At 42.8% G+C, this 144,179-nt stretch overlaps 1 pseudogene; it reads right to left on the reverse strand.

Annotated features, from left to right (window-relative positions):
• Window positions 1-6,757: 6,757 nt before the first annotated feature.
• On the reverse strand, window positions 6,758-120,163 carry LOC142487563 (S-methyl-5'-thioadenosine phosphorylase-like; annotated as a pseudogene).
• Window positions 120,164-144,179: the final 24,016 nt, after the last annotated feature.

Consider the following 144,179-nt stretch of genomic DNA (forward strand, 5'->3'; position numbering starts at 1 on the left):
CACAATGTGACCCGGAAGTCCTCCACAATGTTAGTGTATCCGGATATGAGGTCTGTAGTCCGTGACCCCGCGATGCAGGGGCTGATCAGAGAAGTCTCTCTGCACTCCCAAAGGCAGTCCGTAATGAGGTGGGCAGTGAGGATAGAGTCAAAATATATATCACAGTGTGACAGCAGCTAAAAAACGCTCTTCTCTACGTGAAGAAACGCGTAGAGAAGAGCGTTTTTTAGCTGCTGTCACACTGTGATATATATTTTGACTCTATCCTCACTGCCCACCTCATTACGGACTGCCTTTGGGAGTGCAGAGAGACTTCTCTGATCAGCCCCTGCATCGCGGGGTCACGGACTACAGACCTCATATCCGGATACACTAACATTGTGGAGGACTTCCGGGTCACATTGTGGTGAGCTTTTTCCTGTATCCCCTGCTGGATGTCGGTTCAGCAGAGCTGAGAAAACCCAGACAGAGAGAGGGCGCGCCATCCAAGGCACAACGTGGGCGGTTGGCGAATGAGTATACTCATTATATGCATTTATTTATCCTGTGTTTGTGAGTTCGCATTTGTTGGTTTTATTCATATTCATTTTTATTAAATTGTATTTTTTCATGCTGCACTAGGATCGGGCGCTTTCTTTTCTTGTTGTTCATATATATATATATATATATATATATATATATATATATATATATATATATATATATATATATATTCAGTGTTCGACAATGCTATATATTTACACGCCCGGGGCGGGTGGATTTAACCTCTGGGCGAGCAACTATTGGCTAAGCAGCACACGTGTTTGTTTTTTTAAATTTTCCCTGCTCGCGCTGCTGTTTTTCCCCCGCTCGCGCTGGACAAAAAAAAAAAAAAGCCGGAGGCTGGTTCATGTTGTTGGGGGGGAGATTACCCCGCTTCCGGCTCTCTGAGCCTCTCAGCAATACTTTCCCACCTCATCAGCGCTTTCACTCCTCCCCCTTCCGGCAGCCAGCACCTTCCGCGCATCTGTCTGCCACAGGCCCCTGCAGGGCCATCTGTTGCCCTCCCACCATCGGGCCATCCGCCAACCCTCCCATCAGGCCATCCGCCCCCCACCTCCCATTGGGCCATCCCCACCCCTCCCATTGGGCAATCCGCCCCCCCCCCTCCCATCGGCCCATCTGCCCCCCCTCTCATCGGGCCATCCGCCCCCCCTCCCATTGGACCATCCACCCCCCCCACCCATCGGGCCATCCTCCCACCCTCCCATCAGGCCATCCGCCCCCCCTCCTATTGGGCCATCCGCTCCCCCACCTCAATCGGGCCATCCACTGCCGGGCCCATCATGTTGGGCCAGAGCGTCCGCAGGTCCCACTATGGGGAGGGCCCAGGCCAGGTAATGAGTGTGCCCTGGGGGGGAGGTGGGACATCGGCGCAGCTCGTGCTCTTTCCGGGTGCAGTGAGGTTCAGGTTGGCCTTGTCTCATGTGTGGGGGCTGGAAGGCCACACGATGTCCCTGGGGTGGCCGCGGCCTTGTCTCTGTGTGGGGGTTGGGAGGCCTCGCTTGGAGGTTCCCGGGGGGCTGCGCTGATGTAACACTGCAGTTACCCACCCACCCACAACTCACTCACCCACTCATCCTCCACACCCTCCCACTCACCCTCCCACTCACTCACCACCCCCACCCTCCCACCTACTCACCAGGAAGGGGGAGTGGAGGAAAAGGGGAGAGGGAAAGGGGGATGGGAGGGAAAGGGGGGAGGGTAAAGGGGAAGATGGAGGGAGGGAAAGGGGGGGAAGGGGGGGAAAGGGGGGAGGAGGGGAAGGGGTGCTAAGGAGCAAAAATCGGGTCACATAATAAGGCAAAAATAAGCCCAAAGATGAATACAGAAACGGATAATTCTAACTACACAGAGGTGACAGATGGCAGTAAGATCCCCAACTTTAACTCATAAATTTATCTCCCTACAATGATACTACTGTTGCTACAAAAAGCAACCCAGTTTAAAATCCTCATTAAGTCCTCTGGGTGCCATAGTATCAAGTTCATAGATGAGCCTTGTTTCCAATTGCAGTAATAAATTTCCTCTGTCACCACCACGAATGGACGTGTGCGCTTGCATAATAGGCATGCACCTCAGCGTTGCAAGGCTATGCTTAAAGTTTTTTAAGTGCCTCGCAACTGGTTGCAATTTATGGTCCTCCAATCCAGTGTTGTCGGCCAATGCCTTCCTAATAGATGATCTATGCAGACTAATCCGCTCCTTTACATATAAAGGACACTAGATGGCGCTCAAACACTATATCTATATGCAAATACAATGAAAAAATATAAATTGAATAAAATAAATTATATAAAATCACCGTGCAATAAATAAAAGTAAAAACACTCAAACCCTTATAGGACTGTTTCAGGGTCCACACTCAGAGTACAATGTAACGAAAACAGGGGAGAGTCAGTACCTGAAAAAATATATAAAAAATACCATAGTGTATACTGCTTACAAACAAAATACATTAAATGGTAGGGCTCCAAGGAGCAACAGAGTGCTGGATCAAGGATTATAGTCCATAAACAGCATATAGTTAGGGAGAACGATATCCCAGAAGAGAGACAACGGAGCCAAGGTAAAAAGCCAAAATGCAATTTATCCACAAATGATAAAATTTAAGGCTTACAAGATACCAGGTAAAAACAGGCGTGGGTAACAGGTTAGAGTTGGAACATCGAGTCGCGACCTCGTGGACCTCCTGCACGTCTGTCTTCTCCGCCGGTATCTGTCCTGTGCTGCAGACTGGATGCCGATACGTCACTTCCGGTTTGACGGAACACTTGGCGCCACCGGAGCATCAGCTGGAGACTGTCTCCCTCAGGATGTCACGTTGAGGGCTACGCTCTACGCGTTTCGCCGTATAGGGTGAACGGCTTCGTCAGGAGTGACGTAGACCTATAGGAGGATACTATATATACCCTTCCCAATTGCCCTGACCTTTCTCCCTATAGGTCACAGCATATGATGAACTAATTCGTTTGGTAGTTTGCACTCACCACTATAACAAATCTCATCACAGTTTTATACACATATATTAAAATACAATTTAAACTTTAATACAATATATAATAATAAAAATTTGATTTTTACTCATAATTAAAAATATATAATAAATGGCAAAACACATCTTACTCAATAAAATTCATAAAATAATCCCCACATATTTCTCTAATTAGAAAAAACGCCGATTGATGTGTCTCCAAGGGAAAGAAAAAGAAAAACAAAAACACAATGAGTATTCAATAAAACACTGTATATAGTCTCGCAAATTCTTTTAAGTATACATTTCTTAAACAAGCTTATATATATACATGTTTAAACTCATATAATTAATGTACATCATTCATAAAAAAGCATTTAATTCGAAATCCACATTGAGTCCCAGTGGAACAAGTGTTTTGAGGGTGAAAATCCAGAAACTCTCTCTCTTTTTCAGAGAGACGATTCTGTTTCCACCTCTCCAGTGTGGTAACACCTGTTCCAATACAGTAAACTTGAGACCCGATGTGTCTCCGTTATGTCTTTGGATAAAATGATTGGACAAAAAATGTGTTGTGATACCTCTTCTTATGTTCCCAATATGTTCAAGTATGCGTGTTTGTACTTTTCTTGAAGTTTGACCCACATATTGTAGCCCACATGGGCAAGAAACAAGGTATACTACATGATCTGTTTTACATGTTAAAAGTTGTTTCACATCAAACCGTTTTCCTGTCACGTGTGATGTAAAACTAAATTTATCATCAGTCCTGTATTTACAGGCCGTACATGTAGTGCAACCATAAAAGCCCTTATTTTGTGTCAGCCACCTATTTGCAGTAGGTTTCAATTTTTGCAAGGCACTAGGGGCCAGTTTATCTTTTAAGGCTTTAGCTCTTTTAAAAATAACATTTGGTTTGTCTGGGACAATCTCCCCCAGTACAGAATCATTTTTAACAATATGCCAGTACTTATGAATAATTTTTGAGATTTTTTCTGATTGGCTGTTATAGTTAGTAATAAATGAATACTCAAAGGTATTTTTTGAACTCAAAGGTTTTTTGCTTTTTTCACACAACAAATCTTTTCTGTCTAGATTTTCCGCTTTTATTAATGCATTTTTTATATCCTTATCTTTGTAGTCTTTTTCTTTAAATCTATTCTGTAAGAAAGCTGATTGACTTTGGAAACTGCTATCATCAGAGCAATTTCTCCTGATACGTCGTATTTGCCCATATGGGACATTTTGCAGCCATTTAGGGTGATGACAACTATCCATGGATATATAATTATTAATATCAACACCCTTAAAAAAGGTCTTGGTTTTAATAAGACCATCTTCAATGAAAATTTCTAAATCTAGGAAGTTCACTTTTTCCTGGCTATATTCACATGTAAAATGTAAATTTAACAAATTGTCATTCAGATAATGGGTGAACTGGATAAGTCCCTTTTCGTCACCCTTCCACACAAAGATAATATCATCTATGTACCTACGCCATAGGCACAAATTTTCACCCAGCTCCGCAACAGACCATATATGGTCTTCTTCCCATGCTCCCATCAGGAGATTTGCGTAGCTGGGTGCAAATCTCGTGCCCATGGCGGTACCACATTTTTGTAGATAATATGTACCCTCGAACATGAAGTAGTTGTGCTCTAAGATGAATTTGATACCATCAAGAATAAAATTAGCCTGTTCATTTGGCATCTCTGAGTCTTTGGCTAATGCTCTGTCAACTGCTTCATGTCCGTCTCTGTGGTTTATACAGGTATATAGTGAGGTGACATCGCACGTCACCAAATACCATCCCTTTTCCCAGACTTGATTGTCTAAGATACGCAAGATGTCTGTGGTATCTTTAAGGTATGAGGGAAGTTCTTTTACGTATTTTTGTAAGTAGACGTCTATGTAGGCGGATAAATGGGACGTTAGAGAGTCTATGCCTGCAATTATGGGCCTTCCTGGGGGGTTAGAGATACTTTTATGCAATTTAGGAAGGTAATTAAATATAGGTCTAACTGGGTTATCTCTATACAGGAAATTATATTCTTCATTATTTATTACTTCTTCCATTTTACCTTTATCTAGCAGAAGTTTTAGATCTTTTAAAAAATCTGCCGTTGGGTCTTTTTTTAAAGGTAAATAGGTATGGCTATCTCCCAAGATCCTATTGGACTCAGCAATGTAGTCTTTTCTATCTAAGATAGCTATACCTCCCCCCTTGTCAGCTTGTTTTATAACTATAGAAGTATCTTCCTGTAAAGTTTTTAGAGCTGTTCTCTCAGAATTAGTTAGATTATTTTCAGACATTTTTTCTGATTCTACCAATTTTTCAAAATCTTTTTGTATCAGATTTGAAAATACCTCTAAATTATTACCCTTTGCAAACTTGGGATAGAATGCAGAAGGTAATTTCAGACCAGAATGGACTAAGGTAGGTATTCCTATAGAGTTATTAGCTGAGCAATTCTCATTTGAATCTTTTTTCAGATTATCAGATGTTCTCTGCTCTACTTCTTTTGTTCTGAAAAACCTTCTAATAGTGAGTTTTCTAAGGAACCTTTGTGCGTCCACAAAAAGACCAAAATTACTGGGACCTACAGTTGGAGCATATTTTAGTCCCTTTGACATTAATGATTTTTCTGGTTCAGTAAGTACTTTTGAGCTAAGGTTGAAGATATTATTCCCTATCTCTTGCTTTTCTTGAGATGTTTCTTTTTTTCTTCTTCTTCCCCGTTTTCTTCTACTCTTGTTCTTTTCCTTTCTGATGAGGGATCCCTCCTTGCCAGTGGAGCGTATTTGTTTGCTCTCTGAAAAGAAGTGGACCCCCCCTCCCCTAAAAAATCCTTTTGATTTTCATTCCTAGGGACATGTTTGGTAAATAGTTTTTCTTTTTGGACTTCCCTTTGTTCTTTTCTATTGTTAGTCACTATTTCTATTTCAGAATCAAAGTCTATACTTATAGTCCTTTTGGGAGTTTTTTTAACATTGATCTGTATATTTGACTTATTAGGAGTATTTAGACAAGATCAGAAAGGAGACCATCACTAAGAAAGTTAAAAAATTTCTTAGAGATGAAGAGGATTATAAAGATGGACCTCCGAGAAAACCTGATCTTGATGAGAGGGATAGTGCCAAGGAGATTTTAATAATTGAAGCTAAGTTCCCCACAAAAACCTATGAAAAACCCCAGAATAAAAAATTAATTTCTAAGAGGGATAAATCAAGGGAAAAGAAAAAACCTTTTAAACATATAAAAGAGGCACAAAACAAATATAGACAAAGTCCAAAACAGGAGAATTGGAGAAACAAACAAAGCAGAACTCCTACCAAACCAAAAAATACTCCTAATAAGTCAAATATACAGATCAATGTTAAAAAAACTCCCAAAAGGACTATAAGTATAGACTTTGATTCTGAAATAGAAATAGTGACTAACAATAGAAAAGAACAAAGGGAAGTCCAAAAAGAAAAACTATTTACCAAACATGTCCCTAGGAATGAAAATCAAAAGGATTTTTTAGGGGAGGGGGGGTCCACTTCTTTTCAGAGAGCAAACAAATACGCTCCACTGGCAAGGAGGGATCCCTCATCAGAAAGGAAAAGAACAAGAGTAGAAGAAAACGGGGAAGAAGAAGAAAAAAAGAAACATCTCAAGAAAAGCAAGAGATAGGGAATAATATCTTCAACCTTAGCTCAAAAGTACTTACTGAACCAGAAAAATCATTAATGTCAAAGGGACTAAAATATGCTCCAACTGTAGGTCCCAGTAATTTTGGTCTTTTTGTGGACGCACAAAGGTTCCTTAGAAAACTCACTATTAAAAGGTTTTTCAGAACAAAAGAAGTAGAGCAGAGAACATCTGATAATCTGAAAAAAGATTCAAATGAGAATTGCTCAGCTAATAACTCTATAGGAATACCTACCTTAGTCCATTCTGGTCTGAAATTACCTTCTGCATTCTATCCCAAGTTTGCAAAGGGTAATAATTTAGAGGTATTTTCAAATCTGATACAAAAAGATTTTGAAAAATTGGTAGAATCAGAAAAAATGTCTGAAAATAATCTAACTAATTCTGAGAGAACAGCTCTAAAAACTTTACAGGAAGATACTTCTATAGTTATAAAACAAGCTGACAAGGGGGGAGGTATAGCTATCTTAGATAGAAAAGACTACATTGCTGAGTCCAATAGGATCTTATGAGATAGCCATACCTATTTACCTTTAAAAAAAGACCCAACGGCAGATTTTTTAAAAGATCTAAAACTTCTGCTAGATAAAGGTAAAATGGAAGAAGTAATAAATAATGAAGAATATAATTTCCTGTATAGAGATAACCCAGTTAGACCTATATTTTATTACCTTCCTAAATTGCATAAAAGTATCTCTAACCCCCCAGGAAGGCCCATAATTGCAGGAATAGACTCTCTAACGTCCCATTTATCCGCCTACATAGACGTCTACTTACAAAAATACGTAAAAGAACTTCCCTCATACCTTAAAGATACCACAGACATCTTGCGTATCTTAGACAATCAAGTCTGGGAAAAGGGATGGTATTTGGTGACGTGCGATGTCACCTCACTATATACCTGTATAAACCACAGAGACGGACATGAAGCAGTTGACAGAGCATTAGCCAAAGACTCAGAGATGCCAAATGAACAGGCTAATTTTATTCTTGATGGTATCAAATTCATCTTAGAGCACAACTACTTCATGTTCAAGGGTACATATTATCTACAAAAATGTGGTACCGCCATGGGCACGAGATTTGCACCCAGCTACGCAAATCTCCTGATGGGAGCATGGGAAGAAGACCATATATGGTCTGTTGCGGAGCTGGGTGAAAATTTGTGCCTATGGCGTAGGTACATAGATGATATTATCTTTGTGTGGAAGGGTGACGAAAAGGGACTTATCCAGTTCACCCATTATCTGAATGACAATTTGTTAAATTTACATTTTACATGTGAATATAGCCAGGAAAAAGTGAACTTCCTAGATTTAGAAATTTTCATTGAAGATGGTCTTATTAAAACCAAGACCTTTTTTAAGGGTGTTGATATTAATAATTATATATCCATGGATAGTTGTCATCACCCTAAATGGCTGCAAAATGTCCCATATGGGCAAATACGACGTATCAGGAGAAATTGCTCTGATGATAGCAGTTTCCAAAGTCAATCAGCTTTCTTACAGAATAGATTTAAAGAAAAAAACTACAAAGATAAGGATATAAAAAATGCATTAATAAAAGCGGAAAATCTAGACAGAAAAGATTTGTTGTGTGAAAAAAGCAAAAAACCTTTGAGTTCAAAAAATACCTTTGAGTATTCATTTATTACTAACTATAACAGCCAATCAGAAAAAATCTCAAAAATTATTCATAAGTACTGGCATATTGTTAAAAATGATTCTGTACTGGGGGAGATTGTCCCAGACAAACCAAATGTTATTTTTAAAAGAGCTAAAGCCTTAAAAGATAAACTGGCCCCTAGTGCCTTGCAAAAATTGAAACCTACTGCAAATAGGTGGCTGACACAAAATAAGGGCTTTTATGGTTGCACTACATGTACGGCCTGTAAATACAGGACTGATGATAAATTTAGTTTTACATCACACGTGACAGGAAAACGGTTTGATGTGAAACAACTTTTAACATGTAAAACAGATCATGTAGTATACCTTGTTTCTTGCCCATGTGGGCTACAATATGTGGGTCAAACTTCAAGAAAAGTACAAACACGCATACTTGAACATATTGGGAACATAAGAAGAGGTATCACAACACATTTTTTGTCCAATCATTTTATCCAAAGACATAACGGAGACACATCGGGTCTCAAGTTTACTGTATTGGAACAGGTGTTACCACACTGGAGAGGTGGAAACAGAATCGTCTCTCTGAAAAAGAGAGAGAGTTTCTGGATTTTTACCCTCAAAACACTTGTTCCACTGGGACTCAATGTGGATTTCGAATTAAATGCTTTTTTATGAATGATGTACATTAATTATATGAGTTTAAACATGTATATATATAAGCTTGTTTAAGAAATGTATACTTAAAAGAATTTGCGAGACTATATACAGTGTTTTATTGAATACTCATTGTGTTTTTGTTTTTCTTTTTCTTTTTCTTTCCCTTGGAGACACATCAATCGGCGTTTTTTCTAATTAGAGAAATATGTGGGGATTATTTTATGAATTTTATTGAGTAAGATGTGTTTTGCCATTTATTATATATTTTTAATTATGAGTAAAAATCAAATTTTTATTATTATATATTGTATTAAAGTTTAAATTGTATTTTAATATATGTGTATAAAACTGTGATGAGATTTGTTATAGTGGTGAGTGCAAACTACCAAACGAATTAGTTCATCATATGCTGTGACCTATAGGGAGAAAGGTCAGGGCAATTGGGAAGGGTATATATAGTATCCTCCTATAGGTCTACGTCACTCCTGACGAAGCCGTTCACCCTATACGGCGAAACGCGTAGAGCGTAGCCCTCAACGTGACATCCTGAGGGAGACAGTCTCCAGCTGATGCTCCGGTGGCGCCAAGTGTTCCGTCAAACCGGAAGTGACGTATCGGCATCCAGTCTGCAGCACAGGACAGATACCGGCGGAGAAGACAGACGTGCAGGAGGTCCACGAGGTCGCGACTCGATGTTCCAACTCTAACCTGTTACCCACGCCTGTTTTTACCTGGTATCTTGTAAGCCTTAAATTTTATCATTTGTGGATAAATTGCATTTTGGCTTTTTACCTTGGCTCTGTTGTCTCTCTTCTGGGATATCGTTCTCCCTAACTATATGCTGTTTATGGACTATAATCCTTGATCCAGCACTCTGTTGCTCCTTGGAGCCCTACCATTTAATGTATTTTGTTTGTAAGCAGTATACACTATGGTATTTTTTATATATTTTTTCAGGTACTGACGCTCCCCTGTTTTCGTTACATTGTAATCCGCTCCTTTAGCATGCGTGTCGTTTTACCGACATAATATAGTCCGCAAGGGCACCGGATAAAGTAGACAACATATCTACTTTCACAGTTCATATAGTCCTGAATAAGGCGTGGTTTGCCACTATGGGGATGTGAATACTGCGTGCCAAGAATAAGGTATTGGCAGTTGGTGCATCCATGGCATTTAAAGACACCTTTTTTCTTACTCAGCCAAGTTGTAGGTTTACCATATTTTTCCACCGGGTCTGCCCTAGTTAATGTATCGCCGATATTTCACCCTCTTCTGTAGCAAAATAGTGGGGGATGCTCAAAATTCTTGCCAATGGTGGCATCATTCGCCAATATATTCCAGTGTTGTTGGATCGACGTCTTAATCATTCTTGATGCAGTACTAAATGTACTAGTGACATGGAACCTATCTTGCTTCTGTGCATTCGAAGAGGGCAGCAGGAGCTGTTCTCTGGGGACATCCTTGGCTCTCTTAAGTGCTGCATCCAGGTCCTTACATTCATATCCCTCTCCTCAAAGCGTTTATACATTTTCACATTAAGTTTGGGCTTATTTTTGCCTTATTATGTGACCCCATTTTTGCTCCTTAGCACTCCTTCCCCTCCTCCCCCTATGCCGCCCTTCCCCCCCTTTCCCTCCCTCCATCTTCCCCTTTCCCCTCCCCCTTTCCCTCCCATCACCCTTTCCCTCTCCCCTTTTCCTCCACTCCCCCTTCCTGTTCCTTCCATTCCTTTATGTCTGCTTTTTCAAACTCTTACAAGCAAATCTGCATTCACTTTTCATTTCTCTTGTTAGCATGTTAGAGTGATATTAGTATATTTATTATTGTTGCACTATTGATAGTGATTTTTAGTAATACTGTGCATCTGGAGTATATATTTTCACCTCTTCATGTGTTTTTAATACTGCACTTTCATTTTGGTTACAGGACCTGTTGCTGCTGGTGATGTGACGTCATCATGTTCAAACGGCTCAGTGCCCCTGCTCCCTATTGCAGTCTGCTTCTGCCTATACTCCCATGGTTACAGACGCTTTAGTTGCATCGCCATGGCAACGGGGGATGCCTTAGAATGACTGGTGTGCGCACTGGCTCCACCCGCAGGCGCACATGTGCGGTGTGTCTGGCATTGATAGCTAAGTGTAAACAGAGGAGTGCTGAGGCTGAGATGCTGCACAGTGATGACAGGGCTCCCATGCGCCTACAGTACTCCCGTTTTTAATTACAATCAGCTGGTTCTTGATTATGCAAACAGGTGGGTGATGGGTATATATGTTTTCCTTGGGCAGTGTTCTCCAGCACGCCCCTGAGGAAGGTCCTATACAGGAACGAAACGTTGGATTTATATGTGCCTGCTTTTTTTCAAATACACTTTTGCAATATATCTTGAGTGCTGTTTTTTGTCTCCTTGGTGGGACACCTGGTTTCCTGTTATTTTTGTTGAACAAGCACCTATTTCTTTGGAGCCTTTGAAGTGCCTGCTGTTATCTTTATATATATATATATATATATATATATATATATATATATATATATATATATATATATACAGATACATACATACATACATACATACATATATATATATATATATATATATATATATATATATATATATATATATATATACATATATATACATATATATACATATATATATATATATATATATATATATATATATATATATATATATATATATATATACACACACATATATATATATATATATATATATATATATATATATATATATATATATATATATATATATATATATATATATATATATACATACTGTATATACTGTGTATATAGTTGCATGATGAAGCCACTGTACAAATTCATGGGTGAAGGGTGGGTATCGGGCCAGTGTGGCTTAACCCCTTAATTACCTTTGCGGTTATTATCTGATAAGGTGTTTAAGGGGTTAATTGATATCTGAATGTACTTGCAATGTATTGGCTTTGTATTTGCTATGTATTTTGTGGGCAAGACAAGGATGTTGCTGGCGACGGAGACTTCTTATTGATGAGGTCAGTAGTACTTTCTTTATTTGAATATGCTAGTTAATGTTTTTAATAATGGGCAATTAATATTCTATCCATATCTGGATAATAGTTATTTTGCACATTATTGTACTGTAGGTGTTGGTGGGGGGGTTGTATGTATTGAATGTATAGGCCAGGTTTATTTTTTTTACATTCAGGGTTTGTTCTGTGGTTCCGCATGAGGTCTCTGGAGACCACCTGTGGTTTTCTCGGGTATCTCACGGGTATCAGGCTGGTGGTTCCACGGGTAACACATGCGGGGATGAAGCGGTGGCCTCACATCTGTGGGGGCACCGCGGACCCGTAGTCTGCGGGGATGAAGCTGTGTGGTCCCACTTCTGTGGGGGCACCACCGACCCGTAGGTGCGGGGATGATGATGTGTGCTCCCACTTCTGTGGTGGCACCGCGGACCCGTAGTGAGCACCCATGAGTTCCCCAGACCCCCGTAGGAACTACCCGAGGCCCCGCAGACACCTGAGGGTTTGACCCGGGGCTCTCAGACATCCGCGGGCCTACCATGGGGACACAATTATGGCCCACAGTGACCCAAGGAGACCACCTGGGAGCCATGGTGCTGGCGGGACCCACCAGCAGGCCTCCAGAACATGTTCCCCAACGGTATGTGGGTAGGCCTCCCTTGTTGGTAGTGGGTGAGGGTGGTTAGGCCTCACGGGGTGGGGGGTTAGTGTGGGAGGTTATGTAGGCATCCCGAGTGGTGGGTGGGGGTGGGTTAACCCCTTAATGACTGTAGCGGTTAATAACCGCTATGGTGATTAAGGGGTTAGGGGACATTACTTTGGATGTTTTAATTTTTGTCTCTGTTTTGCAGCAGCGGAGGGCCATGGGCAGGTGGGTAGTGGGTAGTGGGTGGGGGTGGTTAGGCCTCACGAGGTGGGCCATTGGCAGTGAGGCACTGCCTTATATATACTTGGGATCCCGCTCCCCATCTCCACATTTACATACACTGCACTCACAGAAACAGAGGCCAGGGAGATTAAACAGACACTATAGGGGGAGGGGGGCTTAAACTTTCCTGCCTTGACTGTAATCTGTGTAACAGACACATTAGGGGGAGGGGGCTTACATAGATTACAGTCAAGGCAGGGAGGTTTAACAGACACATTAAAAATATGTATTTAATGTATTTATTGTTTATGTATTTTAAATACACAGGGGGTGTACTGTATGTTGTTTATTGCAATGTTTATTGGGGGCAAATGTCCCCAATAAACATGCTATTCTGCCTTAACCCTTCATTGCCTTAGTGGCTATCAGCTATGGTAATGAAGTAGCATTTCTGTATTTTAATAATATTGTGCAGGAGCTTTGATTTCTGGCTCAGGGAACCCCTGCTCACTGTACAATATTATTAAAAATACATTCATGCTGCTTCGTTACCATAGCACATAGCCGCAAAGCTAAGGAAAGATACTTTATTGATGTGTGTGTTTTATTTATACTGTAGATGTGCAGAGGGTCTCCGGAGCAGAAACGTTTTTGTTTTAGGTCCGGGGACCCCCTGCTCCCCGAGATACAGGCCCCTTTAGGGGGTTCCGGTATCCCTCTGCTTGGTTTACTTTTCGCGGTCACGTGATCGGGACCTTGAAATGCAGAGGGATACCGGCACCTTATAAAGGGGCATGTATCTCGGGAAGCAGGGGGTCCCCGGACCTGAAACCAATGCGGTTCAGCTCCAGAGACCCCCTGCACATCTACACTATGAATAAAAATGTATTTTAAATTTATTTATTTATATTCATGTATTTATCTATATATTTAGATTTATTTATTTATTTTTTGGGCGACTGCTGTGTGTGAATTTTTTTTATTGTGTGTAGCGGGGGTGGGTGAAGGGGATATTAGCCCCAACGGTGGTTGTTTAGGGCTTGCGGGGGTTAGCGGGAGGGGTTAACCCCTTCATGACCATAGCGGTATTAACTGCTACGGTCGTGAAGGGGTTAAGTGCACCCGCAACCCCCCTGTAAATCCTAAACTCACACCAAGGGCCAAATACCCCTTCACCCACCCCCGCTACCCACAATAAAGCGGGCACGGTGGGTTAACCCCTTCATTGCCTTAGCGGCTATCAGTTATGGTAATGAAGCAGCATTTCTATATTTTAATAATATTGTGCAGGAGCTTTGATTTCTGGCTCACGGAACCTCCTGCTCACTGTACAATATTATTAAAAATACATTCATGCTGCTTCGTTACCATAGCACATAGCCGCAAAGGTAAGGAACGATTCTTTATTGATGTGTGTGTTTTATTTATACTGTAGATATGCAGAGGGTCTCCGGAGCTGAACCGCTGTGGTTTTAGGTCCGGGGACCCCCTTCTCCCCGAGAAACAGACCCCTTTAGGGGGTGTCGGTATCCCTCTGCTTGGTTTACATGCCGCGGTCACGTGATTGGGACCTTTAAATGCAGAGGGATACCGGCACCTCATAAAGGGGCTTGTATCTCAGGAAGCAGGGGGTCCCCCGACCTGAAACCAATGCGGTTCAGCTCCGGAGACCCCCTGCACATCTACACTATGAATAAAAATGTATTTTAAATTTATTTATTTATATTCATGTATTTATTTATTTATTTAGATTTATTTTTATTTTTTTTGGGCGGCTGCTGTGTGTGAATTTTTTTTATTGTGGGTAGCGGGGGTGGGTGAAGGGGGTATTAGCCCCAACGGTGGTTGTTTAGGGCTTGCGGGGGTTAGCGGGAGTGGTTAACCCCTTCATGACCGTAGCAGTATTAACTGCTACGGTCGTGAAGGGGTTAAGTGCACCCGCAAATCCCCCGCAAGTCCTAAACTCACACCTAGGGCCAAATACCCCCTTCACCCACCCCCGCTACCCTGTCATATTCTCTAGCCTGCTGTACCCATGCTTGGACACCGGGACTGCTACCACTCTCAATGTCTTGTTCTAGCCTGCAGTACCTATACTTGTCCACCGGGATTGCTGCTGCTAAACTAAGGAACATTCCAGACCCTGATACCTGACACCTCTGCACCTGTGCTCCACCTCTCAGCCTGCCTATATAAACCTCCCTTTCCTGATCCTCCCTTGCCTCTGTTTCAAGTCAGACTCCTATGCACATGCCTCTGATCCTGATCTGTTCCTGTACCTGTATTTGAGTCTGTTCGCTGTATAGGCCCTTGCTGGTAATCTGGCTTGTCCCTGTTTGTTCCCGTTCTCAGTCCCTGCTCCCAGACCTGCCCCTGCTCACCTGTCCTGTTCCAGTCTCCTCGTTGCTGACCTCTGCTTGTCACCTGTCTTCGCTATCTGCCGCCTGCCTCAGACCCTTGCTTGTTACCTGGCTTCGCTACCTGCCACCTGCCTCAGACCCCTGCTTGTTACCTGACTTCGCTATCTGCCGCCTGCCTCAGAACCCTGCTTGTTACCTGACTTCGCTACCTGCCACCTGCCTCGGACCCCTGCTTGTTACCTGACTTCTCTATCTGCCGCCCGCCTCTGATCTCTGCTTGTGACCCCTACTACGCTCCTGCTGTTCCGGCCACCGAGATCCTACCCGCCACAGGAGTCTCCCGTGACATACCCACAATAAATCGGGCACGGTGGGTTAACCCCTTCATTGCTTTAGCGGCTATCAGCTATGGTAATGAAGCAGCATTTCTGTATTTCAATAATATTATGCAGGAGCTTTGATTTCTGGCTCAGGGAACCCCCTGCTCACTGTACAATATTATTAAAAATACATTTATGCTTCTTCGTTACCATAACACATAGCCGCAAAGGTAAGGAACGATTCTTTATTGATGTGTGTGTTTTATTTATACTGTAGATGTGCAGAGGGTCTCCGGAGCTGAACCGCTGTGGTTTTAGGTCCGGGGAACCCCTGCTCCCCGAGATACAGGCCCCTTCATGGGGTGCCGGTATCCCTCTGCTTGGTTTACATGCCGCGGTCACGTGATCGGGACCTTTTAAATGCAGAGGGATACCGGCACCTCATAAAGGGGCCTGTATCTCGGGAAGCAGGGGGTCCCCCGACCTGAAACCAATGCGTTTCAGCTCCGGAGACCCCCTGCACATCTACACTATGAATAAAAATGTATTTTAAATCATTTTTAATGTGCCGATGTTTGCGCAGAGAGAGCAGCGGATCTCTCTCTGCTGCAAACACATCTCGCCAGGGAACGGCCTATAGTATCATTGATGTGCATATACAGTACTGTATGTGTATGTTAGGGGTTATAGGGGTTTTTGTTATACAGTATATATATATACAGGTGTGTAACTTTTTGCCTTACTGTGTGCTCATTTGCATGTCATTTCACAGAATCCCTTGCTGCAGTGGAAGTGCTGTATGCTGGGTGATAATGGGGAAAGGCGGGGTTGCAGACCTGCCTAAGACATGCAGATGAGCATACAGTTGTATTTGCATATTTGCTTTCCTGTGGAGGGTTTTTGTCACTTTTTTTACTCACCATAACTTAACTCAGTATTATGGTATAGCCTATCCCATAGCCTCTTATGCATATCCAGTTAAAATCAACCCCACACTGATGAGACCCATCAAGGTCGAAACAGCTGTCTGTGGGTGGTTTTCTGGGTATGCACCTTAACCCTTTGCTGTGCTCAAAGCTGTGACCATGCAGCAAGCTTAAGCCTATAGGGAACCATGTTAAAAATGGTTTTTGAGGCAAAAAGTGACACTGTGTGCTCATTTGCATGTCATTTCCCAGAATCCCTTGCTGCAGTGGAAGTTCTGTATGCTGGGTGATTATGGGGAAAGGCGGGGTTGCAGATCTGCCTAAGACATGCAGATGAGCATACAGTTGTATTTGCATATTTACTTTCCTGTGGAGGGTTTTTGTCACTTTTTTTACTCACCATAACTTAACTCAGTATTATGGTATAGCCTATCCCATAGCCTCTTATGCATATCCAGTTAAAATCAACCCCACACTGATGAGACCCATCAAGATCGAAACAGCTGTGTAGCTGAGACTGGGTCCCCTTGGCCTTGGGTCATCGTCCCTTCGGGGACTAAAGACTCCTGCTGCTTTTGGGGGGGCACGCCATCTCGAGCTGAGAGGAGTGACCCTGAGCGAGCGGTTCTGAGCGAGCAGATGCGGAAGTGAGGGGCCGGCACCTTTGCCCTGGGACATCGCCTTTACTGGCTAAAGTCCCTTGCTGCTTTTGGGGTGCCGCACCTGAGCTTGGGAGAGTGGAGATGACGTCGCAAGCTGGAATGCGCAATTCCATCCGGTTCCTGATCGAGGAGACCGAGAGATGTCGAGTGAACCTGCAGTGGATAGTGGAGAAGGTGCTGAAGCAATTGATTGGTCTGGATGCTGAGAGGATCTTCTGCCTTCAGGATTTCCCTGCACAGGGGATTTATGACCTAACCTGTCATCAAGAAGCGGATGTTTGGTGCACTTTTGAAAAGTGCAAGGAGAAGTCTGGTGATCCGGTCTTATATGGCATCAAGGTAATTCCAAGTTTTATGCTGGAGGAGAGACCACTTGTAATTCACATGTACAATCCATATGCAAGGAAAGAGGAGATTGTGACTTTTTTGAAAAGGTATTATGAAATGATCAGAGGAGGTGAAGAACTTAAAAACCCGTATGGCATGTTTAATGGGAAGAGACTTTTCTGGGTACGGTTCAGACGGGATCCATCATGTGCAGGAGAAGTGACGCACCCACCGGCCATGTTCAATATCAGAGGGGACAGAGGTTTTTTGTTTTACCCGGGACAGCCTCTATATTGCAGGCATTGCCACACTTATGGACATACAAAGGAGGGTTGCACGAAAACGGGAATTGTGTGCCATAATTGTGGGGAAGAGGGACATACTGCAGCCAACTGTGGAGTCCCTAAGAGATGCCATCTATGCGGAGAGGAAGGACACTTGGCAAGGCAGTGCACAAAAAGGTCATATGCCCTGGCAGCAAAAGGGGGCATTGTGCTAGAAGAAGAGGAAGAGAAAGTGGAGGGTCAGGGAATTTGTGAGATTGAGAGTTCCCAAGAGGGAGGGATTGATCCGGCTATAACAGCAATGTATGAGGAGGATTTAAGAAGGGAAAAAATGGTAGAGAGTGGCCAAATAGAGGGGGAGGTGGAAGTGGAAATAATGGACACGACCGGACCCAAGAAAGGGGCGCAAAAACGTAGTTTACAAAGTGACAATGATGTTTGTACAGTTGAAGGGGAGGGAAAGAGTGAGCTACGGCAAGATAGGGTGGTGAAGGCAAAGGTTTGTGTGCTGGATTTGGCAAGTATTGACGGGAGTGGGGAAGAGGAAAAGACCGTGAGTAAAGGGAAAGAGGAAAATAAGAAGTTAGATAGGGAAGCGCTAGAAACAGAGGAGAAGGCAGGCCCTGGTGGTGCGAGTGGAAAAGGCAAACAGGGAAAGTGTAAGTGTAAAGGGGTTGTTGTTAGTGGAAGTGAAAACGTGTCTTCGCAAGGGATAGAAACAAAGAAAGATAATGATAGCCAAAGTAAAGTGGAGCCTAGAAAGAAAGTAAAGTTGGAAAAATATCAGGGAAAGTAACCCTAAAAGAGAAAATGGAAGATTTTGAGGATGCAGTGGGAGATGTTCGGTTTTGGGTGGGTATTTTCCGGAAGCAGCATGGGGGTAGTAGTGATGAACAGATTATAGAAAGATTGGAAAAAATGATGTACCAGAGAAAACAGCTGACAAAAGAGCAATATGAAGAATTAAAAAAGGAGCATGTACAGTGGGTTAAAATAAAAGAGGCTAGGGGAGAGGTGAGGGAGAAGGAGACTGTGAGTGAAGGAGAAGTAGGGAAGAGGACAGCTGTTGGTAAGAAAGAACCAAAAAAAAGGAGGACTTAGGAGGGGAGGTGAAAGCATCTGAACATAAGGTAATGGGGGAAAGTAGAAGTGAGAGTGGAAGTGGAGAGAATTGGGAAAGTAAAGGGGGTCAGGGACAGGGAGTAAAAGGAGTTGAAACAGAGCCTATGAGGAAGTATAGGGAAGAACTTGGTTTCGCTACAGTAGAAAAACTCTGTGAATTTCTAAAGGGCATCGCAAAGAGCAATGCAGAGGCACGGGGTATGTTAGAGCAAGTAGAAAGATTCCTTAAAGAAAGGGAAATACAGAAAGTATAAAATGTAATTTTTCGGGTGGTTGTTTTTGTGTTTCCTTTTGAATGTTACTTAGTACAAAATGGAAATTTTATTTTGCCATTGTGTAGTTTGTTTTGTCTTGGCATTATAAGGAATGTATAGTGATGTTTTTTGTTTATTACCTTTTGTAAAGGGATACTTACTGGTTGTTAATATGTGAATTGTTATCTTTGCAAATAAAAAAAAAAAAGAAACAGCTGTCTGTGGGTGGTTTTCTCGGTATGCACCTTAACCCTGGCTGTGCTCAAAGCTGTGACCATGCAGCAAGCTTAAGCCTATAGGGAACCATGTTAAAAATGGTTTTTGAGGCAAAAAGGGACACAGTGTGCTCATTTGCATGTCATTTCCCAGAATCCCTTGCTGCAGTGGAAGTGCTGTATGCTGGGTGATAATGGGGAAAGGCGGGGTTGCAGACCTGCCTAAGACATGCAGATGAGCATACAGTTGTATTTGCATATATATATATATATATATATATATATATATATATATATATATATATATATATATAGTAATATTATTTTTTCCGTCTCTATCTTTTTCCTCATTCTGTGTACAGTACAGTAGTTCATTGAGAGGTTTTATGTACATCATTACTGCTGTTTATATACTGTACATTTGACTGTACAAACAGATTAGACCGGACACAACACCCCACCTCCCCCAAGGCCACCCTTTTTTCCTGAAACGACAAGAAAACAGAAAATTAGTGCAGTTATGTGCGTACTGTATTATGGCAATGTGTGATGTGTAGTACTACTGTAGATGGCTGGTGCTGCTTTCTCTGGGAAGAAAAAAATTGAGCAGTTAGTAGGCAGTTACTGTACTACTGTCAAACTAGTCTATACTGGAACTACTGTATACTCTGACTACTGTTAAATACTATGTAACCAGATGGCTGGTGCTGCTCTCTCTGTAAAGAAAAAACTGTAACTACTGTATACTCTGACTGTTAGGAACGAAAAAATCTGTGCCATACTTACCTGTATCATACTGTACTTACAATACTACAGTACAGTACTACATTCCTGATGCTTGCCCATTACGCGCGATCACAATGGGCAACACAGTCGCAATATAGTCTATATATTTATTGCAGCGTTCCACGGTGAGTACATCGTTCCAAAAACTCATTATGCCTTTCAACAACTCGTCCTTTTTGGAGGGTTTCACCACTTTCCGGATATGGTCCTTCAGCTGATGCCAGACCATTTCGATCGGATTGAAGTCTGGCGATCTGTCATTGAAAAAAAGGACAATTAGTTTAAGAGATACAGTACACAAAAACTGTGGGGAAAAAAATGAGACACGGTTACCGCACTTACTCCGCTGGTGTCTTCACCCAGTTGATACCGCGCTCAAGGAAATGCGCTGTTGACGCGGTGTGCTTCGGATCGTTGTCCTGGTGCAAACGATGACCATCCGGGAACTCACGTGTGATGTATAGCACTATCTCAGGGACAATGTTGTCTTGGAAGAAAGCTTTATTCATGATTCCTATAGCAAGAAAAGTGCTCAAAAAACTGCACAATAGTACAGTACAGTGCATACAGTGAGGCTACACTAGGAAAGTACAGTGCATAAGGCTACATTATATTTGATATATTTTACCTTCAAAGATGACAATGCATCCTGGTCCACGCCTAGAGATGGCACCCCACACATGCAGCTTTACGGGGTGTTTTTGCCGCGGCTTCAAAGATACACTGGCGACACACTTTATTCGAGCTCGGCTAGTCCCACGAATTCGGGTATACCCGGGTGTATTGAGGTTTGTGACTGTTTTCTGCCCGAGTGCATTGGGTTATTTTCCAGTCAGGGATTGAAGCATTTTATTCCCGCTGGCTGCAATACTGCACAGTATATATATATATACTGAATTACAATTCATGAATTTATGCCATCTGGTAGACACGCGAAGCTTTGCAGCCTATTAAATCCTAATTGTATTGTATTGTATGTCTTTATTTATATAGCGCCATTAATGTACATAGCGCTTCACAGCAGTAATACATGTGGTAATCCAATAAATAACAGATAATATAAATAACAGATCATGGGAATAAGTGCTTTAGACATTAAGGAAGAGGAGTCCCTGCTCCGAGGAGCTTACAGTCTAATTGGTAGGTAGGGAGAACGTACAGAGACAGTAGGAGGGAGTTCTGGTAAGTGCATCTGCAGGGGGCCAAGCTTTATGTGCCATGTGTTCAGAATAGCCACAGTCCTATTCATATGCTTCTTTAAGCAAGTGTGTCTTAAGGTGGGTCTTAAAGTTGGATAGAGAGGGTGCTAGTCGGGTACTGAGGGGAAGGGCATTCCAGAGGTGAGGGGCAGTCAATGAAAAAGGTTTAAGGCGGGAGAGGGCTTTAGATACAAAGGGGGTAGAAAGAAGACATCCTTGAGAAGAACGCAAGAGTCTGGATGGTGCATAACGAGAAATTAGGGCTGAGATGTAAGGAGGGGCAGAAGAGTGTAAAGCTTTAAAAGTGAGGAGAAGAATGGAATGTGAGATGCGGGATTTGATCGGAAGCCAGGAGAGGGATTTCATGAGGAGAGATGCTGAGACAGATCTAGGAAAGAGTAGAGTGATTCTGGCAGCAGCGTTAAGGATAGATTGTAGGGGAGACAGGTGAGAGGCAGGAAGGCCGGACAGCAGGAGGTTACAGTAATCAAGACGGGAGAGAATGAGGGCCTGAGTCAGAGTTTTAGCAGTCGAGCAACAGAGGAAAGGGCGTATCTTTGTTATATTGCGGAGGAAAAAGCGACAGGTTTTAGAAATGTTTTGAATGTGAGGGGCAAATGTGAGAGAGGAGTCGAGTGTGACCCCAAGGCAGCGTGCTTGGGCTACTGGGTGAATGATCGTAGTTCCAACAGTAATGTGGAAGGAGGTAATAGGGCCAGGTTTGGGAGGAAGTATGAGGAGCTCTGTTTTAGCCATGTTGAGTTTAAGGCGGCGGAGGGCCATCCAGGATGATATAGCAGAGAGACATTCAGAAACTTTGGTTTGTACAGTAGGTGTAAGGTCGGGTGTTGAGAAATATATTTGTGTGTCGTCAGCATAGAGGTGATAATTAAACCCAAAAGATATTATTAGGTCACCTAGAGAGAGTGTATACAGAGAAAAGAGAAGAGGTCCCAGGACAGAGCCCTGGGGTACCCCCACAGAGAGATCAATAGAGGAGGAGGAGGTATTAGCAGAAGAGACACTGAAAGTACGATGGGAGAGGTAGGATGAGATCCAGGATAGAGCTTTGTTCCGAATGCCAAGAGTATGGAGAATGTGAAGGAGAAGAGGGTGGTCCACGGTGTCAAATGCTGCAGAGAGGTCGAGTAATATGAGCAGAGTGTAATGACCTCTGTCTTTGGCAGCATGGAGGTCGTCAGTTATTTTAGTGAGGGCTGTTTCCGTGGAGTGAGCAGTACGGAAGCCAGATTGTAGAGGGTCTAGGAGAGAATAGGTGTTGAGAAAATGGAGCAAGCGAGCGAATACAAGACGTTCAAGGAGTTTAGAGGCAAAAGGCAGGAGGGAGACAGGCCGATAGTTAGAAAGACAGGTAGGGTCAAGCTTGCTGTTTTTGAGTAATGGTATGACTGTTGCATGTTTGAAGGAGGATGGAAAGGTTCCAGAGCAGAGGGAGGAGTTAAAAATGTGCGTGAGCGTAGGGATTATAGTAGGAGCAAGAGGTTTTAGGAGATGGGAGGGAATGGGGTCAAGAGGGCAAGTGGTAGAGGGAGAAGAGGCGATCAACAGCGACACATCCTCCTCTGAGACAGTGGAAAAAGAGTCAAGGAAGGCAGGAGGAGAGTTAGGAAGAGGTGTAGGATGGGAGGAAGAAACAGAGGGGATGTTCTGCCGTATGGATTCCACCTTTTCCTTAAAATAGTCAGCAAAGTCCTGAGCGGAGATGGAGGAAGGAGAGGCAGCGGAGGGTGGTTTGAGTAGAGTATCAAAGACAGAGAACAGTCGGCGTGGGTTAGACTTGTGCATGTTGATTAGTGAAGAAAAGTAGGCTTGTTTAGCTTGCGAGAGGGCAGAGTTGAAACAGGATAGCATAAATTTGTAGTGAAGGAAGTCTGCGAGAGTATGAGATTTCCTCCAGAGGCGTTCAGAGGAACGAGTGGAGGAACGCAGCATGCGCGTGTGGGAATTTAACCAGGGTCTAGGGTTAAAAGGGCGAGTGCGGCAGAGAGAAAGCGGGGCATGTAGATCAAGAGAGGAGGACAAGGCAGAGTTGTAGTTCCTGACCAGTTTGTCAGGGTCTGTAGCAGATCTGAGAGAGGAGAGGGAGGAGTGTAACGTGGACTCAAAGTCAGGTAAGTGAATAGAGCGCAGGTTTCTGCAGAACCGGGGTGTAGATGGAGGTGGAGAAGTTGAGAAGCGAGATAGAGAGAATGAGATGAGGTGATGGTCAGAGAGAGGAAAAGGGGAAATGGAGAAATCAGAGAGAGAGAAATTTTTAGTGAAAACCAGGTCTAAGTAGTGGCCATCCTTGTGGGTGCTGGCTGCAGTCCACTGTTGAAGGCCAAAAGAAGAGGTTAGAGAAAGAAAGCGGGAAGCCCAAGGGAGAGAGGGGTCATCAATGTGGCAGTTGAAGTCCCCAAGGAGAAGAACAGGGGAGTCTGAGGAGAGGAAGAAAGAGAGCCAGGATTCAAAGTGAGAGAGAAAGGCAGAAGGGGGATGAGTAGAGGTAGGTGGGCGATACATGACCGCCACATGAACAGGGAGAGGAGAGAAGATCTGGACAGTGTGAACCTCAAAGGAGGGAAAGGCAAGAGAGGGGGGAATAGGAATAGTTCGGTAACGGCAGAGAGAGGAAAGCAGGAGCCCCACACCTCCACCCCTGCCATCAGTGCGCGGAGTGTGGGAGAAGGAAAGGCCACCATAAGAGAGGGCAGCTTCCAGAGCAGAGTCAGACTGAGTGAGCCAGGTCTCAGTTATAGCAAAGAGAAGCAGGGAGTGAGAGAGAAAGAAGTCATGCACAGAGAGGAACTTGTTAGAGAGGGAGCGAGCATTCCAAAGGGCACAGGAGAAAGGGAGAGAGGAGGGAGGGTGGCAGGGGATGGGTATGAGGTTGGAGGGGTTAACACCAGAAGGAGTAGAAGTTGTATGTGGGAGGCGAGGACGAGAGCAAGTAGAAATAAGGCAGGGACCAGGATTGGGAGAGATATCCCCAGAAGCAAGGAGGAGAAGCATGGATAGAAAGAGGATGTGTGAGGATGATTTGTAGGGGTGTGTTTTAGTGCAGGAGGTATAGCTGTGTGGTGACAGAGGACGCAGGTAAGAAAGGAGTTCATGTGAACTGAGAAGTGGGGAAGAAAGGAGAGATGGAGATATATGAATAGAGTTAGAGACATAAGGAGACTGGTGGAAGGAAGTGCATCATTTGAAAATAAGTGCGGTTGCAGCAAATATAAAAAATAAAGGCGGCATCACAGCAATAGTTAAGTGTTGAGATGTGCAGTCTTAGATAGATGATATCCTCTTTTCCAACGTAGATCAAAAGCAGGATTCAGAAGCAGTAGGTGATGTCCACTTTTCCACTTCTTTTTGAACTTCCTTTTTAAACTTCATAAATACTTGAAACATATATACTTAAAAGCATATCTGCTTAAAAGCATGGCTGCTAGCAGCAATGGCTGTTAGGAGTTTACTTATATACTTTTAGAAAGTCACCTGGTTGGCACAACAAACTTAATTAACACATGTGAGGGTAGTTAAAGCAAATGGTTTTTCTAAGGTGGGTGTTGCCTTGCCTTGCCTTGCACAAGTGTGAAAGCTGAATTAAATTAAGACAGTAGGGGGATGATTTACAGACAGACAATTGGAATATGTTTTTACCTAAAAAGAACTAAATACACAGCATGGGAGGATATCAGGATAGACAGACAATTGGAATATGTTTTTACCTAAAAAGAACTAAATACACAGCATGGGAGGATATCAGGATAGACAGACAATTGGAATATGTTTTTACCTAAAAAGAACTAAATACACAGCATGGGAGGATATCAGGATAGACAGACAATTGGAATATGTTTTTACCTGAGGAAAGAGAAGAGATGAGTGAGTGATTCAATAGTCTTCCTTCCTTTTTAAACTTCATAAATACTTGAAACATATATACTTAAAAGCATATCTGCTTAAAAGCATGGCTGCTAGCCATGCTAGGCTGATAATCATTATCATTTAACAGATCAGCCGCCCATCAGCCAGGCATGAACCCAGGCTGGGAAGGCAAATGCAACGGGGCTTGTCAGAGGTGAGGAGCGGCGCATTCCAGGTATCTGCCAGGTACATACTGGGTATTTGCTCAAATAAAGTGTGTCGGTGCAGTATGCGGCCTTTTTTGTGGAATGCAAAGGTTGCAAATCTCTCCAGCGACACAGTAGACTCGTCAGTGAAGATGCAATCCTGGAAAGTTTCTCCACTGTCGATCCATGCCTGGGCCTGGACCACTCTTTTTATTTTGTTTACGTCCCGTATCATGGGGTACGCTCTGTAATGACAAGGAATAAATAATTTTAGCGGTACAGTACAGTTTCCTAAACAACACTTTTACCTCCTGTACTGTCCAGTAATAACCTCACACGTCCATATTTCCATCCAATGCTGCGTCTCATCTTCTTTATGCTGGTCTCGGATACAGTGAGATTGTGATTTTCCTGCAGAGTGTATTTGACCCTTAATGCACTCTTCTCATCATTCTTCTCACTTATTTTGTCCACCAGAAGAGTTGTCTCCCTACAATGTAAAGAAAAACAATCTGGTAAGTAAAAATATTAGAGACAGTAGATCAACAGGATACAATATATTGTTCTATCAATATGCAGCAATATAAAAAATATATATATACTGTTGTAATATAAATATTATATATATATATATATATATATATATATATATATATATATAGTACTGTTGTAATATAAATATACAAAATATACAATATATATATACTGTTGTAATATAAATATAAATATAAAAAATATATATTCTGTTGAAATATAAAGCGTTGTGGTAAGGCATACACCTGTGACCCATCAATCCTGGGCTTGCACACAGGTGTTGCAGTTTCCACATGCTACAAAAGTATGCTGTTCACGCAAACGGATCACTCTTTGACAAATGCCTGACGGGCTGAAACGCGTCAGAGGATCCGTTTGCACACTGTGTCATTAAAGAATTTTATTTGTCACCACATCAGCCTTCTCTGAAGTTCTTTCCTCTACGGCTGTGCGGCGCACAGACCTCCACCGGGAGGATTTCCATTGCTGTACACACACACACGGCCTGCACAATTCCAGTCCAGGAGGGCCGCAAACAGACCCGGTTTTCAAGGTTGTCCTGAAAACCGGGCCTGTTTGCTGCCCTCGAGGACTGTAGTGGTGCAGGCCTGACTGACTGTTTTGCACACCATCCCACTGTACTGTATATGTTTCTTTAATAAAGGAGATGTTGCGTTTGGTATACTGTATTTTCTGAATAAAGATTTTTTTTAATCACAGGTAAGACCATACTGTTTTGCTGAACTGTATTGTACATGTTTTGACCTGCTGTACTTAAATAAAGGAGATGTTGTTGTGTGTCTTTTAACTTGTATTTATACAGAAAGGTTTATATTGCTGTACACACACACAGGACCTGCATAATTCAATTCCCTGAGTGCCGCAAACAGGCACGGTTTTCAAAGGTTATCCTGAAAACCGGGCCTGTTTGCTGCCCTCGAGGACTGTACTGGTGCAGACTGTTTTGCACACCATCCCACTGTATATGTTTTGACTTGCCGTTCTTTAATAAAGGAGATGTTGCATTTTGTATATTTTATGAATAAAGAATTTGTTTTTAAAACATGTGACTGTAAACCATACTGACAGATTGTAAATGTTTTTACTTTCTATACATAAATGTTTTCACTACTGTAGCAGTAAACCATACACCTGTTGATGTTTTGAATTGCTGTGCACTGAAAATATTTCTACATCGTACAGTATTTGTAAATAAATGTTTTTGTACTTACTCCACCAATAAAAGAACATGTTGATTTGTTTTACATTGTTCCATTGGCTCCTTTGCTACTGTAACAAAATACAGTGTTTCTAGAATGTACACTACTGTCCAGGCATACTGTACTGTATAGTGTAGGCATGCTCAGTACAAGAGTATTAAAAAAAATAGAAGACACATACTGTACTGTATGTACTGGCACTGTATAGAAGACACATACTGTATGTACTGTAATACATGCAGAATAAATGCATAGTTTTAATTTTTTCGGGTTTATTACACAGTATACTGTATATAAAAAAGTATTGTATACTGTACGGCCAGAAAACATCAGCATACTGTTTCAAGTACAGTATTCTATCCTAATCAATAGCAGCGGCCACTAAACTGTAGACTCCGGTACGTGGGTTTTTAAATCCGATTCAGCAATGTGCAGGCATTGTTACACAAAGCGATATTATCTATCGAAATCCCTCCATTAGTCGTTTTCTTTTCTGAGGAAAAACAAAAAGAAAAGTTTTACTGTAATGGTCAGCCCCCTAAAGAAGTTCCCAGCCAGTCCCACCAATAATTTTCTCGGGGGGCGTCTCCTGTTCACATGCACATGCGCCTACCGTCGATTTAATGACACGCATATGCGTTTCAAGAAGGTTCCAATGCGCATGTGCCTAGCGTTCCACCAATTGTTCAGTATCTGCAGCACAGTACTGGAAAAGCCGCTCAGCCAATAATATTGCTTACAGGAGAATCGCTTGACTTTTGAATCGCGCCGATATTGATACTGTATTGTCAAAATAAAAAATAATAAGGCAACAATACTCGCCATAGAATTTCCCATTCAGCTGGCGCTGGCGCCGGCGCCGGTCCACTGCCAGTCCAGTGTTCTTGATCATCCACGTCGATAGTTTGCAGCGGGTCTAGTCCACCTGTAGTCAGCTGATGAGGCTGAAAATTGCTTAGGTACAGTACATGCAAGCTTGATCGAAACTGCACGCGAAATCCGGCTCAGGCGTTCTGAATAGACAGCAAGGGTTGTCACTGTCGGTGGGACCGTCATTGGAAGCTGGTGCATTGCTTGGCAGCGACTGTCGTTTCTTAGTTGGTTTTAACACGACCCTTCGCCTTTTGCCGTCTGCATGATCATAGATACAGGAAAAAGCCGTTGATACACACCAATACCCTCCAACAAATTGTGGCTCAATACGATAAAAACAGGGATCGCTACATAACCTTTTCCTTATTGCACGCTTCCACGTATGAGGAGCTGGCGAAAATTTGTAAAAGTCATAGTTTTCGATAAAATACTGATAAATTTGAACAACTGTTGCCATCTTATCATCTGTTGCATTAATCGCGGCCCATATCAAATACGCGTAACTTCTGTCGGGTTTTTGGAAAACGGGCGGCACTTGAACACTCATGACGACGGCTCTCTGGAGAATACTGTAACAGAAACTGGTCTTTGTGTTTATTTAATATGAAAAGCCTAAATTGATACATTTTTGCAACTTCTTCCTTCAGTCTCAAGGCCAATTTACAATAGCACATTGTGGTATCTTTTTTAAACGAAACACCTGCAAGTCGACACATTACTGAAGCGCATGCACATTACAATTCATGAATATCTGCCATCTGGCGGACACGCGAAGAATTGCAACCTATTAAATCAGAACCATTCTCAATAAACGCGTCAACCGTGCGTCAACCGCGTGTCAACCGCTCGTCAACCGCGCATGACCTGCGCATGACCCGCAGCTGAGAACGCTAAATGAATGCGGCATCCTCCCGGTGAAGTGCGTCGCATTCCAGGAAAGCCAGGGAAAAACCGTCGATGTGTTAGAATAAAATGAGCCGAAACAGTAGGCTTCTATCAGGGCATTTTTTAAATTTGGTTCTATGAGTTAAGTGTTATTTGGTTTATACTTCTTTGTACCCAGCTGGTAAAATTTAATTTTTTTATATTTTATTTTTTTAGAACTATTAGGTTCTTTTTTTTAATATAATAAACGTATATTTGTATTGCACACATTTAGATTGTGGTCTCATTCTCTTGAACTCTGGCAACTAGGGTCCCCCTTTTTTTTTAATTTTGATTTTGTGCACAGGAGTATACATAACCCCTTTTTTTTTACAATTTGTACCTATAGGGGAATTTAAGATTCCCTGCTGTATACTCCAGCAGTTGACGTCACTTTGTCTTATTTAGAGTAAATCGGTATACTCTACCATTGCTACAAGTTCATTTAGCGCCATTCTCTCTTTTTTCCATTTCACTAGTTATACAGTGAAGCTTGTAGAAACACCAAATACAATATATACAGAAGAATAAATCCTCCTATGGGAATTTTGAAGTTACATACTGTACACTATGTGAAAATATTTTTTTTTTTTTTAAACTATAATTTATTGAAAGATTTAGGTGCAGCCACATATTTGTTAAATTCTTTAAAAGTATCTTTATGTTCTTTTGATATTTTGGTGATATCCTTGCTGAATCAGCATTTTTATTAGGTGAATGATTATATGCTGCTACGGTTAATTGGATTATTATTTTCTTTTTTAGTACTGTATCTGGGTAATCAATGTCGTTCCAACACTGTTATATTTATCATTTTAAATATTAGAGTTTAATCTAGTCAGTGCTGTTATATTGTGTATTGAATACAGTAGTTATCTTTTATATTATATTTTATTTTGATTTTTATGGATATACTGTATATACATTTATTTTGCTTCATCCTTTTATGATGATGCTTTATATGTGTATGGTACTACTGATTTCCAGGCCTTATAACACTGTAAGTACCATTTATTAAGTGGGCAGTGTTAGCAGTAGACTATGCTGGGTATGTTACATTGTTCAGTGTGCATGTTTAATAAAGTTCAGGGTTAGTCTGCTATGGTAAGGGGTCTATGACAGTGTTTAGGCCGGCTTACTAGCCACTCCTCAGGGAAGGAGATGGTTTTATCCTCTATAGTGTAGAGTAGGGTTAGTGGGAGTAATTGTTCTGGAATAGACTTGAGTGTGCAGACATCGAAGAGAGTCTCTCCCCAGAGGGAGCAGGCTGAGGCCTTGCCCCATGAGGGGATAAGGAATCTACGAAGAGAGAGATGGTCAAAGCCTAATGTCTGTGTACTGCAATAGTGACTGTGACCTCTTTTACCATCGGCATGTATCAATGAACCTATTTATACCCTATCTGGAGTTATGATTGATTTGACCACAAGAAGTGTCCACGAGGTTCATCCTGAAAGCCTCAGGATCCACTTGGACTGGAGGCACTGTCACCTAAAGAACCACCATGAGCTTGTCCTAATGTCCTCCCCACAACATCACGGAGATCTCCTGCCTCCTGTTTGCCACTCAGGTATGAACCAGTACACCAGTAGCAACACCATCTCCCATAGGTTGTGGGAAACAGGGCTACACATGTATCTTCATACAGCTGAATCCATTATAACGTGGTACTCACATAACGCGACAGCGTTATAACCGGGATCGCATTATAATCGGGAAATGACCGGTGCGTGAGGACTTACCCGGCATCTGAAGCTCTCCTCTCTGCAGCTCTCTCCTCCCGCTGCTTCTTCAGGCTAAGTCCACGTGTGTGGTGCACATCTCCAAGGTTTTTTATTTTTTATTATTATAACATTCAATGCTTTATTGCTGACGGACACACATATATACACACCTCCCCAGTACACTAATAATTTTACCATACCATGCAGGAATCTAACCCATGACCCTTCATACACTGGTAGCGATTCTCTAGCTGCTACACAATAGGATTGGTGTGATATCATTGACTCTATAAACAAACTTAACTTCTACTGCACACTCAATTGATAGAACTATGTGCTTAGTGGCTCTTGGTGAGATAACATAAATCTATAGTTGTTATAATCTCTGTGGTTCTGTTAGGAAAATTCTGCGAGGTAACGTAAAATCTGCAGTAGTTATAAACTGTGTGGTCTGTGTGGTGGTTAAAATGGGCCAATAATTTCATTGGGGAAAAGGAGGGTGCCAAAAATTAACTCCAAATTATATTGTGATTGGACAGGGTCCTTATATAGTGGTTGCTTTTTTTAAAGGTTTGTATGCAGAAAGTGGGACACAAGTACAGACTGTGTGTATTGATTATAGGAGCATAAAAGATTATCAGAAATTGCTGCTGTGGTAGAACATATGCAGCGCAGTAAGAAAGCTACGTTTTTGATTTCCTTGATTTACATGGATTCTGATTTGTTTGGGGGCAGTTCTGTGTATATCCGCAAGATGGCAAAAGTGATCCCTGACGAAGTAGACTAGTTCTACGAAATGCATAGGAGTTTCTTCCAGCAGGCAACTTGTGCTGTTTTTCATGTACTGAGTGCCCTTGCCAATGGAGCAGTCTCTTAGTACCAGCGGCGCGTGTATGCAAGCAGTGGAGCTTTGCGCCATTTGGTGACGTCACTACTAGTGCGCCTCAGAGCGAGAGTGGAAAGATAGCTCCTAACGTGGATACTGTGAGTTTGCTACTACCAGCACCAGTACGGGACTGTATTTGGTTCAAAGAACTTTCCCAGTGGCATAGGGAGGTCCCCGTAAGTGGGTAAAAGTGCCGGTGCAACGCCAGCGAAGATCGCAGTGGAGTGAGGAGCCAGAGAGTCAGCGTGCAAAGATCTGTTATTCCACTGTGGGAGGACCCGTGGTGTTGATGATGGCATGCTGATCCTTGATCTGCTGTATGCTGTAGCAGTAACATGAACCCCAATCATGCCCTGCTTCTGTTGATGTGCCTTGCTGTACATGCATATATTACCACCCTTTGAATTTTCACATTATATTTTATATTACTATACTATGAGAGTTGTGTGCTGTCTTTTTTTTTCTTTCATGCAATCCAAGATGCTGAGCCATTTATTCTGATCAGCAGCAGACTCTCAATCATTATTGTAAAAGGTTATTTATATATCATTATCACAAGTCACTGCTTTGTCTTTAACCTTGGGTCAATATTCTGTGTGAACACCTATATTTATTGTACAGTATATACTTTTTTATATATACATCTATTATTACTTTTAACACTTCATTTGGTACACAGTTTTTCTTTTCTCACTACCTCACCTACATAAGCATTTATGTCCAGAGGAGCGGTTCACTGACCGCATCCAATTACAGCCTCAAAAATGCAACATTTATAAAATCTAACACAATGTCAACAAGACAACTGAATGTGAAGCGCTATGTACACTAATGGCGCTATATAAATAAAGACATACATACAACTGAATGATATAATTAGTAGTTGTTAAAGTAGTATTTAAATCATTCAAACAATGGCATACATCGATCTTGCTAGTTAGTCGTGAGAAGAGTAATCCATTATATGAGATATAAAATAGTATACTTATGTACAGTATGTATCTTCTACCCGTATAAACTCTGCTGTAATTAATATTCAACCATACTGCATTCAGAGGCACACTCTAAAAGTGTATCTTTGCCTCGAGGCACGGTTCACAGACCGTATCCAGTTACAGCCTCTAATGATATGAATGGCAGTATAGTTGTAACTAATGGTATCCTGGGAACATCACAGCCAGCGTTCTTACCTATGTACTTTTATTATACAGATGTAACAAGTAGCTAAGAATTGCTACTATCCAGCATCAATTGCAGCCGATATTGATAGTTATGTGCTTCTAATGTACACACGTAACTGATAGTGACTTGCAGTAGTCGCCGTTTAAAACATAGCCACCATTAGGTGAACATATATTTATCAATCACATTTAGCATTTTTTGCAGAGTAATAATATGTTACAGTATGTTTAAATCTTCATTAGTAGCCTTGCAGGATGGCTGTTAGTAACAGAACGCCTGTACTTATATCAGGGTTATTATAACCATACAAATGCAGCTATACTCATCTGTAGATATTTCCAGAATGTAATCGCTCCATCGCTGAATGTTAACAAACATTCTCCCGCAGGTATTTCCGCATGGTGACGTTACTCATGCTTGTTAGCGCTTCCTAAAAAGAACCTTTCAAAATCAAACATTAGCCAGCAGCATAAATAAAGTAAATAAAACTTCTATTTACCCCTGCCATCATGAAGGATGTCCTCATCACCATACTCTAGGTCCATATTCCTCGTTGGCAGCAAGAGAACAATATAAAATACAATCTAATGGCCCCTAACCCCTAATCACCTAAGCGGTTCATAACCACTATAGCAATTAAGGGGTTAACCCACCTGTGATGGTGAAGGGGTTAACCAGGCTCATTAATAAAGGTTAAGCCCACTTGGTTAACCCTGATCCATGTGTTTAGATCCTAGAGTGTCAGCTCTTGGAACCAGATGTCAGAAATGCATTACTGTGACTGTGTGCAAATTATGTGACATTAAAGATTTATTTGGGTTTTGTCTTTCCTGGGGAGCTGGGACAGGGAGATTTCTAGGCTGTAAGTTTCAGAGTGGGTTTGCCGGAGAAAGTCTGGACAGAATGTGTCTATGTAGCAGGGTTCCGGAGTTCTGGATCACTGTATTTTTCTGTACACTAAAGGGGCACAGAGTAATACATTAGTAGTCTATGGGCAATGAAAAACATAAAAATAAATAAATACAATAAAAAAACCTGAAAAAAGACAATTACATACATTCAATATTTATCTTACCTTTAAAAGTCTTCACCCTCCGAATCCCGGCATATCAGGAAGATCTCGACCCGCGACGTCATCCACTGCAATCCGACTCCATCCTCCTTGAAGATCAGCATCAGATAAAAAAATCTTCTTTCTTTCATCTTCTTTCACCTTCTTCAATCATTCTTTTCTTCTATCTTCTTTATTTGTAATCCAATGCACCCCATGGTAAATCCATCAACGGAAGCTTTGAAAAGCGAAAAGCATAGGGTGACCCTCACAGGCCACCGAAGCTTTTTCACTTGAGACGCATTGAGCTGCTTTTTGCCTGCTTGACACCTACACCCGAAGAAAAACCTGACAGACGGGAGTTCAACAAAGGAAGCCGTTCGCTGGTCTGAACCCAAACCCCGGCTATGCACGAGTCGAGAAAGAGGAGACATTGCGACGGGACCCTTAACCATTTCCCAACTTGGAGGGGAAAAGGACCTCCTGTCTAAAGGAACAGAGAAAAACCTACAAAGCAGAATCCCACAGACCTTCGATCAAAGCAGACTAGGAGGCGGGAAGAACATAGCTGCTGCAGGCTAGATAGCCCCATCTGCTAATGCACAAGTGATTACCTACGCCTGTGTGGTTTTTTTACCAGTTATTTTATTAAATATATTCTGCCATGAAATTTTCCTCTACTTTTGTGGAACTATACAACCTCTAACATACTAGTCAGTAAGGGGCCTATGGGGTCACCCATTTAGTCTATGCATATATAATATATAGCAGAATAAGGTAAGTGGGAAGCTACATCAATTAACCCCAGAGTGGACCAGGTTTTGTGTTAACATCTCTAACACTTAATTATTACTATCAAGACTATCGATATCAGGAGTCCCCTGAATAAGACCTCTTGTCTTGAAGTTTACATACCTACTATTTTCTATCTATTGGTAAGGTTACAACCCTCAATATGTGCTAACCAGGGAGCTCATAAGATCACCTACTTTGTCCACGCATATTATATTTAGCAATTGAACCTGACTGAGTAGAAAGCACAAATCACTAGCCCCAGAGTGAAAGAGGTTGGAGTTAATTAAGCCTGAACAGCACCAATCTAGAATAAGAGAAACTCAAGATTGTTGTTTAAAAGGAACTGTGTTTGTGTCACTAATATTAGTGATTTCAATACTCATCAAGAACTTGAAAGAACCTTAAAAACTGTGTGTGCATTATTATACTGTCACATATTTGTCTGTCTTCCGCATATCTTCATGATGTACTGAGACTACAGTACGTGCCAGAGGACACCATATTCTTTCTCACTACCTTAGAAAGTAACCGCTATATATAAGGCCTGTCACATCTAATTTGACTCCAAGAAGCCATTGGATCAACATGTATTTTATTTTGTGGTTGTTTTTCATTTTTAGATTGCCCACTCATTGCCATTGTGGCAATCCAAACCCATTGTAGGCATGGTTTTCCACACTGACAATCAATGGGTAGAGGGGGTAAGGGGTGGGGGTAGTCATGCCAGGGAAGGTGGTTAGCGCTCCAAGGTGGGTTGTGGGACGAGGGGTTACCCCTTTAATTACCATAGAGGTTAATAGACACTATGGTGATTAAGGGGTTACAGGCTAGTAGTTGTTTATTTTAATTTTACGGTCGGTGCCCACTGAAGATGAGTAGGATGAGGATGGCCTTCATCCTGGCATGGGTAAGTAGGACTTTTATTTACTATATGGTGGCTGCGATATGTTTTATTTTTAATGGGCAAATGCGCTATTATCCAGATCTAGATAACAGGGATTTTGCCCATTACTGGACTCTATGAGTTTGTGGGGGGTGGTTATTGGACGTAGAGGGAGTTGATAGTAGGTTGCCCATTCATTGCCATTGGGGTTATCTTTGCTCCCATTGAGGGCATAGATAACCACACTGACAAACCAATGGGTGTATTGGCTAGTATTTGTATTATATTTTAATGTTTATTGCGGGTAGAAAGGGTGGATGAATGGGGTAGTTGCCCCAGGCTGGGTGGTTACACCTCTCGGGTCGGTAGTGGAAGGGGTTAACTACTTCATTACCTTAGCGGTTACTACTGCTAGCAAATGAAGGGGTTAACCCCCCTCGCAACATTCCTGGTAGGCCTCACCACCCACCCTAAGGCAAATATCCCCTTCACCCACCCCCTCTACCACAAATAAACCAGCTAGCCACTAAGGTAATGATGCTGCTTTTATTTTAATAACACAGTATTGAAGCATTGGGTCTCCGTTACATTTTCCGAGTTACATACAGTAGGATATGATATTCTATTTATTTCATATCATATGTTATTATATAATATTAATTTCATATGTTACGGTATGATATTCTGTTAATTTCATATGATACAATATTTTATTAATTTCATATAGGATATTCTATTTATTTCATTTCGATTATATGATATTCTATTCTTTTCATATTAAATAATATTCTATTTATTTCCTATGAGATGATATTCAATTCATTTCATATTATACAGTATGAAAGGATATTCATTTTATTTGATATGATAGTCCATTAATTTCATACTGCATGATATTATATAACATTATATTTATTTAATATGATATCATATGAAATTAAATTAATAGAATACAGTATCATGTCCATTCATATCATACAATATGATATTCTATTCATTTCATATGATATTATATTCATTACATATTGTATTGTATTCATTTTATATGATTATGATATTATATGATAATCTATTCATTTCATTTCATGTGATATGGTATTTTATTCATTTCAATGATATCATATTCTATTCATTTCATATGATATGCTATTTTATTCATTTAATAGGATATAGTAGTCTATTCATTTCATATGATATTCTTTTAATTTCATATGACACGGTATGATATTTTACTAATTTCACATGATATGATATTCTACTCATTTAATTTCATGATATGATATTCTATTCATTTCATATGATATAAAATTAATAGAATTTCATATCATATCATATAAAATGTATATAATTTTATATCATATCGCATTAAACTAATAGACTATCATAGCATATATCATATGAAATCTATTGTATCTGCCATCACAGTCTCCATGGATAATTAATTCCACATGTTAACTGCCCTTACTATAAAGAAATAAAGGTGGGGTGAAAATAAGCGCAGATTAATAATTAAACGTGCAATAGTGAATAAATATAGGAAGTGAATGGCAGCCCCCAGAAGACAGTTTTCATTTGTCTTTAGAAATGAGAAGACCGCAATAACTGAGGCACAAACACTAATTGATAGTGAAAAAAAGTGTCCAAAAAATGGTGAACGTATGCTTACTGTAGATAAAGGGAATAAAAAAGGCTAGGTCGGGAACAAACTCCTGATCTTCAAAAACCTACTGCATGAACTTCTACTTAAGGAAGAAAAAGAGGAAAGAAAAAACACAATCGTGTAATAGAGTCAAATACTCAAATGCACCATGGCAACGTGACACCACGTAACCCCACAGCGTCATTTGATGCCGGTTGCCATGGTGACACGTCACCGAAGATAAGGTAAGAGAAGCTGCAGAGGCCTCACGCGGTCCTCCCGACACTTAATTTAAGTTCCTTGGGGGAGAGCACGGGACCTCTGTAGCTGCCGCGCCCCCCCTGCCTTAAGGTATGGTAACCTAAGAAGGATCTCACGGTATGCTCCTTCAAGTTCCAGGTGCTGTCATCTGTTTAAAATCAGAGACAGAACATAAAACACAGACAGAGCTCAGTTTTTAGCACATCCAGTGAAACTCATACACGGTACAGTGCCTAAATATATATGTATAAATATCAAGTAAAATGGTCTTTTAGTTTAACATTTTTGGCCAAAATTGTTGTAAGCTCCTGAGCCAACTGAACGGCAGACCACAATTCAGGGGTCCCTAACGCTAATATAAATTCTTAATAACCTGTGTAGTAACAGGAAGAATGATTTATAGTAAATCTGTCAATATTAGTTGCAAAGTTCTAAGTCTGATTGAAGCTTTTAATAACCTGTACATTACCAGGAAAAGCACTCTGTTTTAGAGTTGTCACAATCATACTGCAAGCCAGCAAGTTCCCCTGAGTGGAAGATGCTATAGAGTGAGCCCTTAACCATTTAAATGTGGGAGGGGGTGAGCTACAATTAGGTAGAAGGTTGCCACCCTCCCCTACTCCCCTCCTCCCCCTTAATCAAATAAAGGGGCAGGATAACCAGGGGCCAAGGTCACATGACCACCACCCACAAATGAGACGTATCATTAGCTATGTGATAAGTCACAGCCAGTTAGGGACTCTTAACATTATGTAACCCAATTTAAAGTGTGGGAGGGATATATATATGCAGAAGCCCTATCACAGTCTGACACTAATTAACCAATGGGGTAAGAATTAAGTGTATAAAGATCTGAGAGAATCACTCTGTAATTGTCCCCGATGAAACCACAATGGTGAAACATATGTTGGGCAGACTAAGCGTCCCCACCTAGTGTGCTGGCTATATCGGAGAGGTCTGTTGCCTTTTCTCAGTTAGAGTGTTTTGGGGCCTTCTAAAGGAAGCACAACACTCTGACTACTGTCCTACTTGTTATGGTTCCGAGTACAAGACACATACTTTGTGATCTTGAAATAGCTGTTTTGCTAATCATGACAGACCTCTAGGTTCATTTATCTTTGAACCTGTTGGTCTGGTACATATGTGTGTGTATATATTCATATATTAGAATTAGCTGGCTCAATAAATATACCACAATTATTTTGAGCGCACACACTATATTAAGTTATACTCTCCATTTAGGTGTAGTCCTCAAACTACATAGAACTGTTTGGTATAACTACCACTGTTAGTATAATCATATAGCAGTGGGACATTCTGATTTAAAATAGTTATTCCTAGCATACACTGTTAGTTTGAACTAGGCATACAGTTACCTCCTCCGTTTTTTTATTTATTTTAATCACTTTGGTTCACGTTAGTTTTTGCTGCAATAAATATATTTTAATCGTTTATTAATAAATAGTCATTTTTAATATAGGTATAGGTGTTCTCTTGTGCGGCTAATAGGGAGCTTTCTTTCTTTTCCTTGCCAGTCTCAACCCAGCCTGACATCACTCGTCAGTGTAGGGACCCAGAGGACTTCTGTGTCTCGTAGTGGAGGCAGACAGCAACTGTGTGCACTGAAGGGACACCATGGCATAACGCAGCGTGCGAAAACCAATCCAACGTGTTTCACTCTAACAACGAGCTTCTTCAGGGCTTATGGAATAGTAGGGGACTGCTGATCATTTATATTATAAAATCAATGACGTCATGATTATATAACCTTAATATTAGATTAGAGTTGTCACAGGAGACCAGTGCTTTTATCACTTTTACCATTTGGGATCAATTCACTAGACAGAACAAGGTAGTGGAATAAAATGAGGTTTATTCTGTCCAGTAGACATAAAAATGATACACAAAATACAATAGAATAAACACTTAACTGGGAATCAGGGGGGAGCCTAATTGCAGGTCGCCTGTTTCAGAAGGCTTACCCTGTCCGCTCCTGGTCCAGAAACTTAGCCTAATTAGGTGCAGGGCGCCTGTTTCAGAAGGCTTACCCTGTCCGCTCCTGGTCCAGAAACTTCATGGTACCTTCCTCCAGGGAAGATACCTGTCTGTACCCGCTAACCGCGAGCAAGGCACAAAATAGAACTTGGCCGCAAATTCAGAACTTGGTCTCAGCTAGGCAGGCTTCTCCGACTAAAAATGCCAGTTGCTCTGTTATTTGCAACAGAGCAACTTTGAAAAGCCCGCCAGCGCCTTACCGACCCAAACCTGAGATCGTCTGGTTCTCTGATCGGCCAGTCCCCTTACAGAGACCTCAGTTTTCTATGTCTAACATGGAGCAAGGGATGGCAACCAATCAGAGGGCAGATCATAACTCAGCCAGCCAATCAGAATGGTGGATCGTCTAGCTGCTGACTTCAGAGAAGGGGCTGTGTTGAGCAGGTTCAAAAAGCCGGGTGAGCGGGAAATATGAATTGGCCAATAGGAATCGTTCCTACGAGAAGTGGCTTCCAGCTGGGCAGGCACCAACAGGTCTGCCAGTCCAAGTGTCTTCCCTGCGGGAAGCCCTAGATCTCCGGACCCAGTACTCTGCCCTTTCCCACTTCACCAAACTGTTCTGACACCTCTCGACTTCCTTTCTCCTCTTTGATCCCCGATCTCTATGCAAAAATCCCGGCACCCACTTAGATTCTGGGCTGGCTGTATAGAGATTAATACAGTACATACTTTTAAAAACATAATACACAGACCTGGTGCTGTGGCGGCGCTACATCGATGACATTTTTTTCATTTGGTCTGGCACAGTACAGGAGCTAGAGCTTTTTCAAGAATACATCAATAATAATCCGTTTAATTAAAACTTTTCATTTGTATCAAGTAATATTTCTTTAGAATTTTTGGATCTAGTTATTTATATTTCAAATAACACAATACATATCAAAACTCACTTTAAGAATGTTCACGCGAACAATTATCTACATGCCAATAGCCATCACAACCCTGCGGGGATCGATAACATTCCCAAAGGACAATTCATTAGACTCAAAAGAAATAGTTCTACACATGATGCATTTCAAACACAGGCACAAGATCTCAAGAATAGATTCATTGATAGAAAATATTCACCAAAACATTTAGATGAAATTTTAGAAGAGATTGAATCAGTGGAGCGATCAACACTTTTACAATATAAACCAAAACAACTTACGAATCAATTACAAATACCATTTATAACACAATATAACCAAATGGCCCCAGGAATAAAGAAAACAACCCAGAAACATTTGCCAATTTTAATGAAAGATAAAGATTTAGCACAGATATTGCCTTCAAAACCAAAGGTAATATTTACAAAAGCACCAAATATAGGTCAAAGGTTGGCTCCAAGCTGTCCACTCAAACAGAACTGTTATCAAAACAAAAATTCCATAAAAGGGTATTATATATGTAACACATGTACAGCCTGCAAATTTAGTACCAGAAAATTATCTTTCACTTCAACTCAAACACAGAGGACATACACCATAAAACAGGACATTACATGCAATAGCACCAATATTATTTATCTCCTTGAATGTCCTTGTGGTCTGCAGTATGTGGGGATGACCACCAGACCCATAAAACGTCGTTTTTAAGAACACATCTATAATATCAAAAGGGGTCTGGTTTCACAATGTGTCGAGCCATTTTCTCCAAGTGCATGGTAAGGACCCAAGAGGTCTTAAGTGTGTGGCAATAGAGGCTATGATGTTCAACTGGCGTGGAGGGGATATAAAAAGCCAGCTGGGAAAGAGAGAATCCTTTTGGATCTACGAGTTACAAACAATAGCACCGGCTGGACTAAATATAGAGTTCGACCTGAAGCCATTCCTTCTTGATAAATGATCCATCCTTGCATCTAGGCGGGCATGCTATACTGTTAGAGTTTCTATGGTTCTCACTCTTTGATCAGTTTATTTTCATATATAGTCACTGTATTACATTATATAATATTATTGAGAGTTAACAACCGGTGCTCATTATTATTTATGTTTACATATTATTCACTTTAATTCATCTCACATCACTATTTTATATTATACATTTAATTTTCCTATTAGAACATAGATCACTCTTCACATTATATACATTAATTAATTATCATTTATTTACACACTTCATATCACATTATATTATTATCCCACATTACACATACATATTTTATAAATATACCATATCACATGAGGTATGCTTTTCATTTCATTCTAGCAATTATTTCTGCTAGTCACAATCCCACTGGGTGTTCTATTTTGCTCAACATGTTTCTCTGGTGAACCACTAGATATATTATTGTGGTCTCCCTATATATATCCCTGTGATTTTTTTACAGATTACTAATATGATAAATATTTGATAAAATACACTGTGAGAGGATGAATATTGATGTTAAATGCATATAATGATTTGTTTATTTTCATTGTTTTTGTCACTTATATGTCTTTACATGTCCTTATATGTTTATTTTGTTGTTCTATCAAAACGCTGTGTCCCAGTCCAAACACTTCACATCTGCACATGACTAAGTTTGAAATTGTGCACTGTGCCTTTAAAACGGAGCTACATATACTGGGACTTACAGGGACAATATTTTTATTATATTTCACCCCTGAAGAAGAAAGCAGGCCTTTCTAAACGCGTAGGGTGGTTCTATGTGACACCCCACACTCTGGTGTGACTGATATCCCCCTTGGAAGCTGATATCCCCCTTGGAAGCTGACATCGTTTGTGCACTAATCTCCTATGAGCTGCCATTGCATCATCTGGCAGGGTTGGACAGGAAGAGTCTGCTGCTACCATCTCACAGCCATCACAACACGTGTGCAGTGCTGATTGCAGAGGGAGGCAGACGCTGCAGGTTGCAAAGATCTACCCCTGCATAACCAGGAGTCTAACACACCACAGCAGAGACATCAGTGACGGCAGCTGCTATCCATAAGAGGGGATACTCTTTAATCTATCCAACGCTTGATGCCTTCTTGCCTCTGGTAAGCAGGTACCCCCACCTGAGTTGGAGTGTCCTTATTGAACCCTTTTATATGTATTTTTATATATGATATGTCATAATTAAATGTGTTTGCATTATTCATTGTCACCTGTTGATCTCAGTGTTTGGCTAGTGTTAGATGTGTGTAGACACAGATTAGGTAGCGCTAACTATATGTATGAACAAACCCTATTATGAGGGATACCTCACATACAGTAGGGGGCTGCCTAAATACTAAAACTGACCCCCTGGTCAGATGACAAACTAGAGAAAAAGAAGATTAGTATTAAAAAGGCGCCAACAATAAAAGGATATATTCACCAACAGGAAGAGACCGATGTGGATTCCAAGCGGTAAAGATGTGCTTAAAAAAAATGTAAAAAAACACAAAACATAGTGTAATACTGTAAAAACAAACAACATATATGTGAACAATAATAATTAAATATATATCAGCTGAGATCAAGGGTGAGATGAATATGACAACATTTAATAAAATAATTTAAAAACACTGGACATAAAAAACATATACAAATGATAAAACACAAATAATATAACAATTATTAGGACAATATTTTTTAAGCACATCTTTACCGCTTGGAATCCACATCGGTCTCTTCCTGTTGGTGAATATATCCTTTTATTGTTGGCGCCTTTTTAATACTAATCTTCTTTTTCTCTAGTATTAGATGTGTGTTACATGTTACATGCTGTTTGCAGCAGTATTATGCTATGATCTTTGAATCTGTTTATTATTATTCATCTAATATTGACTATATACTAGTGCAGAGCGCCATAGATATAACTTTTTTTTCTAATTCTATCACCTGACCAGGGGTCAGGGTTATATCAAAGGCAGCCGGCCAATTTGTTGGATATAGCGCTACCTTTTTTTTCGTTTCAACATACTTTTAAAAACATAATACACTTCTTTATTAAACCTGGTAACCTTAGGGGAACATCATACATGTGGGAGAAATGGGACTTGGATACTTGGGGTCGAAAACCAGGATTCTGGGGGACACTGTGTAGCCCTGGTGTATTTCACGTCGCATACCCGCAAAGCCTGCCAGCTCGTCGGGTAGAACGGGGCTACCAGTAACTGTACCCGAACTTTACACAGATTCTAAACACATTTTGACCCAAATATCTCCCTTGAAACTCCCACTCCCAAAATCCCACTTTTATTACAACACAGGAAAAAGTTAACACACAACAGGACAGGTTTTAGGTTATGCATACAGTGTCCCTTGCTTATGGTGCTACAACCTACCAGGGAACCATGATTTTCAGGGGTAACCAGTCGAGCTTCACCTTTATTATGAAGCTAGGCTACTCCAACCGTCACAATAGTTCATGTGCTTAATATATAAAACATAACAGAAAATACAATTATTCAATTTATACAATAATTTAAAAAATATATAAGAAAGATAAAAATCATGTAAAAGCAAATATGTAAAGAAATTTAATCATGTGTAGTTAGCCAAACTACCACAAGATGCTGATAGAGAGTAAAGATGCCATATACAGTAACACATATTGAGCATTAAATAGTACCATTGAAAATAGAATGAATGTACATATACATATAAATACTCTAATATGTTAATGTTAAATATGACAATCGGATAAAAAAATGATGATAATACATTAATGAGAGACGAGATAAAAAAAATAGTTAAAAAGTTAACATCTATATCAATGTTTAGTCCTTTTGGATGAGAGTACAGTATTTAAATTATAAATTCAAAAGGATTCTCTACGGAAAGGTCTATAATTCTATTGCCCCCTCTCCAGTTGGGGGATAGTGACTGTATACCAATATACTGAAGGATAGACCTGTAGGATTGGATTTATGGATTTTTTTTAAATCATCTTTTTATTCGTTTTTGAATAACATGAAACAATATAAATACAATAATTCATGAGAGAATTTTTTTATCAATAACTACTGTACCCCCACATTCCCACAACCCCCCACACCACAGCTCATATATTATCCAAAAACCCTTCAAAAACACCAGACATTGCCACAAAACAAAACAAGACACCAACCCGATATCCGATACCACTCTGAGAACAAATACATTTATACATGTACTGTATATGAAAGAAAATAATTATTAATCATGTTTATAAGCTATATACTATAACTCCCAGCATCAATCATCCGGTCTCGCTATTATAGAGTTATGCATTTCCAAATAAGATGAGAAAGAAAACCAGATATCCATAAATTTAGAGTGTTTTGGTCATAAGGAAAAAGTAATGATCTCTAAAGCACATATCTCCCATGCTCAATTCCATAGGTGCACAGGATTTTGTTTTTGGAGGGGGGGGGGGTTTCCCGCGGACAGTTGCAGAGGCCCCGCGCTCTTGCCAGAGGCATTTAAATAAAATGCTGGGGGACCATGCGAGACCTCAGCAACCTCAATTTACCGGGATTCAGCCGTCTTCTGGTCATGTCGCCATGACAAAGCGGCATCGAATGACACTGCAAGGTCATGTGACATGACGCATCATCATGGCAACCCGTGTGAAATTACACTGCGGGTCACGTGACGTCATGTGACCCTTCGTGTCATTTAGCGCCAGGTCACACGAGAGGGGGGGGGCGCGATCGCAGGTACCGGAACAAAGGGTGGGGGCACAGCAAAAAAAACCTTGCGCACCCCTACTCTTGTCAACATTCTGTCATATTTGGTGCTGATACATTCTTCTAGTTAGAAGCAATACACAATCTGGCGGCTAATAGTAAATGTGTGATTACAAAACTGGAGTTAGATTTGCGCAATGTGGATTATTTACAATGTAATGATACATTGTTGGTTTTACGCTCCATAATAATGTTCCGAATGTGCTCTAGAATCTGGACTCTTAATTGTCGTGTAGTTCGACTTATATATTGCAAAACACAAGGACATAACAATAAATAGATCACTTAGTCAATTTTAGAATTAATAAATTGTTTGACTTTGAATTGTCTCGTTTTTTTTAACAAGAAGTACAGTCATGTGAAAAAGAAAGTACACCCTCTTTGAATTCCATGGTTTTACATATCAGGACATAATAACAATCATCTGTTCCTTAGCAGGTCTAAAAACTAGGTAAATACAACCTCAGATGAACAACAACACATGACATATTACACTGTGTCATGATTTATTTAACAAAAATAAAGCCAAAATGGAGAAGCTATGTGTGAAAAACTAAGTACACCCTTACTGCTTCCATAGGAATTAAGATGCTAAGTAGCAGACAGGTGCTGCTAATCAAATGCCCTTGATTAATTGATCACCAGCAAGTGTGACCACCTCTATAAAAGCCGAAGTTTTAGCAGTTTGCTGGTCTGGAGCATTCAGGTGTGTGTTAACACAATGCCAAGGAGGAAAGACATCAGCAATGATCTTAGAGAAGCAATTGTTGCTGCCCATCAATCTGGGAAGGGTTATAAGGCCATTTCCAAACAATTTAAAGTCCATCATTCTACAGTGAGAAAGTTTATTCAAAAGTGGAAAACATTCAAGACAGTTGCCAATCTTCCCAGGAGTGGACATCTCAGCAAATTCACCCCAAGGTCAGACCGTGCAATGCTCAGAGAAATTGAAAAATACCCAAGAGTTACATCTCAGACTCTACAGGCCTCAGTTAGCATGTTAAATGTTAAAGTTCATGAAAATATAATTAGAAAAAGACTGAAAAAGTATGGTTTATTTTGAAGGGTTGCCAGGAGAAAGCCTCTTCTCTCTAAAAAGGACATGGCAGCACGGCTTAGGTTTGCAAAGTTGCATCTGAACAAACCACAATACTTCTGGAACAATGTCCTTTGGAGAGACGAGACCAAAGTGGAGATGTCTGGCCATAATGCACAGCGCCACGTTTGGCGAAAACCAAACACAGCATATCAGTACAAAAACCTCATACCAACTGTCAAGCATGGTGGTGGAAGGGTGATGATTTGGGCTTGTTTTTGCAGCCACAGTACCTGGGAACCTTGCAGTAATTGAGTCGACCATGAACTCCTCTGTATACCAAAGTATTCTAGAGTCAAATGTGAGGCCATCTGTCCGACAGCTAAAGCTTGGCCAAAATTGGGTCATGTAACAGGACAATGATCCCAAGCACACCAGAAAATCTACAACAGAATGGCTGAAAAAGAAAAGAATCAAGGTGTGACCCAGTCAAAGTCCAGACCTCAACCCGATTGAAATGCTGTGCCTGGACCTTAAGAGAGTTTTGCATAAACAAAGCCCACAAACAAAGCAACGTTGTAAATAAGAGTGGGCCAAAATTCCTCCACAACGATGTGAGAAACTGATAAAGTCATACAGAAAATGATTACTTCAAGTTATTGCTGCTAAAGGTGGTTCTACAAGCTATTGAATCATAAGGTGTACTTAGTTTTTCACACATGGCTTCTCCCTTTTGGCTTTATTTTTGTTAAATAAATTATGACACAGTGTAATATGTCATGTGTTGTTGTTCATCTGAGGTTGTATTTACCCTATTTTAAGACCTGCTAAGGAATAGATGATTGTTATTATGTCCTGAAAAATATGGCGGTATTCCAGGGCACTCACTGAATATCCAAAAAAGATCCACGAAGGAAAAAAAAGGGAACCCAGGTAGTGGAAAATTAGAAAAGGCTTAATTATAACATAGAAGTGGTATTCAGAACAGAAAAGTCCTCCCACGCAGATATTGAGCTTTCTCAGCCTGAGAAAGCACAATATCTGCGTGAAACACGTGGGAGGACCAACAATACAATTGTTCTTTATATGTATTTAGATCTGAATAGTTCCATCTTAATCTACAGAATAGGCCTTTAGGGATATTGGCTAGCCAGCTTTTATCATGGCAACTGTCAGTAGCATAGAATTATAGACCTTTTCCATAGAGTCCTTTTGGATTTATAATTTAAATACTCTCCATCCAAAAGGACTAAACATTGATATAGATGTTAACTTTTATTAACTAATTTTGTTTTATCTCTTCTCTCATTAATGTATTATAATTTTTTATCCGATTGTGGTATTTAACATTAACATATTAGTGTATTTATATGTATATATACAATCATTTTATTTAGAGTGGTACTATTTAATGTTTAATGTGTGTTATATGGCATCTTTTCTCTCTATAACCATCAATCCCATAATTCATTAACACACATTCCCAGCTAGCTCAAACTCCCACACCCACCACATCATGAATATATATTTACTGTATGTCAACAAGAGAGCTACTGAGCATGGCAATTGTTATATACTATCCCATAATCCCTGAAGAAGCTTGTTGTTAGAGTGAAACGCATTGGATTGGTTTTCGCACACTGCAATATTCTACGGTCCCCCCACCTCCCACCCCCCCTCCACCCCCCAGAGTGTACAGCTGCTCTCTGCCTCCGCTCCGAGACGCAGGGGTCATCTGGGTCCCAAGTTCCATCACGGACGAGTGACGTCAGGCTGTATTGAGACTGGCTCAAAGCTCCCGGCGTCCCTCCAAATGGACAAGCGGAAGAGTCCAGCTATACAGCTGACAACTTTGCTACGCTCTATATTGATTTCAGCTGCTACAGCTACTATAGCCAGAACTGATTTTGGACTTATATCAGAGAAACAGATGACAGCACCTGGAACTGGAAGGAGCATACCAGGAGATCCTTCATAGGTTACCATACCTTAAGGCTCCTTTGTACCCTTTGTGAGTTTGCACTTAATCACTAACAACACATTTGAGTATTTGACTCTATTACACTATTGTGTTTTTTCTTTCTTCTTTCATCTTTTTCTGCCTTAAGTGGAAGTTCATAGGTTTTTGCAGATCTGAAGTATGTCCCCAATCTAGCCCTTTTTTATTCACTTTATGTAAGCATTTTATATTTGTCACATACATTCTCCATTTTTTGGACACTTTTTTTTCACTATCAATTAGTGTATGCACCTCAGTGTTTGTGTTCTTCTTACTATAAATAACCCTCTCTTTTGTTTCTGGTGGAATCACCTTTCCTCCAATTTTAAAGGGAAGACCCTGTGTTTTTTGTACTACACTTGGGATAAAGTTATTTTTAAAGCGCATTGTATTGACCCTGAATATATTTGTATATAGTTACTATATCCCATTAGACATCTCGTTTCTTATGAAAACAATTCAAATGTAGCTAGCCTTTCCTCAGAAGTCAGACCTTCCATTCACTTTATTAATTGTGTGGCTCTTGGCACTTCTTCTAGTTCTATGTCTTTTTTTATGGAGTTGTGCCCAAAACTGTTCATATTCAAGGTGTGGTCTTACTAATGCTTTATAGTGGCATAATTCTGTTTTCACCCCTTCCATCCATACACCTTTTAATGCAAGATAAGATCTTATTTGCCTTTGAAGCTGCCTGACATTGGGCTCTATTGCTAAACCTGGTGTCTACAAACACTCCTAAATCCTTCTCCATTAAGGATTAACTTAATTTTGCCCCAATTAATTTGTAAATCACCTGTTTATTCTTGTTTTACAAATACACAACCTCACACGTATCTGTATTAAACCTCATCTGACATTTACCTGCCCACGTTTCCAGTCTATTCATGTCCATCTGGAGAGAAATTACATCCTGCTCTTATTTTACTACCTTACACAATTTAGTGTCATCAGCAAAGATAGTGATTTTGCTCCCTGTGCCAAACGCAAGGTCATAAATAAGTTAAAAAGCAGGTGTCACGGGAGACCAGAACTTTTAACATCAAAATTACCCAGATCCATTGATTGAGCAAAGCAAGAGATAAAATAGTCATTTATTTACACAATGAACATACACAGCTTGATTTACAAAATATTACGAAAATATACTTACTGGGACGGGGTAAAACTAAATATTCTACTTCCAGAATGAAATCTTAAGAAATAGAGTCTCTGTGCACAATTTCCCAGGAGCGGGGATTGTGCATATGCAAAGTCGCAAAAACAGTCTTTGGATAGGGGCGCCGCTCGCAACATCGATTTCTCCGTCGGTACTGCTTGCTTCGTTCTATCCCTCTTGAGCCGGATACAAATCTTGGTTACGATGTTATCATTTTTGTACCACACGATGAATCTAATCTCCCGATCAGCTGCAGGGATCTTTAAACAGTAAAAAAAAAACTATTTCTATGCTCTGCAGCCAATTGCTGCATGGGAACTGAACAGCCCACCTATCCCCAGGTCTTGCCAGTAACACACAGCACCCGGGCAGGGGCTCATAGTATGCCAAGGGCATGCACAACTTTGCACCTTCACCGCTTAGCATACCAGGCCAAGCCCCCTTCCCTGGCGCCGAATAGTCTACTACACCCAGACATCTGGACATCTGCTAGGATGCCACCACTTATTTTTTCCTCCGCCCAGTTTAACACCTTTAACGGACAGAACCTTTTTAACTCCGGAGTTTTTCAGACATGCTGGTCCATGCCAGCATGATACCTTACATGTCTGGGGCTAAAGTATGCAAATAAAAATTGCGGCATAACCTTTTTAACGGTTTTACCCCAGCAGCGCTCACAGCGAAACTCAGCGCTCTTGAACATTCCCAGCCAAAGTGACACACAGACATTTATAAAACATTTACAGTGTTGTAGCCACTATTGGGGCGCAGAACTAGCACTCTATTATTCCCCAATATGGCTCAGGGGCACCCAGCCAGGCATAATACTTTTATTTACTGGCCTGGGTACCCCCGCACCATCACAGCAGGGGACCCAGTAATGATTCTTGAGGTACTCCACTTACAATTTTAGCCCAACCTGAAAAGGTTCCATTTATGACAACTGTCTGCTGTCTATCCTTCAGTTTTTAATCAAGGTGCACATATTTTTGCAAGAGTCCCATTTCCTTTATTATGTACTCTAACCTTGTGTGGTATCAAAAGCCTTTGCAAAATCTAAGTAGACCACATCAACTGCATTACCCTGAACTAAACTCCTACTTAGATCCTGGAGAGAAATTATATTCTGCTCTGATTTTACTACCTTACACAATTTACATGCTATATCTCATAATCACCTCCACTGTATTACAAGATTTAACTTCTCAATCCCTATAGCAATGGCTTTGTGATGCTCTTTAGAACATTAGGTCTATAAAACGTGTGCTCACCACAAACTGGACAAGACCGCAGGGCTGAGGTGGGGATGTATATAACCGCTGCCCTACAACCACGAGACCAGATCCGGAATGCAGAGTCAGTGTCGTGTAGCCGGGTCAGGGTAGGAGAGTTTGGGTAGGTCGTGGTACTTGCCGTGGTCCGGGGTAGGAGAGAGGAGAGTGGTAGTTATCTGTAAGCCATGGTCGAGGAGAGAGTGGGAGTAAAAAAAACAAGCCGAAATTCAGGGGAACAGAAGATACGGGTCCAGGTACGAGCAGGGGTTCACAAAACAGATCAGACAAGGCACAGGAACAGGCAAAACCAGGAAGCAGCAAGCACAATACATAAACAACAGTTTATGCTTAGCAACTAGCACAGAAACAGACAGGGTAATAAAGGAGGTAGGAGCCAATCAGGGGGCAGCAGGAGAGTGATGTCACATAAAGGATACCAGCCGATAGGAGGAAGCAAGATTGGCTGCAGATGAAAGGCAGCTGATACCTTTCTTGAGATGTACCTGCTGCGCGGTGCGCGTGCACAGAGGGGCGTGACGTGAGGCGGGCGGGTCACCAGCGCCAATGCGGGAAGACTCCGTGAGCACGGTGTTCGGGTGGCGCGCACGCGCAGACAGAGGTCTGCATGCTCCGCAGGTATTTTTGTGTGACGCATCCGAGAGGCGAGACCAAGTTGCGATCCTGACAGTCTAATAACATCCTCTTTTTGAACAAGCATTACCATAATGTACCTTAAATAAATATTTAAACCATATTAAAATATTGATAAAATTAAATAATCCTACCTATTCAACAAATCAGTCCTTCTCAACCTTTTTTGTGCAGACGCACCCCTGAAGATTTTTTAAAACATCAGGGGAACCCATGATCGCTAGTCCTCGCAAATTCTCATTTCACTCACAAGCACATACTAACTACACTCACTTATTACACTCAGATTCACCGTCACATACTCGCCCTTTATTCATCACACACCCCATGTATCCCCTTCTCTCACAGCACACTCACCGTCATTTCTCAGTTACACATTTCACATTCACCCCCCCTTCTTACAGAACCCACATAAATTCCCCCTCCACATACAAAGCCATTCATCTTTCTTCATCCACATTCCTAGACACCTAAAACATGTCAGCTGCTCAATGGGCACATGCTGTGGTGTCTGGAGATGTATAGGCTCCATTCATTCCTCTGTGCCGGGCTGAGAGAGGAGAACCAGATTGTAACCTCTATGTTTCCAGGCAGCATGTGGCTCACCTGCCCAGTGTACCACAGGTCCAAAACAGTGCCATAAATCATAAAGCAGTTGGGATGTGTGAGGCTGGTTGAGCTTCCCACATAAATAGAGAACAAAGAAACAATATTATAAGAATGTATTTTTATTATTTCCTAGGCACGTACAAGCGCTCAGAAAAACTACGTAATCATAGTATTGATTTAATATTAAAACATAGCTTTTGACATGTTTCTAAAGTATATGTTCATGCTTTAGCTCAGCTACTATACAAGATATACAAACTAAAGTTTTGGCGTAATTGACAGGCATCCTAATTCTTTCAATATAGATACATTCTTATTGGCAGGAGTGTATGTATGTATATATATATCTCTCTGAAGGAAATGAATTGCTTAATAGAATGTATAGTCAATCATGCTTGCAATCTAAATGTAGTACAGTATATAACTAAACAGGAGCATACAATCCAAAGAACAAATTCTGGATGTGAAAGAACATCAAAATATGCGAGTGTGTCTATATAAATCCACATTTATCATTCATATACATGTATACATTCTACTGATCATATTCCCATCTACTTTAGGTTATTAAATTCTGACAGTAACTTTTGCAATGGTTCTGTTATATGCCTTTGAAATCTGTATAGCATATCACTTCTGTTCAAATACTGCAGCAATTTTCATTTTGAAGATGAATCTAAATGGATGGTAATATTTATGCTGCAAGTGTTGCCTCCATTTCATTTTTACCATTCACCTCTAAATGTCCTTTTCAGTGAGTCAATCACTAAGGGCAGTTAGAGTACCTTTATTAGGATGCAAAATGTGTTGTGCCTGCAAAATGCCTGGAAACCTAATGATTATGCTAGTATGTCTTGCTGTCGTAAAGTGAGCATGAAAGTAAATCGGTAGCATCTAAAAATATGCCATACATCAGAGTTTGTTTGGTCATGCTTCATGAACATATTTAACATAGAAGATGCAATATGCAGTAACCTACTTTGTAAGATATTTTTTGCTAACAAAAGTTGTAAATTAACGTAACATGTCCGGTAAAAGTAACTTTGGTGCAGACATATAACTTTCTTGATCAAAATTGTTTTCTTCCAAACTTCCACAAAACATTTCAAGTATTCAATGTCTGGTCCAACATGACTTAGTGTACTTAAATGATTTGCATAGTCGCCACAGTTTCCTTAAATATCGACAGAGTTATATTGAAAAAATAAAAATAAACTTAAAATGTTACCCAACACGATACTTCTCAACCTTTCCAAGGAAATGTGCTAAGATTTCCCACAGATACAGTCTTTGTTTGGGGTGGGAAGGGAGCGATCCAATCGGGAACACCTCATGAAGGTAAAAAACATGAAAAACAATAATAGTGCAGTGTATTATTGTGCTGTGAATTAAATAAAAGTCTTGGCTCTTAAGGAGTAACTTACTTACAAAAATAAATAAAGTGTAGAATCTGAAGCAGCTGCCTCCACGAGAAGACGCCGGACGCTAGAACTCTCCCGCAGACTCTTCACCATCGCCGTTGCCATCCCTTTCCACCGGATGCGGTCACCCGCGAGACGGAAGTGACGTCACATGTCACCGCCGGCGGCACGGCTGGTAGCAGAGGAGGATCGGGAGGATACACCGCCGCGATTGCGAGCATTCAATTGCCAAAGATACCCTTACATGTACATATCTTTTGTACTTAGTGTGAGTACATTTCTTATCCTTTTAATGATATAAATCCATTGTATTGCAATCTGCACCATTGGGCCGTTCTGTGTCTTCTATTTTGCATATACCACATTGGGAGCTGAATACCTGGAACAGTCTCCTTGCATGAGAACAGAATGGGGCCAATATACTTCTAAAAGGAATACCAACTACCTATACATCTCCTGGTTGAACTAGACCAGAATACTACACTTTATTTATTTTTGTAAGTAAGTTACTCCTTAAGAGCCAAGACTTTTATTTAATTCACAGCACAATAATATACTGCACTATTATTGTTTTTCACGTTTTTTACCTACATGAGGTGTTCCCGATTGGATCGCTCCCTTCCCACCCCAAACAAAGGTCCAACATGACTGACATTTGCACTGTGCTCTGAAATAGAAAATACAACTCTGTTAAAAAATGAGATCAATATGGTGACAACCCTTGAACTTGTTTTTAACAATGAGGAGATTCCCAAACAAAGTGTTAGAGTTAAAAATAGATTTTGTAGGAATTCATGTGACTTTTATAGTAGGGCAAAGTACATACTCATGTGTTCAAATTTCAGCTTGTAGATAGTGAAATGTGTACTATAGTCTCTGCAGTTTATAGTGCATACAACTGGGGCTGTCTATTCCAGCAGTGCGCAAAGTGGGGGGCCCTGGATTTCTCTCGGGGTGTGCGGGCCGTTGCAGGGGCACCGCGCTCTTCCCCGAGGCATTAAAATGAAATGCCGGGGGATCGCGAGGCCTCTGCAACAATGTTACTTACCTTGACTCTGAAGGGCGTCACTCGGGTCAATGGCAATGCGGCATCATGTGACGTTACGTCACACGCGTCAAATGACGCCGTGTCAAGGTAAGGGAGGGGGCGCGAGCACCAGCGGCGGGAAGGCAGAAGGGCACAGCTGCAAAGGTTTGCGCTCCCCTGGTCTATTCTATCATTTTCTTTGGATAGAGTATCTCTTTTAGCCAGTGAAGTGTGTAACCTGCATGCCAATACAACAGCTGCAGTATAATTTGACAACAATGAAACAATCGGTAAAAAAAACAATGAAATATGTGTGAAACCTTTGCACGAGATCATCAAGCATGTGAAATTTGCCTCGAGTTTAAAAAAACAAAAAAACAGAGTCAGAAAAAGAAAAATACCTTCATGTTGTGAAGAATATCCGTCCAGTCCATGGCAGCTATTTGAGGTATAGCCGTCAGAAGAATGCTTGTTGCTTTTTTAGCATTTTCTTTTAATGTCTTTAACACTCTGTCCACTGATACCTAGAAATACAAAAAACTCAGGATTAGGTTTAAATCGCAATTCTCACTGCATTCATTCTCCTCTTGAGAATGTAAGCTCCGCACAAAGTTATTCATATTAATGTTTCTTATTCTATTTTTTACCTAGCTGTGTGGAATAAGTTGGCACAATATGAATGTAAATAAGATACTAAACAATAAAGAGATCTGTACCCCTCAAACATGTGATAACATATCTTGGTATAAAAATACAGTAGAGTCGGAGTATTAAATAAAAAGGATGTATAATTAAATAAATTATTCATCATAGAAGATCATTAAAAAACTTTATTTTGGTCTAGGAGTTTATTATTTTTGTACATTTGAGTGTTTAAACATGTGTGCAACCACAGCTGAAATGTTAGGGGGGGTGTAGGGGGGGAGAGACATAAGTGATGTTTGAACATTATGTCAATGATTCTTGCATATGTCCCCGAACTCCTCCCTTTGAAAGTCTCACACATACCGACGTCTACATACACATGGCACAAGAAGATTCTCTGGGGCACCTATCCCATTTGCCCATTTTTAAACCTGTGACTGATGAATTTTAAGATACTTACTTACATTTTCCACATTTTTCTGGAGTAATGTTTATGAATGCTTGAAAGTTATGGTTTTGACTTCCTTAACACAGACAGGTACATGAAGCATACACACACACACATACACTCTTCACAAGAGTAGTCACCTCTGTGGGGGGAGGACGGATTTATACATTTCTCTGGAACGAGTGCCCCAGCCCCTGCACTTTGTCCCTCTAATCCCTCATTGGTTGTGCCTATGTGTTTATTTGCAACTGGAATATCTCCATAACTGCTTGGTTTACGACATTTTATTTTGCCTTTCTCTGAGTAAAAAGGACAATACATCGGTAAATTAACCTTTGGCAGCCATCATTTGATTTGATTAAGTAAAGATATGTAGTAATTGACAAAATATTTATTCTCATGTGAATCTGTATGTAGAGCTGTGGGTAATTAAAGAAATGCATGCATACACAATAAATCCTGCTCTCTATACGTACTGTATACAAATATATACAGATACAGCAACATGGGCCTATCAAGCCTCCGTGAGTTATTCCTTAGCAGTCCGTGAGCAATCCGTAAAGAAGGTCGTGCCTCTCCGCGGCGTGCCATACCTGTTCCATCTTGAATTTATTTTGTGGTCAGACGGAATTATTATTTACATGGTTGCAGTTCAGTGCGTGTCCACCAGATGGCAACAGAATGTCTTTGCCTATGGGCCTCTTAATGCTACCGAACTGAAAAGTGTAGCTCAATGTCTGAAAGCAGGTGTCTAAAACCACAGATAAGATACACACAGGCGGCACACTTTTTGAGTACGGCTCATTCCGCAAGCTGGGATATGTCCCGGCTTGCGAGCCGCACTCCCTCAGCGTGATGCGCGGTCACGCGTCATCGGGTGCCTGTGCCGCCTGTACGCGTGCCCAGGGAGCCCTGGTGTCGCGCGGATGTGAGGACGGCGGCGGGACGTTCCGGGGGACCCGGCGGACCCGGTGAGGAGAGGGGGAAGCCCCGATCGGCAGGCCTCTCCTCCGAGGCTTCGGCGCGCGCCCGGCACCCTCCGGCGCGCGCCAGGTTACTGCTGCGGCCGAGAACGGGCAAATGCTCGAATAAACTCGGCCGCAGCAGTACCATACTGTATGTGTGTTTTTTTGTGTTAAATTTGTACTATCAATACTGTACTGAATCTAATATTTTGTCAAATTTTATTAAAAATCACTATGTACTGTATTTCACATTATAGGCTAAAGCTGGTCAATTCCGGGCATTATTGAAATACCTGCCCTCTGATTGGATAATGCCCGGAATTTTAACCAATCAGTAATCGCCCGGAATTTTTTGCACCCTGTCAAGTTTTTCAGCCAATCAGCTTTAATTTTCATTCACAAAGAGTGAAATTTGCTTTTAGACAGGGGAGGTGATTGGACAGAAGGCAGCAGCAAGGCACTAATAACACCTCCCCCACCCTGCCTACAGAGAGCTATGCTCAGGAGAGTGAGGAGAAAGGTTTGTGTGTCTGTTGTGTGTAAAGGGATCAGCAGAGTGTTTTATACAGTGTGTGTTTTTTTGGTGTGTTTCTGCTGTGTGTGTTTTGTTGGTATAGAGGGGGAGCTGCAGTGTGTGTGTCTTCAGTGTGTGTTTTGTGGGTGGAGGAGGGGTGCAGAGTATTTTGTGTGTGTGTGTGTCTGCAGTGTGTGGGTTTACAGGGGGCTGCAGTGTGTGTAGAGGGGGGCTGCTGGTGTGTGTTTTATGGATGTAGAGGGGGCAGCAGTGTGTGAGTAGATGGTGTAGGAGGGCTGCAGAGTGAGTTTTGGTGTGTGTGTATGTGTGAGTCTGCAGTGTGCTTCTGTGTTTTGTGTGTTTGTGGGTGTAGAGTGGGGGCTGCTGTGTGTGTTTCGTGAGTGTAGAGGGTGGAGGAGGGCTGCAGTGTTTTTGTGGGTGTAGAGGAGGGGGGCTGCACAGTGTGTAGGGGGGACTGCAGTGTGTTTGTGTATATAGAGTGGGGTTGCAGAGTGTGTGTATGTGTGTGTATATATATGTATATATAGAGCGGGCTCTGTGTATGTACAATTTCCTTTTAATAAATGCAGTAAAAGCATAAGAATGTAGACAATCGTGCTGATAAAAATCAATGACTACAAAAAAATTATCTTTTTATAAAAATTTTAAAACAAAATTAAAATAAGCCTACATTTAGCCTATAATAGTAATAATCCCCTCAGAACAGGGCATTACTGGCCAATAATGCCCTTGCTGGGTTAAAGTCCCTCAGCTTCGCCTCTGGTCTTAACTCTTCCAGCCAGGGCATTATTGGCCAGTAATGCCCTGTTCTTCAGGGATTATTACTTAATTAACTTAATTTCTGATACTGTATGGTACATGATGGCATCTCTGTGTAACTTAAGACCAGCTTGCATATATGATATATTCCGTAATTGAAGTCAGGACATATAAGAAGGCAGCTCTGTCTGAGATCTAAGAGTAAATCAAATAAGAATACTTAAAAAAATCACAAAACCTGCAAGGGTGGAAGAATTTTGTAAGACATAGCTTAACTGCTTCATTAGAACATCTCTACATCCCGGCATGAAAGGAGGCTGCTGGGCTGGTATGTTTGATCATGGCAAATTCTGAAGGAGAAAGATTGGGACAAACAGATTGAATAATCGTACTTCCTGAGCTGGTCCCTCCAATGAACCACCAACCGGTTATCTCCAGACTGAATGCCTGTCTCAATACCAATATTACCACCAGTACCGCCAACCAACATTGAAACCCAGATGAACGTACATAGCAGCATCCCAACTACATGATCAACTGAGCATCTACGCACAGTAAACCCCTGGCATCAACATTGAGTCACTGCCACCCGGTTGGCAAGGTTTATAATCAAGGTAAATATAATGTAGTAACTGTAGTTCCCAATATGACACATACAGTTTGCATGCAATAGCCCGTAAATGCATTTACGCATGGGTACTACCTATATACGTAAAGCAGTTCCTCGTACCGTAGTTTAATACTGTAGTTTACATTCCATCATTTTTTTTTTTTTACATTTTCTTTCAGAAACGAAAGCGTAAAATCGAGCGCCAGAAGATGTCGATGGAAGTCAAAAACCATTTTAAACTTTAATTTTTTTACTTTTATACTATCAGCTTTACTATTCTAACAATGAGATATTCATATTTATGTTTTTTTTAACTTTTATGTTACCTTCTAAAATGACTGTATTTCATGCTTGGAGAAATTTTTTAAAAACTTTTTTAAAAAAATCCCTTTTTTAAATGAATGGAATATCATATCTTTGCATGTAAAATTATTGAAAAGACCATGTCTTGGATAATTGGCAAAAAATAAAAAATAAATATTTTTTTCTTTACTATATGTTATATTCAATATTAACTTTATTAACAGGATTACATTTCAAAGCGCATACGGTAGAGCTAGACATAAATATTCCGCACACAGTGTCTCAAACTGTGATCACCTTTACTAAAATTACACCCAGTGCCAATCTCATTTAGTTCAATAGCTACAAGCATGCGCAGAAATGCAATGATACGCATATGCGTTTCAATCATACGCAGCACATTACTGTAGGGTATGTGCAAATATTAATATTGAATATTCTCCCTTTAAAGGCCAAGACGTCCAAGAGCAAGCCCCGTAGAAGTTGAAAAATAAAAAAACACTGTACATTTTGAAGAAAATTTACAGTATTGCATTATTGATTTATTGTTTTTGTTGGTGTAGTTAAATAAAAAAATGTTAAATCTAAATGTTGGTGTTTTCAAGTTTAAACATTTAACTTTTCTATTCAATACCATTACATACAATTCTAGACACTTACACTCAGCGTGATACATGGACTTTGCATTTCGATTTTTAGGTCGCGATCGCCCACTTGCGTTTCAGGCTGGTGTTGCAAATAACGCTAAAATTCCATGTTCAGTCCTCTATAACAGTGTGCAAGACGCGCGCAAATTTGTAACGCCACATGGACAACTCACGGCAATAGCGACCGGCTACATCGGTAACATCATTTTGGCCACTGAGGCAAAGAGATTTAGGTGACTAGTCCAAGGTCACACTTATCTGGCACTAAATACCAATCAAAATCCAGAGCCTTGTTTGCCATCTACAATTACACTCCAACTGGTGCTCCAAAAATATGATTTGTCATGGTAAGACACTGACAATACAGGCAGTCCTCGTTTTACAACGCTTCATTTTACAACGAATGGCTTATCCAACGCTAAGCAATGCATACCTATGTTCATTTTACAACGCCAAAACGGCTTATCCAACGCTCTTCCGATGCTTTGCAAAGTTGTTTATGTGTATATAATATATATATTATACTATATTATATATTATATATTATGTAATATTATATATATAATACAGTATATGCACTATATAATTTATGTGTATGCTGCATATCTTATTGTCTGCGTAAAATATTTTGTGTATTTTAGCATTAAAAATGCCTTCAGGAACGGAACCTTTCATTTAAACAGTGTTCTTATGGGAAAACGTGTTTCGCTTTACAACGTTTCGCTATCCAACGCCATTTTGAGTAACGCATTGTGTCGGATAGCAGTGATTTGTTAACTATAACAAAGAGTTTAGATTTCTTAACCCCAAATTCATGCAAAAGAGAAATAGTCTGAATGAGTCAAGGCATTTGTTCTGAGTCCTGTGCCTTTCATGTTTCCTTTAGGGCATTGTGTCTTTTATGGGATCCAGGAGCATATAGTACGTACTGTACATTTTTAGTTTGCAAGTATAGTTCAATTCAAATAATCTTGGTAAAAGATCACAAAAAGCTTTTGAATGTAAAGCGATTGTCTAATGACAGTCTCGACATAGCTGAATGTAAGACAAAGATGCTTAGCAGCACCCACGGCTATGCCCTTTGTGGAGCGGCACAGACATGTAACAAATGTATGAGACACACAATGCTTATCGCTCTCCTAATTATTCTAATTAAAATATTATTATCTCATGGTGCATAGGGTAGAGTTAGCATGGACACTTTTGGCTATCAGCCTGGGATATATTGTTTAGTCCCATTAAGTGTTTTATTCTCATAGAGTGCAATTTTGGGTTTCTTGTCCAATTGAGGGCCTCTTGTCCATGTAACAAATGTATACACTTAATCCAACTGTAATGTTACATGAAAGATGTAAAAAAATAAATAAAATAATAATAATAATAATAAAGAAAAACGACACCTTTCACGTTTTAAATGATCACTTCATATGCAAAATGCCCAAAGTAATCATTGAAAACTAGACTGGATGCATACGAATATGTCAAGTGAATATCTTCTTTCTAAAAACGTAAAGAGTAATAACTACTGTATTGATCTACCATTTTCTGCCAACATTTTAAAAGAGCTATGACCTATTAAAAAAACTGTATGACCTCGGATGGAGCGATCAGTGGCCTTTGAGTTTTTGATGACGCGCGATGGGGAGGCATGGCCATGATGTCACATGGCTGGTTCGCCCTCATTGGCTGAATTGCTCACATGACACGGTCGTTGCGCAAAGATTTTTTTTGGTCGGCTCAAAATTCGCCTGCCTAATAGAGGTGCAGCCTGTTGTTCACGCCGCGCGCGGATGGTCGCTCGCAGTATGGACGGGGCCTAAAGCTGCATGTCGGGCAAAACTATAAGCTCCATCCAAATTAATACAGCTCAGAGGCCTGATATGGTGTGTGTGTGTGTGTGTGTGTGTGTGTGTGTGTGTGTGTGTGTGTGTGTGTGTGTGTGTGTGTGTAAGACAGACAGACACACGACAGACAGACCACATCATACACACACCACACACACCTCTCTCCCTCTTTTTTTTTTTTTTTTAAGATATTAAAGAAAAAAACAAACATTTTTTTACTCACTATTTCTTCATGCTCCTTCCAACAATCATAGTCAGTTGCCATTGTAATACTTGCATAACAGATTCCAGCTTCTTTTGCAAGAACTACTTCAGGAACTGTGGTCATGTTGATGACATCAGCTCCCCAGAGGCGAAACATCAGGCTTTCTGCTCTGGAACTGAAGCGTGGTCCCTCTATGATGATTATTGTACCCTAGGAGTGGCATTTAATCCCAAGTTTTTTGGCAATGTCTATTAAAATCTGCAAAATACATACTTACCAAGTTAGCAATCATACACTAGACCAGTAGGTTTAAACCTTTTTTTTTGGTTAAGAAACCCTAGAATTAGATTGTGAAATTTTGCGGAAGCCCTACCCCTCCCCCCAACTCCCCGTCTCTAGTGTCTCTCCCCATTTCCCCACCTCTCTTACCTTGAGGACTGCGCCGACCCAAAGCTCCCTTCTCCTGCTGGCAGGAAAATGAACGTGACTTCCAGCGCCAACAGGAGCAGGGAGAAGAATGATTGCAGTGACTGGGCGGCTGCCACTGCTGCTAAGCAGGGGAGCTGCAGAATGGGGTGTTGACACCACATCAGGGACATCTGGGAGAATGATCTCAGCTCCGTCCCTGGTGGCCTCGGAACCCCTGAGGGGGTGCCAGCAGAACCCTGGTTGAAAATTTCTGCACTTGATAGCATTATATGCCTATCCAATATTTTATATTTATTTAAAAATAGGAAGTGCGGAAAAGGGCGTGGCTTGGCACGCTAACAAGATGGCTGCTTAGAACTGGAGCTCCCTAGGGAAACTTAGTGAATCCTAACCCATCCATACTCCAAAATTAAGAACACAACTTATAATTAGCAAATCTCTAAAGATCATTTCAGGAGCTGCATGCCAATATCAATATTATCTGTCAAGCTATACCTAATCTAACGATTACAGGAATAGAAGCCTGGCGCTGCTAGGGCCTGACGTAGGGCCCGTCCCCTCAGACACCCAGGCAGAGCGCGGCACTCAGCGACGGATCAGAAACTGAGGGGATCGATCGTACTTTATCCCGTGAAATCCTGAGCCTACATACTTCGGAGACTAGCTGGACAGCCACCGAAACGAGAGGTTTGGGAGGAGAGCTCGGCGGAGAGAGAGTGAGTGGATCCTGCACCCTCCCCCCCCGTTCTTTCCCGCCCACGCGCACTGCCTGCAAGCCGCATAGCCGCCCGACCCAGCGGCAAATAAACAAATAAACACTAACGGCCTTGCAAGGGGGAGCGTCTGGGGTTCCCCGGCTGCCGGAGGCTCGTCTCCCTCGTCTCCCTCTGCGCCCGATCCTAAGAGAGGCTCGTCTCCCTCTGTCCCCGATACCAAGATGGCCGCCGGAGCCGCGTGGGACTCCTGAGGATCGGCGGTTCAGGGTAGCGGCTGGAGCTGACAGCCGGGCGAGCCCCTCCCCTCGGGAGTATAAGGAGATTTCCCCCCCACCCAACTAGTTCGGAACGGGGGAATAGAGAGCTTGACCCTGCAGAGGCAGGCTGCTGACCCCCCTAAAATGGCCGCAGGGCCCACGAGACAGCCCTAGTATCTGCTGAAAGAGTACCTGTCAGAGGGGGGGTGATCTACAATACTGCTGCACCGGAGCCCAGGGGAGGGGGTGCGGTGCTGCCCTTTGGAGGAGTGGATCCTAAGGGGGTCAAGGAGAGAGACGGACGGCCGTGGCGGAGCGCTGTAGCGTCAAGTGCAGTTATATGACAATAAATATTGCGCTACCCCCCTTGCGCCCCCCCCCCCAACTGGGATCCGACAGCAATACCTGGAGGCCTCTTAAAAGCTGCAGCCCCCCCCCCACTATTTCAGAAGAGTAATTGATAGAATAAAGAAAGAGTGCCAGACCTTATCTCATTAAAAATGTGCTAAATGGAGAGACTTCCGGTGACGTCACCGCAGATGGTTAGTTAGGAGAAGAGCTCCCAGCACCCTCGCAGTAAAGCTTAAAGAAAGAGCAATTTCCCCCAACCCAAATCCCCCGAATTCGACACCCACCCCTGCCGCTAACATCAGGGAGATGTCGGGGAAAGGCCAAAGGCGGAATCAAAACCCGGTCACGAGTTTTTCGCCCCGGCCCCGCGCCAGGCAGACCTGAGCCCTGGAGCACAAGATGCGTCGAGGAGGAGCCGGAGCACGTGGCGCAAAGTGATCAGCAAGACCAGCCTGACACCGATCCCCCTGTCCTAAATAAAGAGTTTTTTGACTCCCTAATAGCCAAAATGAGAAGAGGGGTACAGGAGAACACGGAGAAGGCCCTACAGAACATCCGAGCCAAGGTGGGAGCCCTTACGGAAAGGACTGAGGACCTGGAGGCCAAAATGGAGGGAGTTTCCAATGCCCTGGCCGAGACCCACGAGGAAGTCTCGAGATGCGGTGATGCAATCCGCGACCTACAAAACGCGCTTGAAGACCCCGAGAACAGGGAGAGGAGGCAGAACATCCGCCTCAGAAACATCCCAGAGGCCGTCTCCCACGAGGAACTACAACCTTACCTCCGCAGACTATTCTTGCAACTCGTGCCAGGCCTATCCGACCACGAACTACTCATGGATCGAGCCCACCGGGCCCTGGGCCCAAAATCATCGGACCCCAACTGACACAGGGACGTGGTGATCAGAATGCACGCCTACTCCACGAAAGAACGGATCATGATGGCCGCCAGAGGTCTGCGCAATGTCATGATGGACGGAGCGGACATACTGCTTTTTAATGACCTCTCCAAAATGACAGTTAATAAAAGAAGTGCGATGAAACCACTTACCACTTACCTCCACGACCAGGGGGTTAAGTACCGTTGGGGGTTCCCCTTTAAACTAGTGGTGCTCCGCAACGGGCGCCCCCCCCCTCCCTTACAGCCACTGGCCCCCCAAGACTGTCCGACTATTGAAGAGGACCTCCGATCGCATACCCCCTCAAGCCATGCCCTCACCGCTGTCTGTCCTCAGACAGTGGCGACGATCGGATCCAGCCTGCCTCGCCTCCCTCCCTGGAGTCAGGCACATGTGGACATGGGGACTCATTAAAGATGGCCACCATGAAACCACCATACCCCCCGAAGATCCGTTGACCCAGAAGTACCATGGCGTTATACCCCCCTTCCCTCCCCCCCACCACTCGTACCCCCTCTCCCCACCCCACCATCCTTACCCCCATACCACCCATCTCTCCCACCCCCCCGCCACTCTCCCTCCCCCCTACCCCTTCTCCCTGCCCCCCCTCCCCCCCCACACCTATTTCACCCCAAGAAACCTCTCTACTCACCCCACTGATTCGCCCAACACGAGAAGGATCTTCCCCGCATCCATCGAGACCAAGCATCCTGCCGCAGAAATCTCCAACTCCTCACCTCTGGCTTCTCTCCGTGGAGCACGTCTGCTCCAGGTTCCAGTTGCTTTGCTCTGCTCCCGGCCTTCCACTTGTGGGAACCGGATCCTGCTGCGAGAGTCCGCCGGCGCCTGGACCCAGAACTTACTTGAGACGCTCCTTATCCAGGGACAGCTACCCGGTGCCTCCTTCTCCTCTGAACCGGAGGACAGGTTGTATACATGATCCCTGGCTCCCCTCCTATTTCCCCTCTCCCCGATAGGCCCAGATTCTCACCAGTTCACAACGAGAGGAGTCCATGCTCCCCCCACCATTGGCAGCACAACCTCCCTCCCCCTCCCCCCCTCCCCCCCACAGCTCGTCCGCCCGAAGGCCAAGTCTCCTACTCCTCCGGTGTACCCCCTCACGGAAAAAGGCGTCCCCCTCCCTCCTCTCACACCCCCCGCCCCAGGTCCCCCCCCCCCCTATGTCAAAGAGTGGTCTGACTACTCCGATAGGTTCAGGGTTCCTCCGGAGCCTAAACACAGCGAACTGATGTTGAATATGAGATTTCATGTGGAAGCACTCTCCCTGCCCTCCCCCCCCCACCTCCCATCACCGACTAGATCATCGGCAGCATTCCCCTCTCCCTCTCCCCCCCCTCACATGCCGGGTCGAGGAAAAGTTCAGCTTGAACTCAACGGCCATAGGGGTTTCTAATACCATCTAATATGTTGTAATATGGACTAAAGTTTGCATAATAGCTTCCGTATCTCTGAAATGGTGTACATACATGAACCCTGCCTCTCTCTGTCTCCCCCTGCGATAAGGTCGGCTCCCCCCCCCTCCCTAATGCTGTTTTAGCAATGTGGTTTATGTGTCTCTGGTACATTATACTACTATAATGTTGTGGTGTTAGGACCTAGAATATGTATGATTATCCCTACACTAACAAACCCAGGGTCCATATTATACTAGTGCAATGTTGCTGTGTTTGAATCTCGAATATGCATGAATATTTCTGCTGTGACAAACCCACTGCTCAGCCCAAATATGCTCTCTGACCCCCCCCTGTTTGCTTCTGCCGCAGATATTGCTTTTTACCCAGGTCAATATCCCCCCCTCCCCCTTCACCCCCCCCATTCCCCCCTCCCCCTCCTTCTACTCCCCCCCACCCGCCCCCCCTACCTCTTCCCCTCCTGCCCCCCCCCTCCCTCCCCCGCATGCTGAACGGTGATTATGGTTTAATTGTCTCCGGTATATTATATTATTCGCAATGTCGCTGTGTTAAGAACTAAATTACGCATGACTATCTCTACATTCACAATCCCAGAGCTCGACTCAAATAAGACCTCTGACCCCCCCCTGGTCTGCTTGTGCCACTGATATTGATGCTCCCCACGGGCAATCCCCCCTCTCCCCTCCCCCCTCTCCCATCCCTCCCCTCCCCCCCTTCCCCCTCCCCACTCCCCCCCTCCCCCCTCCACTCTCCCCCCTCCCCCCCTTCACCCCCCCCCCTCACTCCCCCCTCCCCTTCCACCCTCCTCCTTCCCCTCCCTCCCCCACCCGCCTCCCCCCTACCTCTTCCCCTCCATTTCCCCCCCTCCCCTCCCTCCCTCCCCCCCTCTTGAGCCTAAGGACCGAAAAGGCCCACCTGGTGGTCACCAGGACAGGCAATGTCTCTGTATCCTGACCCAAAAATGCCCAGAACCCTTCACCTTACAAAACTGGCTGGATACCTATCTCACACTATTATATACCCCTATTTATGTATTAAGCATAGCCCCCTATCCAAGTTACCCCCCCCCACACCCCCTCCATCAAACGGTGAGGGTGTTGGACCTCGCTTGCAGGCTCCGCCCTGTGTTTGACGCCCCGGAAAGTTCTCCAGGGTTTTTTGCCCCCTTCCCTTGCCACCATGGTGCCAAGCTGAATCTCTTTTGGGCTCCCGGATAGCCCACTTTCTTTCTCGCCCTTCTGTGTCCTCCCCCCCTCCCTCCCCTCCCACCTTCCCCCCCAGACCACTGACAGAGGCCCCCCCAGGGATAGTCTGAAGTCCCCCCCTCCCCCGTGCTCTAAGGTTCTAGTCACCCCCGACGTGGGAACGACTCGGGGTCCAGGGTTTGCCCCCAGGATTCATCACCCCCCCTAATGGCGTCAATTAAAATCATCTCCCTAAATGTTAAGGGCCTCAACTCGGTCCGAAAACGCAAGTTAGCCCTACAAGAACTAAAAAAAACTAAAGGCGATATAATCTGTATCCAGGAAACACACTTCAATACCCCAGACCCGCCTAACACATTCAAACACACGTTCCCCCAAGCGTTTTACGCATCTTCCCCCAACAAGAAACGAGGTGTAGCCATACTGATTAAAAACAGCATCCCTTTTGCCCCAACAAAGGTAACCAAAGACCCAGAAGGAAGATTCTTACTTCTCCAAGGGACACTGTCAGGAACCCCCATAGCCATTCTAAATATGTACGCCCCCAATGAAAATCAGACCCAATTCCTCCAGAACCTCCTTGGAACATTAGACCAATCGGTGCTCTCCTCGCTACTGCTAGTTGGAGATGCAAACATGGTCCTATGCCCAGACCAAGACAAATCCACTCAGCTAGCGACCACGCACACTGCTCAGATACGGAAAAAGGCCAAAAAGTTTCGGGAAACTTTGAAAAACTACTCCCTGTCGGATATTTGGAGGACCCAGCATGTAGGCCAGAGGGACTATACCTTCTTTTCAGCCCCCCATCAGTCTTACTCGCGGATCGACTACTTTCTAGGTACCAAAAATGCTCTTCAGGCATCCTCCCACTCTAACATAGGCCCAATTACGTGGTCAGACCACGCCCCTATCGAACTCACCCTCTCTCTGCCGTTCGCCGAAACCTCTGTGTACAAATGGAAACTGAACGATTCGCTCCTCAATGACCCCCAGGTGGTCAAAACAGTCAAACAAAAACTAAACACTTTTTTTCAAATAAATAAAGGCTCGGTCTCGGCAGCAGCAATGCTCTGGGAAGCGCACAAAGCCACCATTAGAGGAGACATTATCTCTTTAGCCTCCTATAAAAAAAAGATGAAACAAAAAGCGCAAAAAGAACTCACTGAAAAGATTTTGGCCCTAGAACTCCAACATAAGCAGTACTCCTCAAAAAAAGTGCTTAGAACCTTTGATAAGGCAAGATCGGAACTAAAAGTACTGCAGCTTGATGAGGTAGAGAGAGCGCTGAAATGGACTAACCAGAAGTTCTATGATAGGGGCAATAAAGCGGATAAACTCCTGGCCTCGAAATTAAGGGGCGTTAAGACCAAAGCCCAGATCACAAAAATCCGCACCAGAAATGGACAGATAACGTATAATGAGAAAGAAATAGCGCAATAATTTGCTGAGTTCTATACAGACCTCTACAATCTCCATCCCCCCATCCAGAAACATGATAGTGCCAAAGCGGCCGCAGAATATCTAACCCAATGTAACCTCCCATCCCTTTCAGTGGAAGAGCTTGAGTTCCTTAACCAGGATATAACTCAAGAGGAGCTATCTAAAGCCATCTCTTCACTTAAAATAGCTAAGACACCCGGGCCAGACGGATTCTCCAACGCTTACTATAAGAAATTCGCAGCATCCCTCTCCCCTTACATATTGGAGATGTTCAATTCCTTCCTGCAAGGAGAACCAATTCCAGGTACAATATCGGCAGCCAACCTTGCCATCATTCACAAGGAGGGTAGAGACCCGCTTCAATGCAGTAGTTATCGACCGATCTTCCTACTCAATACTGACCTCAAGCTTTTCAGTAAGATCCTAGCAAACAGACTGAACCCTATTCTCCCCAGATTGATTCATATAGACCAGGTGGGCTTTGTGTCAGGAAGACAGGCCTCTGACAACACCCGCAAAATTATTAATATTATAGACCACGTGCACCTCAATAAGTCTCAGGCCTAGATTCTAAGCCTTGACGCCGAAAAGGCTTTCGACCGAATCAAATGGTCCTTTCTTGACCAAACTATGCTCCGGTTTGGTTTCTCGGGTCCGTTCCTCGAAGGGGTGCGAGCCCTCTATTCCAACCCTACCGCTCTCTTAAAACTCCCGGGAGGGCACTCCAACCCAATAACAATTAAAAATGGAACCAGGCAAGGTTGCCCCCTATCCCCCCTACTATTTGCCCTATCAATAGAGCCACTAGCTGCAAGGATCAGAGCCGAACCCAGCATAAAGGGCATTCCTAATCGCAGACAGGGAATACAAAATATCCCTGTTTGCGGATGATGTCATTCTAACCTTGTCTGAACCGCACATCTCCCTCCCCAACCTCGAGAAACTGTTGGACCACTTTAGTCGAGTGTCCGATTATAAAATATATACAGACAAGTCCGAGGCGCTCAACATCTCCCTCCCAGACCCTACATGGAAACTCTTACAAATTAATTTCAAATATAAGTGGAATAACTCCCACATCAAATATCTAGGGATAAAAATAGCAAGCTCATACAGCTCGCTATTTCAAGCCAACTATCCCCCTCTCTTCTGCCAGATCAAGAGAGACCTGGAGGCCTGGCATGCCCATCAGATCTCTTGGTTTGGAAGAATTGTATCCGCCAAAATGAATGTCCTCCCCCGATTACTTTACTACTTTCAAACCCTCCCAGTCCCTGTCCCGCTAGCAGAACTGCGAAACATGCAGGCCCATATTCTCCGCTTTATATGGCAGCAACGCAGACCTAGGGTCCCGAGATCGGTGCTTTTGGCATCAAAGATGAGAGGGGGCCTGGGGGCCCCGGATGTAGTCAGATATTAACAGGCGGCCCAGCTGAGGCAGGCGTGGTATGGAAAAAAAAACCAACCTCCAATTGCTGGTTGGAGATAGAGATGCACCACGCGGCCCCCACCCCCCTCTCGGCCCTATTATGGTCTCAGACCCACAAAAGCAGAAAGCCCCTGAGATTCTACCTCGGAGCAATGAGGTGCACGTGGTCTACATGGATTAAAACCAAAGGGAAACATGGCCTAACTTCATCCCCCTCGCAACTCATCCCCATTTTCGGGAACCCGGACTTCCCACCCGGCTGTTCCCGTACCCAATTCGGCCAATTCCAGGGCCTAAATATCAGAGTGATTGCGGATCTGCTGGAAAGCGATATGGTCATGCCCTTTCAAGAACTTAAAAATAAGTTCTCTTCCCCAGACCTCCCCATCTTCAAATACCTTCAGGTTAGGCACTTCCTGAGAGCCCAATCCCCTAGCCTAAAATTCCCAGCGCGCACCAGATTCGAGACTCTGTCTCAAAGGGGAATATCAGAGAGGCTTAATCTCCGAAGTATACAGAACACTAGAGCATCTCAATCACCCCCCATACACTCCTATATGCAAAAGTGGAGTGCTGATCTGAATGCCCCTATAGACCTGGAGGACTGGGAGGATATCTGGGAAGCTGCTACCAGAACATCAATTTGCTCAGTCACGAAGGAAAATATCTATAAAATTGTATTCCAATGGTACCTGACCCAAAGTAGACTGAGCCAGATCTACCCAGGCACCTCGGACGTGTGCTGGAGAGGATGTGGTCAAAGGGGGGACATGCCCCACATTTGGTGGACATGCACGGAGATCCAGAGGTTCTGGATCAGGATCCAGAGTCTCCTGATTGAAAGTTTGGACTTAGAGGTCCCCCTGGACACCCTGACGTACGTGCTGGGGAAACCAATTGTAGACCTTCCTGCCTCTATAACCAGACTTTCCTCGGCAATCCTTAAGGCCGCCAGATGTTGCATCGCGGCGGCCTGGAAACAAGTTAAGGCCCCATCCAGGAGAACAGTAATCAAAAGAATAGACGGGGTCATGAACATGGAGAGACTGACAGCCATGTTGAAGCAAAGAATGTCTCAATTCTATAGAACCTGAGAGCCTTGGCCCGGGTTGGGGGCCCCGACACTGATGCAAGCCCTGCTCCAACACTAGTAACCTTGCGGATGAGGGCCGATGCGCCCCTCCAGCCACAATCCCCTCCCCCCTCCCCTCACCTCTCCCTCCCCTCTTTTTCCCCATGTCGCTCACAACTATCCACCCGCTCCTCGTCATCCCCTCTCTTTTCACCACTGGAAATGGAAAAAAGGTTTATTGTGTGTCTCAGAATACCTCACTGCCATGAGCCTGTATTTTACAACAAATTGTCATGCCATGCTGTGAATGTTATATCAATATCTACATGTAAGTGCTTCAAAAGACACCAATAAAGGAAAAATATTTTTAAAAAAAATATGAAGTGCGGTTGATCCAAATTGTCTCTTTCTACTGGAAACTGTTGCACACAAAACTAACACAACTGAAACAAAAGCCAGAATTTAATAATAAATATGGAACTCTAGGGCAGTGGTTTCCAACTTTTTTTTGGTGAAGGAACCTTATGTGAAATTCTGAGGAACCCCAACCCTCTCTAATAGTGCATCGGAGATCAGATGCATTGCAAATGCTTCTGTATTTGGTGCAATTTTAAAATGACCTGAAAATTGCAAGGAACCCGTCATGTTCTCTTTTTAGTGGACATTTGTATGATTTTCTGTAACAGGTATAAACATATCCTTCATGAAAATGATGGCCTATTGTGCAAGTAAATAATTTAATGAATTAATTCTTGAACATTTAAAGCAATTTACATCAGGACCTCCACATTAATTTTCATCCATTTCTGCCAGTTAAAATGTACAGAGCCCAGGTGATGTATTCAGTACAGTACAAACATTTACTCTAATGCTCCACAACACTTCATTGACCCCTTTTATCCATGTGGTTGTTTCCTGTGAATTGTTTGTGCATAATGATCCCCACCATGGATTATCAGGTAAAATAGAATAACTTTCCAAATTTACAACAGAGGGTCATTTCAGAAGTGGTGATTGATGAAATAATATTGCTGAAATGAATATACTGTTGACATGGATGATATATTACTGAAATGGACTGGGGGTGGGGTCTCTAGAGAAGAATTGATGGCGATGTTCTGTTTCCATTTTGTCTGTTCTGTTATGTCTTTAGTGTCCATTTTGTGTGTAAGAATGTGTGTGTGGTGTGAATGATATTCGCTCACAGTAGATTTACGACTGTGCCTGAAGTAACGCCCACATTCCTGGTATCAAGAAGTACCTGTTTCATTTAGACAGATGTTTTAATGATGTGAAAGATGATTGGTTTAAGAATTAAGGCACGGTTATTATATTCTGCCATGTAACCTATTTTAGACAAATGAAATCATGTGTATATAATGCCTGCTTGGACTCTCCCTAGTAGATTGTCTCATTGACTTTTGAATGTGTATGATCATACTCTGTGTGGTTAAGGAAATAAACTACTCATTATCACGACCCATGATCGTGAGTTTGCAACCAACGACATGATCAACTTAGAACTTTGTAATGTAGATTTGTAGTAGTTTGTGATAAATTTGAATGTACGCACCATCATGGTAGCACCGTTTCAGGTACTACAACAAAAGAGAGTATGCTAAAACTCATGCAGAACTAAAACAATTACTCCTGACGAAGTACTTGGTACGAAACGCGTAGAGGTGACGACAGGTCATCCTGCGCGTGTATGCTGGTAAGCTGAGACGGAGCCTGCAGGAGACAGCAGCGGTTTTATCCATCTCCGCGGTGCTGAGATCCGGATCCTGTGCAGCCACCGCGAGTCTGCTGACTGTCTCAGTGTGAGTGTCCGTTTCCCCTTGCCAGTGCCCAACCCTATGGCGGTTTCTATACAAATCTGTTGATAGGTTGTTTTCATGTTTGTTTTTTTCTTTCATGTTTTTTATATAAATTTTACTGTATTTGTATACTGTGCAGCTTAGGGTTTAGTCACCATTAGGTGTTTTCCTTGGTAGTACTTAGCCGTTCAGCTGCACAGCTGTTCTGAGGTGGAGTTGGATCCCCTCAGTTTTTGTGTATTTTTAATAAATTACCTTCCACTAATCCCTGGTGCGCATTTGTGCATTTTTTATTATCTTATATTCTGCCATGTAACCTATTTTAGACAAATGAAATCAAGTGTATATAATGCCTGCTTGGACTCTCCCTAGTAGATTGTCTCATTGACTTTTGAATGTGTATGATCATACTCTGTGTGGTTAAGGAAATAAACTACTCATTATCACGACCCATGATCGTGAGTTTGCAACCAACGACATGATCAACTTAGAACTTTGTAATGTAGATTTGTAGTAGTTTGTGATAAATTTGAATGTACGCACCATCATGGTATCACCGTTTCAGGTACTACAACAAAAGAGAGTATGCTAAAACTCATGCAGAACTAAAACAATTAAGAATTATGATAGTGGTCCATTAAAAGATATCACAACCTGTAACACACATGCACTTTTTTCAAAGACTGAAAGAGTTCATAACCGCATTAACTCACTACATGTACTGTAATACAATTACCAGTAACTCCTCCACCAGAACTCACATAGTGGAGTTACGTTTATATGATGGTCAACAAACCCTGAAGTGTATGCAGTCTTAAAAAGACAGGTATGTTGAACCTTCATGTTAATATTTATTGTTAATTTCCTATCTCAGTACAAGTTACAGCATTGTGCGTTAAAGATGCAAACATCCACCACATTACAAAACATTCTGACTTCTCTTGTTTTGCTGCAAAAAGGATCAGCCATTGGTATGTGACACACCCCAGGAAGGCAAGAAGGTCCCCCATCAAAGAATGTCTGATGTCTTTTAGTGGTCCTGTTTACAATACAAGCACAAAGTATATCACAGATTATAGGATAAACAGGAGGGCAACAATGAAATGCTACATCCAAATTGATCAAAATTATAGGCACTAATAAACAGTAATGCCTGTAATGTTTAGCTCCTTGCCAAACGTTGAAATAGATTCAAAGGTCAACGTTTGGCTAACAGCACTGCGTCCAATCAAACGCTTGGAGAGGAGGACAAAAACAAACACCACAAGTTTTTCATAAATCAGGATCAGAATGTAGTAAATCACTAGCTATAAATTCACTTACATGGAGAAAGGGGAAAAATTAAGAGAAAGACTTGTTAGGGAGAGAAGCCGGTGCAATTAAGCAGATTGTAGAGAAGAAATAATTAGCTAGACAGTCAAACTGCTGTCCCGGTGATACATTTATCAAAATGTCCCAGATTTGACAAATAATTCAGGAATGCGACGGCTGCTCTTGGTAGCACAACTGGTAGAGGGGAGGTACCGAGCGTTGCAGTGGGCTGTGCTGTTAATCAAAGCAAAGCTCAGCATATTTGCATCCATAGCGCTTCCATAACACTTCTCATTACACAGCATTGTGGGACTCGAATGTGCAGAGCTTAACTGGGATGCCCGACTGCTTTCTTGCACCCAGTTTTTCCTCCAACAAATTTGGAGGCCATATGTGGAAACACAAGAAATAAAAGGGTGAGGAAGCAGCGACATGGAAAAGCATAAAACACAAGAGGCAAAATTGCAGGAGAAACCACAATAAGAGACATACACTGACCAACAAATAGGTGATTTTATTTTACAATTTAAATATATCACTTGCTGTAACTAAACAGGCTTGAACATTTTGTCGTTGCTTCTTAAGTCTAGTAGTATTTTTTTTGTAATTGTATTATTAGATATTTTGAAATCTTGTAGATTTTAGAAGTAGCATTGGGGACATGGATGTCATCTCACACTAGGCTATGCAAACTATAAAGGGCTAATAAGTCACCTTTTATTAGAATAAAAAGCACAAACTAATACAGTAGTAGCAGTCGTAAAAAATAAAATACATTGCTAAATATTATCGATTTTATCCACGAGTACACCTGGCGAACTCCTGGACTGCAAAATGTTAATGTACAATGCTTGGCTGAATGCCCCACCACTCTGGACGTCTGACTACAACAGAAATGTACAGAATTTAATGGATTAACCCCTATATTTCACTATTAGATAATGTTGACCAAGGTAACTATTCCAAGATACGTTTAACAAATGTTCGAAGGGGTCATACATTTTATTACATGATTTAATGTGTTTCAGTGAGAGGTGAACAATTAAACTGGGACAGGCGTTAAGAAAAGATGTTAAAGTTTTTCTCACCTGTCGATAAACTGGTCAATCACGACTATATCTCCAGGCTGAATCTCTTCTTTTAAGAAACCTCAAGCTGTAGTCACCAAAATAAGGGTACATCCCTCCGCTTTCAAGGTCCAGATGTTGGCACGGAAGTTTACATTTGTTGGTGCTATGGTATGCTGCCTGCCATGCCTAGAAAGAAGGAGTGCATGTCACAGAACACTTTCAGGGCATAACATGTAATAATAAACTGTGATATAAGGTAGTCTTGTTACAATGTATAGGGTCAGCTAATTGTGTTCATTTTATAATACAGCTGGCATTTTTCAGTGGCAAGGTAGGTTACTGTAATAGAAGAAGGATGCAGCAATTGTCTTTACAAAACTTATCACTACACTATATTTAACTATAACGGACTATTACATAATACAATGTAGTACTGTATAATAAATATGGTGAATATGTGCCTGCACAATATTAGTCCATTCAGCATCCTTTAGAACACTATTGCAGTTAGTCTAAAACTGAAGAGATTAAAAATAAAGGAGTATTTTCGCTTTACATACATGCTCCGATCCCATTGTGTACGTTAATGCGGGGTATGCCTGTACTCACTAAAGTCTGAAACATTAGTTATCGTTAACATTTATTCACTTTAATTGCTGTTAGTTAATGGTGTCTATGGACACTTTTTTTTTTTTTTAAGTAAAATCTTGTGCATGTGGAGTTTATCGTAAAAGGCACACTGCACTCTCCCTAACAGCCAATAGGAAGTGCTCAGACAGTCTACAATGGAATTCAGGCCATGTCAGGAGGGGGCATCAACCACCTGTTGTCAGAAAGCTCTTTTAAAGCATTGCATACCCGGTCAATTTTAAAAATGTGATAGAGTACATTACATTACTGTTCTGACATACAGCACAAAAAAACGAAACTTTATTGCAATGTTGTGAGCTGCAGTCACAGTAGAATGTTTCTAAAATAACAATTTTAATAACCACTGTCAATCATCTCAGTTTCCACTTTAATTACATTACCAAATTACTAAAATGTGCAGAAACAAGTGCTAAAATATAAATTGTGGCAGGATAAGTGTGAGATCACAGGGAGGAACCTGATTGACTACGGGCACCGCAGAGGGGCTCTTTGCTTGCGACTGCACACCAGCATATATCACCTGCTATTGGTTTGGATGGGTTTGGGAAACCCCAAAGTTACCATTTAAACGCATGTACTTCCACTGGGCCGTGTAAGTATTATATTATCTTTTCTTATTCCCCCCCCCCCATCTAGAGGCATTACCCTCTTTGAGATTTGCCCCATGACCAGTTTTCCACAAGCACGATGGTTTTAATCCCTTGCCCCACCTTTTTTTCTGTTTTCTGGATACACATCAACAGGAGTGTTTCAGACCGGAGGTATTCATGGAAGCAAGGCCATTCTTACCAGATTTTTTTAATTATGTAACAGTACAAGAACAAACAGAATATATACAGCAGCTGTTCAAAACCCTACTGTGGGCAAATGAAATTAAATAAATACATTCTTGTTAATATGTGCATAAGGATTATGTCATTAATGATTAACACAATCCTGCTAGTAGTAATCATAACGTTAACTCAGTCAATACTTGGAATGCCACGACTCGTGGTGGTTTCCCTTTAGTGACATTTTAAACTATATTGAAAGTATTATATTTTCGAGAAACTGACCTATTTTACGAGAATTCTTCTTACCACACCCACTGGCTCATAAATATACCATATCCACTTTAGATGTTAAACCAAATAGAATATTTACATGTACTGTACCAAACATGAGGAACAACAAAGCTTCTGGAATTCAAAGAATTTGGTTTAAGAACATAATATCAATTTTAATTTCAAACTTGTCTCTGTGGGGTTTACAGGTAACGTAAACTGGGCTGCTCTAACAAAGAACAATTATTGAGGGGGAAAAAACTGCAGAATTTTTTAGTATGGGTTTAAGAGTTTTTACAAAAGTAAAAATATACTAGGGTATTTTGAATAATCAGAATCATTCAAATATCTATACATTATTCTTCAGAATCTGTGTCATCTCATGATATGATATAGATATATATATATAGATATAGAAAAAGGAGTTGCAGTTCCACTTTTAGTGTGTGGAAGTGTGGAGCCAGGGCTATGGTTCACCTTCCATCCCCTCCCTCAGGGGAGTGGGATCATCTACCCCATACTCCACAGAGAATGTGGGCGACAGGGATAGACATTTGGGAGCTCAAGCCCTGGGGGTTGAGTGCAGGGACCAAGAGAACAGCAAGCTGCGAGGCGACACTACGCTGGGTTTTGTAGGGTCTAGTGGGGTATAATCTATCTTGCTGCCAGGGAAGAGAGTGTACGAATGTATGATTATATGTTGGTATGCCGTTGCTGTATCCTGAAGAATCAGTTACTGTTTTAAACTCCTGCCTGAGGCTGCAGTTATTCAGGGAGAGGGTGAGAGTGTTTTCCACAGGGGACTGCAACTATCTGCGATAGGCCCTGTGGGAATGGAGGCGCTGCAACACCGAGAAAGGAACTAACCAAGCACCAAAATCATGTCCTGTCTATCTCCAACAACATCGGTGGATGCTCAGGGCCTTCTGTGAGCCTAACAGGTAGCACCAACCACAGGTAACAGCAGTGAATCTAGGTTAATGCAAAAGAAGTAGAGAACAATCAAATAGGAGCAAGGAGATGATCCAAAAGGTACAAAAATATCTTTATTGGTGTGCCCAAAGCATAAGAAAAGGAGTTTTTTTCTTATGCTTTGGGCACTCCAATAAAGATATTTGTGTACCTTTGGATCCTCTTCTTGCTCCTATTTGACTGTGCTCTACTTCTTTTGCATTAACCTGGATTCCGTCAGCAGCAGCTCGTCTCCCCAAATCAGAAGATGACTGAGTAAATGCAACCATTATCTTATGCCTTATTGATACTCCCAATGAAATTGAGTGTGGTAGTTTTCCACTTACCCCCACTTTTCAGGGAGCTGTACTCATGTGATGGCTATATGGACATACTCATTCATTTATATTGAAGATCGATTAATCTATTCATGGTCTAGGATTTATTACAATTGTGAACAGCCTGGTACTTGAGCACTTTTGATCACACTTCTAAACAGCAGTGAATCTCCCTTAGGGTGGGGGAACATGTATTACAAGTATAATATACAATATTATATGGTCCATATGGTAGTGTATTGTAGTAATAGGTCTAGTGATAGGTTGGTTTCCTCACACTTCCTTGGCCAGTATAAGTTTGTATAAGTACTGGGGGAGGGGGAAAGAGTGGGGGCCAAACCTGCAGGGACGCTTCGGAGTCCTCAGAGTTCTCCCATGGTCCACCTGAAGCTTCCGGGGTCTTCCTGTGAAAAAAGTTGAGGCTCCAACCCAAATCCAACTGCCCCACCCCAAAACCCCCGCCATCAGCAGCTTTGAGCTTGAGGGGGGTGGGTGGACGAAACAAGGAGGAGGAAGACATCATGACCCATCTGAGAACAACAAAGAACTTGCCTGAGAGTTCGAGGGAAAGAGAGAGTGTAGCGGCAGTATTCGGCGGTTGGATCGCCTCTTCTACTCTTTGCCCATGAGTCTTTGATGATTCTGACCTGCTAGCCACTCTGAGGCACGTGTAGGGCCAGTAGGACGTCCGGACCTCTGTGAATTTGGTAATGAGTTCTGTTGTTCTGAAGGGGAGATCCCTAAGCTTTGAAGGAATCTCCCTATTTCTTCGGGTATCTGAGGGGCATTTGCTTTCCGTTCTTCAGTACTGTAAGTTTAAACAGGAAACCCCATCTATAGCGGATGTCTTTCTCTTGTGGGATCACGGTTAGAGGTTTTAGTTCACGTCTTCTGGTGATTGTTGTCTTGGAAAGATCGTTGAAGATCTGCAATGGTTAATTTTCAAAAAAGATTTCTCCCTTCTTTCTACAGCTAGCTAAGATTTTTTCCTTTGTGGAGTAGTGATGTAGTTGCACAATTACGTCTCTTCTTTTGGGGTCCTCTGATCTAGGGCCCAGAGCCCTATGAGTCCGGTCCATCTCAAGCTCCCTTTCTTGTAGGGCTGGGGCCACCACTGTGAAGAGGTTGTTTAGATAGGCACGGAGATCTTCAGGGGGACTAGACTCAGGAATATTCCTTACTCGGATATTTTGTCTCCGCTCCCAATTTTCCTGATCTTCTTGGCCATCCTTGATGAAGTTTATTTCATGTCCCAGCCTTATGATTTCATCATCCGCTGAGGCCTGTAGCTGGAGGGATTCCTCCAGCATGAATTAGAGTTCTGTTGTCCTATGGGTAAGGGCATTTACTTCTTGTTTAAGTTTGCTTACTGCGCAGAAGAATAGACGCGGTAATGTCTATGGAGAAGCTCACAGCCATGCTCCATAAAAAAATGCCACAGTTCTGGAAAATTTGGGATCCCTGGCTGGGTCCGCAAGTTCTAGGCCTCCATCGAGTCTAGACTGCGTAGACGCGGACGGGTGGACGGGACAGAGGACACCAGAGATTCTACCCCCCTCCCCCTTCATCCATCCCTTCCCTGTCGGTACGTCTTCCCTCCCCCCTACCCCTCCCTTCTCCTCTTTCTTTCCTTCTAATAGGAAAAAAGTTTATTATTATTGGTCAACACCTTGTTGCACTCAACCATGGTGTCCTGTGCCTATGATACCGCTGTACCTATGTAAGTATGTGTTTGTTGCCAATAAAAAAAAAAAAAGATTGATTCAAAAAAAAGTTTGTTTACTGCGTTGGAATAAGTTTTGCATCCTGGTGAAGAGATCTTCCAAGTATTGTCTGGTTACTTCCTCGCCATCCGCACCTGCGCGGTCTTGGTTCTGGTCAGGGCTGTACCTTCTGCAGCTCCATTGTGGCTTCCCGTACCCCTCCCCACCTCCGCTGATTACCCCCAAAGAATCAGGCAACCTCCTAGGCGGTCATTTTTTCCATGTTATTAGTCATCCTCAGTCTGACCTGGTTCCTTGGGGGACGGAGTAGATTGCGAGATATTAAAGGAAACTGGTTATATTCTCATTCAATATGTGGGGTCCCTGTAGATCCTTCGATAGACTTCCATACCCAGCGAAATCATCGGGTATCTCTCAGTGTGGTCATTTTAAGATGTGGTGTGTAGGGTTGTAGGTAAGACCCCGATCAGGCCTATTTTGGATATTGAGGGCATCCTGAGAGGTCTTGGATCTTCTCTGTGTAAGGGATCGGGGTACACGCTCCGTACAGCGGGTCCCCGCTGCTCCGGCTCCCTGCGTCACCGCACATGCCGTGCGCCCTCCCCGCCGGCTCCTTACCTGTTCCGGTCCGGCGCTGCTCCTCTCCCCTGCGGCACACGCCGTCTCCACCCGCACGCTGCCGGGGCACGCACGCGGGAACCTCACAGGGCGCTCGCGCACCCGATCCTCTTCACCATCCTCCTGCATGCCTGGCTCCGCCTCCCACCTGCCGCAGGACATCAGGGCAATCTCATCCACTCACCGGGCTGGCACCCCCTCTAGGCACCTGAGCCTATCCCTGGGCCTACTCAGGCACACCCCCGCTCCACCTCTTCCTCCTATAAGTCCACTCACGTATATTACCCCAGTCTGCCCTCTCCTTCCTCGCTCTGCATAGTTTCTTGTGGCTCTTGCTGTAGGGAGTTCTATGCCCGGCTCTCTTGTGTTTCAGTTCTCGCTCCAGTTCCTTCCCCTGTGTGCTACCTTTGGACTTGATCTCGGCTTCCGTTTGACTACATGTACCTTTCTACCCCCTGGACCCGGCTTTGGACGCTACTACACTGTTCTCTCCTGTCCTCGACCTATGACTTATGGATCTCGCTACTCGGACCTTTGGCGCCCCGGACTCGTCAAGTATCTGGCTAACCCTTTCTCACCAGTCCCGGCAACGCACCCTACCACACTCCGGGCATGCCCTCACTACTGTGGGTGCGTGTTATACCCTTAGCTACCTCAGTACTGGGGACTGGCCAGGTCTGCGGGCAGTACAGCGTTACACTCTGGTTACAGGCGGCTGGTTGCCCTGATAGGTGGGGAGGCCCAGTGGCGTGTTGATGTGGATTGTCTGTTTTTATGTGTGGTAGTGGCAGATGCTTGAAAGCTGCTATGGGGAATTGCAGGGGGGCTCTCCTCTGGGGCTTTGTTGTCTGTCGTGTCTGGCTCTAGGGTGCAGTGGGCGCTTGACATGTGATGTGGGGGGTTCTCAGCTGCTTTGGGTTACTGTGAGTGTGCTGCGGGGGGCTCAAATCAGTGAGGGGTTGCTGGGGTTTTTCCCTGTTGGGATCGCCTCCGTGAGCCTTCGCTGCAGGCTCCCTGCCAGCTGACCTGACCTGTGTGGTCTTGCGGCATTCCCTGGGGAGAAACAGCAGCTCGCCAAGAGGGGGGGGAAGGGGGAGAGAGGGGGGGAAGCCGGATCATCCCCGCCGCCATCCGATCGCCCACCACGGGTCCCGCAACACCGGGTGGCTTCTCCGGCGCTCTCGGCTGGTCTCCTGTTCCGGATGCCTCTCCCGTCTCAAGAGCTCTCCTCGGGGAGAACGGGGCCGGCCGGCACATCTTGGCTCGCCTCGTGGCTACCTCTCCGGCTGCTGCTGCCAGGGATATGCTGGGCAATCGCAGGTGGGAGCAGGCACCAGGTAGTGGTCCGGGGGTTCCCTGTTCACTTGGGGCACTTTTGTGGGATGTTTTAGCCGCATCTCCTGCGGTCTAGCACGGAGCTCTGAGGCTGTGCAACCACTTGGCAGTCTGCAGAACACACCCCCAAACAATTGTATAGCAGCGTAACCAACGTTAATCTCTGAAGTACCAGATTGATTAAAATACTTCATATCCCCTGCCATTTTTATTACAGTCTTTATGAGCAAAATCTCTAGATTACCTTGCAAGCAGTACACAGTCCACATTGTTTATCTTCCCTAGAACCAAGGCGTCCGACGGCTGGAAAAATAAAAAACAGAAAGACCATAGATTTTTTTTTTTTTTTTTTAAACAACGAATAGAAATACAGTTATTTTTTTGTCTACATTTATACATGATTCCTGTTTTCTTTTTGCCCCATGCACTTTTAATGCAGTGACATAATGGCTGCCTAATAAGAGAACACAGGTTTATTCCTGAAAAATAAATCTAGAAAGCCTGACAGAAAAAAGGGATATTTCCATATTTCCCTACTACAGTATATTCAACTGTGAAGCATTGTCTAAAGTACAAAGTTTAAGGGCCTTATTCAGAGAACATTCATAAAAAATATCGCCATGAATTTATAGTTGACGATTTTCAGCTCGATCCTATCACGGTATTCATAAAGCCACGATGAGGATTCATATTCCGTTTTTGAAACTCGGCGATAATATCGCAGCGATTTTTTCGCTAGTGCTTTTTTTTAATAAATGATCATACGTTTTTTTGAACTTTATTTGAACTTTGTTGTCGTCACGGCGAGATTATCGCGAGACTATCACAATTCCAAAAGCCTATTTAAATGTTTTTGTTCTACTAATCAGTGTCTGTGTTGGTGTGCGGAAGTGAGAGACACACAGGCTAGTTGCATTGCGAGAGCTACAGTTGATTGTAAGTTTGAAAGGATTGTGTATTGTTGTGATTGTTGCAGAACTATTGTGTGTTAGTGAGTGTGTATATTTGTATTTTGGTGTGCCATTTGTTTTTTTTTGTTTTATTTGTGAGTGATTGTGTAACGTGTTGTTATGGATGACAGTAGTGGAAGTGAGCGTGTGAGTGGCCGTGAGCATGTGAGTGGCCGTGAGCATAGTCGTGAGGGTGTGCCTGGTCGTCAGGGTCACCGTGGGCGTGAGGGTGGTCGTGAGGTTGAGGGTGGGCGTGAGTGTGAGCGTGGGCGTGAGTGTGTACGTGAGGGTCACCGTGGCCGTGAGGGTGGTCGTGATGGTCACCGTGTTCGTGATGTTGGTGGGGCACGTGAGCGGGGTCGTGAGCGTGGTGGTGGTCGTGAGCGTGTGAGTGGCGGGGTATCTGTTGGTGGGATGTCTGTGCGTGTTGGGGACAGTGCGAGTGCCTTTCAGTCTGTTCATAATCACAATCACTCATTTAAAATATGGGATGAGGCGTGGCTACAGACAGCATTTTCATGATTGTTGTTGCTGCCTTTAAAGAATGTTAAAGAATCATTTCATTTCTTGTTAAAGGAACAGTGACGCAGCTGCATCTTCAATAAGCAAGCTTTGTTTAATTGAATGAACTTTAACCAGCGGCAACTTTATTTGTTGGAGACAGGGCAGCTGTTACCTTTCCAACCGTAAGGCATTTAAAGCTGCAGTTCAGTCAATATCCTGCATGTTTTTTTGTTTTTTTTATAAATCAGTTCTGTAGTAAGAAAATGTGTTTTATTTTTTTGTGTTTTTACATAACTTTTGTTTAATTATCAATTTTCTTGTATTATATTTGAAGAAGCATTTGCGAAGGCACTGCCACTTCATGTCCTGTCACAAGCCCTGGCACACCCCTTTGTCAGCACTGGCCTCCCTCTTGCACATGTCAGTGCAGGAGTGCTCATGAATCTTCATGAGCTTCCACTGATGGACTGAAGCAGAATATAAACAAATCCCTTCACTAATTATGTCACCAAATGTCGCCTAACAATACATGGAGAACGAATTGACCTGCAGCTACACATTTTATGTAGGTAATTAGAGATTGCACACATGAAACTATTGAACTATAAAAATAATTTAAAACCAACATTATAAAACAAATTATAAAAATGCAACGTTAACATTAATTGTTGTTTGTTGCGGCCCTCACGTAAGTTCACCCACCCCCCTTTTAAGCATGCACCCTGAACGACATGGTCTATGAGACGTGCGCATCAAAATTACGCTTTCAGACTGCAGCTGAGGGTAAAGGACAGCCCTGGACAAGTCCATAATTTCATGTACACAAACAGACAAGGTTTACAGGATATCACTACATCAGCATAGCTGACGCAATAAGTGTGTCCGTATTACAGAGGCACTCATTTAGCCATCTGTGCTGAAGTAGGATTAACTTTTAAATATTGTCTGTTTGCGTCCATACATGAGTGGATATTAGAAGGTCTCGAATACTGCTATTCAGGTTGCGCATGCTTGCTAGGCGGACATGCATGCACGTGCAGTGTGGCCTTAGCAACCATGTTGACATATGTAAAAAAAAATTATAACTTTATAACTATGTTTAACTAGATTTTACAAATGTTAATATGTTATTAACATATTTCTTAACACTTTTGTGTTGGCTTGTTTAGGCAAGACATCCAGCAGAGTCAAAAAGGAATTGTGGAAACAGGTGGAAACTCAGTTTCGGCGTGTGGAAATCAACAGCGAACATATATGAACTGTCGGAAACGTTTCCAAGATATAAAAAGTAATGGAAAAAAAAAATTACATGCCATACGTGTAAGTGCATCTACTCCTGGCGGAGGACCTCCTGGCCCATCTGTAAGATTGACGGAGATGGAGTAGCAGGTTGCTCGCATGATGAACCCATTATTGGTGGAGGGTTTGGCTGGGGATCGTGATATTGGTATCTACGACTCTACATTTCCCCCAGGTCAGTAAAAGTACATGACTAATATTGACTATGTACCAAATAATTGCACAATTACTACTTGACCTGTACAACACGTCAACATATACAGGCATACCCCGCTTTAAGTACACTCACTTTAAGTTCACTCGCGAGTAAGTACATATCGCCCAATAGGCAAATGGCAGCTCACGCATGCGCCTGTCATCACGTCCTGAACAGCAATACCGGCTCCCTACCTGTACCAAAGCTGTGCGCAAGCGGGGAGACTATAGAGCCTGTTACAAATGCGTTATTTACATCAGTTATGCACGTATATAATGATTGCAGTACAGTACATGCATCGATAAGTGGGAAAAGGTAGTGCTTCACTTTAAGTACTTTTTCGCTTTACATACATGCTCCGGTCCCATTGCGTACGTTAATGCGGGGTATGCCTGTACTCATTAGAAGTTTTTCACATGTAGGCCTCAATTGATGATATAGATCACATGTAGGCCTCAATTCATGATTTAGAGTCATTGTGGGCAAATTATTGTAGTCATAACAAACACAATTTTATAAATGTTTTTATGTTACTTTTATTTATTTTACAATTAATACATAACATTGTAGGTAATGGTCCTAAAATGCAACACATGAATATTATTGATTAATCATACTATGTATGAACAAATAAGATTATGTTGTTGTTTTTTACAATACAAATTTCACATATGTACTTGCTGATAATTTGAACTAACATCTACTCCATTTGCCTTTAATTACAGTAATATTCTTCATTTTCGTGTATGTAACCAGCATAATTTTTTTCCCCCTGTACTGTACATAGTGTCCAAAAAAAATGTTGTCTCAACACGTGCATCAGCTGTTTCATCATCTGCATCGTCCCTCTCCTCACATGCATCTGCGGCCTCATCACCTTTACCAATTGAAGGTGAGACATTATAAAAAAAGTATATTGTTTAAGCTTGTTTGTAAACGCTGTGTCACGTTACGCACACTGTGTGTAGGGGTTAATGGTGTGTGTTTGATGTCTGTGTATTTTTAACTATTAAAAGTAGTTGAAGAACACCCAATACAATATATTAGATGAAATTACATGTTCAATGTAAACATTAATATACACACTGTTTTTAGATTGTGATACTGCAATCATATACTTTCTCTTGGGTTGGAACATTGTCCCGCTACATGTTCACTGTTGTGCGTGGCCACATACTATAGGACATGTGTATAACCACAACCTTATTTTGTTGTGTGTACACATTGCCAATCACACACAATAACAACTACAAAGTACCCGTGTTGACATTCACATTAGCATGGGACAATTGCATGTGTAAATTAATAGATTTAGCATCAATTGACAATATACACCAGATATAGAATACTCTATTTAAATGTGAGGATGATTACTTTAAAACACATACATGTTATTTTTTTAAATTATATCTAAATATAAATATATATATATAGTCTTATGCTTGTCAATCTGTAAGTATGCTTTGATGTGACATAACTTTGGTAGTGCACAATTGGGCCAAATAAATGCTAAATATGGTATATTCTCCACATTCAAGATGTTATTTATAAGGATCTTAGTATGCTTTATAAAATCTCATAATCTTAATTCATAAATGTGTCTAAGTTTTTCATTTTTTCCCTTTTCATTTTAGATGTAACAACTGCTGTGTTGGTTGGTTCTGATTCCTCATCGGTGGTATCTATGTCACGCAGTCCACAAGTGACGTCTCCCAAAAAGAAACAAGACATAAAACAACACTTGTCTAAGCAACAGAAATCGGAGCAGCGGTTTATCAATTCTCAAAACAAACGTCACCAAGAATTGATGGCTGTGCAAAAGGAAATTGTAGCAGAGCTGGTCAGCATTAAAAAAATTTTAAACAGGAATAGTACTGCATTCGACTTACACAATTCTTCGTTACATTCCATAGATGAAAGTCTGATAAAACAGAACGAGCTACGTGTGTGTGCAATACTGTCGAGAAGACATGATGTTGGTTCTTCATCATTTGATCGTGGTCTTAGAATTTTTTCAACACCAAAGTCTAAACATGAATCTCCACAATTGTCCTCCTCTCCGGCAGCATCTTTGCCATCTTATCAGACACCATTATTGGCAGCTTCTCCTGCAACATTGAATGTCCCCTCTCCAGCACAATTATTAGCAGCTTCTCCTGCAACCTTCAACACCTCTGCTTTTGCAACTGTAGCCAGGTCTCCCCAGCCTGTCAGCACCCCCCTCACCTTGCTGACGATCGCGGGTGCAGCCGAGTCAACTGGCGGCCCCGCGCGGCGATCGCAGGGGTGAGGGCGGTCAGACCCCGGCTCGGGGGTTGCCGGTGGACGTATGCGGCCGGTTGCCAAGGCCGCACGCGCGTCACAGGTCTCTCGGCGCTCTCGGAGCCGGGAGGTGAGAGCGCCGCCATGTTGCGCCGGTTCGCGCATGCGCAGTGAGCCCCCGGCGGCCCGACAGAGTCACGCATGCGCAGAAGGATCTTCAGAGGTAGGGAGAAGTCGCACGAGTGTAGGGAAAGGCCAGGAAAGGTTGCGGCAGTCCCAGATAGATCGCGCAAGCGCAGAAGAGTTCAACAAAAGCCCGCGAAGCCCTAGCCTACCAGGGAAGGCTCTGAGCAGGGACTACGAGTCCCATGAGCCTCTGTATGCCCCATGTGACCCCAGGGAGCCAATAGGGCTGGAAGATGACTTGGCAGAAGAAGGAGATACATTGTTTGGGCTTGCAGCTACGCAGTCAGTTGGAGCAGCGGAGCAGAAGGGGAAGGAAGGGTGCAGGGAGCGAGTAAATCTCCTGCATCGCGTAAGGTCCCCTCTCCCAGGTAGGCCCCAACTCCCCACCAGGTTAGTGGGTAATTGATAGGGACGGCCCCAGTTAGGGACTCTGCCCTTCGTGAGTGCTGTCTTGTCAGAGTCACGGCTGTCAGTGCTGTGAGGTCTGACAGACAGGCACAGTGTTTGTGCAGCACGGTTGCTGCACGTACCAAGTAAGTGGCCGTGCGTTACTGCAGGTACTAGTTGGTTAGAGTCAGGACCGGAAAGAGCTAGGGAGGCGAGATAGGCCAGTTAACCCCTTAGGTCCCAGGTAGGTCCTCAATCCCCAGTTTGTGGTGCTACAGGGACAGGCCCTAGGTTAGGGACCGTGTCATGTAGTGCCAGTGTTAGATAGGGATCAGCGGATGCTGCAGTTCCAGTAAAGAGGTCTGTGTGCAAGTCGATACCTAGAGATCAGAGACTATCTCCAGGGTGGGATCACCCCTGGCGGACCCCAAGCAAAGATTCACCGGACCGGATCAGACGGGATCCAGAACGACTGATCCTTTGTGAAGTCCTTGCAGGTCCGAGTGCTGGAGCACTCGGCAGGTACTCTATAAGTGCACCAACAAAGATCATAACATTCTGTTAACACATAGTGGCAGCGCTGACCACGGGACAAAGGGGGTTGGGCTGTGGGCACTGTGGGGATGTTATACGGTGGTGATGTTCTGAGTATGATGTATTAGTTATCGTTTATTCATTCAGTAAATCTGTTATCCATAATACTGGTGTATGTGGTTTCTGGGTGGGTTCCTATGTTAGGGTCATTCTACACTGGCGACACACTTTATTCGAGCTCGGCTAGTCCCACGAATTCGGGTATACCCGGGTGTATTGAGGTTTATGACTGTTTTCTGCCCGAGTGCATTGAGTTATTTTCCAGCAGGGATTGAAGCATTTTATTCCCGCTGGCTGCAATACTGCACAGTATATATATATATACTGCATTACAATTCATGAATTTATGCCATCTGGTAGACACGCGAAGCATTGCAGCCTATTAAATCCTAATCATTATCATTTAACAGATCAGCCGCCCATCAGCCAGGCATGAACCCAGGCTGGGAAGGCAAATGCAATGGGGCTTGTCAGAGGTGAGGAGCGGCGCATTCCAGGTATCTGCCAGGTACATACCGGGTATTTGCTCGAATAAAGTGTGTCGGTGCAGTACATTTCCATAGAATCCTACATAGGTGGAGGCGCTGAAACCGAGACCGTTCCAGAGGATTCACCCCAGGCTCTCACTAGCGGAGGCTCAGGCCTCCTGTGAGCCTGCAGGTATATGCACCACACCTGGTAACACCTCATGTTCTACGCACCCACACTATATATGCGATTGGGTGGGGTGGAATACCCGTTACACAACATTGTTAGCAGATTCTCCTGCAACCTTGGATGCTTCAGCACAATTTGGAGCGGATACTCCTGCAACCTTGAATGCTTCTGCATAATTTGTAGCGGGTACTCCTGCAACCTTGGATGCTTCAGCACAAAATGGGAGCGGATACTTCTGCAACCTTGAATGCTTCTGCACAATTTGTTGTTGGTTCTCCTGCAACCTTGAATGCTTCAGCACAATTTGTAGTGGGTTGTCATGCAACATTCAACAGCTCTGCTTCTGGAAAATGTTTTTGGCCTTCTCCTGCAACCTTGAATGCTTCAGCACACTTGGTATCCAATTCTTCTGCAACGTTGAAGGCTTCAGCACAATTTGTATCGGAGTCTCCTGCTAACGTCAATGCTTCAGCACAATTGGTATCGGAGTCTCCTGCTAACGTCAATGCTTCAGCACAATTGGTATCGGAGTCTCCTGCTAACGTCAATGCTTCAGCACAATTGGTATCAGAGTCTCCTGCTAACGTCAATGCTTCAGCACAATTGGTATCGGAGTCTCCTGCTAACGTCAATGCTTCAGCACAATTGGTATCGGAGTCTCCTGCTAATGTCAATGCTTCAGCACAATTGGTATCGGAGTCTCCTGCTAACGTCAATGCTCCAGCACAATTGTTACCAGCTTCTCCTGCAAGTTTTGCAGCTTCTTCTGCTCCTGTAACATTGGTGCCACCTTATTCTGCTAGTCCAAAAAAAAAAAGATTAGGAACAAGTAAGAGAAATGTCTTATGCAAATACTGGTGCCCTGTGATGGGTACATGGAAAAAGCAGAGTCTAGGTAACCCAACAAAGGGAAATGATCAGGTGTGTGCTTTGGCACAGACACAGCCATATACACACATGTCAGGTACATTACACACGACACAGCAAGCTCAAACGATGTTATTTCCAAATATACAGCCATGTGAAACAATGGCTATGCCAAGTACACTCCATATAATGTAATGGAAATGGCAAGTTCACAGCCATGTGAAACAATGGCTATGCCAAGTACACTCCATATAATGTAATGGAAATGGCAAGTTCACTGCCATGTGAAACAATGGCTATGCCAAGTACACATCCATGTAATGTAATGGCAGTGGCAAGTACACATCCATGTAATGTAATGGCAGTGGCAAGTATACAGCCATGTCAATCAATGTCACTGCAAAATATACAGCCATGTGAAACAATGGCTTTGCCAAGTACACATCCATGTAATTTAATGGCTATGCCAAGTACACAGCCATTACGAATGATGGCCTTTCCAAATATGCAACTGCTATCACCAGAAACTGCTATAGTGAGACCCCTCATGTTACGTGGTCGTGTCAGAGTGCGCACACGTCTCCAACGCACACCTTCAACTCAACCTCCATTGACAAGATCACAAACATTGTTGTCTGAAAAGTAATACATTTTGAAATGAATATTTGACTTGTGTGATTATTTGTTCATCATAGGGACACAACATTGTATGTTTTGCAAATACATACATAACGATAGTGAATTTTATTGTATAATGTTTGTTAGTTACAAATAAAATAACTACCAAATACATGTTAATACATGTTATTACATCACTTCAATCCATCTATCTAACAACTGTTTAAACTTGTGTTTCATACATGATTTTATAAAATCATACACTGCTATGACATTACACACTGTCATTGAAATATTTAAGGTAAACTAAGTTGAATGGGAAACATTTGTACAAAGTACATGGTGCAGATTGTGACCATGTTTAGCATTCATCCAAGGTGTACAGTGTAAACAGTTGGTTAAAAGGTACAATTGTTTCACTGACTATAACAAAAAAATACCTTATTTTTCTTAATTTTTCATTAATGTAAGTTAGACCACTGACAAAAGAACATATCATTAGCCTACAAAGTGTGTGTGTGTGTGTGTGTGTGTGTGTGTGTGTGTGTGTGTGTGTGTGTGTGTGTGTGTGTGTGTGTGTGTGTGTGTGTATGTATGTATATATATATATATATATATATATATATATATATATATATATATATATATATATATATATTGTGACATAGTCCAAAGATGTTAGGCAGCTTTCTGCCCCATTTTAGAGCAGAAAGTGCAGGAATAGTTAATGATCCGTTCCACAGCTTCCCATTAACTCAGGCAGCTGGATGGAAAATCCAGACCACAGATTACAATGGCTCTAGTTCTCCCTCACCTGCTCTTCTAATCACATGCACAGGTACTTAGAGCAGAGAGGTTTTGCATTTCAGGCTCTCTCCTTAGAGCCTGGAGGCTGGGGGTATCGCTGCTCCCCTGTTTCCAGTATCGGGGTTGACGGCCCCTCCATGTATCACAGTACCAGAGGATTTGCCTGGACCCCACGAACAGATAAGACAAAACAAATGGTTATTGCTGTTGCTAAAAGACTGTGCTGTATCTTGTGACCCTAAATGAGAGAGCATTGTTTTAAGCTGGGGAACCAGTTTAGTTGGCCAGCAGCTGTTAGAGAGACTAATTCTGATGTGTAGTTAGATCCCTGAAAGGGATAGGATTATGCTTATATGATTTTGGTTTTATTTCTTGAAATAACAGAGTGGGAAATATTGTAACACTGAAATATGTGAACTGCTGAATGAAAGTATCTGAGTACCTCTAACCTTCACATGTTAAAGCTGCAGTACCTTACTTGGATGAAAATAAAGCAGGCAGAAGCCTGAGTTAAGCAGCATAATACTTTGCATGATCCTGTTTGTTGTATAATTAACCCTAGAAGACTGTGTCGGGAAGAACCCAGACAGACGTCAGCGCTACAAAAGAGGGGCGTTTGTCACATATGGTGGAGAATGCGGGCAAGAAGGAGCGAGAATGTTGGATGGAAGAGCGAGAATCGAACGCCGAATTACAGAGGTGTATACTTCCAGCTTTACAGGAGTACGAGGCTTTGAAGAAAACAGAGTCTCTCTTACGGAGTGAGCTGGAAGAGGTGACGACTAGGCTGGAAAAGGCCAACACCGTAATGGCTATCCTAAAACAGAAATACGGGAAGGCTCTACAAGAGGTTCACGCGCTCAGCACAGAGGTGCAAAACTCACGCCTGGAGGGCCACGGTCTGAACACAGAGCTGGGAATGTTGAAGCAAACCCATGAGATTGCCCTGAGTGAGTTAGAGACTGTAAAGCAAGAAAATGAGACTCTGAAATTGGAAAATTCAGATTTGACTGACCAAGCAGAAAAAGTAAAGAAACAGTTGACTCAGGAAAAATTAGAAGTGCAGGAAGCACTACAGAATGCATTGATGCACACTCAGAGCCAGCACCAGGAAGAAATGGACGCTCTGAGAACAGAATTGCGACATATATGCACAAAACAGAATTCTCTCGTGGAGGAACTTAACGTTTTGAAAAAGGAGAAAAGCGTTAGAATAATTCAGAAGCACTGCACAGCTCTTATCCAAGGAAGAAGGGAAAGAGAAAATTATCGGCGTAAACGCGCCGCAACTATCATCCTACAGGCTGCCTACAGAGGGATGAAAATTCGTCAGTTTAATCGCCGGAATAAAGCAGCCTGTGTACTTCAATCATTCTACCGTGCCCGCATGGTACGAAACAGGTTCCTCATTATGAAAGGAGCAACTATAAAGATCCAGTCTCTGACTAGGATGACACAGAACAGGATTCACTATCAAACCCTGAGAAATGCGTCACTGGTTATACAGCGGTATTTCCGCCTTTATAAATGTAGGCCTCAGGAAAGAGAGGCCCAACACTACATGCCTGCCGGCTGCAAAGGTAAAATGCCACAGGGTACAGCCGGAGTTAGTGAGAACCCCATCAAGGTAATCAGTGCTTCATCTTCTAAATACCATATAATTGCCCCAGAGGGGAAATCCCAAATCTCTGAGAGTGATGGTCTTGAGAAAATACATGGCAGTAAGAAGTACCATAAAGGTTCAAAGGTTGCAAAGCAAAAGCGACGAAGGTCAACGCTGGCCTTGAATTTTTCCGGATCTCGCCACTCTGGGCCACAATATAAAGACAAATACTATCCGGCCCCAGAGTTCTGTCAGAGGCTAAAGAAACAGTCCAGTCATTTGCAGGTTGCAGCAGCCTATGAAATAAAGTCAGGAAATGTAATGGACTGGAAGTCAAAGAAAAAAAAAAAAAATATATGTTTGGGGAATTGACCGATATTTCTTTTTGTTATTACATGTGTGGACTATGTCACGGACACTTAACTATGCAAATAAGCTATTGTAGTTAAGGTATATTAGGCCTCTAGCTAGAATAAGCATTTTGTCAATATTACAATGTTATATTGGTTCTCTGTGTTGAAAATGTAGCTAAACTACAAATTAATATACAGGGTTGATGGCCCTTTCAGTTGGTAAATTATATAATGAGGTTCATATTCTAGAGTAGAACAACCCAGGGAGGTAATAGAAATTGTCTGGTTTTCTGAATATATTTAGCATATCCTGGGTTGTAAGAATGTGTGCTAGACACTTATTTTTCAAAATAGTTCCCTAATAGAGAGCAACAAAATATGTTTGCCAAATATAGTCTCTTATGACGAAACCTATTGTCCATAATTGCCGTGGGAAAAGTTCATATTCGTGTCATGTGAATACTTAATGTTGTACTGAGGAGTTAGCTCAAGTATTTCAGGTAGGACGCTCACCGCAGTGAGGTCCATGGCCGCTCACCCCAGTAGGTGTGAGCTGGGGAGGGGGATATGTGACATAGTCCAAAGATGTTAGGCAGCTTTCTGCCCCATTTTAGAGCAGAAAGTGCAGGAATAGTTAATGATCCGTTCCACAGCTTCCCATTAACTCAGGCAGCTGGATGGAAAATCCAGACCACAGATTACAATGGCTCTAGTTCTCCCTCACCTGCTCTTCTAATCACATGCACAGGTACTTAGAGCAGAGAGGTTTTGCATTTCAGGCTCTCTCCTTAGAGCCTGGAGGCTGGGGGTATCGCTGCTCCCCTCTTTCCAGTATCGGGGTTGACGGCCCCTCCACGTATCACAGTACCAGAGGATTTGCCTGGACCCCACGAACAGATAAGACAAAACAAATGGTTATTGCTGTTGCTAAAAGACTGTGCTGTATCTTGTGACCCTAAATGAGAGAGCATTGTTTTAAGCTGGGGAACCAGTTTAGTTGGCCAGCAGCTGTTAGAGAGACTAATTCTGATGTGTAGTTAGATCCCTGAAAGGGATAGGATTTTGCTTATATGATTTTGGTTTTATTTCTTGAAATAACAGAGTGGGAAATATTGTAACACTGAAATATGTGAACTGCTGAATGAAAGTATCTGAGTACCTCTAACCTTCACATGTTAAAGCTGCAGTACCTTACTTGGATGAAAATAAAGCAGGCAGAAGCCTGAGTTAAGCAGCATAATACTTTGCATGATCCTGTTTGTTGTATAATTAACCCTAGAAGACTGTGTCGGGAAGAACCCAGACAGACGTCAGCGCTACAAAAGAGGGGCGTTTGTCACAATATATATATATATATAATGTAACCATGCTATAAAATGGCTGCAGTCATCTCTCCTGCTGACAGTAAGGCCTGGTAAGTTATGGGCATGCCAGCAGTAATTATGGAGGTTTGCCCTCACACCCTGGTGAGGTGCCCTATGTATGGATGGGAGTGGTCACATGCTCTGAATCCATGATTAGTGATGTCAGGGTTGTGCCATCCCCCAGAGGATACATAAGGCACAGCACTGCTCAAAAGTTAGAGTCTGAAGTAGATCATCAGTAGAGTTCAGTTGGTTGGTTGTAGTAGGAGCAAGTCTGAGTGCAGACTTGGGCGAATACAGCTCATGAGACTGTGACCAGGGACCTGGCACAGGGAATATCACCCTGAGGGGAGATAGGGAATCCACTAATTTAGGGAAAGGACACCTTTCAAAGGGAAGTGCGGTGAACATGAGAGGCTAAGTACACCCACTGTGAGGGGCAGCTGGCCCGCCACAAGTCAATAAAGATGATCCTGTTAAACCATACCCTCGTGTGTAAGTGTGGAGTGATTACACAGAGGAGTGCACCACAGAGGAGTTCCTCACCAGGACCATCCACAAGCGGACGCTGGGATCCTGATGAGGTGGAGGCGCTGCACTGGATATAGGTAAGACTCATGCACACTACCTCAGCTGCCTGTCTGGGTTGGCAATCCCCACACAACATCATGCGGGAGACTCAAGAGTCCTGTTGCCAACAGGTGCACCACCAGACACTACACTGTAATGGGGACTGGTTAGACCACAGGGGCCAATGTGAGATTGGGTGGGTCAGGCCAGGTCAGAAAATCCATTGCATTTGGAGGCGAGCTGCTGAGATGGACCTGTCAACAGGACAGGCTTTTTCTAGGTCACTTGGAAACAGGGAGAGTGTCTGCTGCCACTTTGTGCTGCATTGGGACGGACCTAGGGGTAGTCAGGGGGCTGATGGAGTTTGTCAGTTCGCAGGGACGACCTAGGGGCCTGAAAGGAGTTGGGGGTTTGGAGCCGGGCTATAGTTGTCCTAGTCACCTTGAGGCAGCGCTAGTTGGTAGGATGCCTAAAGGGATAGCCTGTTAACCTGGTCAGGAATTCTGGAGAGGGTCTGCGCTAGGCTTGCCAACAGTAGGTAGACGCCCAAGTACTGCATGGAAGAGCCAGAGCCCGTTCCAGACCACTTACCGAAGGGAGCACAGACTGGGAGGAAGGAGATACAGCAGACACAGAGAGAGTGAGCCTAGCCTGAGGTAGTGCATACACGAGTCCAGCATACATTAGGTACACAAAGTGGTGCATCAAGGTAATCTTTATTGTACCGGTGTGGTAGCTGCCCCGCAGAGAGGAGCTCCATGTACAATAATTCTAAGTACAGTGAAAGAATGGCGACCGCAAGAATGGAGGATCCACGCGGTGCGGAAGGTCCAAGATGGCGGACGGAGGATAATAAAGAGAGAGCACATGACGTGTGTGCGGGTGAAGAGCATGCTAAGGAAATGACTTTCACGAGCCTGCTGTGGAGTGGTGCTAAGGCTGTAGCCGCACCGTTTTGGTCCTGCCTAGGATCGCAGGGTACTACCCTGGAGGACAGTGTTGAAGACATTGTTGTAATGTGTGGTGAAAAAGAAGGATCTGCTGGCCAGCCGGTGAGCACTATACAAAGAGCTACATCGGTAGCTGAAGTGATTGGACATGCAAACCAAGATGGCGGCTCCCGCTTCCCTGGGAGACCGCGTGGGCTTGCTGCAGAGAATTCTGTAGTTGCAAAAGTTGCAGACAGTTGGCCGGGATTGGCGCCAAAGAAAGAACCCCACCCTGTTGGGAGTAAGGGCGCGAAAGCTGTGGCCGCGCCCTCCAGGACTGTGAAAGGTGCGGCCTCAATTAAAGGACATCCTATCGAGCTGTGGGACCCGCCCATAATTGCTACTAGTGGGGGTGGTTTCCAGCTGTGTCAGATGAGGGTGGAGCTGGTCTAGGGAGTGGCCGGCAACTCAACCCCTGCTTGTCAGTCGCGCGGAGCCAGCTTACAGAACAGACCGTTGCTGCAAGTGACTCCTACAAAGACATTGGCCTGTCCACAAGAAGTGACTGCCATGGTATCCACCCAGCCATATTCAATACCGGGAGTAGTACTGGTGATTCAGGTGGCGGGCACCGAGACTGTAGTGGGCCTCTGCCTACAATGCAGGCTACCCGGTGGTACCGTGGGTCCGCAATGTGGCACCCAGTACCTGTGGCCTATGCCTACATTTGTGCCCAATCCGACTAACGAACCCGCGGGGGATACGGCTAGGCTGTCCGCCGGGTCCCCCGGTGCACTGTGGAAAGAAAGTGCAGATCCCGGAGAATGGGGATCGGGGCCGGTTGTTAAGGCCGAGCCCGAGGAGAAAGGAGCGGTCGGTCAGCGTACCGATCGAGAGACAAAAAGGCGGTCGCCACGAACGGTGACCCCAAGCAGAGTGGAGGCGGATTCCTCCGATGAGGAACCCAGAGTGCCGTCTGGTGCGGTGATCCGGCCTGTGGCAGTATCCTGTGGAGAAAACGGGAGGAGAGTGCCACTTACCGGGAGTATCGGTGAGAGGAGTCGGGTGTCGCCAGTGGAATGGAAGGCAGAGAGACGGAGCCCTTCCATTCCTGGGACCGGCGGGTCCAGCGGTGACGGGCTATCCACGCCCACCCTGCGGAGCGGTAAGGGTAGCCCTTGTAATTACCAGGCTCCGGTGACGGCATCCGTGGAGGAGAGGCGGTGTCAGGCCCAGGCGGTGCACGAGAAGGCAGCGGAACTTCCGGACGTTATCGTGGAGGAAGAGATCCCGCATGGGGATCCATCGCAAGATGGCGGAGTATCCGGTTCCGGTGATGACGTCACTTCCGGCGGAGGTAGCGGAACGACGTGGACAACAATATGGAAGTAACTCAATATTCAATGCTTGATTCCAATATGTATGGAGATGAGATGACATCCATTCTGAATGGATTCCAGCAAGAACATGGATTCATGGAACCCTGATAAATATAATGAATATTTTCTTTATATAAATGTGCAATTACATTTAATAACGTTCCTGCATAATTACCCTATCATATAATATGCTTTTTAAAAAATAGTCAATGACATGTTTAACATAAACATATATAAGTTTGTGTCTATTATAATTCATATTTGAATATTACACACAAACATATGTATATGATGAAATAATGCTTTCAATTATTGTTGATCCACATGATTTGCATATCAACAATCATACGGAGTAAGGGTTGTGATTTGTTGATCTTATAAGTAGTATTATGTTTTAAATTAGTAAAGTCTTACTCTAATGTCATCCAAATAGCGCTGTCATGTTAATTGTCAATTAATCAGTGTGCGTGTTAAGAAATTAACTATGCAAACATACATTGATTCGCCTTATTAACCTACACGCGCAAATGTATTTTTTAGCTGCATAGTGATATTTTCTATTCGGACGCGCGTTCCTTTGTGAACTCACGTACAAGCGAGGCATACTTTTCATGTATATAGTGCCGTGAGATGTAAGTCATGTGTATGTGTGAGTAGATTGTAGCGCCGATGCCTGCGCTGAAATCTATGTGTATGGATGTATGCGTACATGTGTGTGTGTGAGAATAATTAGATTATGGTAATTTTTTTATATATACAATTGCATTAAAACTTAGTGCTACAACTGAGATGTAATCAGTGAACACATGCAGTAACACATACACACACATACATACATACACACACACATATAACCAACCATGACTACATATATACACACACACATAGCCACACATAATAAGACATAGTAGCTGTGAAAGCTACGTAAGTAACTACATTTATTCATGATCAACAACGTCTGTCGGGTCCCGTCTCCCTTCCATGCGCGCGCGTCCCTTCTATATAGTGTCGTCACACAACAACAACCCCGCGCACGACACTATATTATATATAATGTTGCGAGGCATGTTTTTACTGTGTCAGACACGGATAGCGGGGGTGGTGGTGCGGCGCATGCACAGCACTGCACAGTGATAGGCGGGCTGAGGGGACAGTGAATGATTGCGACAGGAGGGGGCGTGGTTGTTGTTTTGCATGTGCGTGGCAATGACGTCAACCGCCTGGTACAGCATAATTGGTTGGGAATAGGTTGGGGGCGGTGCCACGCATCCGTCTCAAATGTTAGAAAAAAAACTAAGGACAAACAAGAATCTATCTACACCACACAAATGCACCTTCATCGTTAAGGTGCGTAGTGGGCATTTACACATTGAGTGCCGGGACATACACACACAGCGCACACCGAGCCGTGCGCACATGCCATTGAACATAGGCTGCATAAATGGGAGCACACTACTTGCGGAAACTTACATAAGCAAAGCACAAGCTATCCCTGGCCATAATGAACGTTCACAACGTTAATATTGTGTACACGGACAAAGTGCACCCTCATTGGAGGAAACGTTCACGTGACGTATTGACTTGACAAACAACTTTATTTTAGTATCCACCTTCCGTTTATGCGCGCACAATATACAATACAGTGGCATGTTTGAAGTGCCAATATTCTCAGTTTCATATGTTACATATTGTAAAAAAACAATTCTATTTTTTGTGCGTAACTCGGAAGCGGAGGTGTACCGGACTGGCAAAGGGTGCTGCAAAACAACACACATGCCCTCTCATGCTCGCTTAGCACTTACTCCACAACACTAATAGCAATTTTTGCAATTATGAAAAGCATTACACGTGCACATATATCACACGCTTTGCGAGAGGAAGCTTTGTATGATATTGCATAGTGTTGAGCGTCCCGCGGCACACGTGAACATAAACTGTGCGCTTACTTCATAAAGCACAGTTCAATGCACGCGCAGCTATGAGAATTAGCGTGAGCTTAGCCAGCACTTATATACAATGTCCAAGCATGCACAACAGGGAGTGTTGTGTCACATGGCTGCGACATTCATGATGTTGCACCCTTTCGTGCGCTACTATGAATCTATGTATGCGTTCATGATTTAGCATTGAGAAAAATACATGTCATAACAGATTTTGACAACATAACACAATGAGAATTTGGATGTCACACACTACGTTCATACATGTAATGGTTCAATAAAATGTAACTTCATGCGCCATAATCACACTAACATGGATTACATAACGTTATGTAACTACACTGTATTTGGTCTGAATAAGACTACAATATACATTTTTATTTTCCGTTTTCATAATTGAGAATGGTAATGGCCGTGCGCGCGAAAGTACACTTTAAAAACGTACGCCTTGCTCAGCTAATTTAAATGGATATTATTTTATATCTGTTGTTACAATAATTGCTTGAAATAATTACTTATGCGCATACTGGTGGTGTACAACATAATTGAGGTTTGGAACGCAAGCAACACAACATGGCCCCCTGCGCTTTAACATATCATACACAAAGGCACATGCACAATCATGTCTGATGATCTCAGTGCGCACAAGAGACATCGCTGTGGATACATGGCTGCACGCATAATTTTAAACAATACATACAGGAAAATTATCACTTTTTAAGAACGCACGCATCAATCAATACATAAGTACTATAGCATGATATTAACACTTTCTTTATGTTATGTCATTTCACAGAAAATCGTTTGACATGGAGAACCATCAAAGGAGAATTGAATATTGCAAAAGGATGCTGAAAACATGTAGTTAGTTTGCTTTATGAATGTGAAAGCTTCATTAGATATTATGCATTTCAGTTAAACAACACTACTTTATAAAGCCTCAATGTGGGTGGCTCATGCACGTGTGTGAAAGTAATTTTTTTTAGAAGACACACAGAAACATTACATACATGCGATGATATTATGAAGTGTGTATGTGTATAATGATATGAACACAATTTTATGAAGAGTAGCTTCACTGTAGCCAATATTATAATTTAATGTTGCTGTAGCATGTTACAAGTCATTAATTAACCATTAAAAACATTAAATAATGAATCAATTTAATTGTTATCATTCATGATTCCATATTTAGAGATGCATGCTAAGATTAATCAAATGGCACATAACTGTGTTTAAAAATACATTGAGATTTGTGTTGAAACACATTATGAAGACATCTTCAATGTAGTTTATTAGAGAATGATCCTTGTCATTTGATAATGGACAATGTAAACTTTGTCATGTGTAAGTTCATGATTAAGTAACATGGCCTATTGTAGTCTGTATTACATATAGCTGAATAAGTTATGACACATTGAATCATAAATATTATGTTGTACATGTTCACTTTGTTAATACCTTATTAAACATGATGTGTTAATAATGCATCAATGATCATTATTACATAATAAATAACAAGTTTAATACATGAAGGAACATTATGAACATGTACAACATGTAAGCATCATGGCCACATGAGACATTGTTGTATTTTTGTACTTTTCATAAATATTAAACACATAACAATGACATTTACATACCATACACATGTGGCCATGTACACACCGCATAACTTGGATACCTACGGTGTTCAGCCAACACTATCCTATAGTAGTTGTAAAAAAAAAAAATCTTTAATATTACATGCAACAACATGACACACTATACAACACTTTACACATGTTCAATGTTAATGACCTGAAAAATATGTGGCAATCACTTTACGCCGTGTCTCCCCCACTGGCAGTCTGCTCATGATCCCCTGCAGCATGTACAGGAGGTTCCTCCTCGAGAACATCTCATATGTCGCCTATTATATTGTTACTTAATGCAATGTTATGCAGAATGCAACAACTCATCACTATGTCAGCGACCTTTTCAGGCTTGAACTGTAGGACACCACCAGATCTATCAAGACATCTGAATCGACTTTTTAACAGTCCAAACGTCCTCTCAATAACTGAGCGAGTGGATATGTGTGCCGCATTATAACGCTCCTCGGCAGGGGATTGTGGGTTAAGCAGTGGGGTTAGGAGCCACATTCGAATACCATATCCCGAATCACCTATAATACAGCGCCAGAATAAATGTTTTACTATAAGTATAACTATTGCCTGACAGACATGTACATATTGTATAACATCACAACATACATTAGACACACAATGTAGTTGTAGTACATGTGAAATATGTAACTATAATTGTAAGGTACAGATAACATGCATATATGTATTTAGGTAACATACATTACCAAGGTTTCAAGGATAGAAGGATATGTGATGTTACAAAAAGACATGATCATACCAAATCCATTTGAATTATGTTGGCTGCAGCTACGCTTCACATAATGTCACACATAATGTACGCATTATGAATGTAATGGCTATATCTCACTGTATGAACTTACATTTATAGTATGTTTTTTGGTTACATAAAATTGAACCATTCAAAATCCTTAAATATCAACATTCATACAGTATAATACATTGAACATTCTAACAATGTATGTATTAATTATGTGTCCACAACACATACATATAAAAACCGTGCGCCACACGGTTCTTGACTTAATATTTACTCACCCACCAGCCAACCATGGCCATAAATACCAGCCTCAAATGCATGGAAGACTGATGAATGTTGCATAATATATGAATCGTGGCTGGAACCAGGAAATCTGGCTACCACATTCAGAATTTTCATGTTAGCATTGCATACAACCTGCACATTAATGGAGTGAAAGTGTTTTCTATTACGGTACACATACTCAATTTCACCAGGTGCGAGCAGAGCAACATGTGTGCAATCTATTGCACCCATCACGCATGGTAGACCAGCTATGCTATAAAAAGCATTCTTTAGTTCCAACCACTCTGTCTGCTCACTAGGAAAATGTATATAATTCCTAGCATGTCTATTCAGTGCACATAAAAACTGGGTAAGGGCGCGCGAGATTGATGGCTGCGACACCCCACCTACTATGGCCACAGTTGACTGAAAAGACGCCGAAGCAAGAAAATGTAATGAGATCAGCATTTTAACAAGACCAGGTACTGCATGAACTCTGTCTGTTAAGGGCTCTAAATCTACTCTTGACTCTGCATAAAGAGCCAATATTGCTGATGAACTCAAACGATAACGAGTAATTATTTCAGCCTCGCTCAGCCCCTCCAAATATGTTCGATCACGGAATATTCATTGTCGGGGAACCCTCTCCCCACCCCCTCTCTCTCTTCCTCCCCTCTCCCCCCTCTCTCTCTTCCTCCCCTCTCCCTACCCCCTCTCTCTCTCTTCCTACCCTCTCCCCCCCTCTCTCTCTTCCTCCCCTCTCCCTACCCCCTCTCTTTCTTCCTCCCCTCTCCCCTCTCTCTCTTCCTCCCCTCTCCCCTCTCTCTCTTCCTCCCCTCTCTCTCTTTCTCCCCTCCTCTCTCTCCTGTGTCTCCTAAAGCCAAATTTCTATGTTCCCACATGAAAAACCAAACATCACTGTCAGTATCGTAACCCGCCATCTCTAGCTGGAAGGAAATGTGTCATTAGCTTCCTTTAAATGTAGTTGTAATTACGTCACATGACTACCAATCACAACAGGTGTTCATGAAACTCATTAATTAACACAATTATACATGTTGTATATTACTAATTAACAATTAACTTCACATGACAAATTAACTATAACATACTAATTGATGGTTATATTTAGAATGTGTTTTTAATGTTGTTATCGCTATTTAATACATAGCATATTGTGGAACGCCTTATTCTTGTGAAAAGATTACACGGTTGATACATGCACTGTCTGTAGCAATGTTATATCAGGAAGGAATGAAATATGTTATAATTGCTGGATTGCTACAGAGAGAACACAGCTGAATTCACAGAGAGCGTGATGAAGGTTGGGTGAGGTAGCATTTAAAGCTAGCATCAACAAAATCAAAAAACATAGTGTTATCATTAAATTATGTTGACCATCAAATGTATTCATTATTGTAAACATATTTAATTTCAATGACATAAGGCCTTCATCATCCTTATGGATTCATTGCAGGAATAGTGCCCTTCATAACAGCAGGTCACAATGTGCAAAACAAGGCCTGTTTATATGTATATCACTATATGAGCTAAATAAACCAACATTTGCTGCTCATTAATACTGATTACAGATTTGAGGCTGCATACAGGTAACTAAGAGGTTAACAACATTAGCAACACCTACAAGCTGTGAACACACACGTGTACATTATACCTGCTAATCAGTAACAAATGAAAATAACACACAGAAATGACGCTCATACACTGGCGACACACTTTATTCGAGCTCGGCTAGTCCCACGAATTCGGGTATACCCGGGTGTATTGAGGTTTGTGACTGTTTTCTGCCCGAGTGCATTGAGGTATTTTCCAGGCAGGGATTGAAGCATTTTATTCCTGCTGGCTGCAATACTGCACAGTATATATATATACTGCATTACAATTCATGAATTTATGCCATCTGGTAGACACGCGAAGCATTGCAGCCTATTAAATCCTAATCATTATCATTTAACAGATCAGCCTCCCGTCAGCCAGGCATGAACCCAGGCTGGGAAGGCAAACGCAACGGGGCTTGTCAGAGGTGAGGAGCGGCGCATTCCAGGTATCTGCCAGGTACATACTGGGTATTTGCTCGAATAAAGTGTGTCGGTGTGTAAGTCAACAATAAACATGACAAAAACAAACACACACAAAAACAACACACATACCAACATTTTTTATTACTTAACAAAATGAAATAATAACACATGCCAACGTGTGACTGCTGCCACTCAGGTGGTCACAGCATTCCCACGGAAAACACTCAAATCAAGGATAATGTCATGGGGACACACACACACATCAATGTACAAAGTGGCGTGTAAATGCATTTTCCATGCATCGGATGCAAGCTGGGAAAATACAAGCCTGGTATTAATGAATACCATCTCACGAGACCACAGGCCATTAATCAGATGCTGAAAAAATGCTTGTTTTTTTCTAAGTCAACATATATCGCAGCTCATCGACCCATCTGACCACCAATCTGCCAACTTTTTAGTGGTGGATTGTTTTTGGAGAAAAAATCGACATTTTCACCAGCGAGAGGCTGCGATCGGCAGCGATCACTGACTCGTGGCTCTCTGAATCGCGCGAGTTTATCAACCATCTGAAAATGGTCGATAAGGGGCTGATCGCTTCTCAGACGGCGAGTTTCGGAAAGCGAAAAAAATTTGCGGCGATAAAGGCCGTTATCGAGCACTTATCAAGGCTATCTGAATACGAGTGCCCATTTTGGTCGATAAGTGCTCGATAAGGGCCTTATCGAGGCTTTCTGAATAAGGCCCTAAGTGATCCAAAAAGTGATCACTATTAATGCGGTGATCAAAATAATTAATATGCAAAAAAGTGCTGTGAAACAAAGTGTATAATATACAATAGTGCAACTTAAAATATTGTGCATGAATATGTGCAAAATAAAGTTGTAACTCCCTGCTCAAACTCTCTGGTAGGGCCTGTCTTCACTGTTCCCAAATGCCGAGTTGTTCTCTCACAATCCAGAAAATCAACAAGAAAAAAATCTAAGTGCAGATGATAGTGCAATGATAAATCTGTTTCAGCTGAAGTCTTGACTCCTATTGGCCGTCTACTCACAGTGTGTAAGATGTAATAAAGCAACTCCAAAATTGTGACAAAATCTGTTCTTGTGTATCAGGTAAGGAAGTACCTCAGTGGGGGATGTCAGGAGAGATGTACCACAGCTATGGTGAAAAAGGGTATCCATAGCACAGATCATTATTCACCTTTTCTGTTCTTAATGCACTAAGTGCTAATTTATTTTTGAGATTGCTGGCCTTTTAACATGTTGAGCATGCCAATTTAGGGCCCCCCATAAAATCAATTTTGGCTCTAATATAACTGGCGAGAATTTCACAGTGGACTCCTGTATCACACGCAGATCGGACCACATTGTGTATTTGCTAGAATTTCCTTGCAAATTACAACACGTAGGAAAAACGATAAAAACGATCAGAACTCGGATTATTGAACATCTCAGGAACATAAAAAGAAAATGATTGGACACACTATGTGTAACAAGTTCTCTTGAATGCCATCAGGGGGACCCAACTGGTTTGACATTTTTGGCAATAGAACATGTTCTGCAACATTGGAGTTGCAGGGACAGAGGTTTAGAGCTAGTCAAGAGGAAGACCTTCTGGATCCATAAATTGAAGACCCTGACTCCTAGGGTTCTCAATATGGAGATACTGATGCAGCCACCAGTATTAGAACACTTACCTGGGAAATTCTGGGAGATTTGATATAATCAATGTATAACATTGGGGTTTAAAATATAAATAAATACAATTTAAAATCACATATAAACCCTTCCACCTATTTATAGTACATTCTTGTCAAATTTGTTGTCGCTCCAATCAAATTGAGATATATCTAGCATATAAAAATATGACTTGTGAGCACATTCACATGTCTTAGACAGGTCTGCAACCCTGCTTTTAGCCATTATCAAGGGATTCTAGGAAATTACATGCAAATGAGCACACAGTGCCCCCTTTGTCTTACATCCATTATTACATGGAACCCTTAAGCCAAAGCTCACTGTTTTAAACACAGCTTTTAAACATAGCCTGGGATGAGATGCAAAGTCAGTAAACCCACTCACAGACATACCTTGTGGGTCTCAGTGTGAGGTTGGTTGTACTGGATTTGCAATTTCAGACTTGGGTAGGTCTTCACCACACATTATTTAGGTTATGGTGGGTGAAAAGGTGACTAAAAACCCTGCACTGTTTATGTATAATAAATATACAAAATGAAAATATGTGCGGGGCATTCTAATTGGGCAAGAGTAGGACAAATAACTTATCTTTAGGAGCAGGGTGCTTGCAATGTAGCCGGGATTATCATCCAGTGACAACGATAGACAGAAAAAAAGATCTGCAGCACTCTCTGGTAAGTTTCCAATGTAAAAAAGGTTGATTGCATCAAATTAACATCAGGGGTGAAGTACAGGAAAATGGAGCAACGTTTCGGACCTACCGGTCCTTTGTCAACCAGGGGCTTTGCAAAGGACCGGGAGGTCCAAAACGTTGCTCCATTTTGTCCAGTACTTCACCTCTGATGTTAATTTGATGCAATAAACCTTTTTTACATTGGAAACTTGCCAGAGTGCTGCAGATCTTTTTTCCTCTCTGTATAATACCATTTATAGGTATCCTAATACAGCTCAACCCCGTTATAGCGCGATCCGTTACAACGCGGATCCGCTTATAACGCGATGCAAGGGTGTCTCCCAATTTTCGTATTTATGAATACTTTACAACACAATTATTGGCATCTTAAATACTTTATTGTACAATGCATACAATTCTACATTGTTTCTAATGCGATCCGCTTATAACGCGATGTGATTCTTTGGACCCCAAGCACAGCGTTATAAGGGGGTTGCGCTATATATTGCACAGATCATGCAGGTTTTTAATTTATATTAATTAGACTCGCAATTATGCATGCTATATATACACTTCATGATGTGAGGGGGAGGTACACACCTGATGAAGCTGTATCCTAATTGGATAAACGCACAGAGTGGGAGGTCCCCATTTGACTGAGCACTCACAGACGCTCTCCCAAGTGCTCCCAAGCTGCAAAAGCCGAAACCGGAAGGGACATGGCACACTGCAGAAGTGACGTATAAGAGCCTGCCATTTTCAACAGCAAGGAGGCTACGGGCTGAGGAGGGCTCCCATGACTGACTGGATTTCACAACGGAGGCAGAGGCGGTGAGCAGCAGCATCTAGCGACGTTCTAAATACTTGTATGTACCTTTTTATATTCGCAAAATTGTAAGTGTGATTTGTATTCATTTAATATAAAACATATTTTTCTAAATTGCTCGGTGCTATGGATACCCTTTTTCTCCTTCCCTGAAGTACATCTCTCCTGACATCCCCCACAGCGGTACATCCTTACTGTACCTGGTATACAAAAACAGATTTTGCCACAGTTTGAGTTGCTTTATTACATCTTACACACTGTGAAAAGACTGCCCATAGGAGCCATGAATTAAGCATTGTCTTCAGAACATGAAAAAGGATGTTCCATTGAACAGCGGTTTTAACATCATTTTAAATCGTATGGAAAATTGTAGGACATAAGATATGCTGAAATGAAACAGCTTTCTTTTATTGTAGGTTGTAATACGTTGTAGATTATTATAGATGCAATTATAGTATACAGGCATACCCCGCATTAACATACACAATGGGTCCAGAGCATGTATGTACAGTAAAGCGAAAATGTACTTAAAGTGAAGCACTACCTTTTTTCCACTTTACGATGCATGTACTGTACTGCAATTGTCATATACGTGCATAACTGATGTAAATAACGCATTTGTAACAGGCTCTATAGTCTCCCCGCTTGCGCACAGCTTTAATTAATTATTTCAATTGATATGTAATGTTTTGTATTTATCCCTTCACACATTATTTAGACCCGCTATTCCAATGATACTGTGTATGAGGTGACGTAGTGTTAAGCTTTTTTAATTAACGTAATCACTACTTGTGATTATCCATTCCAGCTGCTTGTTAAGTGTACAGGAGGGGCTATATATAGGAGATTAACTCACAGTCCCCACTATCCCCCTTGAGAAAGGGCCCTTAGAGCTTGAAACGTGTAGGAGGTGTTTGTATTTGTATTTTGTTTGTCCTTTTTCTCATTTTTATGTAGTTTAAATAAACGTTTTTAAGCCTTTCTACCTGGTGAGCTGATGGTGCATTTTTGGACATTGCGGTCTATTTCCAATCCTTTTCTACTTTTGCATTGCCCCACGTTTGGTCAGACGCACTGAGGATCAGAGGGCACGCTACATGGGAGTTGGCGTTCATCATTTTCTCCCTTGTGGACCATACGAAGGAGGGGAGCGTTTACCGGATGGACCGGAAGTGCTCTGACGCACTTCCGGCACTCGGAAGATCCACGCTGTTGATGTGAGGAGGCGCAGCTGATTTCGGGACCATCACGTCTACACTGCCAGCAGGACAGCCGAGTGGAAAGTTATGAGCGCTACAAGAGGGATCCACAGAGGTATCAATATTGTTTCTCTGTCACGTTTATATCCCAGGTAGCGGTGTCCATTGGAGCTCCTTTACTGTCTGTTGCTGTCCTCAGTGATTTCTTCTATCAACATTATATTCGACACCCACGTATTGACTTTCCCTCTTTGCCCACCCCAGTTGTCCATTACATTATATCATTATTTCTGTGACTCTCTGTTTTAGAGCTTCTAGTAGCTTTGCCATTTATAATTAGTACAGGAAGGGAGCTGGTTTTTCTGATCAGAACGTGCTGACAGGCGCATGCGTGAGCTGCCAGTTTTTTATTGGGTGATATGTCCATACTCGCGAGTGTACTTAAAGTAAGTGTCCTTAAACCGGCATATGCCTGTACTGTAAAGAGCTTTTGAAACGTCACAGGTCAATTTTTCAGTTGTACAGAGAAGGACATACAGACCTGCTGCGAAATCTGTGCATATTTTAATTTGAGCATATTAAGAATGCTCATGTTGGTCCCCTAGTAAAACTTTGAACTACATTCTTTAACAATTTATTTTAAGAGATTCCTATAGAATACACCATTGTTTAATTAAACTAAAGTAAAAAAATTTAAACAGCAGACAATAGGAAGAATGTGAAATACACCATGGGGCCTATTCGCTAAACTTCAATAAGTGACTTAACTCTGATTAAGTGCACCAGACACACTTAACAGAACACCTTCCTGCTGTCTCTGTACGCTCCTGCTATTTACCAATTAGATTGTAAGCACTTCAGGGCAGAGACTCCGTTTCCTAATATTACTTGTCTCTGAAGTATTTCATCCAATTATGTGTTATTTGTACAGCTCAACCCCGTTATGGCGTGATCCGCTACAACGCGAATCTACTTAACGCGGTCTGAGCGTGGCTCCCTTTTTTTTAAAGTTTAAAAAAGTTTTTTTTTTTTTGCATAACACAAGCTACAGACACACAGACACACAGACACACAGACACACAGACACACAGATCATGACTACAGCATATCCTGGTTGGTAACATATTATTCCATAGCGTGACACTTAAATAGCAGAGAGAGAACTACATGTACAGTTGTCTTCCTATGCTGCTTCTAATAAGTGGGAATATAGCTTTAGCCTAAAGATGCCGGGTGTTAGGACAACGGGGAAACCGATGTGACCACAGACTGCTCACTTTGCAGCCCCTCATCAAGTAGGGAAGTACAGTATAACACAGACCCAAACCCGAGCGGACCATAAGTGGCAAGGACTCATCTGCAATTACCGCTGAGAAGTACAGGCTGGTGGTAGTTGGAGGATGTGTTGGGAAAAGTGCTTTAACTATCCAGTTCATCCAGGTAAGAAACACACACGCACACACATACACGTTAATGTTTTCTTGCCAGTCTCTGTCAGTAAAAGGATATTATTTTATTTTTTGTATGCAAACTTCGTTCAACTAAAGGGTGAAATAAATCATATTGGTACTTTCTCCCTGATAAAAGTTCCCCAGTGCCCAGGTTATTTTTGTTTCCCTCCCCTCTCAAGTCTCCCTGACTAGTGTTCTTTTTATCACATGTGGAGGACACACATTCCCCCTAATCTGGGTCTTCTAACCCCCTCACCTCCACCTCCACCTAACAAAGCTGAGAGCTAAATAAAGACCCCACATTTATTCAGACAGGAAGAGGTACATGCGGACACTATGTAACTCACCTGCTTTCCCCCCACTCCCCCGATAGACCAGCGTGTTTCCCAGGAAGTGGTCACCGGCTGGGGCAAAGTGGAAAGGTCACTGGCAAGATGGTGGCGACCTGTAATCTCATTGTCAGAGACCATTGCCTCCACATTGGAGCCGGATTCAAACTCTGAGGGGGGCCTACAAAGCGTGATGCACTATGGGTCAGAGGTGTAAATAACCCAGAAGCTGATGCAGATAGAACAATTTTCACATTTTAAACCCAATTTTGCTTGTAGTGCCATTGTGTGCCCTGTAAAATAAAATAAGAGGCATTGGAGGGAGGGGGGAGTTCAGCTCTGCGGGTGCGAAGAGGCAGCCATTTAGTTTCAGGTAGCTCCCAGAATGGACTGATAAACGTTTCAGTAATGAGATGCCCCAAACATACTTGACGGGTGGTGCGGGACCTGCCCCCGCTCCCCGGCGATGGCTGACCATGATGTTGGATCCCCTCACCCTGCTCCGTGTAAGTCCTGATCGCAGTGCACATTTTTTTCTTTTTCGCGATCCCGGTTATAACGCATATAACGCATCTCATTTTGTGGACCCCAAGCACCGCGTTATAAATGGGGTTCAGCTGTATTATTTGTTATTTATATGATTGTCACGTGTATTACTGCTGTGAAGCGCTATGAACATTAATGGTGCTATATAAAGATATACATACATACATATCCAGCGATTTTGCATGTTTAGCTATTCACTAAGCTTGGATAACATGGCAAAATCACTTGAAAATGGCTCCTTGAGGCAACTACAAGCTTCACCCACACCCTCTATTATTAACAAACAGGGTAACGCTATTTAACCCCTTTATTACCATAGCGGTTAGTCACTACTAAGGTAATGAAGGTGTGTTTTAATTTTAGTAACATGATATTGAAGCATGGTCTTTGGAGATGAACCGCATGCTTCCAAAGGTACAAGTCTCCATATCGGTGCCGGTATCTTTCGTGCATCACGTGACCAGGACATTTACATTTGCAAGAGATACCAGCATCCCTAACATCTGAAAGCAGGGGATCCCCAGACCTGAAATGAATGTGGTTCAGCTCCGGAGACCCCCTGCTTCAATACTATTTTATTAAAATAAAAAATTAAACTGTGCAATTGCCTGTAAGAGCTGTGCAGGGAGATGAAACTTCTCTTTGTGCAGCTCTTACAGACTATTGGAGCAAAATCGACCACTAAGTTCATTTCACTCATTAAGCAAATACAAACTCGTGCGGTATGGCATTTTTTTTTTTACTAAACACTAAAAATATTGTGAATTTTCTTAGTGAATACTGATTTTACACAATTTTCATAGCATTCTTTAGGAGCATACCAACCTGATCGATGTTGGAATGAACACTTATATCGAAATTTAGTAAATAGGCCCCAGTGTCCTTTTTTTAATCAACCTTGGTTAGAAATGTAAATTATCATCTTTTTAACCTCTCCACTCCAGACAACTATCTTCCCTTTTGACATTTTGGGTGCCGGTGAGCCCTTTGTCAGTTTTATATAAACAGAGGAAGTTACTGAACAAACAGAATGCATATCTTTACTTGTTTGATTTCCCCTCAGGTCATGAAAATGTAAAGCTATATACCTCGTGGTTGCCATACTGCACCTACAGTAAGCTTCAAATATTGCAAGGCTTTACCGTGACAGAGTTCATGATTCAAACAGGTTTACAGATTTTACGTGTCATTCAACCAAAAATTGAAAAGAAATTAAAAAAAATGTTTACCTTGCCAAAGGGTGTATCAACATATTTCTCTGTTCTCCCTTCCAAGATATCAGGGTCATCCAGACCGGAACCACCAATAATCCCAACCTGTTTTAAAAAAAGAAAAGAGAAAAAATAGGATTTGTTTTTATATTTTCTTTGAAAGATTGTCATTTTTTTTAAATGTTTGGGCGATTTGAGCATTAATTAGTTGTAGCCTGGAAGGGTACATATATATCAAGGTCACATGTGCTAAATTACCAGAACATTCATTCAGCAATTTAAATCATAGAAAATAGAAACATATTGCATGCATTTTGCTTCATAGTTATTTAAGGCTGCGACCACGCTGCTGCTGGGCACGGTCAGTTCAATAATATCAAATGTATAAGGCCACACGTGCTCGTACGCTCTCCAAAGCTCAGCGCTTGGAGAGACTTGGAAATTTGATTTCCAAGCACTGAGTATGGTCACATTAACGTTCTGTAACAAATCAGCGTGGAGATTCGCCGGAGGGGGGATTGGAGGGAAAGGCTGATAAGACTAAGGCCTTGTCCAGGGTGGCGCTAAGCGGGCAGGCGCGCTCACGCTCGCAATGAAACACATTGCGGAAATGTGTGTAGCCAGCGTGAGTAAGCGCCTGAGCATGCATGGCACTTAGCTGCTTGTCAAGCAAGCAAATTTGAATTTGCCGCTTGCTTGCGCCACTGCGTATGAGCGCCTGCACGCTCACCGCCACCCTGGCCGCAGCCTAAGGGCTCGCCCAGGGTGGTGCTGAGCGGGCGCGCGCGCTCACGCTAGACACGTTGCGACAATGCATGTGGCGTGCGTGAGTGGTGCGCCTGCTTGGCGCTCAGCTGCTTGCCGAGCGAGCAAATTTGAATTTGCCACTTGCAAGCGTGTCACGTGAGGGTTCGCCCAATGAGGGCGAACAGCTCTGTGATGTAGAAGCCGTCCACCCAGACGCGCGAGCACCTAGCCGGCCAGGAGAAGCACGGCCGAGCAGGGCGCAGCGCCGGAGCGCCTCTACCCAGCCTGGATGAGGGCTAAGGCCAGGCATATAGTGCCCGCGACCGGTGACACGTGATGAGTTCATGATTCAAACAAGTTTACAGATTTTATGTGTCATTCAACCAAAAATTGAAAAGAAATTTAAAAAAATGTTTACCTTGCCAAAGGGTGTATCAACATATTTCTCTGTTCTCCCTTCCAAGATATCAGGGTCATCCAGACCGGAACCACCAACAGCAACGGAACAGTGCAACACCCAGCTTAGGGATGGGTGTTGCACTGTTGAAATCATTTTCAAGAATGATTTCATTGGCTGCCGAAGTACCAGTGACGCTGCTGCAGCTTGAAAAAACAACTTGAGTTGCTGCTACACTGACAACCGATATTAACTTTAAATACATTGTTTCGAACGAGCGCGCGCACGTAGCGAAGCCGGCACCCTGAAAGATGCTTAACAAAACGGCTAGTTCAAGCTGTGGACGCTTCTCACACTGTAGCGCCCCACGTGATGTCACCCGTCTCCGCTAGCTAAAGTTTTATTTCAATTTGCGGCGGCGCCGCGGGCTTCTGGGCATTTGATTTGTTCAGGGGCTGTCACATGAGGCAACAGCCCTTGAAAAATCAAATATTCCCAGTTTACAAAGTCCACGATGCGCCGTCGCATTGCCGCCGTCGCGCTTACTATAAGCGCCGTCACTATAGGCGCGGCCTTAGACACACACTCCCTCCCTTAATAGCCACGCCCCCGCTCTCAAATTATTGCAGGACAGCAGAGTGCTCATGCTTGGAGAGTTGGTGATGTCACTGCTCTCAAGCATGAGCGCGCTCAGCGGCAGCAGCCTAACAACAACTCAACACTCAAGCCAGTAACAGTGATCCAATACCGCACTTTCTATGAATTTTGATCCTCACCCCCCCCCCATTCTTTATTTTATTGTTACCAAGTAAAAAGGGCATTGCATAAAATTACTGCACATACTATATGCAACTGTAAATAATGTATATAATCACATTTAAATCAGTTTAACTAGAGTAAAAATTAAAATGAGATTTAACAAAACTTATCAAATATAAAAAAAATGAAGGCAGGATAAACAAACAATAAATAAAAAAGGAAACAAAAATAAAATACCGTTGGTTATGGTGCACAGTATATTTCGATCATTTTCAATAATAGAAACATATAAAATAAAAATCTATAGAGGGCCACCCACTACATAAGGTGACAAAGGTGGGAAAACAAGACAGGCACGCAAGATTATTGCGCTATTCCCCCCCTCCCACAGGGGGAATAGCGCAATACCATGATTCCCTTCTAAGGCCTCGTTCAGAGTGCCAGAGACAAGAGTTTGAGGGCGCGCGTCAGTCTGCTGGGCGATGTGTGCACATCATCCCCAGCAGACCTTTTCAAGCTTCCAGGAGGCGGGGCGACAGACATCAGCTTAGGGATGGGTGTTGCACTGTTGAAATCATTTTCAAGAATGATTTCATTGGCTGCCGAAGTACCAGTGACGCTGCTGCAGCTTGAGAAAACAACTTGAGTTGCTGCTACACTGACAACCGATATTAACTTTAAATACATTGTTTTGAACGAGCGCGCGCACGTAGCGAAGCGGCACCCTGAAAGATGCTTAACAAAACGGCTAGTTCAAGCTGTGGACGCTTCTCACACTGTAGCGCCCCACGAGCTGCAATAATGTTGGCTCTCACTTAAACAAAATGACCTTCAGAATCAGGAGCTCCAGGACTATTGCAAAAATCTGACTTGCTCAAGGTAAGTTTGTTTTTTACTCTAAACTCACCAGCACATTTTTCCCCAACGGTGCACTCTCCACAAAAATAGGGGTATTTTTTTAATCGTTAAAAGGAAAAGACATACCATGGACGTATTCCTAATATACAACATTCCTGCTCTTTTATTTATCATTAATAGTGCTAGGATAAGCATTTATCACATAAGCTTTATCTTACTGGTTAATATGGAAGTAACAGTAGACATCTTTATTTAGGTCAAAAGTCTATTACTTTAGTTTATAGACTGATATTTCTGAATTGCTATATCACGAAAATGAAAAAAATATTACTCTGCTAAATGGCTACATTAACAACAAAAATAAATATATAAAACACACTGCAAAACACCTTTAAAGAGGCATTACTGTTTCTTGCATATATATTTGTTAAAGTTACTGTTTCATGCGTCTAAAGGCAGATATTGCATTATACAGTATATTACATCGCATTATACAGGCATACCCCGCATTAACGTACGCAATGGGACCGGAGCATGTATGTAAAGCGAAAATGTACTTAAAGTGAAGCACTACCTTTTTTCCACTTAACGGTGCATGTACTGTACTGCAATTGTCATGTACGTGCATAACTGATGTAAGTAACACATTTGTAACAGGCTCTATAGTGTCCCCGCTTGTGCACAGCTTTGGTACAGGTAGGGAGCCGGTATTGCTGTTCAGGACGTGCTGAAACGGCGCATGCGCGAGCTGCCGTTTGCCTATTGGGCGATATGTCCTTACTCGCGAGTGTACTTAAAGTGAGTGTCCTTAAACCGGGGTATGCCTGTATATTACAAGCTGCCTATTCTGTCGTCATGTACTGCATTATACTGCCTGAAATGTGGGATCACAATGTGCTATATACACAATGCCTTCAAGTTCATATGCAATATAGATTTAAAAAAAATTGCCAACGTAACAATTTTCTACTGAATTCTACCTAACTATACACACTATTAAAAACATATATGTAATACATCATGTATACAGCCTGTACGATCACATGAAACGCATACGTCCTGGTTGTGTGGTGAACAACATGCTGCTTATGATATCCTATATCTAGTCAGCGCATCAGTTCATGTTGGGTCCTCCAGTGTCACTGTTTTCCCTGTGGCACAGCTGTGCAAGGTCACATGCTTTATCACTAACTCTACGGTGGTTTAAACAGGAAAGGCAAGAGAATCACTGGTGCAGTAGAGACCGAGCCACTTACTGTAAATACTGCAAACCTTTGCAATGAAAGAAGAGAGACCCACCTTCACCAACTGTGCTGCAGCTATGTTATCTGGAAGAGGAGGACACATGCATGGGAGCCCACCAGGGGGCTCTAGTCCATAGAAGCTCAGGCCCTGCTTAGGCGGACACTCTGGCCTCACCTCTTCCATCTCTATGATAACTCTGCTGCAGCCGAAGCTCACCGCCCCCCCCCCCCCCTCAGTGTTTCAATCTCCCGGGTCAGGGGTCAGATTTTCTGGGAAGTGGGAGCACTGATCAGAGTGTGCATGCTACTGCAGCACTGGGGAGGCGGGCCAGTTACATTACAGCATGTAGTACTAAAGTGATAGATATATACACACGCACACGCACACGGATAGGCACAAGATAGCTATAGCTAGAATATTGGGTTAATGAAATACTTTTTTGCATGTATAGTGTGCTAATCCCTTTGTTGTGCGCGTGCGTGTAACACTCATTGCAATACTGGGGTGAAGGCGTGACTTTATTTTTGCTTACATGTCCAGTTTAAACATCCTTTTGCTTAAACAGTGTCCTTGCTGGTAAGTCACATATTGGTCCAGGTTAACTGAAAAACCGCACACTAAAAAAGCGACAACAGGAAAAAAAAGATCAAATGACCTACTGTAAGTAACATTTGTTGATAACCTAGTGCCCGGGTACTTTACTGCCTGGTACTAAATATTTGCTTTCAGTCTAAAAACCATTAATTCTACAAGAATAAATGTGAACCAGTCTTAGGCAGAGTTCATGGTGTGGGAGACCGCACAGAGACGTCCACACGGGGGGTGATCAGATTGCCTTAATGCAGTGACTGTGGGCGAGAGGCAAGAGGGGGTGCGCGTTGCGCAAGAAATCAGTTGAAACTGATTTCTTATCGCGACATGTGGGTCACTTGAGCGGTTCGCCCAATGAGGGCGAACCAGCTCTGTGATGCACCTAGGAGCGCCCCCCACGGCCCGGGAAAGCACCTGCTTTCCCACAGCCTCTGCACACCCAAAAGCACCATGGCCCGGGCCTTAGGTATGTACTATAGTAAGCACGTGCACGCCCTTGATGTTACACGTGCACGTGGCACAAGCGTTTTGTTTATGTAGCCCCCTTTCCCCCTGTGTCAGGCTTCTCCAGGTTCTCTATGACCTCGAGACCCTTCTTCTCCCCGCTGCCTGCGCTGGAAGCCCCCGAGCCAAAGCAACTCGGAGTCTAGCAACCTCAGGCACCCTTCCGACAATTTCGCTTAACCAGAGAGTTGTGCCATCATTGCGGATCTTCTCAGCAGCGTACCCATGACAATTCACCATCTCCGGGAAACGACCAAACCCAGTGAGTACGCAGGGGCGCTTTCTGGGTGCTAAATCTCCTTGCCCCCTACCCAGAAGGGAACTCCCTAAAAAATTGACCATTCCCGTTTCCCTTTCTGGCCCTACCTTCCGCACCTCCACAGCAGCATTTATCGATTCAGGCGCAGGAGGGAACTTCATGGATCAGACCTTTTCTGAACAAAATCAGATTCCACTTTCCAAGAAGAAGTCCCCCGTTGCCTTGGTCGAGATTGATAATCGGCCACTCACTCCGGCATATATCTCCTTGGAGACCGGACCTATCACCCTTTCTTCTCACTCTCACAAAGAGACCCTGGGCTTTGATGTGATTCATGGCCCGGGTACACCAGTCACGCTTGGCCTGCCCTGGTTGTAGAAGCACAATCCGCACATCGATTGGGTATCCTCTAATCCCATTGACTGGAGGTCAAGGTCAGAAGAATCTTCTTTGTCTATGGAATGTCCGTCCCATTTACTAGCTAACACATCCAATCCTCAGAGGGAGTTACCTTCCCCTTACGCAGAATTTTTGGACGTTTTTAGCAAGACGCAATCTGAGCTCTTACCCCCTCATCGTTCCTACGACTGTCCGATTGACCTGGTACCTGGATACACCTTGCCAAAGGCCAAATCTTATCCTCTCTCGTTGCCAGAGACGGAAGCCATGGATGAATATATTCGTGAGAACCTAAAGCGGGGCTTTATACATCACGCCAACTCTCCTGCGGGGGCCGGATTCTTCTTCGTCAAGAAGAAGGATGGTACTCTCAGACCGTGTATTGATTACCGGGGTCTGAACCATAGTACGGTGAAAAATTGTTATCCACTCCCACTCATCTCCGAACTCTTCGACAGACTACAGGGGGCCAACCTCTTTACCAAACTTGACCTCTGTGGGGCATACAACCTCATCCGTATCCGAGAGGGTGATGAATGGAAAACTGCCTTCAACACCCGTAGTGGGCACTACAAATACTTAGTGATGCCCTTCGGTTTGTGCAACGCACCAGCAGTTTTTCAGGACTTTATCAATGACATCTTTCGGGATGTCCTTAATCGCTTTGTGATTGTTTAACTGGATGACATCCTTATTTTTTCCCAAAACTTACAGGACCATATCATCCACACAATAAGTTTGTGCTTTCACGCCTCCGAGAGAACCGGTTGTTTGCTAAAATGGAGAAATGCCTTTTTCACCAGTCTACCACTTCCTTTCTTGGGTATATTTTCTCCAACAGAGGCTTGGCAATGGACCCAGAGAAACTGAAATCCGTCGTGGATTGGCCGCAACCCAATTCCCTCAAATCTATTCAGCTATTTTTAGGTTTTTCCAACTATTACCGGAAGTTTATTCATAACTTTTCTACCATCATCGCTCCTATCACAGCACTGACCAAGAAAGGTGCAGATCCTTCATCTTGGTCACCCGAGGCAGCCATGGCTTTCAAAACGCTGAAACAAGCCTTTGTCTCTGCTCCCATCCTTCGACATCCGAACACTAACTTTCCATTCACCCTAGAGGTTGATGCTTCAGACTGTGGGGCTGGTGCGGTTCTGTCTCCGAAATTTTCTCCCCAGGACAAACTTCACCCTTGCGGGTTTTTCTCTAAAAAAAATTCTCCAGCGGAAAGAAATTATGACGTGGGCAATAGGGAACTTTTGGCCGTCAAGCTGGCTCTTCAAGAATGGAGACACATTCTGGAGGGGTCAAAAGTTCCATTCACGATTCTCACGGACCATAAAAACCTGTTGTACATTGAGAATGCCCATCGTTTAGGTTCTCGCCAAGCCCGCTGGTCGTTATTTTTCTCCATATTTACTTTTGTTCTTTCATATATTCCCGGCACAAAAAACGTCAAGGCGGATGACCTCTCCAGGCAATACTCTTCTGAAGAGAGACTGGAAAAAAACACAGAGTCCATCCTTCCTAAACAAAGGATCATAGCGGCTACGGCGTTCAAAAATCTTGAGAAGATCATCAAATCACAAAAACATCTTCCGACCGGTCTTGCGGTTCCGAAAGATACTTTGTACGTAGAACCCAAATTCGTTCCTGAGATATTGGACTGGGGACATGCCGCCCGTTCGGCAGGGCATCCAGGATTCAAGAAGACATTGGATCTCATCCGTCGCACTTTCTGGTGGCCCAATATGGCCAAAACCATTCTTGAATTTACACGGTCCTGTCCGGTATGTGCACGTAACAAGATTCCTCATCAGAAACCTCAGGGTCTTCTCTTACCCTTACCTATTCCAGAGCATCCCTGGTCACACATATCGATGGATTTTATTGTGGAGTTGCCTAGGTCGAATGGCATGAACACCATTCTTGTAGTAGTGGACCGTTTTTCCAAGATGGCACACTTTATCCCTCTCAAAGGATTACCCTCCTCACCCGCCCTAGCTGATATTTTCTCCAAAGAGATTTTCCGTTTCCATGGGATTCCCACATCCATCGTATCTGATCGGGGCTCTCAATTCGTCTCCAAGTTCTGGAGGAATTTCACCAAGAGACTGGGCATCTGATCTTACTTTTCTTCTGGATATCACGCTCAATCTAAAGACTCCCTTCTTTATCAACTACAGATTCCATCCGGCTCACCTACCCATTTCTAAAAACTCCTCTGGAGTACCAGCCGTGGACGCGCATATCACCCTCTTACAGGACTCTTGGTCCAGAATTCAATCTGCACTGCAAAAAGCCTCCTTGACATCTAAAACCCAGGCCGATCGTCACCGCCATCCGGCACCCAACTACAAACCTGGGGACAAGGTTTGGCTATCTTCCAAGAACATCCATCTCAAGACTCCTTCCCCCAAATTGGCACCGAGGTTTCCCTTTTCCATCATGGAGCAGGTAAACCCAGTTTCCTTCTGACTTCAACTACCTCAAAGCATGAGAATCCTGAATGTCTTTCACACCTCGCTTCTCAAGCCCTTCATCTCCAGTAGCCTCTTTCCGGACCACACTTCTAAACCAGACCCTGTGATGGTACAGGGTAACGAAGAGTACGAGATCCAGGCTTTACTAGATTCCCGTCTTTCGAGAGGTAAGGTCCACTTCTTGGTCCATTGGAAGGGTTTTGGACCCGAAGAGAGGTCGTGGGTACCCCGTAAAGACATTCATGCCCCCGGACTACTCAAACGCTTCCGAAAGAAGTTTCCATCAAAACCATGGAAGAATCGTCCTGAGGCCGATCCTGGGGGGGGTACTGTGAGGAGTTTTGGTTTGCGGCGCCCACGCCCTTGCCCCTCCTCACCTTCTTTAGCCCCCGCTGCCGAGGTGCGTGCCCCTCAATGGCGCCACTTACCTCCTGCTGCTCTGGAGGTTCCTCGCCATCCCCGGCGGTCTCTCGTTCCTGCTGGCTCTTCCCTCTCCCATGCGGCTTCCATGTGTCCCGGCCGTGCGCATGTACAGCGTGCGCCGGGTGAAGATAATTTATTCACTGCTCTAGCAGTGAAACCACGCCCCCAGCAGACAAATAGAACCTCCTGCCAGAATAAGAGTCCTCACCTGCCTGCTAATCACGTGGACCTATCCAGGATAGTTCTACGCACTCCTCCAGGTCTGCCTCACCTCTGATTGGTCAGCCGCACTTTATAATGCCTGTCCTCCCACTCACTCATTGCTCGACATAGTTTCCACTAGGATTACTACTCTGGCATTCTCTCTCTTATTCTCTCAGATTACGACTTGGCTTAGCGGACATCTATCTCTGGCTCTCGACCCTTGCTTGGACCACGACCTTCCGGAATTCTCCAATCCCTGACCTTGGCTAAAACGGCAACGACGATGGCACTTCTTCACCGGTACCGGCAAGTATTGCTAGCTAACATCACCTGGCCTGGCAACGCCTACATACCACGCTCCTTTTGCTGCGGGTGCATGCCCATATACATTCCTCACCTCAGTAGAAGGGATGGGTCTGGTCTGCGGGCAGCACCGGCGTAACACCTTGATTATGTAGATGCCTGAATATGGCTTTCTACGGCACAAGGGGGAATACTATAGGGCCATATTCGGTCAATTATGTCATCAAGGGGATTATACAGGACATCTAAATGATTTAAGTGTCATATCCATGATGACTGAATATGGTCCTCTAGTGCAGGTGTACGCAAACTTCTTGAGCTGCACCCCCCTGCCCGGGAGCTGCAGTGTTCGAGCCTCCCCCTCTGCAAAGACTCAGCGTCAAATAACGTTGCGGGTCATGTTACGTCACGTGACCCCATCGCGTCATTTGTTGCTTGTTGCCGTGGAAAAGTGTCGCCGAAGACCCGGCAGAGAACAGGTAAGTTACAGAGGCCTCACTCCTCCTCGGCATTTAATTTAAATGCTGTGGGGAAGAGCGCGGGTCCTCTGTAACCACCACAACCCAACCCCCCCCCCCTAGAAATTCTCACTCCGAAACCATTATTGGGTCGTCTATGTCATCAAGGGCCAAGACAGACCTGTAAGGATTCTGCCCAATCCGTGCTGGGTTTTCTAGGTTGCCTGCTCTTTCTCCTCAGTCTGGCCATTTTGGTTACTGGCAGTCTGCCATATAAGGCTGCAGTTCCCAGTGGGAGTCACCGAGCAAAGTTCTAAGTTTTGCAGCTCCTGACAGTCTTCGCTGTCACGCCTTTCCCTGTTTGGATTCCTTGTTGCTGACCCCGAACCGTGACCCCAACCTCGCTGCTTTCTGCCTGCCCTGAACTTTTGCCTGTCAACTGGATTCTACACCACTGCCGCCAGCCCTGATCTCTCCCTGCTTACTTAAAACAGATACTCTGTCCCTGGGCTCTAGTCTCTTATTCTGCATACCTTCCTGAGCCCTGCGGGTCCTCTTCCTGATTGGAGACGAGCACCGTCACAATACCAAATTGACTGCTGACTTTCTCAGGGAGCTGCTCGGGAAGACAGAGAGAGACTTCTTCTCTGCTCTTTCTGCGCAGATCTTCCATACTGACTGTCTGCCGGCTGCTGGCCTGGGAAGATTAACACTGTTACTGTTTTCGGGCCGTGATTGCACGTTGCTGCAGTGCGGTCCAGCAGCCGCATGTGAACAGTAAGTCTGGATACATCTGTAACAAGTTTGACAGCCTCTATAGATATTAGTCTGAACTAAATGACTTGGTCAGAGTCTGCATGGACCAACGGATGTGAATACCAATAATTTACTATGCTCCTCATGCTGACCTCATTAAGCTGGGCACTGTCTATGGCTGGGAGTTATAAAACTCTGTTAAAACTGAGTTAATATTGAACCCAGCAACAACAAAAAAGTGTCACTTCTTTTTACATCAATTTTATGACCCATGTCAACAATATTTCAGTAATAAATTACCTGAGCACTATTTCTTTACTTGATGCGATGCAAGAATTAACGTGACCATTAATAACACATTAATTACCCCATAGTGATCTCATTACTTCTATAGTATCATAGCGTTCTGTAATATCAATACTATTGTAGCTACCAAGGTATACCACAGTCATGAAAGGGGTTAATACACAAATACATTTCACTATCTACCCCCCTTGGTTACCTTAATGGCTATTAAAGCATTGCTACAGTATGCAATGCTTTTCTATCCGCTAAAACATCTAAGGGGTGACGCTTACCACTCCCATGCGCCTAACCACCCGCGGGAACACTTTGTATACCGTGTTTGGCTGTGCAGTCCATGGAATCACATCTCGTTTGTTGGGTTTATTTAATTGCATTTCAGTATTTCTCCAGCAGATGGCACAGTGAAATCTTTCATACAAAACAGCACACGATCTTAACATGTTTTTACAGTATACAGTACAGTTCTTTAACTGATTGCAGTGATGGGCAGTTTTTCAGGTGTAAAATAAATTTTCCCTACCACAATTAGTGTCAATACGGTATCTACTCTAATAATTTCATGTTGTGTTTGTAACAGGTATACTCCCAGGGGGTGGGGGCTTTTAGCTTTTTGGCTACTTGTTTATTTACAAATGATTATATATATATATGGCACCAGCTGAACAGGGACAATGACCTTCCTCGGTCGCTGGAGGAAGGGAAAGCAGCTACGAAAAGGCTGGTTGGATACTGGAGGGTATTGTTTACTGATCCCATTAATATGGTGTGGGGACTAAGTGCTGTTTGCAGTACTGTCAGTGCATTAAGTGTAGAGAGTTGACTGTGTTACTGCTTCATAAAATAGTATGTACAAAAAAGATGGCGAGTGTGTATTAAATAACCTTTTTGTTTTCTTTTACAACTGAAGACAGCAATCCATTTCTTACTCCTCCATCATGAGGAGAAGAAAACCCCACATGAAGCTTGACCCTCCTCCAGCTCCGACATGAGGAAGAGTTCCCCACCCAGTCAAGTAAGTCCACAACCGCCAGCCAAGAGGGCCCTGTTTTTAGAAGGAGGGCGTTAAGAGTTTTTTTTTTTAATCAATTTTGTTTAATTAATAATGTTACATTTTACATTTCTGTGAATAACATAATATTGAAGTTCTAATAACTAAGAAGTAGTAAAAAAATCTTTTTTTTGTGCAGTAATCCACAACAAACAACAATATAACATGTATAACAAATAAATAACCATAGCCCAGTCACCCCTCCCACCCCACTAACCATTATTAAGTACAGCATATTTTCTATCAATTATATATACAGCATCAGTCCCTTTAAATCCACTGAAACCGGCAACTAGCGCATGCACTGTCTACATCTACACACAGAAGACAAAAAACAAAACAACAACATGAAAGAAGCAGCTGCACTCGAGCTCCAGAGATGCTTGTGATCCATTACCCCCATCCTGGTGATCATCGCATTACATGGGTCTATGAGTCAAGTTTGGGCTTTGATGTTATTGTTGACGGTAACTACAGTTTGAGGGGACGGATGGGGACTGGAAGATATTGTATACTTATCCCATCTGTACCATTGTCTGTGTGTTCTACTAAATGCTGGTTACAGTACTGTCAGTGTAGATCGTTCACTGTGTAACTGCTTCATACAATAGTATGTACAAAAAAGATGGAGAGTGTGTTAATTTACTTTTGTTTTCTTTTAAAACGGCAGCCAGAATTACGTATTGTACTACTCCAGCATGTGGAAAAAGAGGTGAAGGAGGTCTCATCCACCTCACACCTTCACCATTCCTCCAGCTCCAATACAAGGAAGAAGACCCCACCCAGTCCAGCAAGTCAACCAGCCAAGAAGAGGGGCCTGTCGTTTAGAGAGATGAGATGGAGCTAGAGAGAAGGGGGGGGAGTTACATTTTTTCATATATTTTATTTAATAAATAGTAAACAACAGAATGAAATAACATGTATATCTTAACTTCAAAATAGCAACTGCCCACTTATCTCTCACCCTACCTCCCCAAACCAGTATGGTACTGTATATTGTCATTCAATTCTATATACAGTATTAGTCCCTTACTGCACACACAAACCGAAAACAAAACACAGAAACATGGCCCAGCAGCTGTATCCCATGTTCCATAGATGCTTGCAGTGCATCACTCCTACCCTGGTGACAATCACAATAAATGGGTGTATGAGTCTTGAGCTTGGGCTTTCATGTTAGCCACCTCTGGCTGGTAAATGTCCTGAGTAGGTTTAGTGTCGGTGCCATTGGCCAGTTCAGGTGTGCATTAAAATTGTTTCCATATTGTTTATGTTGAATTTGGAGTAGTGATGTGCACATTTCAGAGGGTCCTTTTGGTCGCACGAGCCTTTATACATTATCACATACTTTAATGCCAACACTGAAGGGGGTCAATTTGGATGTTTTCTTTTTGTTGGGAACATGGGTGCTGCTACCAGTTCAATAAGTCCATGTGGGCGATTAAGGTGTGTGTTTCAAATAACTTTCTCAGTTGTTATGTTGTACAGTAGGTGAGTCTTTTTCTGATGGTGCTGTTGATAGATATGACTGTTTTACCATTTGTAGATAGCAACAGAGGAGGAAGTGCAACTGTAACCAAAAGTAGAACTAGTCAGGAAGTGTTCAATGGAAAGTGCAATAAAACTGAATACAGTATAACAACACATTACAATAATCTTTAGTCTCAATGCATACAGTACATGCATTCCACTGAAGAGTAATTAATACAACAGGTTAATTCAGCTAAATAGGGGCAGCCAGCCAGTCCTAATGTTGAGTGTGTGTGTGGGGTGGTGAGGGTGTAGTTGTGGTGTGTGTGTGTGCTGTGGTGGGGGATATGTGTTGTGTGGGGGGTGCTGTGAGTGGTTGGTGCTTTGGTGTGTGTGTTGGGTGTATTCGTGTGGGTGGTGGAAAGTTATTTTTTTATAATATGAATATTTCTTGTAATAATTTTTTTGAGGGACATACAATTGTTTGATGTGTTTTCTTACATTTTCAATTTAAAGGAATTTGTGTTTTACTTACCTGTGTATTAGTACTGTAATTGTCACTGAAAACACCTTAATAAGCCTCTCTGATTGGCTTCCTCTTTCAGCCTCCTCCACTCACTGTATTGTGGTTCAGACCACACAGCTATGTATGTGCCTAATGCAAACAAAAAAAACAATGCACTTTGGGGATAAAGTATACAAAGGCCCCACCTATCCTAGCCCTCTACTGTAGGAGAGGGAGGAGGAGAGAGAGGGAGTTGGTAAAGGGAGGTAGTGAGATAAGGGTGGGTTTTATGATGTGTATATATATATATATATATATATATATATATATATATATATATATAGTTTAATAATGAAATGAAGTACTGTATTAAAAAAATGGTATTGTGCAGTTAACAAAAGTACAGCAGTATCACAACATACATAAAAAAAAACTTTTAGAACATCTACAATATAACTAAGCCCCTGTGATGGGGTGAAGAGGTTAACTCCCTCACTGTTTCACGCTCAGGAAGACCACATCCCATCTTACATGTCTGCTAGAATGTTGCAATTAACTCCTGATTAGAAAGGGGATTAAAGGCAGGCAGCAGATTCACTGCCAGTTCCTGTAGCCTGCAAGGAAGAAGGGTCAGAAATCTGCTAGGAGGCAGGGCATCGGTTATTATTATTATCGTTTATTTGAAAAGTGCCAACATATTATGTGGGGCGCACAAACAAATATAATGAGGTAATGAGGGCCCTGCTTGTGAAAGTTTACAATCTAGAGGGAATGAGGGACAATGTTGAAACAAGATGGTAAGTTCATTGTAGGATAGGTTAAAATAGGATAGGATAGGTTGGAATATGGCCCAGTCTTACAGCGTAATCCATTAAGGTTTGTTTTGGGGGGAGGGTTATTACATAGGGTGGAGATTGGTCCGGCCACACAGATTGGCCCTATGGGGTTGGGGGGGGGGTGTTGAGTTGGAGGTTAGAGGTATGGCAAGTAGGCTTCCTTGAAAAGGTGAGTTTTCAGGGAGTTTTTAAACATCTGAAAGCTGGGGGAGAGTCTGATGGTAAGTGGTAGGGAATTTCAGAGAGGGTATAGCATGGGAGAAGTGTTGCAGGTGGAAGTGAGAGGAGATAATAAGGTGGGAGTAAAGGTGAATGTTGTGGTCAGCGCATAGGAGAGGGTTAGGTATGTATTTCGGGATGAGGGCTGAGATGTAAGGGGAGGCAGCATTGTTGAGACATTTGTATGTTATTACTAGCATTTGAAATTGTATTCTAGAGGATATTGAAAAGCTAGTGTAGTGATTTGCATAGTGGAGCAGTGAGTTGGGTAAATGAGTCTGGCAGTAGCATTTTGGATGGATTAGAGTTGTGATATGCAGACAAGGGGAATGCCAACTAAGTGATGGTTGGAGTAATTGAGGTGGGATATGATGAGCGAGTGGATTAGGATTTTAGTTACATCATTTGGAGGATGAGACAGCAGGACTTTGATAGGTCTGAATGTGTGGAATGAAGGAGACATCAGAGCCAAAGATAACCCTTAACATCAGACTTGAGTTGTTGAGGAGATTGTGGTATTGAGAGTGAGGCAGAGTGTTGGTATAGCAGTTGCAATTGAATGGGGAAAGAATAATAATTCTGTTTTGGACATGTTACGCTTCACTTGACGGTGAGACACCCAGAAGGAGATGGCAGAGAGACAGTTGGAGACATGGTACAGGAGAGAGGGGGAGAGGACACGGGATCTCCCAGAGATTGCCTTTGAAAAGCTGGGACCACACCCAGTACCATAACCAAAGTTCACCAGCTAACAAAGCAGGGCTGCACTACCGTTAAGGTAGCAGATACCCAGAAGGATTGCATTGGGGTACCTGGGGCTCACACCAAACAGGGAAGATAAGGACATTTTATGTTGTTCCAAATGTTGCTGTTTTTCTGTTTGATCTTTGCACTGCTGAAGAAAGTAAATTGTAGCCTGTTTTTTCTAGTATGGAAAATAAAGTCCTTTATTTTGTCGAGAAACTACTATGTGGACTCCTCACTGACCCTATCCAGATGGCCAATCCGTCACACACCATACCATTAAATTAATAAACAGTCATTCTACCAGGTTCTTTTTCCTTTTCATGCTTTGTAGGAATCAAGTCTGTACGTTCCAGTCATCACGATTCCATACTTTTAAGTAATTAAGCTGCCCACATCAGCAGTTCTTTTCCCCAACTTATCAAGTTTGCAGTACAGGCACAGATCAAAAAAGTTCAAGGTGCTTGTTGTACTGTTTTTTGGATACTTTAAAGGACAATAGTGGTATTTTTGCATTTCTGTCTTTATTAATCCTTTTGGCTACCGTACTGTTATTTATGTGAACTTTCACTGTTAGAAAAGAAGCAACATCAGAAACGTGCTATTTTAGTATTAATCATCCAACCCTATCCCATCCGACCCATGTTGTGCTTCAGAGCAACGAGAGCCATGGCTGTAGCTTAAAGCAAACAAAGAAACACACAGTTCGGGTATTAAGCAAACAAAACGTGGCCTTTCTAAATTATTGCATGGTTGGTCAAATTGCATAAATCTTGCATTACAGAACTTACAGAACTGTAGCTTTAAATACTGTAAGTAACTGCATTTGACAGACTAAAAATGTGTGATCTATTCTTTAACACACACCTCTATAGCTTTCAGTAAGTTAGAATACGGACCTCAATCATTTCTTGCTCAATCTCCAGGCACTACAACCGCATGAAGCATGGTAAAGCCCCTGCTCTTAGCTGGAGGATAAAGAAAGATTAGCTAATAGAGTACTGTATACTGTATAATACTGACACAGTATTAGTAGTAATCACTAAAAACAAGGATAAAACATTTTCATACATCCCCCTTCATCCTTTCAGCTAACGTTGTCCAATGCTACCACCCACCCACTGCATTTGGCTTCAGAGCACTGAGCCATGGCTGTAATTTAATGCACACAAGGAATAAAAAAATACACTGTTTGGAGATTAAGCAAAGCGATCAATTACTGATTTCAGTCTTTTCCCACGAAACACTGCAGTCTTTACTCGCCAGGCACTGCTGCCAAATTAAGCATGAAGCATGGGAACGCCCCCAGCCCTCCCCCTGATTGTCAATGACTCTGTCATTAATCTGGGTATTTGATTGGGTAATCAGAACCACGTCTGATTGAAATTACTGACCAATTTCCATCAGCCTTTTTTTTCTTAGCAAAAGTGTAAATCTGAATAAACCATTCACACCCCAAGTTGTCAATATTAGTCTGTTGTTCCTGAATATTGTTGTTCAGAGTGCTGGACCCATGTGAGATTCCTAAGCATAGACACTTGATAATGGTGCATTACAAGAGAATGGAAAACATAATAATTATTTGACAATATCAACTTACACTTTATAATAATTACATCTCTATTGCCATCTCATATCTTTCAATAACCACTGGTAACACATTTTTCATATGGTTATTGCAAGTTTCTACATTTAGACATTCATTCTATAAATGTGTTATCCCTTTCACTAGTTCATCTTTGTTAGCAGGCTTGACATTCTTGTGCATATGATGCTTTAATGCATGCCAGACCAATTAGATGGGATTCAAATCAGTGGATCTATAAATATATAGAGAGAAATACAGAATAGTTATTGACAAGGATAAAGCAAACACACACAACAGCACAGTGCAACAGTATTTTATACAGTTAATAGTACAATAGTGCACAATACGGTTACTTACTCTGGATGTGTTCTAACCCAGTTGATTCCATTGTTCTTAATGAATGTTTCAGATACACTGTGTTTTGGGTCATTGTCTTCAAACAACTGGTGACCCGATGTGAAGAATTCAAAATGTATGGTGCTGCAGCCTGAGAAAAATAACCTGAAGGATGCTTTGTCCATGATACCTATTGATACAATAAAAATGTCACACAGTTTTTGTTTATGGGGAAAGGAAAAAGGACAGAGTAATTTAAAGATATAGTTACTGTTCACAACTCTGAAACCAAAAGTGGGCCTCCCTTCAAATATAACTATATGTCCTGGTCCAAGTCTAGAGAGTGCCACTAATACGTTAACTTGAGTAGTTTGAGGTTTCAGAGATAAACAATTTTTTTCTGATTGCCATACTAGAACATTGTTCCAGGGCGACTGATGTTTCATCAGTTAATATAACATCTTCAAACTTTCCTCCACTCTCAATCCATGCACGTGCTTTGTAAACTCTTTTAATCATGTTAACATCCCTTATCATTGGATACATTCAGCAATAATACAAATGTGGTTAGAACAGGAATATGGTACAATGTTCAGGCATATGACTTGGCATGTGTGTGTAACGCGTAGCTCACCACAAACGAAGCGCGACCGCGGTGCCGAGGTAGGGGATTGGATAACGTCGACCCACAGCCACGCAGGCGCGCCTAGGATGTAGAGTAGTCATTCAAGCCAGGTCAGGGTTATAGATTGGAGAATGTTAAGGTACTTGCCAAGTTCAGGAGCGGAGAGTTTCGGATCGTCGTAGTTCGTAGCCAGGTTCAGGATTGGAAAGTATCGGATAGTCAGCATACGTAGCCAGGTTCAGGATAGGAGAATGTCTGATCATTGGAGTACTTAGCCAAGGTCAGGACTGGAGACAGGAGAATGGTCGTACAAGCCGGATCAGGAGTGGAGAGAAACAGAGTCCAAGGTGCTAGCAGGGTTCAGGCAACAAGAGCTTAATCAGCATACAAGGCAAGGCAAGGATTCAGGAACAAGGATGTGACAAGGCACGGCGTCACAATAACTTTGCTCAGCAAGGAATGGTAGCAGACTGAGGGTATAAATAGGAGGAGCCTCCAATAGCCAGCCAGGGCGGAACCAGGAAGTGAAAGTCGATTTGCTGCTGGTGCATTCAGGTGTGCCCTATGATGCATCGGTGTTGAGGGTGGAACTGCTTGGGTGCCATCCCGTGTGCGTCACGGAGTCCAGGGGGCGGAGTTTAGAGCGCGCGTCACTCCCACGCCGATTCCTGGGACAAGAGGGGGCGGGACCTGTCGCGCACCGACCTGCTCACGTCACAGAGGTCATGGGGCAGAGCCGAGAACGTGCGTCACGCCCACGACGGTCCTGAGTTTCCCCAGAGCAGGGGCAGAGCTTGACTCGCGCGTCAGCAGGGAGGCTGGATGAACGTACAATTCATGTGACAGAAATGGGAGGTGGGATCCGAATCCACAGGCGGTTGATCAGAGTGCGCAAGTCCCGCGCGCGCATACTGGGACCACGAAACCACGCATCCTAGGTATCCATCATGGAAGGTTTGTTGGGGTGAGGGACTATGCAACCGCCAGGATGGCGAATCCTCACAGTACCCTTTAGGAGCGACTTCTGGGAGACTCCACGATGGCTTCTCTGGAAATTTAGCATGGAACATGCAGACTAGTTTGGCTGCGTGTACTCGGTGGCTCGGAATCCAGGACCTTTCCTCCGGGCCAAAACCTCTCCAATGTACCAGAGAGTGTAGCGAACCTCTGGAGATCTTAGAGTCAAGGATAGATTGGATCTCATATCCAGCTTGCCCTTGAACCATGGGGGCAGAGGTGGGAACCACCAGAACTGAAAAGGCGTTCTGGACCATCGGTTTGAGCAGAGAGATGTGAAAAACAGAAGGGATATTCATAGAAGGCCCAAGAGCAAGACGATATGCCACCGGGTTGATCCTTTCGGAAATCGCAAAGGGTCCGAGAAATCTAGGTGCAAACTTCATCGAGGGTACCTTAAGCCTGATGTTACTGGATGACAACCAGACCTTGTCGCCAGGTTTAAGGTCCAGATCAGGTCTGCGATGCGATTTGCCTGATACTTTTGTCTATTGACCGCTTGCCTGAATCTTTCTCCATAGATCCTGTAAGTCCTTAATCCGCCGCTGAGACCCCTGAGGAGGGTAAAACAAGAGGAAGAGTAGAAGGATTGAAGCCGTAGTTCACAAAGAACGGTGACTCCAGAGTAGAGCTGCTTCGTGCATTATTGTGGGCGAATTCTGCCCAGGGTAAAAGTTCCGCCCAGTCATCTTGGGAATCCGAGGTAAAGCACAGTAGATACTGTTCCAGGGACTGGTTGGTCCTCTCCATTTGACCATTGGTCTGTGGGTGGTATCCCAACGAGAAATGGAGGGCGATACCTAGCTGAAGGCAAAACGAGCACCAGAAACGAGAAATGAACTGGAATCCTCTATCTGAAACTATCTCCAAGTGTACGCCATGTAACCAGAAGATCTCCCTGATAAAGATGTCAGCTAATCTGGGAGAGTTGGGCAGACCCTTGAGTGTTATGAAGTGGGCCTGCTTTGAAAAACGGTCTACTACTACAAGTATAGTGTCCATACCCTTGGAACGAGGCAAGTCTACAATGAAATCCATTGACAGATGTGTCCATGGCCAATCCGGAACAGGTTGAGGTTGAAGGAGACCTGCAGGAGATTACCTGGGAGTTTTAGTCCTGGCACATGTAGGGCACGCAGCTACAAAGTTCTTTATGTCCTTTTGCATACCTGGCCACCAAAAGGTGCGAGAGAGGAGGACCAATGTCCTCTTGATGCTGGGATGGCCTGCAGATTTGGACGAATGACTCAATTCCAGAACCTTCTTACGGTGTGGTGGTGAAGTAAAGAGATGGTCCTATGGAGGTGAGATGCCAGGAGGGATGTGGCTTTGTTGACGAACAATTTCCTTGAGTGCTCCAAATTAAGTGGGCGCGAGAATACATTTGGGCGGTAAAATGGGTTTTTGCTTATCTTCAGACTTATCATCCAGAATTGTCGAGAAAGAGCATCAGCTTTAATATTCTTGGATCCGGGAAGGTAGGAAATTATGAAATGAAACCTAGAGAAGAACAGTGACCATCTGACTTGATGGGCTCCCAGGTGGCGTGCACCTTCAATATATAGCAAGTTCTTATGATCCGTGAGGATGGTTATTGGATCTTCAGTACCCTCAAGCAGATGTCTCCATTCTTCGAGAGCTAGCTTCATGGCCAGGAGTTCCCGGTTCCCGATGACGTAGTTGCATTGGGCTGGAGAATTTTTGTTCGAAAAAAATGGACAAGGATGCAACCTGCGTCTTGCAACGCTGCTTGGAGCCGATACGTCACTTCCGGTTCCTCCAACACATGGAGTAGACGTCACCGGAACGCCCACGTATGAGACGTCGAACTCAAAGGTAAAAGGAAGCTTGGGATCAGGGTGAATGAGAATGGGGGCGGATACAAAAGCTCTTTTGAGATGGGCGAAAGACTAGAGAGCAGCAGTAGACCAAGGGTCCGCTTTCTTCTTGGTCAATTCCGTAAGTGGGGCCACAAGAGAAGAAAAAATTTGGATAAATCTCCGGTAATAGTTTGAAAAACCAAGGAAGCGTTGTTTAGCCTTCAGGGTGGTAGGTTGTGGCCACTTTGGGATGGATTTGACCTTGGCGGGATCCATGGTGAGTCCGGAATCGGAAATGATGTAACCTAGGAACGTTATGGATGTTTGATGAAAATTATATTTCTCCTGTTTGGCAAAAATTTTGTTCTGACGTAAGTGGAGGAGCACCTGTTTCACGTGAGAGATGTGTTCCTGTTTAGATTTGGAGAACATCAAAATGTCATCAAGATAAACGATTACAAAGGAGTTGAGGAGATCTCTGACATTTTCATTTACGAAATCCTGAAACACAGCTGAGGCATTGCACAGACCAAAGGGCATGACCAATAATGACTCATAATGTCCATCTCTGGTGTTGAAAGCCATCTTCCATAAATCACCCTGATGGATCCTGACCAGATTATAAGCACCACGTAGGTCCAACTTCGAAAAGATATTAGCTCCTTGTAATCGATCAGACAGTTCGTTGATAAGGGGCAAGGGGTAGCGTTTTTTATGGTAATTTTGTAAGGGACCAGTAGTCTTTGCAAGGATGTAGGGATCCGTCCTTCTTCTTCACAAAGAAAAATCCTGCGCCCGCAGGAGAAGTAGATTTCCTGATTAACCCCTTCTGTAAGTTTTCCGCAATGTATTCTTTCATTGCCTTGGTCTCCGGCATAGACAATGGATACGAAGTCCCTCTGGAGGGTATAGTGCCTGGAAGCAGATCGATGGGACAATCGAACGGGCGGTGTGGGGGCAGAACCTCCGATCGGACCTTATCGAAGACGTCCTGAAACTCAGCTTACTCGTCTGGCAATTGTACCTTCTCCTGCTCCTCGGACACGTTGGTACCCCTGATACTACTTTCCTCCAGAATGAAGTTCATGTGGCAAAATGTCCCCCATTGGATGGGTTCCTTGTTGAGCCAATCAACCCGAGGGTTGTGAATCTGCAGCCAGGGTAGCCAGAGGATCACGCTGATAGAAGGAGTATGGATGACATTAAATTGGATCTTTTCCAGGTGTGTTCCTTGCACCTTGAGTTGTAGCACCTCTTCTTGCACATGTGCATTATTTTTATACTAATGTTCTTTGATAATTTAATGGACCATAGTGGTTATTTAGAAGGTACTGTTAAATGTTTCATTCAGCTTCGTTATGCAGATTTTATAACTTTTATAAGTGTGCTATAGCTGTACAGCTATAGGCATAGTCCTCCTTTTGGCAACTTACCACAATAGACACCCAATCACTAACTCTGCCTTAACACATTGTATTGTAAATAGTGTATGAATGTTGTCCCAGCAAATGAGAAGTGACCAACGTAACAGAATATACATCAACTGTACTGTATATGAAGTTACATAGAAATGGATTGTCATATAAACAGATAGAAAAGACTGATCTAGATCAGAACTTTTCTGCTGCATCACAGTTCTCCATCTTTTGCTTCAAAGATATATCAATCCAGCTTCTTTGGATGCAAGGACCTTCTTAGTCGGTACCAGTTACAGCATTAAGGACTCTAAGACGGTGCAGAATATTTGCAGATAATACCAGATAACACGTGACACCTAAAAACACTTATGTAAAGAATAAAGTGGGGGAAAAACTCGATAAACGCATCCAAAACTCCAAAGTGCAAGACTCTAGGGAAGGAGAGGGAGAAGAAGAAGAGAACTATGGCAATTATCAATCACCTAAAACAAGAAATCTAATACCTAAATAACATGCAGCAAGCGCTAATCTACAAAAACAGAGGGTTAAACTTTGAAAGTTTTTTTGATGACTGCACAGATTGCATGAATTTAGAAACAGATAACTTGGAGACACATTTTTCCAAAACATGTTGACCCAAGAAATGAAACAGACATGGGATACATTCACATTAAAAAAGTAAAAAAGTATTTGGAACACAAGAGGATCCCCAGAGGTCTGAGAATCCTCAAAGCACCCACAATAGATTTGGATGATGAGAGTTTTTTTTTTAAAGGAGTGGAATCATAGTTTAGATGCATGTTCTGTGGGGATAATACAACTACTCATTAAACACAGAACAGAATCACTTGAGAAACTTGATACAGAGATCATGAAGATCAAGCAACAGCTTGAACCATTTATGGAATTAAAAGAATATAAAACATTGGAGGATAAAGTTACACTTAGGATAGAAATATCCGAGAAGGATGTTAAACTCATAAAGCAAAAGAAGTTTGCAAGAGATAAAAGAGATTATGAGGAGAACAAACAGAGGAATTGGAAACGTGAAAAAAGTGTATTAATAAATGATGAGAAAGAGGTTAATAAAGATGCAGACATCCCAAAAGAGAGGGTGCAAAAACCCAGAAAGATGTCTAATAAGAATGACACCCCATATAGGGTCCCAGAGATATGGTGAAAATTATCTTAGAGACAAATAGCAGAAAGATTGGTCACATCATGAATCTTATAACAACAGAGAAATGACAGAGATCAAAAGAGATCTTCAAAAGAAATCAGTCGGATAGATCCCCTATACGTAGGACTGAAGCAATGGGGGGTCGGAGAAATTAGGTCAATAAGCAATAGGCTTCTCTTTTAGGGTATCCCCAGGGCCACGAGCCCCTTAAAGATTCAAGGAAGGGAGCGGACAATTTTATAAGGCATGACCCAAAAAGGGTAGAGAGAAAGAGATCAAGACTGGAAGATTCAGAGAGAAGAGAGGAGGAACAAGAAAGAAGAAGAAAAAGACCAGACTCAGGGAGAAATTGGTGAGAAGACTGACATCTTCAATATTAGTAGTTATGAGCTAAGCACCGCAGAAAACAGTGTTTTATCTAAGGGGTTAAACTTTGCGCCCACCAGGAGCCCAAATATGTTTAACCTCTATATACAGTCATGTGAAAAAGAAAGTTCACCCTCTTTGAATTACATGGTTTTACATATCAGGATATAATAACAATCATCTATTCCTTTGCAGGTCTAAAAATTAGGTAAATACAACCTCAGATGAACAAAAGCACATGACATATTACACTGTATCATGATTTATTTAACAACAAAAAAAGCCAAATGGAAAAGCCATGTGTGAAAAACTAAGTACACCCTTACTGCTTCCATAGGAATTAAGATGCTAAGTAGCAGACATGTGCTGCTAAACAAAATGCTCTTGATTAATTGATCATCAGCAAGTGTGACCACCTCCATAAAAGCCAAAGTGTTTTAGCAGTTTGCTGTTCTGGAGCATTCAGGTATGTGTTAACACAATGCAAAGGAGGAAAGACATCAGCAATGATCTTAGAGAAGCAATTGTTGCTGCCCATCAATCTGGGAAGGGTTATGAGGCCATTTCCAAACAATTTAAAGTCCATAATTCTACATTGAGAAAGATTATTCAGGAGTGGTAAATATTCAAGACAGTTGCCAATCTTCCTAAGAGTGGACATCCCAGCAAATTCACCCCAAGGTCAGACCCTGCAATGCCCAGAGAAATTCAAAAAAACCAAGAGTTACATCTCAGACTCTACAGGCCTCAGTTAGCATGTTAAATATTAAAGTTCATGACAGTACAATTAGAAAAAGACTGAATAAGTATGGTTTGTTTGGAAGGGTTGCCAGGAGAAAGCCTCTTCTCTCTAAAAAGAACATGGCAGCACGGCTTAGGATTGCAAAGTTGCATCTGAACAAACCACAAGACTTCTGGAACAATGTCCTTTGGACAGACGAGACAAAAGTGGAGATGTTTGGCCATAATGCACAGCGCCACGTTTGGCTAAAACCAAACACAGCATATCAGCACAAAACACCTCATACCAACTGTCAAGCACGGTGGTGGATAGGTGATGATTTGGGCTTGTTTTTGCAGCCACAGGAACTGGGAACCTTGCAGCCATTGAGTCGACCATGAACTCCTCTGTATACCAAAGTATTCTAGAGTCAAATGTGAGGCCATCTGTCCGACAGCTAAAGCTTGTCGAAATTGGGTCATGCAACAGAACAATGATCCCAAGCACACCAGCAAATCTACAACAGAATGGCTGAAAAAGAAAAGAATCAAGGTGTTGCAATGGCCCAGTCAAAATCCAGACCTCAAACCGATTGAAATGCTGTGGCTGTACCTTGAGAGAGCTGTGCATAAAAAAATGCCCACAAACCTCAATGAACTGAAGCAACGTTGTAAAGAAGAGTGGGCCAAAATTCCTCCACAACGATGTGAGAGACGGATAAAGTCATACAGAAAACGATTACTTCAAGTTATTGCTGCTAAAGGTGGTTCTACAAGCTATTGAATCATAAGGTGTACTTAGTTTTTCACACATGGCTTCTCCATGTTGGCTTTATTTATGTTAAATAAATCATGACACGGTGTAATATGTCATGTGTTGTTGTTCATCTGAGGTTTTATTTTCTTAATTTTAAGACCTGCTAAGGAACAGATGATTGTTATTATGCCCTGATATGTAAAACTTTGGAATTCAAAGAGGGTGTACTTTCTTTTTCACATGACTGTAGATGTTCATAAATTCGCCCGGAAACTCACGCTAAAAAAATACTATATGAGGGATGAAGTGAGCAGGTCTATTATTCCGGTAGACAATGCAGTGAGAGTGCAAGTCTCACTTCCTCTTACCCCGTTTAGGAATCCATCAGAGTTCTACCCGAAGGCTGTTAGAGGTAATTTTATAGATACGTTCACCAAGATGGTGATTAATGATTTAGAAGGGCAACCACAGATTTTAAATGTAATAAACAAAATCTCACCAAGGAAGAAAAAGCAGCAGTTAAAAGCCTGGAGAATAATAAGACATAGTAATAAAATCAGCTGACAAAGGGGGGGGGGGATTGTAGTTATGGATTTATCATATTACAAGGAGGAAGCCCAGAAGATTTTGAGTGATGATTTGACGTACAAGAAATTAGAACAAAATCCTACCATTCAGTTTAAAAAGGAATTGTCTAGTCTTTTACGACAAGGATTTAGGGATGAGGTTATAAGAAAAAGGGAACTGGAGTTCTTAGACGTAGACCAACCGCGAATACCAGTTTTGTACTTCATTCCAAAAATCCACAAACATTTAACTAGACCCCCTGGACGACCCATTATATCGGGTATTGGATCCCTCACGTCCAACCTCTCCCAGTTCTTAGATCACTTTTTACAAAAATATGTGGTACAGATTCCTTCGTATCTCAGAGATACGATACATCTTTAACATCATCCAGGACCTAGTGTGGGAAGAGGGGTGGATATGGATGACATGTGACGTGACCTCTTTGTACACGGTGATTGATCATGGTTTGGGATTGTAGGCTGTCCAAAAGGTTTTAAATGAGGATAAAGGTGTTGACACTGGTCTGAAACAATTTATAGTAGATGGCGTCAAATACATTTTGACCCACAATTACTTTTGTTATGACAGTAATTTTTACCTCTAGACGTGCGGAACTGCAATTAGCACTAGGTTCGCACCAAGTTATGCGAATTTACTAATGAGCATGTGGGAAGATGGTCATATATGGAATGGAAACCCATTTGGTGTGAGCCTAGTGCTCTGGAAGAGATATATTGATGAGGTGCTGTGCGTCTTGAGGGGATCTATAGAAGAATTAGATATATTTAAACAATATCTCAACACCAACACCTATAATATTATATTTACTATTAATCATGATTAACTTTTTAGATTTATCTTTGTATATAAAGGATGGTATTATACAGATCAAAACCTTCTATAAAGAGGTGGATGCTAATACCTAAATGTTAGCACAGAGCCACCATCATCCCAGGTGGCTGAGAAATATCCCCCCGGGTCAGGCACTTAGAGTTAAGAGGAATTGTTCGCAAAAACATTTGTGAGGACAATTGGGGGATCTCAGACAGAAATTTATTGAAAGAAAGTATAACACCATAACAATAGATCAAGCAATTCAAGCTGTAGATAAGGTGGATAGAAGTACGTTAACAACTATGAATAAAATCAAAACCCAGGACCAATGTGGATGCTAGGGTTTTATCCCATTCATCACCCAGTATAATAGTATGGCTCCCAAAATTAATAGTATATTTAATAAACATTGGGGGATTCTGCAAAAGGATAAGGGATTGAGATCGATTCTACCCACCAAACTACAAATATTTTATAAAAAATCTAAGAATTTGAAAATTAGAGTGGCCCCGAGTTGTCCTATCAGTGCCTCAAAAAGTCAAAATATAACATGGTTGAATAATCTTAAGGGATATTATACATGTGGGAAGAGCATTGGTTGTGGTTACAGCTCAAAATGCAAGAGATTCAAATCCAATGTCACAGGCAAAACTTATGACATTGAGTCATTTATCAACTGCAAAACAAGCTTTAGTGTGTACAGTATACGCTAGAATTCCCGTGTGGGGAACACTGGAGGGGAAGTTTCTGGATATACACACTCAAGACCCTTGCCCCCGAAGGCTTGAATATTGAATTCGATTTAGCTTCTTTCTTGAAATACTGATTTTGACATCTGGTATCACATGTCTATTTTTATACGCTCTAGGTAGAGATAGGTCTGGAGTTTAAATTATGTTATTAATTATGTTTTAAAAAGTTATAAATTGTTTTTATGATATTTTAGGGGTGATTGCCTTTTTATATCTTTTATATAATTCTTACCATAAGTTATGTACATTGCTGAATGTCCGATCAGATTTTAGAGGTTTAAGGGTCCATGTCTGTATTATAAGAAAGAAAAAGTAACCCCATTACCATATATATTGTATTGCTAGTGTGTTTGATTATCTCTATCTGCACATTTAACAGTACTGTTGGCCCTTTCCCTTTAAATATGTTAGATTTCTGGTAATGAACGGGTTAAATCCTGGAGGTATAAATAGCACACTCTATGGTCATGGTTCTATGAGCCCCCGAGGAAGTGACTGCTGACGTCATGAAATGCATAGGGAGGGAGGAGCCTAGTCGTTTGGTATGCTGATCAGTGAGGAGTGAGGAGTCTTTGTAGCAGAGCTGTAACATTATCAGCAAAGGTTGTCGGAGTCCACAGCTGTTAGGCCCAAAAAGCTGATAGGCTAAACACTGCAAGGATCAAAGATTTCAAGCTGCGGATGGCATTTTTTGTTATATGTCAGGATGTGGCACAATGTAAGTGTGTATTCGTCTTGTGTATTTGTTTTTATTAAAGTGTTATTTGCAGTACCGCACTATCCTTTTCCTCTGTTATTCTATCGGTGGGAGTGTTCCTGTGTATGGTGTGCAATTACAGTAGCGGCCACCTTTATCCTAATGCGGCCATATCGGCGCAACTCTCATAACCGCGGGCAGATGCAGTATTTTTTTTTCCGGAATATGTTCCGGTATTTTAGCTGCGGCTGCCTTTATTCTAGTGCATTTTATTAGCGCTGTCTTGGCATGAATGAGGCATGAACACGGTGAAGTGCGTGGCATTCGGAAAAAATCCCCGAAAAAATTCGGAGATGTTGGAGAATAAAAGGGACCGCGGCTGTACAAGAGGGTTACCGGGAGGATCAGTTTCGTTGGTGCACCAGGAAACCGGAAGTGACATCGAACGCCGGCTGGATCGGCGGTGGATATCGCAGAGCCCGGAGAAGTTTGCGGAATACCACAAACTGGTCTGTTCTTATGTTTTTGCACTGATTTGTGTGAATATAAGTACAAAAACCTTTGTGAATCCCACTAGGGGTCACAAAAAAGAGTCCCTATCAATTTGCACTCATGCCTATGTGATATGTTGTATAAGCCATAATAGCTCAGAGTGACATACTCAAATGAATGTACAGTATACTCAGGCTAAAGATATGAGCTGTGGTGAATATAGTATAATCTATATATGTATAGTAACACACACTCTGCTAGAACAAAAGCAATCACTATAATGCAACAGTAACATCCAAGCAGACAGTGTAATTTGTTATGTTTGTGTGAATATAACCTGATTTTGCATATAAAAGTTGGACTTTTAAAAGAAGGCTCCTGAATCTGCACATTACATATTGTGAACTTGCTTCACTATTGTGCCTTTCTTTCTCTTTTCTTCCCTTGTACTCCCTTACAATGAGGTGCGCTGATCATCTTGGATTACTACCCCAGCACTAGGCCAGAGACCACTTAGGCCCTAGCTAGGCCCCGACTCCCACATAGATTGTGGCTGCGCTAGGGACTTGCCCTTAGATAGGGACATTGCCTGCTTAGCACTCCAGTTCAGGGACACAGACAAGGTGTGGCTGTGGACTGGTGATCCGGTGTTCTGGGACCAGACCACCATATTGAGAAACTATCTGCAAAGGTGATACACTCCTTGTGGGTGGTCACCTCCACGTGGAGGCGGACGTCGTCGCTGACCACCGCCATCGCTGGATCCGTGGATTCTATTCTTCTGGGTGGCGTTACCGGGTGTCGGAGCACCCGGCAGGTGCAGGCAAGTGCACCAACTATAAACATGTTAGTGGGCATTGATGTCTCACACATTTGGGCGGGAGTTGCTACTTGGGTGCCCGAGGTCACTCAGGACTTTGTGGGAGTATATTGCCAGTGTGTGGACACAGGGTTTAGAGCTACGAGAACCTACGCGACACGAGGTTGCAGTGGGATGAGTCCCAGCACTCACATCCATGTTTGCTGTATGCGACCAAGTAAAAAGATCACCTGGCATGGGTTATGTCAGGATCATCAGCAGAAAATATGACAATGTTGTCAAGGGTCTAGTCTTACTGGCCACCGGGCAAGAGATATCCCCTGAAGATACCCCTCAGATTATATACCTCCCAGAAACGTTGCCCCAAGAGTGTCAGCTCATATATCATGCGCTAGAATCCCCCCAAGCTACTTCGCCTCCTGGACCCTCCACAAGGGTTTCCCCACTGATTGAGGCCTCCACTGCCTCCTATGACCCCGGGGAGTGGAGAACCATAAAAATGGTTGCCAGCACTCCAGCAAGGCTAGACGTATACCTCCCCCGGGTAACATTCACCTCAAGTGACATGCAAGGGACCAACAACTTGGCTGGAAGCCCACCCCAGTCACCGCCTCTTAGCCGACCGGTGAGAAGTCCATCGCTAGCTCCCAGCCCTGGGCCAGGCAATGGTAGTCGCTTTTCAAGTGGCGGCTCAGTACTAGGAGTAACCTTACCGCAATTAGTAGAGGCCCTGACCATGTCGTCACAAGCGCAAAATTATAGGAAGATCAAGGCCTTCTCTGGGACGACCCGGAGGGAACATACCCTCAAGGTACTTGATAAATTACCCTGTACCGAGGCGGTGAAACATCAGCAGATAATGGAGAACCTCCCGCATCCACTATGATTAGTATGCATCGCGATCAAGACGCTGACATCTCGGCCCATAGGATCGTGGATCTGCTGACCCAGGAAGGCCTGAAGCTGTCCTTAGATAAGTGCTGCTTCTGTCACACATCCGTGACTTACGTGGGACATATAGTGTCCGTGGAAGGGAAAGCCACAGACACTGCCAAAATAGAAGCCGTAGGCTTGCTGTTTAATGCAGTGTTTGTCCTGGTGTTTGTTTGGATAATTGTGTGTGTTACATAGTTACATAGTAGATGAAGTGTATAAAAGACATGCGTCCATCAAGTTGAACCTATGCTTAATTTAGACGACAGATACATTATCCAATATCAGTACTTACAGTATATTGATCCAGAGGAAGGCAAACAAAAAACCCCAGTGAAATATCAACCAATGATATCTCATAAGGGGAAAAATAAATTCCTTCCTGACTACAATAATTGGCAATCAAATACTCCCTGGATCAGCATCCTTCCCATGTTTACTTATTTTGTATATCCATGTATACCTTTCCTTTCTAAAAAGATGTCCAACATTTTTTTGAACAAATCTATTGTATCTGTGTGTGTGTGTGTGTGTGTGTGTGTGTGTGTGTGTGTGTGTGTGTGTGTGTGTGTGTGTGTGTGTGTGTGAGAGAGTTGGTCACTCCTGCACATTTTAGGGTGGGTGGTTTAGGAAAAGTGGATGTAAGGATCACTAGCAAAGATGGAGTCTATATTTTGATAACGTCAAAAAACAACCAACGGAGAAGGGTTCATGGGTTTGGATCAGAACTCATGGTGGATATTAAAAATGCATGGGAGTACGAAGGTAGTGCACCCCTAAGGAAAATTTACTGCACAAGGATGGGTCTTTGTTTTTGCGGTTTTAGTATATATTGTATATAGTATATTGTAATATATTGTATTGTATATATCTAGCATAATATTGGCCTGATTCTGTGTGAGTATGGCACCCATTCATTTATAATCAGTGTGGAGACAGCTAGGTTATGTTTGGCCGCAGATGTTATAAAATTAGAGTAGGTCATTTTGCCAGCTAAGTCAGGCAGCATGCAGTTAATTAAAGTTATTTTTATGTTGTTCTCTCCTGTTGTTTTGTTCTTAAGGATAAGCAACTGACATTGGGAGCTGTGGAGACGTCCTGATTTGGTGGGAACAAGCTTTTTTTGGTATGGATCCAGTGTGCACTAATGTGAAGTGGTTTTGTGGACAGGATCTGAAATGGGTGCAAGTCCTGCTGGAATTAATGCACCTGAAGTCCCTGTTCACGTCTCCTGATATTGTGTTGCTTCGTGTGTGAGGGAATTATATGGGTCAGAAGCAAGTGTTGGAATAATTAAGGGACATGCAGCAGGACACTGTTAGTGTTAGTTGCTTTCCTGGGTGTTTTGTTAGTTTGATCAGAAATTATTCTGAGGTTACAATAGAGGGTGGCGCGGGATCCAGTTACTTTGGATCTTTACAGGAAGAAATTGAATAAGGCCATGGCTAAATTCGGTGTGGGTCGTGTGATAGTTTGCCAAGTGGATTTGTAGGACAGCCAAGTTGATTTACGATGGTGTTCACTTGGCAGATGTGGGCACTGACATTTTTAATTTAAGCTTTCCGTAGGGTATGGAGAAGACACTTGGCTGGTGGGTGCTAGCTACGTCAGTTTAAGGTGTAAAATGCCAAACTATAAGAGATCTGCTCGATACCTAAGATGGCTGCTGCATGAAGTGACATCATCCTCACAGAAGCAATCATTACCATCTTGCTTCCTGGCAATTCCTGCCTTCAGATGCCCACAGGAAGTGACTTCATCCCCACTGAAGCAAGCGTGGCCATCTTACTTCCAGGCAAATCCTGCCCTTACACCCCTGACAGGAAGTAAGCCTCACTATAGCTCTCATTGCCAGCAGCTGCCACTAACCTTTAAATAGCAAGCAATTGCTACCTGACGTTGCTCGTGTAAAGTAGTCCAGTACTCTATGCCTTGGTCTGCCTTTTAGCCTTTGTCTTGACCACTGCCTAGACCGGATTACCCCATGCCTTGTTCTAGTCCGGTTGTTGTCTGTTGCTGAGTCTGTTGCTGAGTCTGTTGCTGAGTCTGTTGCTGAGTCTGATGCTGAGTCTGATGCTGAGTCTGTTGCTGAGTCCGTTGCTGAGTCCGTTGCTGAGTCCGTTGCTGAGTCCGTTGCTGAGTCCGTTGCTGAGTCCATTGCTGAGTCCGTTGTTGAGTCCGTTGCTGAGTCCTGAGTCTTCCCCTGCATCCCAGGCCTCAGATCCCAGGCCAAGGTTGGTGTACCTACTACATACTTTTGCCCTGCGGGTCCATATCCTGTCCTGCAGTCAGCAGTATTACACCTAGCCAGTGTTGTATGTTGACGGTA

The sequence above is a fragment of the Ascaphus truei genome, chromosome 1, assembly GCF_040206685.1.
Source record: "Ascaphus truei isolate aAscTru1 chromosome 1, aAscTru1.hap1, whole genome shotgun sequence".
NCBI lineage: Eukaryota > Metazoa > Chordata > Amphibia > Anura > Ascaphidae > Ascaphus > Ascaphus truei.